The following is a 144,179-nucleotide window of genomic DNA, read 5'->3' as shown; positions in this document are numbered from 1 at the left end:
GGTGGTGTTGTCAATTTTCTGACTCTTTCCATGGTGACATTGCTCTATTCACAGCACACCTATCCTGAAAGCAACACCATCCCACATATCATCTAGTATCTCCCAACCTCCTTAGATGTCCTTGATCCAACTGGAAGTAACCACAAAGCTGCCCACCTCATCATATCCTACACACTACCCTGCCCCCTGTGGCCCATCACAATCTCCATCCAAAAGCTGTCCACAGATACACTCACATGTCACTTGTGACTACAGCAACACATCAGCAATTTTCTCACTGCCAAAATGCAATGGGACTGGTGCCAGACATACAGCAGACTCGACAATACATTCCCAGTTAACTCAGTCAAGTACTGGAAAACATTCCAACCACTTACTGGTGCCCACCTGCTCTCTCACTGCTCCATCCTTCACAACAACTTTCCCTTACCTGATGACTTGTGAAGTGCCTTTTATTTTGCATCCTGTCTCTCTGACATCTCCATGCCTGACTACTTCCAGTTTCCTACTGTCTATGAATGCACAAATATCATAGTCCTATCCCTGGCCCCCAACTTCCGGTACTTGAACAACAAACCAGAAACAGAATAAACACCCAAATCACAGCACAGGACAGAAAACAAGTACTTAACAGAAAACACAACACATCTCCTGGGCACAACCATATTACCTATCACCAACTCAAAGAATGCCCTATTTCCTTTCTCATCACCCTTGCAACCCTGTACAACACTACCCTCTTCACATGTTACCATCTTACCTTTTCTCAAACCAAACAAACCCCACAGTGATACCTCCCTGTACTGCCTCATCTTCCTCACCTCATTGTTTACCAAGGACTTTGAATCAGTTCTTTCACATTGCGTCCACCACCATCTGCACCAATATCATCTGCTTCCCATTACCCGGTGTGGCTCCTGTCCCCCCTTCTTTGCTGATGATAAACTCCTGAAGCTCACCCACCTCCTATCCCAACAACTACAAATCCACCATCTGTCTCCCCCTTGACCTAGGGAAAGCATACAACTGTGTAAGGCATTTCAGTCTCCTTTTTGAAACTCCAGACTTATGCACTTCCCACCAACTTTGTCCACTTTATTGCATCCTTCCTCTCCCATCACCCATCCTATATCATTGTTAACAACACCAATTCCTGTATCTTCTGCTACACTGCAGGAGTGCCCCAAGGTTCCATTCTCTCTCCCCTTCTCTATCTCTTATACATTGCTGATACACTCAGTCCAAATACACCTCAGTCAGTTTACCTCCTCATGTAACCAATGGCTCCTTAAGATTAGCTCTTCCAAAACCCAGCCAATAATTACAGGACACACCACCCACACCTTCTGTCTCCATGACTTCTACCTCACCATTACGACTATCCATCCAACTAACTAATACACTAAAATACCTTGGACTAACGTTTGACTGGCAACTAATGTGAAAACCTCACCTACAAGCTGTCCAACAGGATGCCCATAAAAGACTAAAAGCACTAAGTGGCTGCACATGGGACTACATCCCTCCTCTGTCCTTCACATGTACAAATCCCTGGTCCACCTCCGTTCTTTGCTACACCAATGTCGCATGGATATCTGCCCCTCCCATGTTCTGTAAGTCCCCCAGACCCTCTAACATCATGCTCTCTGCCTTGCTTTCCATGTCTGCTTACATTCCCCCACAATAAATCTTTACCAACTCATTAACTTCTCACCTCTCCATAAACTTGACTCCAACAAACCTATTGTGTGTATTCTCCTTTCTGATCTTAGTATGCTGTTGCATCTCTGCCTCCACATCCCATCCACCAAGCACCTCCATTCCTTCCACAGCTTCTCCCAGGAAATTTCAATAGTCTCCCTCTCCCAAGCTCTGCGCCAGTATAAACTCATCTTACCAACTCTGAATCCATTCTACTCTTTCTGCCCCCCCCCCCCCCCCCCAAGGACACTCTCCTCCTCCTCTCCTCAAATCACACCTCCTCTTTTCTTATTCCCTGTCATCCTCCAACCCCATTTTCCTCTCCAATCTATAGATCCCAATACCAACTATCCCTCTATCTCCATCACCCCACAGCCACCCTCATCTCATCACCACCCGTTACCATTCGTCATTCCTCGTCACCACTACTCTCTATTCTCTCTATGTACCCACCCTTCCTTTCCCCTATAGCCTACCATCTCAGAGCATCCCAGAGCAGGTCCTTTTCTAGTTTTAGTGAAAGTGTACACTGCTCAGTTTTTAACGGTCAGTGTTTCTCCTGTCACATCCAGGATTTATTTTTCAAGTTTTTAGTGTTATTCAAGTGCTTCTCAAGTGCTTTTAACTATGCTGTCTGTCCACATTTTTATCACTGTTTTAAACAATTCATCAAGACAGCATTATTACTTATACTTTTCCAGCAACTCATCTTTTAAAATAATTTTAATTCATAGTACATATACACTCCTGGAAATGGAAAAAAGAACACATTGACACCGGTGTGTCAGACCCACCATACTTGCTCCGGACACTGCGAGAGGGCTGTACAAGCAATGATCACACGCACGGCACAGCGGACACACCAGGAACCGCGGTGTTGGCCGTCGAATGGCGCTAGCTGCGCAGCATTTGTGCACCGCCGCCCTCAGTGTCAGCCAGTTTGCCGTGGCATACGGAGCTCCATCGCAGTCTTTAACACTGGTAGCATGCCGCGACAGCGTGGACGTGAACCGTATGTGCAGTTAACGGACTTTGAGCGAGGGCGTATAGTGGGCATGCGGGAGGCCGGGTGGACGTACCGCCGAATTGCTCAACACGTGGGGCGTGAGGTCTCCACAGTACATCGATGTTGTTGCCAGTGGTCGGCGGAAGGGGCACATGCCCGTCGACCTGGGACCGGACCGCAGCGACGCACGGATGCACGCCAAGACCGTAGGATCCTACGCAGTGCTGTAGGGGACCGCACCGCCACTTCCCAGCAAATTAGGGACACTGTTGCTCCTGGGGTATCGGCGAGGACCATTCGCAACCGTCTCCATGGAGCTGGGCTACGGTCCCGCACACCGTTAGGCCGTCTTCCACTCACGCCCCATTATCATGCAGCCCGCCTCCAGTGGTGTCGCGACATGCGTGAATGGAGGGATGAATGGAGACGTGTCGTCTTCAGCGATGAGAGTCGCTTCTGCCTTGGTGCCAATGATGGTCGTATGCATGTTTGGAGCCGTGCAGGTGAGCGCCACAATCAGGACTGCATACGACCGAGGCACACAGGGCCAACACCCGGCATCATGGTGTGGGGAGCGATCTCCTACACTGGCCGTACACCACTGGTGATCGTCGAGGGGACACTGAATAGTGCACGGTACATCCAAACCGTCATCGAACCCATCGTTCTACCATTCCTAGACCGGCAAGGGAACTTGCTGTTCCAACAGGACAATGCACGTCCACATGTATCCCGTGCCACCCAACGTGCTCTAGAAGGTGTAAGTCAACTACCCTGGCCAGCAAGATCTCCGGATCTGTCCCCCATTGAGCATGTTTGGGACTGGATGAAGCGTCGTCTCACGCGGTCTGCACGTCCGGCACGAACGCTGGTCCAACTGAGGCGCCAGGTGGAAATGGCATGGCAAGCCATTGCACAGGACTACATCTAGCATCTCTACGATCGTCTCCATGGGAGAATAGCAGCCTGCATTGCTGCGAAAGGTGGATATACACTGTACTAGTGCCGACATTGTGCATGCTCTGTTGCCTGTGTCTATGTGCCTGTGGTTCTGTCAGTGTGATCATGTGATGTATCTGACCCCAGGAATGTGTCAATAAAGTTTCCCCTTCCTGGGACAATGAATTCACGGTGTTCTTATTTCAATTTCGAGGAGTGTATTTCTTTGTTTTGTTTTTGTTTTGCCATCTATGCAAGAGACATGTTCAAATGGGTGAAGAGCAGGTTGTGTGTACCACTGCCAGCCCACCACCCCATCCCCATGGAGTGAGGGGGGGTGGGGTGAAATAACAACAAAGAAAACAATTCTGATGTGACTTGTAAGTTAGTCCTTAAATGAATTATTCTTGTGACATCTCTAGGTCATAGCTTCTCTACTGCATTGCAAGCAATGGGCTGCCAAATGGGGGCATTGGGGACAGGAGAAGGGGGGGGGGGGGGGGGGGACCTTGACAGGGCAATCATGCGACAATGTCAGAATCCCAGAATGGCCTTTCAGATAAGGAAGTGATGATGGTGATATCAGAAAAATGTGACATGCTTAATTGCATCAGCATGGACAAGTCCCAGAATGGCCTTGAACATAAGGAAGTGCTGGTGCCAATGTCCAGATTCCCAGAATGGCCTTGAGTGTAGTTGAAAGTTCTGCTGTAATTACAATGACCAAAACTCCTGTATTTCCAGAGATCTCCCATATTATGGCATTTTTTTACCACCCAGCTCCCTTACTGACCTCATGTTTCCCCCATATTGTCACTGATAACTGTTATAAATATTAATCTTGTGGGGGACCATCAGCAGTCTAAACTCCCTGACAGACACATCTTGAAAAGTTCTTGTATAATAATCAGTAACATACTGTTGGTGATGTATAGTTTCCTTTCTGTTCGTGCTCCTATGGGAAGAAGGTGGTTTGGCTCAAGGCAATGCAAGGAGCAGAAAAAGAAAAAATAGCCTACATGTCTAGAGGGGTCATGAGAAAGGGGGAATATTTCCTTGTCTCTCAGTCAATACAAGCCACTAACAGATACATTTGATTTGTGCCAGTCAGCAGCTGTGGCATAAATTACAGATGGAAGTAATAATGACTCACAAAGTCAGATTATAGAGATGTTCATGTTCAAACCCACTCATTACATGATTTATTTCTAGACTGACTAACACAGCATAACATTTTGCAGTGCTTCCAAAGAGCCAGAACTGACAGATCACTTAAATTGGCAGCAATCAAAAACAGTGGACAGTCACTACAAAATGTTTCAAAATGTGTGGTCTTCTTTCCATAATGATGCCTACTGTATTGTTCAGTGCCTACATGTCTTCACTTTCAGCTAAAGTGAATTAATTTTCATGATATGGTCTCGCAATGAAAATGAAGTTACTCTAAAATATGGCACCGTATCACAATATAGAGTAAAAGTAAAGAGAGTATGCCAGTTTTCTTATGCATATCTCCATTGGCACCCATTCAATGAAAATATGATGTAATTATGCAGCTGAAATTCTTAAATCTCTTAAAATCCCAGTCAGATATTAGTCACTTCACTTAAAACATGATCCAATGTTGGTTGCCATAGCTACAATATGACACGAAAGGTCATCTGAAGGTTGGCTCATTCCCTTCCTGACCCACTATTAAGTGCTACAACTTCATGCAGCTAATAATGCAAAGATCACAGTGCATGGATCTACCACACACACCTAATAACTGTTACCTCTTCATCATCTCATGTGGACCTTTTTACGTCATGTGTGTCACAGAACAGGTAGTGGAAATCAACTCCCTACATCACTTCCATTTCTCCCAGGACAGGAAACATTCTTCACTGCTGCATCATGATATGGGCCACCACATTCTAGAGCTATTTGCTCCAATGACCCCACTCCTACACGACACAACACACTGCCCATCCAGGCAGCAGGACAATGATTTTGCATACATTAACATATCAACATTACAATGAATGTTACTCAGTTTCTGACACACTACATGCCTAGAACACGACTCTCATGCAACACATGGAGGACACATTCACAGCACTTACACTAGCACACTAGTATACAAGCATCTCAAATCATCTCATGCATCCACCACACCAATGAACATGGGGAAACTAGGGTGGTCTTGCTCTTGCTGACTGACCGGGCCCCCCTGCACACTCTGCCTCAATGCACGACACCTCGTACATAGGCCTTACTGCCCTCTTTACTCTCATTCACACAAAGGTGAAAGCTTGTGTCATCAGTAATGGCAGAATGTATGTATACTAATGACTACCAGGGGTCTGTTCATCACAAGGCATGCTAGCTGATCCCAGCTAACTTACACACTGCTAACTCAGTGATCAATGAACGGTTACATGCAGGTGTAGTTCAGCCATCAAACTAGCACTGAATAAAGAAGAAACTTTAAAACCCTGTGGTGACTACAGACATTTCAACACTCCTACAGTGTCTGACTGCTACCCATACCCAACATATGAGAGAGACCATGCACTTGCTGTCAGGTGCAACTGTATTCAGTGTGATTGACTGTGAAAAAACTAACATACAGATCCCCAGGCACACAGACAATATTTGCAAAAACCACGATTATCACACCATCTGGTCTCTTTCCATATCTTTTCACGCCATATGTGTTGGAGAATGCAGCTCAGGCATGGCAGCACTGCACTGATGAGATACTTCTGTGGTTCGATTTCTGCTATGCCTCCTTTGATGACATTCTAATTATTTTGTCTAAGACTGAAGGCCACAACCAACACCTCAAACAAGTTCTCATTGGCCTAAATGATAGGACATGGTGATCAACAAGAACAAGTCTCAGTTACAGAAGACAGAAGGTACCTTCCGCAGGTCTGTTGTAAGTGTTCCAGGGATCAGACTAACCTCAGGCTGAGCCAACACTATAAGGCAGAATTACCATTAGTCCATTGACTCTTAGGAATTCTGAACTTTTATTGGTGTCACTTGTGGCAAGCAGAGACTTTATGAGCCCCCCTCACCAACTCACTGGTAGGATCTAACAAGCAAGGGAGAAGCAAGATGGAGTGAACCGTGAAGATGGCACATTTGAACTCACTAAGGGAATTAGATTAGGAAATGAGACACTTAAAGTAGTAAAGGAGTTTTGCTACTTGCGGAGCAAAATAACTGATGATGGTCGAAGTAGAGAGGATATAAAATGTAGACTGGCAATGGCAAGGAAAGTGTTTCTGAAGAAGAGAAATTTGTTAACATTGAGTATAGATTTAAGTGGTAGAAAGTCATTTCTGAAAGTATTTGTATGCAGTGTAGCCATGTATGGAAGTGAAACATGGACGATAAATAGTTTGGACAAGAAGAGAATAGAAGCTTTCGAAATGTGGTGCTACAGAAGAATGCTTAAGATTAGATGGGTAGATCACATAACTAATGAGGAGGTATTGAATAGAACTGGGGAGAAGAGGAGTTTGTGCCACTACTTGAGAAGTAGAGGGGACCGGTTGGTAGGACATGTTCTGAGGCATCAGGGGATCACAAATTTAGCATTGGAGGGCAGCATGGAGGGGAAAAATCGTAGAAGGAGACCAAGAGATGAATACACTAAACAGATTCAGAAGGATGTAGGTTGCAGTAAGTACTGGGAGATGAAGAAGCTTGCACAGGATAGAGTAGCATGGAGAGCTGCATCAAACCAGTCTCAGAACTGAAGTCCACCACACACACACACACACACACCCAAGGATTGCCTTGCACATTCAAACAATGGCCAGTCCCATTCCATACATACAGCTCACAGTCACCACTGACACCATGATTGGTGCTGTATTACAGCAGCTACTGGCCAGGTAGGCAAAGTTCCTTCAATTTTTCTCACAGGAACTCCCATCTCTCAATCAAAATGGTCAGTCTTTTGACTGAGAAATTATCACCATATACAAGGTGCTGAGATACTCTCATGAAGTTATTAAAGGGCAGCCAGTTGTGGTGTTCACAGACTATGAACCACTTATCGATGCCACATGGCATCCATCGAAGGACATCAGCTCTGATGCTACCAACACCTGGACCTTATATCTAGTAAACAATAGATATCCACCAGCTACACGTGGCTGACACTGTCATTTTTTTCCCCCTCTGTGTTGACATACTGCATTGCTATAAACAGGTGCACATTTGCGTTTCACAGTTGTTTACTTTCACTGTTCAAAACTAACCATATACACATTTAATATGGCCATTGCACTATTGTTAAACTTTCGATAAGCCTCATTAATAGTTTGCAAGCAAACATCTCATAACATTACAATAATTAGCACTAAATTTGACTATAGTATGAAAGGTGAGGAGCAGAAAAAATTTTGAATCAAGTGCACATTACACTACAAAACATTACTCTAACAAGGGGAGGCTGCCAGTTGTGAAATTCAGATTCGATTCATACTGCGCATAATAAAAGCTCATGGCCAGAGGTGTAATGTGGCAAAGCACCAAGATGCACTTCTCAGCCGTTGTCGAGAAAATCGACAGTTAAAAGAAACCGTTGTGGTGAAATACTCTCTACCTTTAAGAATTTTCCACAGCATCGTGGCGCAGCGGTAAGCGCTCGGGTTCGTAATCCGAAGGTCGCCGGATCGAATCTCGCACCATGCAACCCCTTTTTATTTTAGTATTGGTTTTTTATAATTTATATATATATATATATATATATATATATATATATATATATATATATATATATATATATATATATATATATATATATATAGACACACACCCACATCCTTTCGCCTTTCCCTCTCATTTGGTAAGTCACATCATCTTTGTTTTATATATATATATATATAAATTAATTCCCGGCAATCAGTTGCAACAATTATGCATATAATTTGTTGAAAGTCGTTTGTCGTGGAAAAACTGGCGACTTCGAACATCATTATGTTTTCCGCAAACAAAGTTGTATTTTTGTATTTCACAAATGTTATTAATTGTCTTCATAATGTTAACCACGTATAGTTAACGGAAGACGTAGAAACGATATTCCGAAATGAATACGTATAGCGTAAGTCAAACGTTCGAATAGAGACCCCAAGAACACAAATTTGCTATGGCACGTATGAAATATAAACTCCGTTACTCGCTCGTTACACTTGATGGACAGATGAATGGGCTGAAATGAGCCGCCGCGTAACAGCGTAGTTGCCTGCTAACTTCGAAAGAAGGTAGATGCGGTCTCTAGCGCAACTTACAACATCGTCAAATATCAGTGCGGACGGGAGAGCTTTGGTACACCCTGTTAAAAAAACGGAAAAATGGAGGCGGTACAATTGGAGAGCGATCCGCCTTCACCAACATGCATAAGCAATTCATTAATATATATATTTGAATTACAAAAATCTAATAATTAAAAAAAATCGCATGGCGCGAGTTTCGATCCAGCGACCTTCGGATTTCGAACCCGAGCGCTTACCGCTGCGCCACGACGCAGTAGTTATCTATAAATCGTAGAGAGTATTTCACCGTAACGGTTTCTTTTAACTGTCGATTTTCTCGACAACGGCTGAGAAGTGCATCTTTGTGTTTTGTCACATTACACCTCTGGCCATGAGCTTTTATTATGCGCAGTATGAATCGAATCTGAATTTCACAATTGGCGGCCTCCCCTTGTAAGTCATAAATGTGTGAAACTGGTTAAACTTGAAAGACTTTTGTTTCTTCCCCATTTTCAAAATAGCAAAAACTCAAAACATGCAGTAGCATGGCATCATTAGGTTATGAAAAGAGAACAGAGTCACCATCACTTAATTTAATTACTATTCAACTCAAAATTAAGGGGACAGAAATTGTACTAAATCATTTCTCTGCTTCTCTATCAACTCTGAGCACTACTCTCATTCAACCAGAAAATTAAATTCTCCCAAAATCACAACATGTTACCAATTAGTTGACATGCCAGAATATTCACATCAGTTTAGCGCCACAGTTGCCAGTTAATCAGCAAAATTACTTTCCTCCATTCCAGCGTTACCACTTTAAGCTCGCAATTCCTCAGAACACAAATAGAAGTTTTCGGATAATGTATGGATCAAATGATGCAGCATTATATTACTAGTACCTCACTAAAATAATGCTCTTTCTGTTAAGCTCTTATTCCCAGCTACAAGGTCATGAATGGCACAATATACACAGTACCCAATGTTGCCAAGTTCACAATTAGATAATCAATACAGTTACACCGCATTTGTTTGTATGCAGTTACCCTTTTCATTACTCAAGCATGTCTGTTAGCTCCATTACTTTACTTACCTTTCTCACTTAGTTAACTTGTAGAGTGCATTCTCAAATAGTATCCCTCCTGTAGAGACAGCCTACCTAACCATTAAGACCCTAACATTATTCATTGTTTTATTACTTACTTATTGTTTCATTATCTAATAAATAAACACCTGCTCTGCTTATCTAATGCAAAATTGATTCTACTGAAAAACACTCCACAGTAACAGATCCTTATGCTAAGGCAAATTTAAATCTCATTACTGTTCAGACACAATTATCACTTAGAAAAACTATTATTTCACTGTATTCCATCAAATTGCTTAAGATTCTAGCCTGATAGATGATATACATATATGGGTTTAGTGTTGTAAGATTGCCAAATCCAATGATGCACACTATGCCACATGTAATAAGCACTATTTTATTACTCGGAAGCACACATATACAGTTATATACATTCTTGATTCTCTGTGCACATGTGTATTCTTTCACCCACGGCCACAGACTGCCGCAAAGAGCTTGCCAAAACAGAGATATTACATGCAACTGGGTTGATTGTCACCACATTAGCCCCCCCCCCCCCCCCCCACTAGAGTCTGGAGCACAAAACATAATTATTGGGGCATACATGTAAAGGAAACACCCAGGGGGGAGGGAGAGGGTGTTTAAACCGAAACCATACCTTACATTACATTAGTAACAGAAGTCTTCGAGCCAGGGCGGATGGTCTTGCCTAACAGGGTGAATCCTCATACAGCAGTCGAGGGATCCAGAGAGGGGATGGTGGTTTGTGAGGAGCCGGGGTAGTGGACCAGAATGCCTGTTGCAGTATGTGAGTATGGAGGTCTGAGTGCTGGTCAGACGGTGTCATCGCGCACCACAATGTGAGTGCACAACGCCAAGTCCTTAGGCAGAAATACAGGAGGGAGTGAGTGCGGTCAAGGAGGAGGCATGCGAATGTTAGCGATTAGCTCCTTGATATGCTTGACAAATGTCAAGTCCCAGATTTGATCTGGAGGGAGTGAAGACTTGACTAGCTCTGCTGGGAGTGTGAGGGGTTCTCCATACAGTACTTCTGCCAGGGATGCACCAAGGCCCGAGTGCTTAACATTACCCATGTCGGCCCACTCACCTCCATGGCATATCAGGGAAGCTTTAAGTGATTGGTGCCAGTGTTCGACAAGCCCATTGCTCTGGGTATGGTATGCTGTAATCCTATATCATTTCACCCCACACAGTTCACAAAGCTGTCGAAAGAGGGTGGACACAAACTGGTGGCCCTGGTCAGTGGTGATAGAAACTGGGCAGCCGAAGCATGAGATCCACATTAATAAAAGGGCTCAGGCCACTGTGTTGGCTGTGATAATAGTGAGAGGAATTACTTCCACCCAACGGGTAAACCTGTCAATGGAAGACAGTATGTAAAGGAAGGGGCCCGAGGGGGCTAAGGGCCCGACGATATCGATGTGTATGTGCTGGAATCTTCTTTTTGAAACATCGAACGTACCCATGGAGGGGGGGGATGGGGGGGGGCTGTGCATGACATCCTACTTTTGCGCGCTGACAAGCCACATACGCTCGCTCCCAACTTCGACATTGTTTTATCACTTTGGCCAAGTGAAACGTTCAGATACCAGAAATGTGGTGGCACGAATGCTAGGGTGTGCCAAGTCATGAATACTATTAATAAAAATGTCCCAGTGGAGAGGTGCAGGAATCACCGGATGTATGTGTCCTGTTGAAATGTCGCACCAAATGGTTGATGAAAACCCAGGAAGTGTCCATAACTCTAGTTTGAGTCCTGTTTTAACATTGGAGTGCAATGCAGTGAGTTTAGTATCCCCTGTCTGCAATTTAGTTCACTGAGGTCCAGTTGTGAAGATAAAACTGACACATGAGATAGAAAATTGGCGACGACATTGTCTGCACCTCTGACATCATGAATGTCATTCATAAACTGATATATGAGGTCCATATGCCGAAAACATCTCAGGATGAGTCCTTGCCTGGGTTACAGAAAGCATATGCCAATGGCTCGTGGTTGGTAAATACCACGAGATGGTGACATTCGATACCGTCTTGGAAGTATTTGATAGTGGCATAAATAGCAAACAGTTCTCAGTTGAAGGTTGACCATTTACATTGGGAAGCAGACAGTTTGTGTGAGAAAAATCTGAGCGGCTGGCCAACAGAACCCATGGACTGCTGAAGTACCACCCCCACTGCTTATCACTCACATCTGTAGTAAGCAAGATGGGAGCATCAGGAATGGGGTGAGCAAGCATAACGGCCGTCTGTAAGGCTGAGTTTAGGTTATCAAATGTGCAACACATATCTGGAGTCAATGTGACCACCCACCACAGTGAAGTGTTTTTTCCTGGGAGTGCATCCATCAGTGGGGCTTGTATGTTGGCGGCATGGGGGATGTGTTTACAGCAGTAATTTTCTATTCCAAGGAAGCAGCGGAGTCCCTCAAAATCTTTGGGCAAAGGCATTGTACTAATGGCCTTGACCCGTTCGGGTAGGGGGCAGATGCCAATGGCAGAAACCCCGTGGCCCAGAAAAGTGACACTAGTGCAGCAGAGTTGTGACTTAGCATTGTTCACTGTGGCACCATTTGCTTTTAATAGTTGGAACATTGTATTTATATAGAGTTCATGTTCCTCAATGGAGGAAGAAAAATTTAACAAGTCATCCAGGTAGGCATATGCAAAGTCCAGTTTTCCAACCAACGAGTCGATGAACCACTGCCATGTCTGTGCAGCATTTTTAAGGCTGAACAGCATAAACAAATACGCAAACAACCCAAATGGGACGATGATAGCGGTTTTTTCAACATTCTACAGTGCCATTGGCAGTTGGTGGTACGCGTTGTGACAGTCGATTACACTGAAAATTTGTGACCCGTGCAGTTGGAAAGCAAAGTCTTGAATATTTGGGATGGGAAAATTATCTAGAATTGTTCTGGTGTTAAGCATCCGATAGTCATCACAGACGCGGAAAGTGTCATCTTTCTTGGGGACCAAATGAATGGGTGACGACCAACAACTAGAAGATGGGCAAATAGTCTTACTACCTAAAAGTTCCTGAATAATAGCTTTTGCATGTTTAAGTTTTTCTGGATTTAAACACCTAGCCTTTGCTCATACCGGTGGGCCGTCTGTGGTATTTATTCTGTGGACAGTACCGTTGTTGATCGCGAACACCAATGAGGATGATGTACCCGCACCAAATGCACTATGACTAACCTGTAATGCACACACTTGTGTGTCCCAGGCTGGCAGGTCAGCAGCAATGTTGGTGATCCACTGGTAGTCCTTGTCGTAGAGCATGTTGGGGTACTTGGTAGTGTCACAGGCGCAGCTTCTGTCCAGCAGTAGAAACGTCACGTGGCATCGGCGGCAGGTGCGAGGAAGCAGTGTGGGGGTTGCGGGCATGGCCATGCATGACAGCTGGGTGACCTGCTTGTGAGCATCTGTGAGCCTGGCTTGCATGGCGGCGATGCGTAAGTGGAGGGCTTCATTGCTGGCACTCTCAGATGAGAGGGAAGAGATACCTGAACCAGTGGTATGGTCTATCGAGTTAAAGGTTAGTGTACCTCATTGTAGCTTCGGTGATAGTGTGTGGGTTAAGAGAAAATCTACCCCGAGCACGGGTTCATCCACCTCTGTGATAATGAAAGTCCACTGTAAGGGGGTATTAATACCCTGCAGTTTAAGGCTTAAATTAATTATTCCATGAGATTGGATCAGGGACTTATTGGCAGCTCAAAGCAGGGGGCATGGCTGATGCTCAAATTTAATACCTGCAGACAAAGATATCACACTAACCTTGGCCCCCATGTCGACTAGAAATGAAAGGCAAGACACTGCATCATTCACGTACAAGAATCCTGGTGCGTGAGGTGAAGAAATATTAAGTGATGGGCATCTGTGCGGTGCAACGCTGCCCGTAGCACCTGAATTTGGTTGTGTTACTAGTTTGGGAATGAGCATGGAGAACAACATTTCTTAGCCATGTCGCCAAAGTGGGAATGGAAATAACACCAACTGGGATGGCGCGTGGCATCGTCTGTCGTGCTGGTTGAGGTCAAAGTGGCAGTGGAGAGGGTCTTGTTTGTAGGTTCCTCGAATGTCGGCATTGCAGCAGTGCTGGTAGGAGAGGAGTTATGGCAGTGCTGCCAGGCAGTGTTGGGTCCATGCAAATGCGCGGAGTGAGTCATGTGCGCTCTGTACCACACAATGGAGGCTGCCACGCAAGTGTGCCAACCTCTGAGGCCTGAGGGCCGCCTGGGGTGGTATACGGGGCAGACAGAATGTTGCAAACCTGGTCTGCGATCTTCAGTTTAGCATCTAGTGGGGCTGAAGTCACATGGAGAAGTTGAATTTGAACTTCTGGAGGAAGTTTGAGCAACCAGATGGACTAAAGTGTAACGTCTGGCATGTGATGTGTGTCTATCATGGCACAGAGATGATGCCAGAGCTGTGACGTGAATCTGGAACCCAGAGACTCATGACTGATGAGGCAGATAGCTTCAATATCACATATCAGGTCCAGTTTATCATGGAGGTGACATAGTAAGCACAGGAACTTCGAATTGTTATTGGCAATGCCGTGTAGCTTCAGGACATGGTCATCCAAGGCAAACCGCGTGCATGGGTGGTCCCTGCGAAGGGCTGGTAGCTTCGGCCAGTGGATGGGGAGGTCTTGACATAACTGTTCATCAGGAACTGTCACTCCCTGTCCATAGTTCTGCAGCATAATTGGCTCTGTTGCAGTAGCGGTGCACCAGCTTCCGACACTGTCAGTGGCACACAGCACGGTAGGCGGGGCTGGCTCGGTCTTGGTCAAGAACTCAATGAATCGGGCATTCGACAGAGTAACGCCAACAGGTGTAGAATGGACCAGCATGGTAGAGTTGATCGTAGTCGACTGATGTGCGCAGAATGACAGAGTACAGATTCTGGGCCCCTCCCATACAAGTTCATTAAAATTGTTAAAATCACCTAATGTTTCTGGAACACACATGGTAGAAATGGCAGAAATGGCATGTGCTGTTGGAAACACTCATAAAGCGGACACTGGTAGTGTAGGTGGTGGGGGGTGGGGTGGGGGGTTGGCGGTCTCGAATAGACATGAAATTTCCTGTCTTGAGCATCCGGCTCGATTTGTGTTGCCACTGATTCAGGTGGAAAGATCACCCTGGCACTTGGGAATCCCGTAAACATAGTCACTGGGGTTTGAGGACATTGTGTCAGCCGTTGTTGAGCACTTGGAACGTGTGGAAAGGCCACATTTGATGTAAAATGTTTAACTTCAAAGTTTTGTGCACAAAAAACGTTCTGTGGTATGGAATACTGCCACATGACTGCTGACTCATGTACAGTAATGGAAAATTATTGTTCGTACCTGATGCCAGCACACGTGGCTGTGGGAATGTAGAAGCACTGTCCTGTTGAGTACAGCTAGTTGGTGTGTTTAGGAACTGCATCGAACTATTGCCAACACAACGTGGATAATTGGAAAACAATGCCGAAGCGTCCATTGGAAAACTTTGTTGGCACGTGTGTGGTGTAGCGGGTGGCAAGCGATCCATTGTGTACCCTTGATGGTATGAGAGTTCGTTGTATTACTCACGCCAAAATTTGGGGTCGCCAGTTTGTGTTTAGTGTTGTAGAATTGCCAAATCCAATGTAATAAGCACTATTTCATTACTCACAAGCACACATATACAGTTATATACATTCTTGATTCTCTGTGCATGTTTGTACTCTTTCACGCGCAGTTACAGACTGCTGCAAAGAGCTTGCCAAAAAAAAAGATACTACACGTAACTTGGTCGCTAGTTGCCACACATAAAAACTTTGCTTATTCTTTCCGCTTACATTACTCCAGGCAACTTTGCTTAAATTGTAATTCCTTACTGTTAAACAAGGCTGTACCATTACACTTCTATGGGTAGATAGTTATCTCATAATACTGACTGCACTGAACCCAAACACTTCTATTATCCTACAATTAATAATAAGATCTAGTACTCAAGATGCTTTATACTACATATTGTCTCTGATACTGTATGAAATTCTTCTAATTTCCCACATGAGCTGATTACTTCAGATGTTAATTATTGTTTTCAGATAATCTGCACCTTGTCCTTCACATTTGCTGACACCTCTCTTCCTATACTAAAGTATACAACTGTACACAATCATGTGACAGTCAAAGAAAGAATGCTTGTGATTCACTTATAAACTACAGATAGGATAGGAGAAGAGTTTGACTGCCTCGGGAAACATGAAATATTGATACAGACAGATGGGGTAAGCATTATTGCCACATAAATTAATACAACACAGAATGTTGTTCCCCTACTTGCTTGTAGGTCTTACTTCTGGTTCATTGCACATTATAGTATGTTCCTCCTCTCTTTTTACGTTTCTACATGTGCCATCATTCAACATCTCACTAGAATTAGAGATAACACTCATCTTACCACTATCATTTACATTACTCATACTTGTTATTACAGCACATTTATATACATGTGGCTCTTCATCACAACCTACTCTAGTGTGAGCCAAAACTGGAGCATTATCTACTTTAAATGGTTTGACCCAGAACTAAAATCATCTCCTCCATTTCTTTTACTTGAATTTCTCCTGCCATTTCTGTGCCCATTCTGGCTATCCTCCACCCAACCATTCCTTGAATTTCTACTATAACTATTCCTGTTCATCCTATTTACCTGAAATTCTCTCCCTGATTGATTATTGTCATCAAACGTCCTCCTACAATCTTCCACTGAGGGCTTTACCCTCTCCACTTTATCAACATAATTCAAGAAATCACTAATGTTACCCCCAGGGGCAGGTACAAGCAATTGGCTAACCTTCTGAGGCAACTTAGTTTCTAAACCCATAATTATTGATTCAATACCTAGCTCTTTGTCCAAATATATCAGTTTGTTTATCAAAAGCTGACAGAAACCTTAAACAGTACTCTTCATAGAGTCAAATCTCTCTCCTCCCCAAAATTCACTCAAAATTCTCTGCTGCTTCTCTTTGGACCAATATTCATCTAACAATGCTTTCTCAAAGTTTTACCATGAGGTACAGCAATCAGCTACCTGAGCTACCCATCCATAAGCATCACTGTTCAAAAAACCTCTCACAAGTGACATTTTCTCTTTGTCATTCCATGTTTCAGGCAAATCATTAAATTCTCTAATGAAATCCAGTGGATGCACTTCCCCATTTCTTTCTTTCTTTTTTTCTTTGGGCTTTTGTTGCACATAAAAGCGGGGTTGGCTGTGTTACTATTGATTTGGCAGTGTTAGTGGCAGAGGGTGGCCAGATGCCCTTTCTGCCACCACCCCGAATCCCTCCAGGACAGAATGAGTGTACCCCAGCTGTCTGCACCTAGTGTAAGCCATGGAAGAGTGCAAACATTTTCAAAGGTCTGCGAGTCATGTAACTGAGGCCGAATGTGGGGAGCAGCCCAGTATTCACCTAGTGGGATATGAAAAACTGCCTAAAAACCACATCCAGTCTGGCCGGCGAACTGGCCCTTGTCATTAATCTGCAGGGTGGATTCTATCTAGGACCGGCGCACCTACCCAACGTCCAGGAAGTTTAACACTATTTTCAGCACAAAAATCCTGGCTGTTTTGACTTCATCTTTACACATTTTTTCAGATGCCTCCAACTTTCTACTATAGTCATCACAAAGCGTCTTTCTCTCTTCTACACATTTACTACTCATCAATGTTAATTTTTTTCATCACTATCTTTGGCTATCACTCCAACCTTCTTATTTAATTCTAAGAGATTAGAACTGACTACTTTAATCTCCTTTTTAATTTATTTCTTCAGTTCATCCTTTAAATTAACCAAGTCTTTTTTAATGCTATTAGTTTTCTTTTCCACCCTATTAATGTGTTTTTTCATACTACTAATGTCTTCTTTCATACTACTAATGTCTTCTTTCATATGTATATTACTTAAACTATTCATAATTGGCATTAATATCACTTCCACTTTTCTGTCTGCCATAAACTTTTGCCCTTGCTGATTTTCGCTACTAAGTTCCTCCTCCTTAACCTTAATGACCTCATGCACTTCAGTACTGTTTTTGTCCGTTTTGCTCACCTCACCATACACTGTAGATGATGCTTTTATCATTTCATCTATAGTAGGACTTTTGTCCCCATCAGGTCTGATTTATAAGCACTATCGTCTGCTGAACCAGGCCCGTGTTGTACCTTGTCTCCGATCACAATGTCTTGTTCATTAAGTCCACTCATTATGTATCACTTAATATGAAGTGGCTTTAGTTATGAAATTACCTTGTTTTTTTACAACTCATCTGCTGATTGCTGCTGCTGCAGTTGTGGTTGTCATCTTGTTCTGACCAGCTGCGGCAAGTTGCAATTCTCTTGGCAAGGCAAGGCCTCTTGTTTGTCTCCAGTCAGCTGTGTCCACCTGCGTGCTGATTGGCTGCTCCTGTACTCAGTGGCTGCTTCCATAGAACCCACTAGCTCATTGGTTGCTGTTATACTGTGGTCATGAAACCCATGCACTGTAATCTGCTGTTGATTTCACTGTTCAAAGTTTGCGAGTCCCATTTTATTGTGGCTACATACAATATTCCTCACCTGGGTCACCAAATCTAATGGTTCGCCTTCTTTTTCTTTTTTGTTTGTTGTCCTCAGTATCGACATACTGTGTTGCTATACTTGCTGAAAAATGGGAGGTGGAAGTTAAAAATGGACTACTTTAAATGATATAGCTGACAGGTGCACATTTGCATTTCACAACCCCCCATATACACATTTCATGTGGCCAGTGTACTATTGTTTAACTTTCAATAAGCTTCATTAATAGTTTCCAGGTGAACATCCACATACTGCTACAATAGATTACTATTAAACATCTACGAGGAGTAAAAAACATAACCATGTAGTCCTTGAAGAATAACAAGGTATTTAAGGAACAGGCACTGTCATTGTTTTAACACATGGCCTAATTGTGTTACACTTATTTCACAGTTAATTTGATGCATTGTTGTTGATCTAACCAATACACGTTACTCGTCTGAAACTTGTCTGTGAACTGACTGTCTCAGGACCAAACATCGGACCCTTTTATGTCCTCACAATAACAGGTGCTGAAACTACACTAATTAACCGAAATTACAATTAAAACTTAACTCATTAAATTAAATGAATGCATTGAAAACTTCTGTCTTTTTAACAGTTTCTCCTACTACAAGGGTTAAGCCAAATTATTTGTTTAACTGATGAAATTAATGTATGTAGTTACACAAAGAATACTTTTGATAAAACTGTTACTTACTTTGGGATTAGTTAAGGGCTGGCTTTGCTAACATGTTCAAGTAGAGCCAAATAGATCTTTTAAGAATACTATTAGTTGTTCTTTCAAATGTTTATAATTGGTACAGAATTTATATTTGTTTATGTGTCAACAATAGAATTTAAGTTACGAAACAATTACTGATTTTACCCTATAACAAAAGATACTAACTAGGAATAGATGAAGTAAATTAGAAAATCAATTACATACATAAAACTAAGCACAAAATTACAGCTGGTGTTATATTCTTTAAAACTGATGGCCAACCTTTCTTTTTAATGAAAATGCAGATTACACTCGTGTACATTAATGGTAATTAGTCAAAAGTGAAAAATGAATTTTAAGGAGGCAGATGGGGAGGGGGAGTAAAAAATATCCCCGCTTGCTTCATCACAATGTGAACATAGTGGAACTGGTGTACAATGATGCTACTGGCTTATGAATCGAACAACACCCTATTCCTTGGACTGAAACACTGATCCTCTGTGATGTCTCTCTTAACAGAGTACAGCCATTTGTGACACAAACAATGTGTCACACTATTTATGACAACTCCAGAGCTTGTTCCACCCAGGTGTCAGACCTACAGTCTGCCTCATTACAGAATGCTTTGTGTGGCTCACCATCAAGTGGAACTGCCACACCTGGACTCAAGCATGTGTACCTTGCCAGTGCAGTACAGTTGAGAGACAAGCACACCCACAATTAGGTCGTTTTAAATTTTGGAAGCTTGCTTCTTTCATGTAAACATCTGTCGCATTGGCTCTCTCCTAGAGTCAGAGGGATCTGAGTATCTACTGTCAATAGTAGACAAAGTGTCCCGGTGGCTGGAAGCAGCTCCCTCAAGGACATTACAGCAGAGTACACCACCTCCACCTTTGTAGAAATGTGGATAGCATGTTTCAGCACATCAGACACAATAACTACAGACCAAGTCTTCCAGATCAAGTTGGTAATTGTGGTATACAGCACTACTAAAGCTCTGCATGGAGCAGTGGTGTACTCCATCACGCGCAGCCATGAAATACATCATTGGCCACACTTTTCCTAGCACAGAACACTGCTATTATTGCAGACCACTTTCATGTATATGCACTTCCAACCACAGCTATTGGCCACCCATAACACTCGGCAATTGGCTGCCCAGAGTATACACTGACTCCAGCCACTGGCTTCATTAACTATGGAGTCTTATTTAACGCCACTACTGATGCCTACAAGCCAGTTCTCAATGTGCTATGTTCTACTCCACAACTGGGGAGTACTATACTGTGGTGGATCTGCTGTATGATGTCAATTTGGCTGTGCTCTGGACTTAGAATCAGAACGGTATGCGGGAACTGAGACTTCAACATTCACTAGGCTCAGTGTGTCAATGGACTTGTGATTCCACCAGAATTCTGCATTTCACTTGCACTTCCTGGACATTAGTATAATCACCATCAGTTTATATAATTTTTCATAAAGTGCTCATCTTGGTGCTTGGTAACAGAATTATTTGTATCAGTGTTGTCTCAATAAACAGTTTTATGTGGTGGCAAAGAACGTGCAAAGCTCCCCTTATGTGCCACAGCGAGTTGTGGACTGAAGCATCACCATGGGTACTACTCAGTAACTGAACTGCCTTCAGGGAGGTCCTGCAAGCATCCCTCAGCGAGATACTACCTGGCAAATCACTGGTGCCTCCCACTGATTTCATTCTACCCACATAAGACTCTAAGGAAATGTACCTATCTGCACTGGTTCAGTGGATAAAGGATCACATATATATCCACATGCCACTTCCTGTTCCACAGTTGATGCCACTTGTCTTCACACACAAAGTGCTCTCACACTTTAAACAGTCTGGCCAGTGCTGCACCCCCAAACACAGGACATTTCAAGTTCCTTAAGAGAGGCACATGTGTGTTTGACATTCTGATTAATGACAAATCAACAAGTATTTTGATTAATTGCTTGAAACCAGTGTGGGTTATCTGTGAGAACATCATCCTGAACACCATGAATGATGACAGGGATGATCAACCACTACCCAATGTGTGAGTAGCCAAACCCAATGCAGCACACCTTGTCATCATTAGGCTCAACTTCAGATGCCACGCTGCCCTCAGTGACAAACCTCTGATATGGGACATTGGTCACATCTGATGCACACTATTCAACAACACAGACAAAACATCCATATCACTTCACCTTTCAACAGATGGCACCCTACACCATCAGCTGCCCACAGGTACCACCATGATCACTGCCTACAACCCTGCCACAGGCTGGGGCAGATCCTGTTGCAGAGGCAGCCCCACCACCAATGCTCCCTTTCATCTCCAGCCACACATCAGAATCCTGGTACGGCTGCACAAGGCCCTTCCAAGCCACTTGCCACCCTACCAGGTGTACAGCACCAGCGCCACATGTGACACAACTACATGAAATGGTCCACTTGTTTCCTGTGTTGCAACCAATCATGACTCAGCTGGTCACACACACTTGTGCATGCCATTCCAGCCAAACAATGATGCCATTTGCATCTCTCCTCCAGTGCTCTGCACTATGAGGGGGGACTCTGTGGGGATATCAGTAGTGACACACTGTTGGGTAGACATCCAGAATAGAATAGAATAGAATCTTTATTTGCCTTTCAGTATGTTTTCCTTACAATTGGCATCGTCAGTGTGTTCAATACATTTTTTTAAAAATTACAGTAATTATTATTGTACATAATTGTGCCTGTGCAGGGCAAGCAGATATGCATGCTAAAGTAATATTGATAATACAACAATTATTCATTCACAATAATAATAATAATAATAATAAATCATAACAGTTAAATATACAATAGTATCAAAATATATTTATGGTACATCTTACGTATCCATGTAAAAAGTCTTTGTTGGTACATTACTGTCACAAACATATCAGTATAATTCATGTGGCAGTTTTTTGTTTCATGTAGCATATATCTTTTGTGTCACTGTTTAGAAACTCATCAAGTGAGTAATATGGTGTATATTTGAGCCACACTTCTATTGTTTGCTTAAAGTTATTCAACGGTAGTTCGCTCACAGCCTTTGGGAGTATGTTATAAAATTTCAAGCTAAGGTGTTTATGGCTCTTTTGTGTTAATGTCAGCCTTGTGTATGGTAGGTCTATGTTACTATTATTTCGAGTATTATGAACATGCACTTCAGATCTTAAATTAATGTTCTTTACATTCTCGTTAGCATATATTAAACAATTATAAATGTATATACTAGGTAGTGTCATTATCTTTAGTTCTTTAAAATGATTTTTGCAACTTTGTCTTGGTGCTAGTCCTAAAATGCACCTGACTGCTTTCTTCTGCCACTTGAAGATGCTACTTGAACCCACTGAGTTACCCCAAAGAAGTACCCTGTATTGCAGTTGTGAATGGAAAAAAGCAAAGTATGTGGAGATTAGCAGATTTTTACTGATAACATGTCTCAGCTTGTATAATAGAAAGAGAGTTCAAGAAAATTTGCCACATAGATAATTTGTGTGTCTGTCCCATGTAACTTTTTGATATATATATGTAAACCTACTAACTTGACAGTTTTTGTGTTCTGTTCAATTGGTATCAGGGTGAAGTAAATTTCTTCAGTTTTCAATTTGTTTATTGATAAAAGGTTGGCTCTGCACCAGTCACGGCTCATTTCAGTTACTACTTTGTTGTATTCTATGACATCTTGCATATTTTCTCCATCTGTTATTAGTGTCATATCATCAGCATACAGTACATTGTTGCATGGCATATAATTTGAGAAGTCACTGATGTAAACAATGAACAGGAAAGGACCAAGCACTGAGCCTTGTGGAATTCCTCTCTTTACTTTCATGGGTGTTGACTTTTGATAGTTTGTTTTTGCTAATTGTACCCTATTGCTTAAGTATGATTGAGAAAATTGTAATGGTTTACCTACAATACCATAATGTTCTAGTTTTTTTTATCATTATTTCATGTGTGACTGAGTTGAAGGCCTTCATTAAATCTAACAGTGTAGCACAAATGAGTTTCTTGTTTTCATATCCTTCATATATATTACTAAGGAGGCATTCAACTGCTTTGGTTGTCGATAGTTCAGATCGAAAGCCAAACTGGTTCTTACTCAATAATTTATTACTTTCAAAATAATTGTAAATTTGGATATGTATGCAGTTTTCTATTACTTTTGATGTAATGGGAACTATTGATATAGGCCTATAATTGTTTGGCATTTTTCTGTCACCTTTCTTATAGATTGGGAGTGTAACTGTCGTTTTCAGACATTCAGGGAATATTCCTTCTTCAAGTATGCGATTCGTCAGATATGTTAGTGGCATTAAGACTGCAATGGCTATGTGTTTAACAATACTGTTACTAAGCCCATGATAGTCCTCTGTTTTTGAGTTTTTAAGTGTCTTTATAGATTTGATAATGTGGCTGGAGGTGATTTTTGACCAAGAGAATTTCTTGGTTGCTGGTGCTTGTTGTTTAAGAAGGGTTACAGCAGCTGAAATATTATCAGAATTATTTTTACCAAAAGAAGAAGAAGAAGAAGAATGAGAGCTGGCACAATTTATAAAATATTCGTTAAGGATGTTTGTAACGGAACATATTAAAGGCTTTACTTTCCCGAAGTATGCGATACCCTCCAAATTCAACCAGTTTAATGAGTATTTATGATTATAGAAAAGTTATTGTGTATGTTAACAATGATTGCACAACATGTCTCCATAAACAGTCAACCCATTAAATTATACTGAATAACTGACCCACACAAAAGTTTATATCACTTGATCACTGATACAGGAAATGTCATCATGAAAAACACTAAGTTTATCTTAAATAATTAATATGCAGTACGAAAAATAGTGGCCAACTTAAGTATTTTGGATCTCCTTAAATAAAAATCACCCAGTGAAACCTATTTGTTCACTAGGAGCGTTTTCACTCAGTATTCACGTAATCAATCCTATTTTAGACGAAAACCAAAGTAATTCTTAATAATTCATGTTACTTACTTATTTATGCAAATTAGAGAAGTCAGTTGACAAACTTCTAAAAAACGGCCTTTTTGTAACAAAGAATTATTCTGTCAAGTCAACAAATCTGTCTGTCATTTTAATAACATGTTAAATTATGTCACTCGATGCAAATTAATAACTTTTCTGCACAAATTATGATAACAGATGTACATGTGACTTATAAACTGTATCTCTTTTTAGTAGTTCTTTGACAATGTTATAAATACAAGCAGCGAGAAGGGTCGAAAGGGCAGTCGGAGGCAGTCAGGGCAGTCGGAATGTCACTTTGGTGAAGTGTGTTTCTGTGTTATTGTTTGGCAAAACAAGGCAAAGAACATGTAAAGGAAGTACTACTTTGTGTTGTGTTATGGTCTTTGGTGGACAGTGGAATTAATATGGCCACTAAAGTAATAAATATTTGATGTTTACATACGTGTTGGTTTCGCTCGTTCTTTATCATCAAAAGCACATGAAAAACACGGGACCTCATGTTTTTTTAACCCTAGACAACCAGATTTAGAGCCAGCATCAGCATCGAGACACAGCTGCGATCCAGCAAGCAGCAGCGATTACTACAATACAATACATTGTAATGGCGCCAACCTAACATCAAGTGCTAGCAAGCTCCGTAAATTGGAGTGAAATAGTGCGTTTACAGCAATTAGCGATATCAACGACGACCAGGTGGACCATTACAAAAGTGGGGGCTCGTCCGGGATCTTTAAGTGCATCGATGATAATAGTGCAGCGATAAATTTCGTAAGTGCTTAGCATTCCAAAAAATTTTTTATTTGTGCATTGTGGCAACAGTGAAAATATGTCAAAAATAAATAAATAAAGTGTGTTTGTGCGACTACGAAAAAGTATCATCACACCGCTCGGAAGATTAACGCCTGGATTATGTCAATGGATTTCATCAATCAAGACTTCAGCTTCAATAAAACCAAATATAAGTGAAGAAAGCCAACAAGAACACCGACCACGACATCATAGCATAGACATAAAGCAAGGTATTTTGTTGTTGTTGTCATTTAAAATAATTAATTGTTAACATGTCTCTACCTGAGAGGGGTGAGATCGTAGGAAATGTAAAAATTGAACCAGGGGGTGGTGAACAATTAAACTTAACAGAGTGGCTAGCAGAGTTTGCAACTCAAATAAGCTCGCAACTTAAACAATCGAGTGAACAAGTAAGTTTGAAACTTAAGGAAAACACAGATAGACTGGATAAGTTAAGTTTGAATTTTGATCTATTAAATACTCATCTCAATGAGAAGTGTGAGGAAATTAAAACTACCCTCAGTAAGGACACTAGAGAACAGTTGATACACTTCAGAAAAGAATTTCAAGTTAAAGTTGAAAGTTTAAATGAAAACATACAAACTAACACAGACAGCATTGCTGTCATCTACAACAGAGTAGATGCTGAAGCTAAAAGATTAGATCAAAGAATAGACAAAACATCAGAAGACCTTAAACAAGAATACAACCTGTACACCACTAATGTAGATACAAAAGTAGAAAATATGCACACTAAATATTCACAATTGGAGGACGCATTGATGTCCAAACAAACGATTTACAATCAAAATACAATGAATGGGCACATCCAAGTGAAATGCTTTCCTGGTGAAAATCTGCACCCTATTGACTTTATTCACCAATGTAAGGATATGTTTGTTGTAGGAATGTCTGATAACATAAAAATTAAGTTAGTAAAACGGTTTCTAGAAGGGGAGGCCCTATCCTGGGCAAATGAGAATAATGATTCTTGGAATACGTTTGAAGAGTTTGAAGCTAAATTTATTTGTAAATTTTGGTCACAGTCCATACAAGCCAGATTAAAGTCACAATTTCTAAATGGACCAGTGTATAGAGGGAAAGTAGGGGGAATGCAAAAATTTTGCAGAGATCAACTGAAAAAACTTGCTCATTTAAATAAATCTTTTGATATTATGACACAAATTGATGTTTTAAAAAGAAGATTACCAGAGAGACTGCAGTGGGAATTGGTCCATGGACCAGACGATTCAATGGAAGAGTTCCTGAAATTTGTAGATAGATTAGATAGGGCCTTGGAAAGAGAAAGTAATCAAAGTTTTGGCTCTGGCAACAACCAGTATGGGGGGTGGAACAGGAATGTAAATAGAGATTATTATTGGAGGAGAGACTTTGAAAATTCTGGAAATAATGCTCCAAATAGGGGAGATAGGAGATATGAAAATGATTTCAGAAACAATACGCAGGAGGGAGGATGGAGGAGAGATAACAGGAATGATAGAAATAGGTATTGGGGAAGAGAACAAGATAGAAGGGGGTTTGTTGAAACTAATGAACAAAACGACAGCTACAAACGGACAGACCGAGGAAACCAGCCGGGAAACGGTGGACAGCCCCACTAGATGTCCGTAGTTTTGGGGCTAGACAATATTATGACAGGACAACACATAACCGAAACTGGAAAAGGAGAGGATACAATGTAAAGAGTAAATACCATGAAAATACTGAAGTTGTTAGAATGAATAAATTAGAATTTAATAAAAGGTTTTGGGATACTATGAGTAAAAGTGATACAGTTAATAAAAACTGTGTTCAAGCACAGGTAGTTAGTGAAAGTGCAGAAGTTGAAGGTATTGCAGAGTTCCATAGTTGGGCTGAAAAGGATACTGGTGTGAATAACAAGTCAGACACACCACAAGTAGAATCTATTTTGGGGGGTTTATTTGATAAGAAGGGGGATGACGATGTGTTTAATGGAGCCAAAGACTCAATTGCTGAGATTCAGATACATAGGGGGGAAACTGAAGATGGGGTTGTTGTTGAGGAGGAGGAAGAAGTAATAGAGGGACATTTAAATAATGATCCTAAATCAAGTGATGTTATTGATGAGAGTGTGAAGGAAGAAATAAAAGTATTTGCAGAATTGAAAAGTGATTATGTGGTAAAGGTAAGTGATGTGACAAACATGGGTAATAATGAGGTTAATTTAAGTGAAATGCAGACTAGGGAATGTGTATCTGAGGACAAGCTATTGCCTATTGGGAACTATGAAACGCTAATCTATGAGAATGGTAATAATAATAATATTAAAGAAAATATAAACGGATGGAATGGAAATGTGTGTTTTCAAGAAAAAGGGGAAAAGTTTTTAGAAGTTTTGTGGAACAACTATGGGAACTGTATAAAGAAAGATGCCTTTTGGAAAGAATTAGCAAAGGTAAGTGCAACCTTGTATCCTATATGGTGGATAAGAATCCGTAGTGGACTTTATAAAAAATGGGGTGAAAACAATAATTTGTTGAGTGGCAACACAGTGTTAAGAGGAACAAATAAAAACAAAGGTTTATATTTAAATGTCAATGCTTTGCAAACAGAGAGGGATGTGGCTAAATGTAGGAGAGAGACATTAGACTTAGGAACTAAAGAAATTGAAAATGATCTATTGTTTGAAAATACTAAAATAGACAAAGATCTTGAGCTAGGTTGTCCATATGTTAAAGTAAACAATGACATTGGTCCATTTGAAATAAAAGAAAGCCCACATCCTAATGCGTATAGACTTATCTTTCCCAGATCAAGAAGGTTATTTGGATTAAGAAACATCACTGAATTGAAACCATATAAACATGATTAAGCACATTTCCCTGTTTGAATACAGTTACTTACCCATTTTCCGTAAAGTGTTTTACCAGCAAAGATTTTTGCTGGGTGTGTCAAATAGCAACTACCACTACAGACCCTGGAGAAGTTCCAGATATCTGAGACAATGTTTTTATATTTTCATTGTCACTATTGAATATTAAATATTGTGATATCTTCTTTACTTGCAATGGGCAAGAAGGTGACAAACATTTATTACTTTCTTTTTGTATTGTTGAATATGGGACATACTTGCACCAAATACAAAAGACAATGAAAAAATTGTTGTGCAAGACCCATCATTTTGTTACTATTCTTTTTGAGGCATAAGATTTGTGTACAATTTTCTACAGCTAATCAGATGTTCACCAAGTTTGATGTTTGTGTTATGTTGTGACCAAATTAAGTGTGCAATTTTGGTATTAATATGTTCTTGTACTATCTTGACTATGTGTCTCAATGGGAGACAAGTTTTTTAAATATTTTCTTTTTTTTATGCATATTATATTCATACATGTGACTTCTCTAGTGTTTGTGTTTATATATCATGTCCATACTTATAATTATGTTCGTTTTCATTTCCTTTATGTGGCTCAAAATGAGCAGACCATTGCAAAATTTTCCTATGGACATCTGACCTGTCCATCTATGTAATATATTTATGTTCCTTCTATTATCTTGATTAATCTGTGACTCAATGAGAACTGTCTTTGAAATAATTTACATATATTTTTTATATATCTTAAAATCGCATGTGATATATTTGTTTCTGTTTTTGATCATTTTCCATGTGGCTCACTGGGAGCAAAGATTAACATTTTTTTTTACTTTCATATATTACTAAATATTTTTATGATGCTGTCATACTGAGAGCCATAACACAAAGTGCATTTGAAACAACACAACTAAAATATTTGCAGGAAAAAGTCATTTTTGAAACGGTGTAACGGTTGTTGTATACATACACATTATGCATAGAAATTGACACATTTGTCCTAGTCGGCTAATATCATTAACATTCTGTAAATGATATTACCCGAGGGGGGTATTGTAACGGAACATATTAAAGGCTTTACTTTCCCGAAGTATGCGATACCCTCCAAATTCAACCAGTTTAATGAGTATTTATGATTATAGAAAAGTTATTGTGTATGTTAACAATGATTGCACAACATGTCTCCATAAACAGTCAACCCATTAAATTATACTGAATAACTGACCCACACAAAAGTTTATATCACTTGATCACTGATACAGCAAATGTCATCATGAAAAACACTAAGTTTATCTTAAATAATTAATATGAAGTACGAAAAATAGTGGCCAACTTAAGTATTTTGGATCTCCTTAAATAAAAATCACCCAGTGAAACCTATTTGTTCACTAGGAGCGTTTTCACTCAGTATTCACGTAATCAATCCTATTTTAGACGAAAACCAATGTAATTCTTAATCATTCATGTTACTTACTTATTTATGCAAATTAGAGAAGTCAGTTGACAAACTTCTAAAAAACGGCCTTTTTGTAACAAAGAATTATTCTGTCAAGTCAACAAATCTGTCTGTCATTTTAATAACATGTTAAATTATGTCACTCGATGCAAATTAATAACTTTTCTGCACAAATTATGATAACAGATGTACATGTGACTTATAAACTATATCTCTTTTTAGTAGTTCTTTGACAATGTTATAAATACAAGCAGCGAGAAGGGTCGAAAGGGCAGTCGGAGGCAGTCAGGGCAGTCGGAATGTCACTTTGGTGAAGTGTGTTTCTGTGTTATTGTCTGGCAAATCAAGGCAAAGAACATGTAAAGGAAGTACTACTTTGTGTTGTGTTATGGTCTTTGGTGGACAGTGGAATTAATATGGCCACTAAAGTAATAAATATTTGATGTTTACATACGTGTTGGTTTCGCTCGTTCTTTATCATCAAAAGCACATGAAAAACACGGGACCTCATGTTTTTTTAACCCTAGACAACCAGATTTAGAGCCAGCATCAGCATCGAGACACAGCAGCGATCCAGCAAGCAGCAGCGATTACTACAATACAATACATTGTAATGGCGCCAACCTAACATCAAGTGCTAGCAAGCTCCGTAAATTGGAGTGAAATAGTGCGTTTACAGCAATTAGCGATATCAACGACGACCAGGTGGACCATTACATGTTGCAATCTACAGGCACTGTGGCTTCCTGTTTGCTCATATTGATTTCACTTTTTATTATATTCCAAGCTGCTTGACAGGCATTTTTTGAGCCTGCAATATATTCATCATTTACTTTACATTTAGCTGATTTTATTTCGTATTTGTACAACTTCTTAAGGGTCACATAGTGTTTCCTGGCTTCCTCATTTTTATCACTATTATTTTTTTAGTGTAAGTAGCAGTGTCCTCATTTGCTTGAGCTCTGGAGTGTATCACTTGTTAGAGTGCTGAGGTTTTTTTCTGTTGTTAGGGGTGCATCTTTTTGTGATAAGTGGACAGTGACTATCTACTGCATTTTTAATGATATATAAAAACATAGAGAAACATTCATCAAGATTTTTTATATTGTGTATTGTATTTGGGCAATCTACCACCTTCAGTTCATATTGATGTCCATGCTTTGTGAATAAAGTATTGTTGCTGTTGTGGTCTTCAGTCAAAAGACTGGTTTGCTGCAGCTCTCCATGCCATTTTATCCTGTGCAAGCCTCTTCATCTCCAAGTAGCTGCAGCAACTTGCATCCTTCTGCATCTGCTTGGTCTCTCTCTATGATTTTTACTCCCAACATTTCCCTTTAATATTAAACTAGTGATCCCTTGATATCTCAGAATTTGTCCTGACAACCAATCCCTTCTTCTAGTCAGGTTGTGCCACAAATATCTTTTTTCTCCAATTCTAAGGGCACCTCTTCATGAGTTATATCATTTACCCATCTAATCTTCAGCATTCTTCTGTAGCACCACATTTCAAAAGCTTCTGTTCTCTTCTTATTTAAACTGTTTACCATCCATGTATCACTCTCATATATGCCTACACCCCATACAAATACTTTTAGAAAGATTTCCTAATACTTAAATCTATATTCAGTGTTAACCAATTTCTCTTCCTGAAAAACACTTCTCTTGTCATTGTCAGTCTACATTTTATATCCTCCCTACTTCAGCCATCATCAGTTATTTTGCTGTGCAAATAGCAAAACTCAACTATTAGTTTATGTTTCTTGTTTCCTAATCTAGTTCCCTCAGCATAACTTGACTTAATTTGACTACACTCCATTACCCTTGTTTGGCTATTAATGGTGTTCATCTTATATCTTCTTTCAACACATTGTCCATTCTGTTCAACTGGTCTTCCAAGTTCTTTGTTGTCTCTGAGAGAATTACAATGTCATCAGCAAACCTTGATATTTTTGTTTCTTCTCCTTTGACTTCAATGCATAGGCCTACTCCATTTTTTTTCCTTTACTGCTTGCTCAAAGTGCATATTGAATAATATCAGGGATAGGCTGCAACCCTGTCTCACTCCCTTCTCAACTGCTGCTTCCCTTGCGTGCCCCTTGACTTTTATAAATGAAGTCTGATTACTGTAAAAGTTGTAAATAGCGTTTTGCTCCTGGTATTTTACTCCTATTACCTTCAGAATGTCAGAAAGAGTATTCCAATCAACATTGTCACAAGTTTTCTCTATGTTTACAAATGCTATAAACATAGATTTGTCATCTAATATCAGTTTTGCCTCATGTGTCCTTAACATTTCCTCATAATCCAAACTGCTCTTCCCTGAAATTGACTGCTACCAGTATTTCCACTCTTCTGTAAAGAATTTGTGTTAGTATTTTGCAACCATGACTTACTATTTACACCTTTCAATACCTGATTTTTTTAAAAATTCAAATTACTACATTCTTCTTGAAGTCTGAGGGTATTTTGCCTGTCACATACATCTAGCACACCATATGAAAGAACTCTGTCATGGCTGGCCCTCCTAAGACCATGAGTAGTTCTGATGGAATGTTGTCTACTCCTGGGGCCTTGTTTTGACTTTGGTCTTTCAGTGCTCTGTCAAATTCTTCTCACAATATCATATCTCCCATCTCATCTTTGTCTACATCCTCTTACATTTCTGTAACCCTAAAGTACATCTCCTTGTGTGGAGCCTCTATCTATGCCTTCCACTTTTCAGCTTTCCCTTCTTTGCTTAGGACTGGTTTTCCATCTGAGCTCTTGATATTTACACAGCTGATTCTCTTTTCCCAAAGGCCTCTTTAATTTTCCTGTAGGTGGTATCTAACTTTCCCCTCGTGATATGTGCTTCTAAGTCCTTACATTTGTCATCTAGCTATTCTTACTTGGCCATTTCACATTTCCTGGCAGTCTCATTTTATAGATGTTGTATTCCCTTTTATTGCATTTTTATATTTCTCCTTTCATAAATTAAGTTCAATACCTCCTATGTTATCCAAGAGTTTATACTAGGCCTTGTGTTTTTACCTATTTGATCATATGCTGCCTTTACTGTTTCATTTCTCAGAGCTATCTCCTGTATTCCTTTCCTATGTTCTTGTCAATCATTGCCTAATACTCCCTCAGAAACTCTCAGCAACTGGTTCTTTCAGCTCTTCCACATCCCATCTCCTTAATTTCCCACCTTTTTGCAAATTTCTTCAGTTTTAATCTTCCGTTCATACCCAATACATTACAGTCAGAGTCCACGTCTGTCACTAGAAATGTCTTACAATTTAAAATCTATTTCCAAAATCTCCATTTTGTCATTACATAACCAATCTGAAATCTTCCAGTGCCTCCATGTATACAATCTTCTTCCATGATTCTTAAACTAAGTGTTGGTGATGATTAAATTACGTTCTGTACAAAATTCCACCAGGCAGCTTCCTCTTTTATTCCTTTCCCCCAGTCCATATTCAACTACTGTTTTTCCTGCCTTTCCTTTTCCTTCTATCAAATTCCAGTCCCCCATCCCATAATCCCCTAACAGGTGGCTTTCTCTTTCATTCCTTTCTCCCAGTCCATGACCACTTACTATTTTTCCTTCTCTTCCTTTTCCTAGTATCGAATTCCTGTCCCCCATCATTACAACATTTTCATCTCCCTTAACTATTTGAATAATTTCTTTTATCTCATCATCATTTTTTTCAATCTCTTCATGATCTGTTTAGCTAGTTGGCAAATGCCAGGTGTAGAAGTATGAAACCGGAATTTCCTTATAGATGATGCTAGCCGTCAGTGTAGGACCCATGAGACCATGTCTGCTGTGCCACTTGCTTCCTGTAACAGCTGACGATGAATGTCAACACACAGTAACCCAAGTACCATACATCAGTATCTGTTTCAAACCCATAAACATGTCAAGTTTTGTACCTACAAATTATTATTTGAGGACAGTATGGGTTTTATGTTATTATTTGAAGAAAACTGCTGCAGAATTGCATCAAATGCTTGTCAAAGCTTTTGCCAAACATGCTCTTGAGAAAACACAGTGTTTTGAGTGGTTGAAACAATTCAAAAGTGGTGATTGTGATGTGAGAAACAACAAGCATGGGAAACCACCAAAACAGTTTGAAGACCATGAGTTGCAGGTCTTATTGGATGAAGATGATACTCAAACTCAACGGGAACTTGTGGAACAATTGAATGTGACACAGAAAGCCATTTCTCTTTGGTTGAAAGCTATGTGAAAAGTGCAGAAAGTAGGAAAACGGGTTCTGCATGAACTGAATGAAAGACAGCAAGCAAATTGAAAGATCACTTATGAAATGCTGTTTGCCATATTTTCTCCATTGAATAGTGACAGGTGATGAAAACTGTATATATTTTTAGAATCCTAAGCAGCATAAATCATGGGTGAATCCAGACAAAACATTGACATCCACTACAAGACCAAATCGCTTTGGAAAGAAGACAATGGTCTGTGTTTGGTGTGATCACAAGGGGGTCATCTACACTCCTGGAAATGGAAAAAAGAACACATTGACACCGGTGTGTCAGACCCACCATACTTGCTCCGGACACTGCGAGAGGGCTGTACAAGCAATGATCACACGCACGGCACAGCGGACACACCAGGAACCGCGGTGTTGGCCGTCGAATGACGCTAGCTGCGCAGCATTTGTGCACCGCCGCCGTCAGTGTCAGCCAGTTTGCCGTGGCATACGGAGCTCCATCGCAGTCTTTAACACTGGTAGCATGCCGCGACAGCGTGGACGTGAACCGTATGTGCAGTTACGGACTTTGAGCGAGGGCGTATAGTGGGCATGTGGGAGGCCGGGTGGATGTACCGCCGAATTGCTCAACACGTGGGGCGTGAGGTCTCCACAGTACATCGATGTTGTCGCCAGTGGTCGGCGGAAGGTGCACGTGCCCGTCGACCTGGGACCGGATCGCAGCGACGCACGGATGCACGCCAAGACCGTAGGATCCTACGCAGTGCCGTAGGGGACCGCACCGCCACTTCCCAGCAAATTAGGGACACTGTTGCTCCTGGGGTATCGGCGAGGACCATTCGCAACCGTCTCCATGAAGCTGGGCTACGGTCCCGCACACCGTTAGGCCGTCTTCCACTCACGCCCCAACATCATGCAGCCCACCTCCAGTGGTGTCGCGACAGGCGTGAATGGAAGGACGAATGGAGACGTGTCGTCTTCAGCGATGAGAGTCGCTTCTGCCTTGGTGCCAATGATGGTCGTATGCGTGTTTGGCGCCAAGCAGGTGAGTGCCACAATCAGGACTGCATACGACCGAGGCACACAGGGCCAACACCCGGCATCATGGTGTGGGGAGCGATCTCCTACACTGGCCGTACACCACTGGTGATCGTCGAGGGGACACTGAATAGTGCATGGTACATCCAAACCGTCATCGAACCCATCGTTCTACCATTCCTAGACCGGAAAGGGAACTTGCTGTTCCAACAGGACAATGCACGTCCGCATGTATCCCGTGCCACCCAACGTGCTCTAGAAGGTGTAAGTCAACTACCCTGGCCAGCAAGATCTCCGGATCTGTCCCCCAATGAGCATGTTTGGGACTGGATGGAGCGTCGTCTCACGCGGTCTGCACGTCCAGCACGAACGCTGGTTCAACTGAGGCGCCAGGTGGAAATGGCATGGCAAGCCGTTCCACAGGACTACATCCAGCATCTCTACGATCGTCTCCATGGGAGAATAGCAGCCTGCATTGCTGCGAAAGGTGGATATACACTGTACTAGTGCCGACATTGTGCATGCTCTGTGGCCTGTGTCTATGTGCCTGTGGTTCTGTCAGTGTGATCATGTGATGTATCTGACCCCAGGAATGTGTCAATAAAGTTTCCCCTTCCTGGGACAATGAATTCACGGTGTTCTTATTTCAATTTCCAGGAGTGTATTATGAGCTGCTAAAACCTGGTGAAACCATTAACACTGATCACTACCAACAGTAAATGATCAATTCAAATTGAGCATTATGTGAAAAAAACCAGAATATGGAAAAAGGCAACATGATGTCATATCGCTCCATGATAACTCCCCATCACATACAGCAAAATGGGTCAGGGAAACAATTGAGGCATTCAGTTGGGATATACTGGGGCATGCAGCTTATTTTCCAGACTCAGCTCCATTTTATTATCATCTGTTTGCATCACTGTGACATGCTCTTGCTGAACAACTCTTTAATTCATATGAAAATGTACGAAAATGGCTCGCTGACTGGTTCGCTTTAAAAGAAGAACTATTGTTTTTGGCATGGCATTCATATCCTGCCAGAGAGTTGGGAGAAATGTATAAATAGCAATGGAGATTATTTTGAATAAAATATTGTTTATCAGTTTCAAACAACAGATGTGTAATTATTGCAACCAAATTCTGGTTTCATACTTCTGCACCTGATAAACTTGTAGTACTGTGGTGGTTGTGGGTTTCATGTCTATCTTGGCTACAACAATGCATTCATTATTCTGTTCATAGTAGCTTTCCCACGTTCCTATTTTCTTATTCATTATTAAACCAATTCCTGCATTACCTCTATTTGATTTCGTATTTGTAACCCTGTATTCACCTGACCATGTTCCTCCTGCCACTGAACGTCACTAATTCTCACTATATCTAACTTCAACCTATCCATTTCCCTTTTTAAATTTTTCAACCTACCTTTCTGATTAAGGGATCAAGCATTATATGCTTCAGCCTGTAGAATGCCAATTTTATTTCTCTTGATGACAACATCCTCCAGAGTAGTTACCACTCAAGATCCAAACGGGGTACTATTTTACCTCTGGAATGTTTCACGCAAGATGGTGCTATCATCATTTAAACATAAAGTAAAGCTACATGCCCTCAGGAAAAATTAAGGCAGTTGTTTCCCCTTGCTTTCTGCCGTTCACCAAGGCTGTTTTGGTTGAACTTACAAGGTCAGATCAGTCAGTTATCCAGACTGTTGTCCCTACAACTACTGAAAAGTCTGCCGACCCTCTTCAGGAACCATACATTTGTCTGGTGCCTCAACAGGTTCCTCTCTGCTGTGGTTGCACATGTAGGTATGGCTATTGCTATCATTGAGGAATGCAAGCCATCCCATCAAAGGAATGTCCATGGTTCATGTGGCAGGTGTATTCGCTATCAACTCTCTTGACCTCATTGTTGGGTTGTTCCTTGTCACCCAGCATGGAAATACCTCATAACTCAAATTGACTGGAGTAGAGAAAATGTTCAGAGAGGAAATTACCATTGTAGAGCCTAATATATGTAAGAATTAAACTGAAACTACTAATAAGCACACTCAGTGATAGAACTGAAGAGCTAAAGAAAGATGTAAGTTGTAGCTGTAAAATATGAATGTTGTAAGACGAATTTATCAACTTTACATGAGAATATTGTTAATGTTCAAAATGAGTACAGTTGTTAAATGAAGGGGCTTGTTCAAAAACATTCTTTTATCATTGGTCTGATAACTGTTCAAATATCCCCATGAAAAGTTTGCCCCAGGAGAGACATTCCCACCTTGTGGCTTTCATGCAACACTGCAAAGATAATATAATTTTAGGATTGAGTAATGACTTAAAAATTAAATTTGTAAAAATTGAGGGAGAAATATTACATTTGGCCAACCAGCTCAACTGTCAAACTCTGATATTTGATGACTTTGAGAAAAAGTTCTTGACCAATTGATACTGGGAGTCATGCCTCTCACCTTAGAAATTTTTGAGGCAAAAGACACTTGCAGGTTGGATGCTTTAATGTACAGATACAATTGTTCAAATGGTTCAAATGGCTCTGAGCACTATGGGACTTAACATCTGTGGTCATCAGTCCCCTAGAACTTAGAACTACTTAAACCTAACTAACCTAAGGACATCACACACATCCATGCCCGAGGCAGGATTCGAACCTGAGATCGTAGCGGTCGCGCGGTTCCAGACTGTAGCGCCTAGAACCGCTCAGCCACTCTGGCCGGCGATGCAGTTGTCATGTGTTCTGTATGCACAAGTATTGTGCAACACTGCTGGAGATTGTGCAGTGTATTACAATGAGTAGGGATTAGTCTACTAATGTATAACTGCAGATATACAACAAATTTTATGATCAGTGTTTTATATAAGGGACAACTGAGGATATTAAACCCACTCTGCATGATATTTCAGAGGAGCTTGGGAAATGCATAGTGCATTTTCAATTTATAGGAAACCAACAAAACAAAAGCTAAGTACCATACTTCATGTCTGAACCATTTGTCAATCTAGGTGCTATGGAGTTTGGTGTAAAAATCCCACAACCTGTGTGTACATTCACAAATTCTAAACAAGAAAATTGAATGATGTTTCACACTGGTGGACCCAATATAAATTTTAAGTCAAAATTACTTATCATAATGTACAGTTTAAAACATTATAGCACATTCATTGTAACTTTCCATTTTCATGGGGCAAACATGTGCCTGGTGGATGGTATTTATGTGAATGTGACAGTGAAATTTAGTGTAGGTGGTATGGTACTCTGTGACTGTTTCTCTTACTTTGGAGTAAAATCTTTAGCTGTAGTCCCATTAAAATGAAGGCAGTGGTAATACCTTAAATTACTACATCCAACCATGTGATATTATCCTTCTTATTCAACTACACATTTTTAAAGAACAAGCTCCCACCTCCAGATTCAGTGAAATGAAACTACATTATCCCCTCACGAAAATACATCCAAAATCATGTGTTGGCCAACTGTAGACTAAACGAAGTTCTACTGGCAACATTTTAAGCCATCAGTCATCAAACTTGTTTGCCCAAAAGCTTACATTGTCTCTGTAAATTTGTTACTTATCAGCAAAGCTCCTAACATTAGTTGATGTGAAACTTCCTGGAAGATTAAAACTGTGTGCCAGATCGAGACTTGAACTTGGGACTTTTACCTTTCATGGGCAAGTGCTCTACCAACTGAGTTACCCAAGCATGACTCATGACCCATCCTCACAACTTTAGTGGGGGATTAGTTGATATGTTTGGATTTGGCTGTTAGCTGCATATTATTATAATATATGGCTGAGAACTGGGGGCCACATGAGTAATTGATTTGGGCTGCTTGCACGGTTTGACAACCACTGTTTTAAAGAATAGCACACTGCAAAAAAACTAAATTAACAATCTTTTCCACTAAAACATATCCATCATCATGTCTTTGCTGGCTGTATTTTAGTCAGAGGGAAGTTGTTAATGTGCCTCAAAATGGGAGATTGTTCTCTTGATGAGCATTGCCCAACCAGAAGAGCTAGGTTGCATGGTTGAATGCAGTAAGTCAGCCACTATTTCATGGCTGAAAATAGACAATATTAATGCAGTGGTTTATGAAAATATTTTGGAACATAATGTGCTTCAGATGCAACAGTGCAGTGCAATAACTTTTCGGGAGTGTACCTTTTTTATCAGTAACTGTAATGTGGTCTATCCAATAAATCAAAGATAGTTCATCATCATTCAAAGAAAATTACAGTATACTCCCAATAATCAGGACTATACTATAGTTGAATTTTCTGGAGAGGTCTGCTGAAAGCTTTGACCTGAACCGTTACTCAAACTCTTAAAGATGTTTTAGAGTTTTAGTTGCATGTAAGCTTAATTCTGCCATACATCCAGCATTAATATTTCCCAATCTACAAGTAAGAGGGTAACCAAGTCCACTTTTAGCATGTCCACGTAGTGAAATGCCTTCTAAAAAGATTATGAACACTGTAATAATAACACGTTCCCATCATGCAAGCATTATCATAGCACATTTGGTTTTTGTACAACAGACAGCAATGGAGATTTAAGACTTCCAGCATCATGCTCCTATTACATATCTGCAGATACCTCTGTGATTGTTAGTTAATGTCTTTCCAATACATATATTCCGTTTTCTCTGTCAACAAATCTATAATTTCAAAAATAAGTCTCGTTCTGCAGCAGTGTGCAAGCTATTTGAAACTTCCCCACAGGTTAACACTATGTGCCGTACCAGGACTGAGACCTGGAGCCTTGTCTTTCATGGGCAATGCTACCAATTGAGCTATCAGCTGTGACTTACTCCTCACCTTTGCAGTTTAAAATCTGGCAGGAGGTTTAATATCTGTAATTTCTTTGCAAACCATCAGATGTAAATTACCTTCTTATTTGATGTAATCACTGCATGAAAACTGTCAATATTTGGAAAGTGAATAAATTTATTATTACTTGTGTAGTGTCTGTGAGGGAAATTAGTTTTATTTTTGCACTATATTGTTTTGCAATCCAGGCTGGTTTTGATGGGGAAGGTCATTTGGGTCAAAACAAGTAACATATTCTAACTAAAAATATATTCTAAGAGGCCACAGAAAGTCTTTCATTTATTCGCTGAGTAACAATCATAATATTTTTTAGTTCTCTAAGTAATAACTTTAAATGTCAAATACTTTATCAGTTTTATTTCTGGACTTCATTGTCACAGTGGGAATACATAAATATAAGCACAAGTTATGTAAATACATCACACATCAAATTCTCTTCTAGTACACTTCTAATATAGTTGAACACCACTGCGGTGCTTGGAAAATGCTTTCTTAGTTGAGAGAGTAATGCCAGTCTTGTTCTCTGCTCATTTAGCCTGTCTTCTTCCTGGAGCTTCTTGAAACATTAGGCAGAGGGGAGAGCCTTTCCCATAGCCGTATGCGGTCCTCATAGAACAATCCTTGCTTCATAGTCAGTTGGGAGCCTATCTGTAAGTGGCGTGGTGTTGAAGGTGTCAGGGTCTCCCAGTTGACATTGACCAGATCTGTCTTCTCTGATGTAGGATTGCTGCAACATATCAAATTTTCCTTGTGTTGTGGTTTTTGTGCTGTGTTCTCTTACTGCATTTTCAGGAAATAGAAGAGAAAACATTTACCGGTAACAAGTTTCTGTGTCATGTCTGTTTAGAGTTCACAGGACATCTAACATTTAAAACATAGACACCAATTATTGCTGTTAGATTAGACCTGTTTACAAAACTGAATTTGGAGAATTATTATTTCTTTGTTGATTCAGACTGTTATGGTAAGGTTAATTTGTATGATGTATGAAATATTTAACTAGCCAACTTTGTCCATTAGTGTAATTTTTACTGTGTAGACAGTCTGCCACAGGTAAGGTATTATTTGATTTTTATTACAAACTTCAGTCTAACAATGTCAAACTATTCAGATCTATGGGTGGAAATTGTGGTATGTAACTACATCAGCTAAAGCAAATCACAAAAACTGGACTTACAAAATGACAACTACCATTCATCACCTGATGACAACACATCAAGAGTCATACATTAAGTGGTTTAAGTTGCAAGCTCATTGCCTGGGAGCATGAATCAAAGCACAACTGGGAAAAGGTACCATATCTTTGTGGGAAAGCAAGAGGCATATTAATATGTGCAAAGGTGGTAACTGTTGACACTACATGAGCCATGTCCACAATGGACTAAGAAATATAAATATACATGCTAGCTGCAATTAGCAAGGCTTGTTATGATCTCCTATTATCCCACTTACACCTTTAGTGAGCATGCTTGAGTAGTTAATTTCGCTCTACTTGTGCATTTATTTACATGAGAAAGTAACTCTGTGCCAAGACCCCACCTTTATAACAAAAAAGTCTTCTGCAGAATACTGAACTTAAATTGAGCTTCATTGTATAGAGGAAGGTGGCACAGAGTTCAAAGTGCTGGACACACTTTCAAGAGAAGTGGGGACTGAATCAGAAACTGGCCATCCCAATATAGGTTTTTTGTTTTCTTCTTTAATCTCTTAACTTCAGTACTGGACTCCTTCTTTGAAAATGCTATTGTTAATTATTTCCGTATCCCTGTCAAATTCAACTTTGTGAACTACGTCTACTGTTCTAATCATGGCAGGACATTAAATCACAATCTATCTTTTCTCCTTGAATGGCCAAATTGCCCCCCCCCCCCCCCCACACACACACACATACTCACACACCAGGGCATTGGAAAGCAAGGCGTGGTAGAAATAGCAACTTGTGTCTTACAATATCTTAAAGAGTTATCAAAGAACCTTCTTGGGACGGATGTCGTATTTTACTCCAACAATTGTGGAGGGCAACAGAAGGACAAGTAAGTACAATAAACCCAGACTGCGATTTGCAGAAATCATGTAACAAAATGTTTCTATTGTAAAAATCAAATTGATTAAAATGTTCATTCTCTTATATGAGGAAACTCTTCAGTTTGGACTTAAAAGTGTTTGGGCTACTGCTAAGATTCTTGAGTTCTTGTGGTAGCTTATTGAAAATGGATGCAGCAGAATACTGCACTCCTTTCTGCACAAGAGTCAAGGAAGTGCATTCCACATGCAGATTTGATTTCTGCCTAGTATTAACTGAGTGAAAGCTGCTAACTCTTGGGAATAAGCTAATATTGCTAACAACAAACGACATTAAAGAAAATACATACTGTGAGGGCAATGTCAAAATTTCCAGACTATTGAATAGGGGTCGACAAGATGTAGTATCACTGTTCACGTTTACGTCGCACTTCACTTAGCGTAGACCGGGACTGTGTCCTAGGCATGCCCAATGTTGACTGAATGGGCACGGCCCGTGCTGCTGGAGTTGTTGTTGTTCTTGTTCTTGTTGTTACACCGGCAGAGGTCGCGTCCAAATTCTCGCGTGCCCTCTGGTGGACGGGACTCTACTTGCGGCAACTACCGCCCGTGATGCGCCGTGCCAATGTGCGCCTCCCGCGATCTTTCTGGTGGCTACTACACTCCTCCTCCTTCAGGGGGTGAAGCCACTGTGATCCACTGCGTCGGAAGGTGGAGCGTCGGGCAGGAGCGATGACCTCCACATCCATTGGATGGCCGGAGTCGAGGGGATCTGCCAACCCTCGAGCTGGAACCTCCGAATACGGCTGGAAGTGACCCACACGAAGAGGCCCCCGTCGTCCCACAACTGGAGCTCGGGACAGAACGGGGGACAAGCTGTCGAACTCCGGATCCAGTTCCACCTCAGGAGGGGCAAGACCCAGTGGCGGGGACGAAGGGGAAGGGACGACCACAGGTGAACTAGCCCCCTGAGAAACCGAGCCTGCTAGGGGGGCCAGCTCTCGCTGGGGCATCTCGAATGATGGCGATGCCGGTGCTGGAGCTACTGGAGGCTGCCAAGGCTGAGAACCATCGCAGTGCGGCAGAGTCACAGCGGGGAGAGGAGGTAACGTCCCCTGTGAAACCAAGACAGGTGCCAGCAATGGGGAAGCCGGTGTCCGAGAGGTCGGAGGGTGGGTGCCCGAACGTGGACGTAGCTGATTTTGGTGACGACGTACCACCCGATCCCCCGCCTGCAAGGTATAGAGCCGGCGGCCATTTCGGCGCAGGACCACCGCCGGTATCCAACGTGGATTGCGACCAAACCCACGGGACCAGACTGACATACCCAGTGGAAAACCAGGTACTCCGTTTTGTGAAGACTGGCAAGGACCCGGCCGGAGGAGGTGCAGCAGAGTCCGAGGTTGACGCCCATGGAGGAGCTCTGCGGGGCTGCGGTCGCCCATTGGTGTGGTCCGGTATGCCGTCAAGAAAAACGTCAAGGCTTCCTCTGCAGGAAATTCGTGCACATACTTTTTCATCTGCGTCTTAAATGTGCGCACCATGCGCTCGGCTTCCCCATTTGATTGTGGATGGAAGGGGGGAGAGCAAACGTGCCGAATACCGAAGCGCCTACAAAAATCCTGGAAGGTCTGCGAAATAAACTGCGGTCCATTGTCTGAGACCAGGGTGATTGGCAGACCTTCCACATAAAAGATTTTTGCTAGTGCCTGGATTGCAACTTCTGAAGTGGTTGAGGAGCAGCGAACCACATATGGGAATCGGGAATAAGCATCAATGACAATGAGCCAAAAGCCATTGAGAAACGGGCCCGCAAAATCGATGTGAACACGTTCCCATGCTTGGGTTGCCGGCGGCCATGAAGAGAACGCTGCCCTGGGAGATGCTTGTTGGCTCGCACACTGGGAACAGGCGGCCACCAAGTGCTCAATTTCTCTGTCAATACCGGGCCAGTACACATGTCTGCGAGCCAAGGTTTTAGTACGAGAAACACCCCAGTGCCCCGCATGTAATAACTTGAGGACCTCCCTTCGTAAACCTGCAGGAACAACCACTCGAGGAGCTGTATCATTGGTAGCCAGAAGGAGAACTCCTTCCAAGACCGAGAGGCGGTCTCGTAGAAGAAAATAATTACGAAGAGGGTCCGAGGCCCGGCCCGGAGGGCGGGAGGACCAACCCTGCTGAACGAGGCGAACTACTTGCCGGAGAACTGGGTCAGCCGCTGTTTCTCTGGCGACTCTAGAACTAGTGATCAGAAAGCCATCAACTGCTTGGCGGGATGCCACATCCAAATGAAAACACATAATCTCCTCTTGGTCGAACGTAGGATCCGGGCCCACCGGAAGATGGGAAAGAGCGTCGGCGTTGGCATGCTGTCCTGTAGGGCGAAAATGAATGTCATAATGGTACTTAGAGAGGAACAAGGCCCAGCGCTGTAGTCTGTGGGCCGCCCTATCCGGAATCTGAGAGGCGGGGCCAAATAACGATATTAACGGCTTATGGTCAGTGATTAACTGAAACTTCGTGCCGTACAAGAAAGGGTGAAACTTGGTAACAGCGTAGACAATGGCCAAAGCCTCTTTTTCCACCTGGGAGTAATGGGCCTGCGCGGGACTAAGCGTTTTAGATGCAAACGCCAGTGGTTGCTCGGAACCGTCGGCGTTGCGATGGGCCAGGACCGCCCCCACCCCATACTGCGAAGCATCTGTAGCCAGGACCAATGGCTTACGGGGATCAAAAGTAGCCAAACAAGGGGCTGAAGTGAGGAGGCCCTTCAACGCGGTGAACGCTCGCTCGCATGCAGGCGACCAATCAAAAGGAACACCCTTGTGCAGAAGGCAGTACAGGGGGTGGGCTATAGTGGAAGCCCTGGGAATGAACCGGTGGTAATAGGCTATCTTGCCTAAAAAAGCTTGTAACTCTTTCAGCGAAGTGGGCTGAGGAAGGTTGACGAAACCTTGGACCAAACTTCCTAGTGGCTGGATGCCATGCCGAGATATGGTGTAGCCCACATACTCAATGGACGGTTGGAAGAAGGTTGACTTATGCAGGTTGCAACGCAAGCCCACAGACCTGAATTTGAGAAAGAGGGTGCGAAGGTTTTGCAAGTGTTCCTTCGTGCTGCGGCCTGTGACAATTATGTCATCCAGGTAATTAATACAATGAGGGATTGTCGACGTGACATGCTCAAGATAACGCTGGAATATCGCCGGGGCACTGGATATTCCAAAAGCCAACCGCTGGTATTGGTAAAGGCCAAACGGGGTGTTGATGACCGCCAGCCGTTTGGAGTCCTCATCAAGTGGTATCTGATGATAAGCCTCCGACAGATCGATTTTCGAAAAATATTGGCCTCCCGCCACGGCGGAGAACAATTCATCAGCACGAGGCAAAGGATAGGTGTCCACCACCAATTGGGAATTAATGGTGGCCTTGAAATCGCCACAAAGGCGTAAGTTTCCCGAGGGCTTCTTGACAATAACGAGGGGCGAAGCCCACTCACTGGAAGAAACGGGAAGAACGACCCCTAGGGCTGTCAGCCGGTCGAGCTCTTCCTTTACCGGAGGGCGGAGAGCCAAGGGGATCTGTCTCGCGCGTAGAAAACGCGGCCGAGCCGACGCCTTCAACGTTAAGTGAGCTTCAAAATCGGAAACACGCCCCAGGCCCTCCTCAAAAATATCTGGAAAGTCTGAGATCAAAGATTCCAGTGAGTGATATGGAACGTCGTCGGAGACCTACTGTATGGTGTCAGCAATAGAAAAACCGAAAGCTTGAAAGGCATCCAGGCCAAAAAGGTTAGCGGAGCTCGCATCACTGACAACAATAAAAGTAATAGGCCGAGTGACTGATTTGTAAGTCACGTCGGTAGTGAATTGACCCAGTAGGGGAATGAACTGTTTACCATAACCGCGTAGACGCCGGTAAACTGGCGCCAACGGGGGTGATCCAAGGTCAGAATAAGTTTGTGCATTCAACAATGAAACTGCCGCGCCCGTATCTACTTGCAGTTGTAACCGGCGCGACCGAACCGACACCTCGATAAAAAGTTTGTGGGCCGATGCGGCGGCAGCCTGGCCCGATGAAACTTCCTGAATGTCAACGTCCATGTCCGCTGTACTTGCTTCCTTCGATGCTTTGGAGGCTGAGCGGCAAACTTTAGCAATTTGACCTTTTTTATTACATTTGCGACAAACGGCCCAACGCTGGGGGCACTCTGACCGATCGTGATGTATATAGCACGACGCACAGGACGGCAACAGGGGCCGGCGGCCAGAATTCTGTTTACGCGCCGTGCGGGAGCGGCCGTAACGGCCGGATTGTACCGCTCGCACATCGTCCATCCCGGACACAGTGGACGCGGCCGCGCCACCCTGAACCTCCGTGACGTCACACCACGCTTCCAGATGTTGACCTGCCGCGTGAGAGACTTCATACGATTGAGCGATGGACAGAACTTCCTCGAGGGAAGGGTCTTCTAACTGCAGGGCCCGTTGCCGGACCTCCCTATCAGGGGCCGAACGAACAATGACGTCGCGTACCATAACGTGGGCATACGACTCTCGCGACTGCTCCGTGACAAAATGACACTTGCGACTAAGACCGTGCAGGTTTGCGGCCCACGCCCGGTAAGACTGATGGGGCTGTTTCTCGCATTGATAGAACTCGACCCTAGCCGCCACAACATGCGTGCGGCGGCGATAATATGAAGACAGCAACGAACACAATGCGTCAAAAGACAAGGCCGAGGGTTCCTGCAACGGCGCTAGCTGCCGCAAAACTTGATACAGCGAGGGAGAAATCCAAGACAAGAAGAGAGCACGACATACCTCCGCATCGGCAACATGAAACGCCTGGAAATGCTGCCGAAGGCGATGTTCATATGCGTCCCAATCCTCCGCCGTCTCGTCATACGGGGGAAAGGGAGGAGGGAACTGCGCCAGAGCAGACGGCGTGGAGAGCAACGCCGGAAGCACTTGTTTCATGGTGGCCATGAGTTCCGTCTGCTGCGCAACCAAAACTCGCACCAAATCCTCCATGCCGTGGAGAAACTGCGAAACCGGAACAACGACGCAACACGCGAAAGAATGACCCTACTCGTCGCCAATTGTGTAGTAACACTGTTCACGTTTACGTCGCACTTCACTTAGCGTAGACCGGGACTGTGTCCTAGGCATGCCCGATGTTGACTGAATGGGCACGGCCCGTGCTGCTGGAGTTGTTGTTGTTCTTGTTCTTGTTGTTACGCCGGCAGAGGTCGCGTCCAAATTCTCGTGTGCCCTCTGGTGGACGGGACTCTACTTGCGGCAACTACCGCCCGTGACGCGCCGTGCCAATGTGCGCCTCCCGCGATCTTTCTGGTGGCTACTACACAAGAGGTTTTCGAACTTACACCATACATAGCTCGAACAGCCCGTTTTTGAGCCAAAAATACCCTTTTTGAATCAGAAGAATTACCCAAAAAAATAATACCATATGACATAAGCGTATGAAAATATGCGAAGTATACTACTTTTCGTGTTGAAATGTCACTTATTTCAGATACTGTTATAATGGTAAATAAAGCGGCATTTAGTTTCTGAACAAGATCCTGAACATGGGCTTTCCACAACAGCTTACCATCTATCCATACGCCTAGGAACTTGAACTGTTCCGTCTCGCTTATAACATGCCCATTCTGTCTGATTAAAATGTCAGTTCTTGTTGAATTGTGAGTTAGAAACTGTAAAAACTGAGTCTTACTGTGATTTAACATCAAATTATTTTCCACAAGCCACGAACTTATATCATGAACTACATTATTTGATAATGTTTCAATATTACACACAAGATCCTTCACTACCAAGGTGGTGTCATCAGCAAACAGAAATATTTTTGAATCACCTGTAATACTAGAAGGCATAGCATTTATATAAATAAGAAACAGCAGTGGCCCCAGCACCGACCCTTGGGGAATGCCCCATTTAACAGTGCCCCATTGGGACTGAACATCATTACCACTCTCAATATTGCGGAGGATTACCTTCTGCTTTCTGTTCTTAAAGTAGGAGGCGAACCAATTGTAAGCTACTCCCCTTACTCCATAATGTTCCAACTTCTGCAGTAATATTTTGTGGTCAACACAGTCAAAAGCCTTCGTTAAATCAAAGAAAACACCTAACGTTCGCAACCTTTTATTTAATCCGTCCAAAACCTCACAGAGAAAAGAGACTATAGCATTTTCAGTTGTTAAGCCATTTCTAAAACCAAACTGTACATTTGACAGCAAATTATGTGAATTTAAATGCTGCAGTAACCTTGTATATACAACCCTCTCGGTAACTTTAGCATACACCGATGGCATAGAAATAGGTCTATAATTGTCAACATTATCCCTGTCTCCCTTTTTATAAAGTGGCTTCACTACCGAGTACTTTAATCGGTCAGGAAACCGACCACTCCTAAAGGAAAAGTTACAGATATGGCTAAGTACTGAGCTAACATACGTGGAACAATACTTCAGTATTCTGCTAGATACCCCGTCATATCCATGAGAGTTCTTGGTCTTTAGTGATTTAATTATTAACTCAATCTCCCTCTTGTCAGTATCATGGAGGAGCATTTCAGGTAACAGTCTCGGAACACTTTTTTCTAAGAGCGCTATATGATTCCCTGTTGGGACTAGGTTTCTATTTAGTTCACCTGCTATATTCAGAAAGTGATTATTAAGTACTGTACATATATGCGACTTATCAGTAACACGGACATCCCCACTACGCACTGATTCTATATTCTCGACCTGTCTCTGCAGACCAGCCACTTCCTTTACGAGTGACCATATGGTTTTAATTTTATCCTGAGACTTAGCTATTCTATCTGCATACCACATACTTTTTGCCTTCCCAATAACTTTTTTAAGCACCTTACAATACTGTTTGTAATGGGCTGCTGCATTTAGATTGTGACTGTTTCTAACGTTTTGATATAATTGCCACTTTGTTCTACAAGATATTCTTATCCCTTTAGTCAGCCACCCAGGCTGCCTGTTTGTGCTAGTACCCTGTTTTGAACGTTCTAACGGAAAGCAACTTTCAAAGAGCACGAGAAAAGTCTTGAGGAAAGCATTATATTTATCGTCTACTGTATCAGCACTATAAACATCTTGCCACTCTTGTTCCTTGATAAGGTTTACAAAAGTCTGTACAGCAACTGGATCAGCTTTCCTAAAAAGTTGGTAACTATATTTAACATGTGTTGCAGCACAAAAATCTTTTAGGCTTAAAATTTGTGCATCATGATCTGAAAGGCCATTCACCTTTTTGCTAACAGAATGCCCTTCTAATAATGACGAATGAACAAAAATATTGTCTATGGTTGTTCTACTGTTCCCTTGCACTCTCGTTGGAAAGAATACAGTTTGCATAAGATTATATGAATTAAGGAGGTCTACCAGCATCCTTTTCCTTGCACAATCACTTATACAATTAATATTGAAATCACCACATATAACTAACTTTTTGTATTTCCTATAAAGTGAACCAAGAACCTCCTCTAGCTTTAGCAAAAATGTTGTGAAATCGGAGTCTGGGGATCTATAAATAACAACAGTAAGAAGTTTAGCTCCACTAAATTTAACCACACCTGCACAACATTCAAACACCTTTTCAGTGCAGTACTTTGAAACATCAATTGACTCAAATGGGATACCGTTTTTCACATACATGGCTACTCCCCCACGCCGCAAAGAGCTCCTAGAAAAGCTGCCAGCCAACCTGTATCCTGGTAAAGGAAGCCTCTGAATTATCTCCTTATTTAAGAAGTGTTCAGATATACCAATAATTTCAGAGTCAACATCTATAAGCAGTTCACTAACTTTATCTCTAATACCTTGTATATTTTGATGAAATATACTAATTCCCTCATTAATCGGATACCCAAGATTTGTAGAAAGTGGTTTCTTTGTTAGAGAGACTTCCCTTAAGCAGGAATACCTATCAGCTGACTTCAATCTAAAAAAGGTACAGCTCTAACACCCACAACTACCGGAATTTTCCCATGAGTGATCCCACCACCCCCACCTATGCTGTCACCTATAAGTTTTTCCAACCTCCCCTTCCCATACCTGTTGAGGTGCAGGCCATGTCTAGTGAAACCCGTCCTGCTGATAGACTCCACTGACACCACTGAAATGTGACTCATGCCTTCTGTCATCAGCGCACCCCCAAGTCTCATGTTATTACGCCTGACGGCTGTATTAAGATGAGGCCGATCCTGACGCTGAAACAGTTCCACGAAATGCACATTCGTGTTGCCAGTCTGAGTGGCTATCTTTTCCAGGTCACCATCTATGTCATACTCCCCATCCCTATCAATACTATTACCAGCCCCACCCACCATCACTACCTGATCCTCTTTAGTAAAATCCCTACATAACCCCCCTATGTTAAAAGTCACCTGAGCCAATCCTGCATTAGGCTTCACAATGCTGGTGACCTGGTACTCACTCCCCAAAACTTCCTGCAACTGCTGGCCTACACCTCTACCATGAGAACTACCTAACAGCAGAACCTTCTTCTTTCTCTTAGACTTTGCAACTGTTGGGTTGGTTGGGTTGTTTGGGGCAAGAGACCAAACAGCGAGGTCATCGGTCTCACCGGATTAGGGAAGGATGGGTAAGGAAGTCGGCCGTGCCCTTTCAAAGGAACCATCCCGGCATTTTCCTGGGGCGATTTAGGGAAATCACGGAAAACCTAAATCAGGATGGCCGGACGCGGGATTGAACCGTCGTCCTCCCGAATGCGAGTCCAGTGTGCTAACCACTGCGCCACCTCGCTCGGTTTTGCAACTGTCCTAGCCACCGTAACTGCTGAGGTCTGCTGCATACTTCCTACATCTACAGCTACTAGAGATTCCTCTCCACTAGACTCTGACAGTTGGTCATATCTGTTACAAACACCAATAGTAAAACTATCTGAAAATCTCCTTCTCCTAGCAGATCTCTTGCCAACAGCCAGCTATGGTTGTTCTACTGTTCACTTGCACTCTCGTTGGAAAGAATATGGTTTGCATAAGATTATATGAATTAAGGAGGTCTACCAGCACAATCACTTATACAATTAATATTGAAATCACCACATATAACTAACTTTTTGTATTTCCTATAAAGTGAACCAAGAACCTCCTCGAGAGCTTTAGCAAAAATTTTGTGAAATCGGAGTCTGGGGATCTATAAATAACAACAGCAAGAAGTTTAGCTCCTGGAAGAGCTAAAAAATTAAGCAAATTCCAGTGTTACATTCTTGATTTTTAAACTAACGACTTGTTGCCTGAATGTGTTTCTTATATTTCATTTTATCTGTTTCTACAATCGTGTAATAATTTCATGTATTGACTCATTCCATGACCATGGAGACTTCTCCTAAATGTGGTCCCACGGAACAATAAATAAATAAATAAATAAAAAATAAATATTTCAGATACATGATTACAATGTATTTGTATGCATTACAAAAGCTGGATATTCAGCCCATTATGCTCAAGTATTTGACTTGTGGTAACACCCAGAATGAGGGAGACATAGTTTATAGCATCATTGAGAGAGCAGTTAAGAGTGCTAAGAAGTCAGGGCCAATTTATGTTCCCAATCAATACATATCAGTCATCTGAAATGCAAAAAAGAAGGGAAATCTGCTACATCTTAGAAAAATGGGTTTTTCAGATTTCAATGACATTAAAGCTTTGTATGAGGAGATGGCTCATTACATGGCCAAGGAAGTTGACGAAAGTAGTTTCAAATTGTCAGAAATTAAACCATTTCCATGTGAAAAGGGAAGTGATGTGTTTCAGTATAAGAAAAGCTACAAACAGTCCGAGTGGGGACAAGTTCAGTTCAAAGGGAGAAAGAGGAATTTTACAGGGAATGTAGATGGGAGTAATTTGGATCTGAAACCTGCTTATACTATAAAAATGACCCTCTCAGGAAATAAAATTCAAGATTTAAACAATTTAGTTAACAGCAACATCATTCCTAAATATTACGAGCCCTTCTATGATTCTCTTTCCACATAAATGTAATTTGTTGCTTTTACGTCATTTGGAAATTCTTAATTTCGCTAAGTACACTACTGGCCATTAAAATTGCTACACCAAGAAGAAATGCAGATGATAAACGGGTATTCATTGGACAAATATATTATACTAGAACTGACATGTGATTACATTTTCACGCAATTTGGGTGCATAGATCCTGAGAAATCAGTAGCCAGAACAACCACCTCTGGCCATAATAACAGCCTTGATATGCCTGGGCATTGAGTCAAACCGAGCTTGGATGGCGTGTACGGGTACAGCTGCTCATACAGCTTCAACACGATACCACAGTTCATCAAGAGTAGTGACTGGCACTTTGTGACGAGCCAGTTGCTCGGCCACCATTGATCAGACGTTTTCATTTGGTGAGAGATCTGGAGAATGTCCTGGCCAGGGCAGCAGTTGAACATTTACTGTGTCCAGAAAGGCCCGTACAGGACCTGCAACATGCGGTCATACATTATCCTGCTGAAATGTAGGGTTTCGCAAGGATCGAATGAAGGGTAGAGCCACGGGTCGTAACACATCTGAAATGTAACGTCCACTGTTCAAAGTGCCGTCAATGCGAACAAGAGGTGACCGAAACATGTAACCAATGGCACCCCATACCATCACGCCGGGTGATACGCCAGTATGGCGATAACGAATACACGCTTCCAAAGTGCGTTCACAGCGATGTCGCCAAACACGGATGCGACCATCATCATGCTGTAAACAGAACCTGGATTCATCCGAAAAAATGACATTCTGCCATTCGTGCTCCCAGCTTCGCCGTTGAGTACACCATCGCAGGCGCTCCTGTCTGTGATGCAGAGTCAAGGGTAACCACAGCCATGGTCTCCGAGCTGATAGTCCATGCTGCTGCAAACGTCGTCGAACTGTTCGTGCAGATGGTTATAGTCATACAAAGGTTCCGATCTATTGACTCATGGATCGAGACGTGGCTGCACGATCCGTTACAGCCATGCGCATAAGATGCCTGTCATCTCGACTGCTAGTGATACGAGGCCGTTGGTATACAGCACGTCGTTCCGTATTACCCTCCTGAACCCACCGATTCCATATTGTGCTAACAGTCATTGGATCTCGACCAACGCGAGCAGCAATGTCGCGATATGGTAAACCACAATCGCGATAAGCTACAATCCGACCTTTATGAAAATCGGAAACGTGATGGTACGCATTTCTCCTCCTTACACGAGGCATCACAACAACGTTTCACCAGGCAACGCCGGTCAACTGCTGTTTGTGTATGAGAAATCGGTTAGAAACTTTCCTTATGTCAGCACGTTGTAGGTGTTGCCACCGGCGCCAGCCTTGTGTGAATGCTCTGAAAAGCTAATCATTTGCATAGCACAGCATCTTCTTCCTGTCGATTAAATTTCACGTCGGTAGCGCGTCATCTTCGTGGTGTAGCAATTTTAATGGCCAGTAGTGTATATTATTTTATGTCAGTTATAAGATGCAAATAATAAAAATGATAATAAAACAATAAAACTGTAAGAGTGAAAAAAAATATGGTTTAGAGATATATTTCTTTTTTCCCACACACCTTCTTTAGTTGTATTTGTTAATTTCACTAACAATGTCAGAAGAACAATGACACATTTACTTAAAGGGTTGCAAGAGGGTGAATGGGATGCTGTTCGAAGGAAATAATTTTTGTATTTTGTAGAGAACCGTTAGTGTCACAATTAGGCCAACTTTCAGTTCCATAGATAATTTTACTGTTTTTTATGAAGCTTTTAAAAAATGTTGTTTGGTTTTCTGCCTCTCCTGTAAACCAGTCATATTGACAGTTATGTCATTGTGCTTCTGGAATGGCGATATATAGTACAGCTATGGATTCTGATCAGTGAGTTCACGACTAACAAAATGTGTGATGTATCTGGCTGTATCTTTTGATTGCATTGACTTAGAAGCTTAAATTTCTTACACCACCAAGAGTCTATAGACCTTAGTACTTGATATAAGTTTCAACTTGATACCTCTACCCGTTCCTAAGAAAAAGGGGTCTTAACATAGACAGACAGACAAAAAACAAAGTGAGCCTATAAAGGTTCCATTTTTACTGACGGAGATAAGAATCCTTAAAGTGATGAGAACATGTGTAGAAGCTACTCTTTATAAATAGTTTATTTACTGTCTGCTCACATTTGCAGAGAAGAAGCTTACTCATATGTTAGATAACATTATTTGGAAGCTGCAGTCTGTCAGTTAAGTAAAATTAATAAAAAACAGTCTCAACAAATATACTTCTTAATAAACTTAAACATATCAATGACAACATTAACAAATGTTACCGTGGTTCAGGAGTGTATATAAACTAATGTGGAAAGACTGTGAAAAAATAAACATTGGTCAAACTGTTTGTAATTTTAAAACATGCTTCAAGGAACATGGTGCAGGTGTGTCACACAATAAATCAGTTTCCGGACAACAACTTACTAATACCAAACTTCCAGAAAACGATGTCATGAACAATCTCAGGGTTATACACACCACTTCTAAAGGTTTGCTTCTGAATAGTTTAGAAGAATTGGAAATTTTTGCCCACTACAAGAATAATCTGTCAACTCTTTTGAGTGAACTGCCAGATTTCCACGATAAAGCATTTTTTGACTTATTTGAAGATATTAGTTAAACAAGAAGTTAGCTGACTATCTAGTTATACTTCTTCTTATGATTTTGTTTTGTCTTTTACAGAATTTTCATATTGCAGCCAGTTTTCATCTTTTAAGGGTAGAATGGCAATGAATCTTACAAAAATACCTGGTTATTTTAGAGTTAATTATCACATCTATGTAAAAGATGCTGATTTTGTAAAATTTAGCACAATTTCAATGATTTTAGCTTTTTATTTCATTTTTGTAACTGATATTTATACATTTTTAATGCAATCTTATTGTCGACTTTACTTCTTGAGAAAAAACTTTTTTCTGACTTCCAATTTTGGTTTCAACCTAGTTTTAATCAATTGGCCGTTTTTTTTGCAAACATCAAATAATGTTTTGCTGTTGACAAAAAAATTTCAGCACAATGGTGCCACTTCTGCTAGTAAAGTCATTCTCTTTCATCTTTGATGGTGTGTATTGACCACTGTGATCAAGGCAACAAACAGTGTCCATTGAATACATCTTTGGGAACTGACAGCCAGTCCAACCATGATGTCTCCATGGAAACAGTGTGTTTAGGCATAACTATTCCCACGACATAGCATTCATATACCCTGAAGTTTCTAATTTTCTGTTATTACTTTGACGTATTTTTAACAAAACAATTATAATACGGTGGATACTGGTGTATTTAATTGTTTTATATCTTACTCTGTTATGAATATGCAATATAACTGATGACTTACTAGCAGTTCCTATGGAAACAGCATCTTCATAATGCTAGCTATTGTGTCAAGATGGCATTCTTGGTTACAGTTTAACCTATCATATTGGTTTATTATTTAATTTTTATAAACCTGGCTTTAATGTTTATGATATCCATAAGGTATTGAAAATCCTATTTTTTTAGCCATTTACACTTAAATTTATGTACATTTTAAAAAATGGAATTTCAAATCTTAACAAACGACATGTAAATTGCTTCCTATTTGCTGACAATGACTTCATGCACACCCCATTTTACTCTATTTAACCTGTGGCTGCTCAGCCATCAGCAGCAGTTTTGCAACTGGCGTCAGCACTGCTGTTCCGAGCATCATTATTGTCAGCTGGATGGGTGATGATGCATCATCTTAACATATTTTCTTTTTAATGTTTTCTAACTTCCAATGTAAATCAGCACTTTGAATTGTCATCTTTACAGTGCATTATCTGAAGATGTCCTACTACTAGAGTCTGAAACTAGTCATATTCTTGATGAATGACTGTGTGATCAAGACTATTTTTTTGTGGTTATACTCACACATGATACTTGCCAAATGAACTGTGACTCTTATTTGTTGATGGTAGCTATAGTGTAAATAATCAGATTCATTGGTGGGAACCAGGAAGGCATTAATGGAACATATTTAGGCACTTGTACTGTCTTCCAAACTTCACTTACTCAATATGAAAAATCCTTCACTTTTGTTACAAATAACAAGCTTGGCAAATTTGTTCGTGTTATTAGCTAGATAAAATAGATTGATACCACTATAGCTAACATTTTGTTTTGAGAGAAACAACAACTATATTGACATTTAAAATAATTTTCTCTTATCGTTCAGTTACAGTTGCACATTTTTCTATTTATTTTTTGAACTGTGCAACTGAAACTGAACAATAAGTGACAATTATTTTACATAGATTGATACATTTTCAAAATACCATAAGACATGTTATAAGTTTGTATTTCACAATTAAAAGAAGGTCATTGTTGAGATTTTTCTACTTATTATTTGTTGGCAAGTATAAGTACTTACGAAAATTTAAAAACTATACAGAATGAACATTAATAAAACCAACAAACCACAGGGGTGGACTTCTAATGTAAATGGAGGAAAAAAGGTCCTGTGAATATATGTCCTGAAATGCACTGTTGCCACAGATGATGGTGCTGAGGAATGACAGTTCCTCTCACCATGTGCTGTGTTTTCATTGTATGTAGCAGGCTATGTGACTGATGGAGCATACTATAAGGCCATGTCCTATGTAAGCAACATAAGTGACCGACAGCGTGTGACAGCTTCAAACGACAAAACACAACCGCAGGTATAGTTACGGAAGTGTCCTACATGAGCGACATCTGTGTCATTGCCTGTCTTCTGCTGCAACTGGTGAGGTTTGAATTCAAATGTGTTTGAAACTTGTCGCTGCAGCATGAGCGTCAGAGAGCGACAGCCACCTGTCTTCTCGGCAAAGCAGTGGAGCAGATGCGACGGCAGCTATGAAATACTTATCACCTGATTTTAAGAAAACTATTTGGTGAAAAAATTTGATTCTTCCGCATCTTATAGCTTGATATCTTTGCTCAATAAGGTCTGAATTTATTTTTGTTTTTTCATCACAGTTTCTGTGCTGCATGAAATTGAGTACATGGCTGCACGAAATTTTTAAGAATTTGCGGAAGTAAAATCACATTGCGTAGACTTTCTGTATAGTTCATTTAAGGCCATACATTATTGCATATGAAATGTAATATTTAAATTGTATCTAATGTTGAGACTGGAATAATATCTCTTTTCATTCTTGAGATATTGGTTGTTATATGTGTGGACGGGTCGCTCACGGCGTGTCCAAACCTTCCCTGCACTTTGGGAATCAAGTGGTGGTAAAAGTCGTTGTATCTCACAAGCAGTTCAAGATATCAAAACGACGATTTTTGGAAATGACAGCATACAGAAAGGACTATTTTATCTTGTGATTAACACTTGATAAGTTTTTGTAAATGTGTGGGCAGAGCAAAAACAAGACTGCCTTCTAATTACAGCTTGAGGTTTTGTCCAAATTTTCATAGCCAAAGAAGGAGAGAGAAACAGGTAAACCAGGTATCAAAAGGACCAGCGTGAAGTCTAGTAAAAATATTTAACTGCTTGAAAGTAATCAGGGCAATTGATGAAAACTTAATTAATAAGCTGAGGAAAAATTGAAATAATTCACAAAAAGCTGCTGCCAAGCTATGTAAATTAAGTGTCAAAAATTTCATCTGTTCAAGGCATAACTATTTTGCACATAAAAAGATACACTGGTTTGGTATTTAAATGTCAAAAAGGTTTCCTTCAAATCAGGTACCAAAGTTAGGATTTTCGAGAACAGAAGACATTAGGAAGGCAAACAAGGAGTCAGTAAGATCATGCTTTCTGAATAAAACTTGTTGATAAAATATGAAAGAAACCAGTCAAATATTTTATGAAATGATTTGTGTAAAAGAGATAAGTTCTCCATGCCTTTGAATGATGCTCAAAATCATGAACAGAAAACAAGGTGCACCAAACGTTTCCCTAACATTTTTTATTTCATACTTTCAGACAAATCATTTCACAAAATGTTTGACTTTCTTTTCAAAAGATTTTGTATGCTTTACTTTTACATACTATTTAGATTAATTGAAATTCTTGGCCTTAACACTGACTGCTGATGAATTACATTCGCAACATCAAATATCTGTAAAATTTATTAGGAATTTAATGTGTGTGATATACTGGGATAGGCGTGCATGCACTTAAAGATCAAGTACTTTGACAATACCTTAAAAATATACTCAGCGTGGTGGTGTAAACAGTACATATAAAACTTAGCATGCAGAATTGTAACTGAGTAAGTTAAAACACAATATGTGCCTGGCATTGATCCCATGACCTGAACAAAACTGATATCGTATTCTGCTATGCCACCACTACACCACAGCTGGCTGCAGTAACATGTTCTTAATATATTTATTTACTGTGATTAATCATTCTTCCGCATTTATAGGCTGTTAAAAGTTCTTGATCTTGTAAAATACATTTGTCTTTAATTTATTGATGAGATAATCGAATGCTCCTCTGATCATTCACCTGTATTCGAAGAATTTGTTTGGTGATCTTCATAGCTGATGATATGAATTATGAAATTCTCCATGGAGATTCCTCCCTTTGTAAATTTCATGCACAAAATTCCTTTTCACTTTATTTTCTTAAGTAAACCTAGTTTTGTAGCCTTACTCTTCAGCTACAGTATTCTACAGTTCAGGGGCACATTTTACAGAAACAGCTTTTTGGCTCTTAGCAGCCATCTTGTAATGCGACATTGTCGCTCGCATACAGGTCACTTGAGAATGTCACCTGATGCTGCAACTTGTCACTGAAATGTCACTTATCCAGAAGTCGCTTGCTGTCGGTCACTTCTGTCACTCACATAGGACACGGCCTAAGCAGCAGACTGGTCCTGTATTCTTATCGAGAACATGCCAAGATGGTGTTTGTCTATGGCGAAGCAGATGGAAATGGTCAAAAGGCAGCAAGGCTATACCAAAATGGCCAAACAGATGGAAATGGCTGAGAGGCAGCACAGATATTCCAAAATGAATACTCTCACAGACACAATCATGTCCACAACATTTCAAGGCTGTTTTGGGTGTTTGTGTGATGAGAGGTCCTTTCAGAAAGACAAACACGTGGGGAGGCAGGGGATGTGTATACACCACATTTGAAGGACCAGGTTCTACAAGATATTGAGGCAAACCCTAGTACAAGCTTCAGGCAAGTGGCCTGCCAAACAGTGTAAGCCAATGCACAATTATGTGCATCCTACATGACAACCACTACTATCACTATGACAACCACTACTATCCCTATCACTTGCAACCCCATAGAGGCCACTTTCAACATTTGTTGTGATGTGGATGTGACGCAGCTCTGTACTGTGTTCCAGGATGATTTATTGTCATTGAACACACACTGTCCATTTCCAGACACATGTTCATAGTACCTTTTTTCCTCCATTTCCATTCATGAGTCCAGCCATGCAGTTGTTGATTTTATTAACGATCATCCTGTATAGTAATGACTTTTTAAAAACTTTTATCTAATTTCATTGCCATTTTTAAAAGAAAAAATTTGGCAATTACCCGTAAATTGTTCTAAATAATTTTTGTCTGACTGTGTTCAAGAGAAATATATTCATGAAGCACAAATTACAGAAAAAGTTTATTTATTGTAATTACGCATTCTCTCCAGTGATTGCTCACCTATCTTTACAATAAGAAAATAGTAAAATAAAATCACCAACAAGAAGTACTTACCCAGTTTTGACAAAATTTGCCCATATTTTTGTCATTCTTTTTACTGTTGTATATTCAGGGTCTGTGTTAACAAATTCGGGGACCAATGCTGAGATGTAGAATAAGTAGATGAGGTCATCCTGATGGGAAACACCTTTCAAAAAAAGGAAAGAAGACATAAATAATAGGGAAAACAGAAAAATTCTGTTAGCATATATGATTTCCTTAACTAAAAAGACATTTTTTTTCATCCAGATTAGACAGAAATGATCATTAGTACAGGTATTTCAGTCACAAAGCCTGAGTATAGTAATCAAACTATTGGAACAGAATCTTATAAAAAATTAAATTATTGAGAAAAAATTATGCACTTGCCAGAAAATAGTACAATGTACGAAAAACTTTTCCTAAACAGATGCACATTAAGGTATGCAAGTTACAAAGTTGAAGGGCTCATCATTGTGTTCTCATATAAGATAAATCTAAAGCTGCAGGCCAAAACATTTCTTACCTCTTTGGCAAAAGCTGCTGACAGATTTTTAAGGTGGATGTCTTATTCATTGTAGATCACTCAAAAGATCAGCTAATCTTAAATGACATGGAGCTACTACTGAATAAGTTGACAAAGTGTCAGTGGAATTGACTTTGTCACACTGAACTCTTGATTTGATTTTGGAGATTTGGGCTTTTGTTAGCATTTTGATAACTTACATTCATAAGGTGAACCTTTTTTGTCCAATAACAACATAAGAATAAGAATTAAAAACTTCCTGGCAGATTAAAACTGTATGCCAGACCAAAACTCAAACTCGAGACATCTGCCTTTTGTGGGAAAGTGTTCTACAAGCATGAGTGAGTTGTGCCTGGCTAGTTCTGTTGGTAGAGCACTTGGCCGTGAAAGGCAAAGGTCCTGAATCCATGTCTTGGCTGGCACACATTTTTAATCTGCCAGTGCACAATCTGCTGCAGAGTGAAAATTTTATGCTGGAAACATCCCTTACACTGTGCCCAAGCCTTGTCTCCACAGTATCCTTTCTTCCAGAATGCTTATTTTTCAAAGTTCTCAGGAGAGCTTCTGTGAAGATTGGAAGCATAGGATGTGAGATACTGGCAGGAGTAAAGTTGTGAGGATGAGTCATGGGTAGCTCAGTCAGTAGAGCACTTGTCCACAAAAGGCAAAGTCCGGCACACAGTTTTAATCTACCACAAAGTTTCATACCACCAGACACTCTGTTGCAGGGTGAAAGTTTCATTTAAGAGTGAAAACATTAACTTAAATGAGGAATATCTATAAAACCTATTCAAATACTTCAAGTGCTCTGCTGTGAAAACAATCTATTTGTAAGACATGGCCACAGCAGTATTTGAACTGCCAATACAGTACCTAGGTGCTGAATCACACTACCATTCTGCAGAGAAAAACTGAATTTTGTGGTGTTCACAGGATTAGCAATGAAGGAAGAATCCCCACTATTTTAACAAAATATCTCAGGGTATTCTTGAAGCAGAGTGGTTGTGATTAAAGGCAGGTTACAGTGCCTATAAGAAAAAATAAACAACAGGTATCAACCTTAATGGCAGACTGAAACTATATGATGGACTATGATATGAACCCAAATCCAGTTCTGGGTTTGAGTCCCACAAGGTTTAAATCCCTGAGGAAGTTTCAAAACAACACACACTCCAATGCAGAGTGAATAATACATTCTTGTAGATATTAAGGCAATGGATCATTGTTATAATGGTACAGCAACTCTGGCCATCAAACATTAATAGTCATACTACATTGGCTTCTATGATAAAGACTACTGAACTATTACTGAATGGAAGAGAGAAAGAGGGAGAGAGGGGAGCGTTACAATGATGCATTGAGTAGGCCACTTCTCTGCCATACACCATCAGGTGATTAAGGAATGATACATGTATGGTGGCCATGAGTGAGGAACACAAAAATAATGCTTTACAATTCTCTTATGAATATGAAATGTTGGTATAGTAATGCAATTTAGCTGCTGAATAGATAAAAAAAATCTACTCATGAAGTGACAACTGGAGAAAATACATATAAAGATTTGAAATTTGCAAGATTTCAAGGCCAGTGGCTCTTTCTTCTGGCAGAAGGGCTGAAGGGAAAGGAAGAGGGATGAAGGAAATGAACTGGTGGTGTGTGATAAATGGTGAGAGTTCAGAAAATTCATCCAAAATCCTGGGTCAGGGGTTTCTCTGCTGGCTTTAAATTTCTTTTTAAATTAGTGTCTGCTAATGGAGGAATGTCTTACCATACGGAGTTTGTGTTCCCGGTAAGTATGCCCAGCTGTACCTGCCCTGGTAAACAAAATGGTAATAATATACAGGTGCTGTGTTCCGCCGAGACACTAGCTTGGTTGCACGATCCACTGGGAATATCACAATGATGTCAGAATATAACTGCAAAAAAGAATATAAAAATAAGTTAATGCAGAAACAATCAAAGAATAGTCTTAAAAGACAGAATACAAGTAAGTGAATCAGATAATATAAGAGTAAAGAAGACCACTCACCGAACAGCAAAAGCATGAGTCATCAACAGGCACACACAAAAGAGAAAGAAAATTTCCTAGCTTTTGGAATAAATACAGTGTTGAATAAGAGTACACTCACACACTTGCATTTTGGCTGGTGGAGTAGGGTGCCATGGAGGTTGTGCTGGGTTGACCCTAGTGAAGGGCTCAGTGAAACCCTTGGCACAAACTAAAATTACCTAAGCACCTTGTCCAAAAAGAGATATCCCATGCCTTGTCTCTCCAACCACCTACCATCTCTTGTATACCCCCTGTCCTGCCACAAAAGAGCACTCCTCTCATGACATAGTACCACCCAGGAGTGTAGCAACTGAAACATACTCTCTGCTGGGGTTTCACCTACCTCTAATTATCCCCACTGTCCTCTCCACTATCCTCCCCACCCCTTCAACAGTGGTATTCCACCATCCACCAAACCTATGCAGTTTCCTTGTCCATCTCTAGTCCACCCCTGTTCCCAGTCCCTTGCCTCATAGCTCTTATCCCTGCAATAGACCTAGATGTTAGACCTGTCCCATACATCCTCCCACTACCACCTTCTCCAGCCCTGTCACTGGCCTCTCCTACCCCATCAAAGGTAAGGCTACATGTCAAAGCAGCCATCCTGAGCTACAAACTTAGCTGCAAATTCTGTGGCATTTTCTACGTGGGCATCACAACTGACAAGCTCTCTGTCCACATGACTGGTTACAGCCAAACTGTGGCAAAGAGAAAGCTGAACCACCCAGCTGTTGACCATGCTGCCCAGCATAATGTACTTTAATTCAGTGACTGCTTCGCAGCCTGTGCCATTTGGATTCTTCCTACCAACACCAGATTTTCTGAATTTTGCAGGTGGGAACCCTCCCTACAACATATCCTTCATTACTGCAGCCCTCCTAGCCCCAACCTTAGCTAGTCTGTATCCTCCCCCCTACCTACCCCATTCTGTGTTTCCACTCCAGCACTATACACACCTTCTATCCCACCTGGCAGTGTTTTTCCCTTCTCTGCTTCTCTCTTCTCCCCTATCCATTTGCTCTTCCTTGTCCCCCAGCACAGCCTCTTGACTCTGCACTTAGAAACCATGTCCTGCCCCACCATTGAAGTACATGCTCCCAAAGATAGCACGGCATCATCCCCTCATCGCTACCATGTTGTCCCAGCAAATTGCTGCTCACATCAGATGCATTCTCAGACTACAGTTGGGCCCCGGCATCCAGAGAAAGTAGTCATGCATTTGTGAGTTGTGTTTGTGTGAATGTGTGTGTGTGTTTTCCATTTTGAAAGAATGACACTTTTGTTTGAAAATGTAAAAGTTTAGCAGTCTTTTTTTATTGTGCCTGTCTGTGACTCAGTCTCTCCTCTGTGTGATGAGTAGCAATACATTATTTTCATATATTGTTGTTTTTCCATCGTAGGCTTTCCATTGTTTGAATGGAAGACAATACATAGATTTGCAGCAGTAGGCCACGGAGTGGTGACCCCAATAATGTCCAACCTTCATATTCTTACAGAAACATGGCTAAGAGACACAGATGGTGTGCAGCTGCTTTTCAGGGAGTAGCTTTCATTCAGAATATATGGCACCAGACAAACTGTCCAGACCAGCAGCATCATTTATTGAGTTGTTTGATATTCTAAGGAAAATGTTGGCAAAGATAAGGCCATTATGCTTGAACCTCCCCACACAGCCAAATACCAGAGATATAATAGGTTTTCGCAAATATACCTGCCAATTGCCATCCATATATTCTCAATTTGTAATACTTAAAACTCTTTTGATTTTTCAGTGCCTTCCACAGTACCTCGTCTTTCCTTCCCTTTCCACCCTGTTGTGTTCTCAGTTTTTCTGTCTGTCATAATTTGTTTTCGTAACTAAAAAATTTTCTTTATTTTTCTTAATTGTCTCTCCTCCCCTCCTCTTCTGCACTTTTTGTTTAAAATATTCTGTTAATTTTTTGCCCCAATCTTTCCTTCTACTCTGTGATTTCCTTTGAAGCTCAGCTATCATCTTACATTACATGCAGCCCATTATAAGTATTTTGGAATATAAATCTAAATTTGTAGTTTAGTAGAAGACATATTTAAGGGTGTCCATTAATTCTGCACAATTTATTTGATGATTGCCTTTGTATGCTTCATAAAGGTGCAAACGCACTTCATGATATCTTATAACATCTGAATCTATCTGTCCTAATATAGACTCAATCACCAAACTTGTAAATGAGAGTTAGGCATTTTTCCTTAATATATGAGTTAGTAAAAAGAACAGATGACCCACTGGGAAATGAAGCATAATATATACACATGTCCAGTTTTTATGTTCCTGAAGAAACGTGGCACATACATCTCTCCATGGGATAGGAATTCTGTTGTGGTCACTTTAAAGGAATTTTCCATTTTTCCGTATAAGTCAGTAAATGAAACTATGGAAGAATTAAATCAGAGGAGACAGATGGGGTCCGAAGTGCATTTTTACAAGTACTTAGTTCAAGTCCAATATAAAACCTTCTGCACCACCTCACATGGTAGAATCTTAAAAACACATTATAGTCTACTGTTACTTCTGGTTTGTTCACTGTGTACTATACCTTTCTTGTTAATTGGTTGCAACAGTTTTATTCTTGTACATCTATTTCACAACTTTATTTCCCTATGATGAAGGAACCCTAAAAAATAGACATTCTATTATTTTTGCTATTTTATGTATCTGTCTCACAGCACCAGCAGATGTCCTTCTGTCTCTCAGATTCTGTTGTTAATATTCAATTTTATTTTCATTTTGATTTCTTTAAACATAGTACCAACTTGACCTCTGCCACTTCTCATAATTAAATTTGCTGCGTTACTTACTTGTCCAAGAGCAACTCCAGTCTCATTAGCTGTTTGTCTATCATTAAAGTAAAATTCCTTTACTTGCTGAATCAATTCTGCTAGCTCTGTAGCATTTCTGTCTTGGAACAGACCAGTTAAAAGTGCTGTCACATAACTATCTACTGCGGACTGTGAAAAATTGCCTTCGAGAGTTTCTGAAATATTAAGAAGTACCATTACAATGACATAGTTGTTGCAATATCTATAGATGAACAAGAAAATCATTTTCAACTACCATTCTTTGTTTCTTTTTCTCTTTCTGGTTTTTTTCTCTCTTTTAAACACATCTGCTCATCCACACACACACACACACACACACACACACACACACACACACACACACACACACACACACATTGATATTTTCATAGTGGTGGACAGACTTAGAACTTACAAACAATATTGCTGCCTCATTTAATGTACATGCACTAACATCACACAAAAAGCTTTTAGAAAATGTTACATATTCCTGAATTTTTGCAAAGCATGTACCTTCATATACTTTGAAGCATCTGGCTCCTAGTTGTATGCTGTATTTCATCTCCTCAGAATACTTATTGAAGGAGCTATATTAAGGCTGTGGGAGAAAATGCTTCTCTATTCAGACAAACTTTTTCTCTTTGCAGAATTTAGAATAACACATTTGATTGTTTGTTATGATTTTGTCAAGAAATGTAATCACATAGGTCAGATAAGATCTGGAAGGTAGATTCAAATTTAAGGCCCAGGAAGTAATTGGGTTTTGTAAAACCTGTAAGCAAGTGAGTTAACATGGTGGTGCAAGAAGTTCTTTCCCGCTAGCTTCCATTGTGTGACACACACAATGGTCAACTTTGACAGATTTCATTGGAATCATTCTCAAAAGCTTAATTAGGCATAATCCATCATACCAAATTCCAGTTACTGCCCTCTTGTCTATAAGTATGGCTTTTCTGGTAAAGAAAGTGTTGTCCATACTCCCTGCCTCCTTCACCTTTGAGTATAGTGGTGGAATCTCCGACTCCTACTTTATCTTCGTGATGGATTGATACATCCATCTTTCATTAACAGATATATTGTTGAATACTGACTCTTACTTAAGCCAATCCATCTTTCATTAACAGATATATTGTTGAATACTGACTCTTACTTAAGCCAACCAAACAGAAATCAAAATAAGAGCATTCTGTTGCTTGCTTTGGTCTTTTCTATCCACTGACAGATATTTCAGATGGCTAATTGTTCAAACCCAAGATTAAATACCTGTGGTGGTTAAGGCATCAACCACCCTCTCCTCAGTCTCTACCCATAAAACTAGTATTTTGGATGTAGCCATTTCCATGTGCATGGACTTAACATCTCTTCCACTTATTATTATACTTATGTGTAAGTGAACCATGATACAGATTACTAACGTATTGGCAGCCAGGTGAGTTCATCTTTGGTTGATCCACTTATCAAAGGAATTTGAGCAAAATTCCCTTTAAGGAGCTGTTCTGTGACATCAGCTGTTACAAATCTTTCAGCTCCATCTCCAAGATCTTGCTCAACGACGTAACCAAATGCACTTGGGGTACTGCTGTTCCATTGCTAGAAATACAAAACGGAATGCTATAATTAATAGCTAATAATTTCAGTTGTTTAGCTATTACTAAACAGTGCACTTGCAATGAGGGCTCAAATTTATGACTCAGTTTCCAAGTGAGTAAGGGAGGCACTCCAAAATAAATGCACACCACTTTTTTTCAAAAATTTCAGCTTTTTGTTCTATGTTCTTGCTAATTACAGAGGTCATAGAAATATTTCTCGTGCTTGTATGCAAATTTATATCAACTCATTTCTGCATACCACACAGCTGTAGATGACTGCTTCATTTGATGTTTGTTTGAAGCAACATTCTGTTAGGGAGTTCCTGTGTTATGAGAATGAGACAGTGACAAATATTCACAAGACACTGAAGAAGATGTATGGGGATGTCACTGTTGATCACACTACAGTTACGGTAGCTGTTGGGCAAGCAGATTTTCTGTTGAAAGCAGACACTCCAATACTTGAGACCTCCCACATGGCACCAGACTGAGCAATGCACAGACTCCTGACAGTGTACAGCTTATTCATAATGTGATTTTGGCTGACAAATGTGTAACAGTGAGTGAACTGTCAATCCAAGTGGGAATAGGAGAAGCAATTGTGTGTCAAATATTGTGACACTTGAAGCTGAAAAAAGTTGGTGCCAGGTGGGTCCCGAGGATGTTCATAGATGTCCACATAGAAACACAGAGGACAATATGCAGCAAATGCTTGGAACAGTGCAAGAATTCTTGAGATGACTTCCTTGTAAGAATTGTGATGGGATATGAAATGTGGTTGCATCACTGTGAACTGGTAACAAAATGGCAATCAATGGAATAGCATCATACAAACACACTGAAGAAGAAGAAATTCCAAACTGCACCATCAGCAGAAAAAGTAATGGCTACTGTGTTTGTTGATTCAGAATAAATGTTGCTTGAGGACTCTTGCTACAGAGAACTGCTATCAGTTCTGGCACATATGTGGCAACCCTTGAAAAACTATAAGTTCAAATATGATGTGTTTGACAATGTCAGAAGAAACACAATGTTTTCTGTTGCATAATAGTGTCTGGTCAAACATCAGGGAGCAAACCACAGCTCAGATCACAAAGCTTGAGTGGGTGACATTGGAACAACCATTCCACAGCCCTGATCTGGTACCATGTGATTGCTACCTCTTTGTTAAATGGAAGGAGTCCTTTACAGAATGAGATTTGAAGATGATGATGCCCTCATGAAGGCCGATAAACAGTGGCTCAGAAGTGTTGGTCCTGAGTTCTGCTGTGCAGGTGTACAAACCTTAGTTCCATGATGGCATAAGAAGTTGACAGGGATGGAGATTATGTGAAAAAATGACACTTTGTCTCTGAATTGTATATCAACATACTGTAAAAATATCAAAGGCATGGAATATAAATTGGATGTTTAAAAAACACTGCATCTCTTTTGAAGCGGCCCTCATATGCAGGACAGGGTATATACTGAGTACAGAAAAAGTAAAGTCTGTGTCCTGCGCCCATGACAAGGCTATGGGCCAAACTGTAGGTAGAGTAAAGACTTTTGCCTCATCGACAGAAGGATAAATGGACCTGGAGCCATGAGGAGTGAGGAAAATGCCCCACTGCTATTGGTTTAGCATATGTCACTATCTTCTTCACAGAAGCATAATGACATGACATGTCCAAAAATGTACATATTGGATGTGATTATTATTAGCACTGGACCAATTGATAATTTACACTAAATGAATCACACTTATCTCCACAGACACATTGTTGTGCTAGCAGTAATGAACATACAAAAAATACTAACTATAGTTTGTAAAGAAGTTACATATAGTACATTAGACATCAGTCAAGCGAAATACTAAGTAAGTTTTGATAATACATTTCTTATACTTTACATAAATGTATGGCCAAGTCCTAATGATTTATAATATCCATAATTTTGTAAGCTTCTGAAGGTGACATATTAAACTGTTGAAAGTGGTAAAGCAAAATAAAAATATCTCTGCAACTGATGACTGAATTTTATTCTGATAAATATACTACAGTTGCTGAGGAAATAAGAGCTACGAATAAAATTGTACTACATATATTATATGAAAAGCAGGTGGCATAATCCTCTGCAATCTGGAGTACTTTAACTGTTAATTGATATTAACAAATAACTGCCACCAACTTTTTCTTATGCATTTTTATCGAAACAACAAGTAATAAAGTGCTCACGTATAAAATTGCTGCTGATTCTGCAATTTCAAAAGCATCCTTTCCTTTCAGGCAGTTAATAATCTCTTCTGAAGTTGTATCAGTGCAGTTCACCAACCTTGCTTGCAGTCTGGCTTGCCCCAGTGGGTCAGTAATGCCTTTTGTCAAATCAGCACCACTCATTGCCATACCTCGGTGGAAAAGGCCTGGGGGAAAAACAAGAAGTATGTAGATAGTTGCTACCTGCAGCCAATGGTTTTCATTTTAGAAACCACAATTTTACATTTCTCACACAGTGAACTGCAAGCCTGTATAATCAAGGACAGTCAATAAGGATTCATATTCAGAGTAGATTAAAATACAGGTTCTCCAATTGCTCTGGTAACATCCCTATATTTTCTGCTTGATGAAATTTGTTTTTGGACAACAATCATCTATTAAATTACAAATTTATTTCAAAAGGAATGTTTTCCAGTTTGTTATTATTCAGATAGCAATTCATCTTTAACTGATTCCTATGGTGCAGTTGGCTTTATAAAGGAAAATTTTGACTTCACTTGCTGAAACATTGACCTATATTGGGTTAAAGTAATATCTATCCTAATTACAGAAATGTGTTTGATTCCATCTACTATGTAAAAATTTGGAAAATAATTTAATTCAAAGAGAATACCATATACATCAAAGTATAACTATTACTAATGCTCATATTGCTTTCTAAAAAGTAAGACCTGATAATAAATATTTAAAAATGTACTTGAATTACTGAGTAATACAATGCAATGTGGGTTAATTATATCATGTTATTAACTGAAAATACATTCACATAAACTATATGAAATATGTCCATTTATATAACTTTGAAGTATTGGTGTAAATAAACTCCATCTTAGACCATATATAGAACTACGAAACAAAGTAGAGTGGAAACTGTATGGTGTTCATAGAAGCAACAAGTAATGCTCTATACATAATTGGGGCATAATAGCATTTTTGACTAGGAATTTTGAATTCTATTCAGCAAACTGTCATTTGTTAAGGATTATTAAAATTATTTACAATGTTTGTGGTTAAAATACTGCATAAGAATAGCATGACAGTAAATATTTTTGTTTGACCTGCAGTGGTTTCAGTGTATTAGGTTTTGGACAATCATCACTGATCCACTCATTAGTGAATAAATGCTAGTAAAAGGAAAAGGTTACCTAATGTGTGCTTTTACATTTATGAAAAGCTTTATTGTGAAATGTGACATATACTTAATTGTCAAAATTCTAGCACTAATCAAATAATGAAGTTTAGAACATGATTAGGTCAGAATATTAAAATGTCATTTATGTATGCTAACCCAGAGTGAGCAGAATATTTTAGTCAAACTGATTAGCACAACTATGTATGACATAACAACTAAAATGATCTGTAGCAAAGGAAAATGTCATATGACATCAAGTATACCAAATTTTTTTTCCATAAAATTTCAAGCAGCAAGTTACTGACATCTGGCAGTTAACCCGAAATTTTATGGGACAATTCATATAACATTTTTAAATGTCACCTTTAAAATCTTTGCATTCTAATAATTTACTAACATACAAAAATTGTGCTAGACTTTTCCTTTCAGAGTTCTACATTACCACATTAGCAAGGAATCTTCTGCTTGCATTTAGCCCCAGAGATAGCCGAGTTTGCCACTTGGCATCTTGCACCATATACAGTGGTATAGGTTACGTGTCTCTCAGGCAGTCATGTGTCTGGTTTCTAATTAATTCATCTGATTTTTAGTAGAAGGGAATTGATGGATATCATAGATATAACTTTAAAAACATCCTTTTATGTCCATTACTTTTTATCCTATCATATTTGTTGAAGTGCAGGATTAAAATATTTTAAACAATTCAGGAAGTATTTCTGTAACATCACCCTTTTTAGTGATCTACATTATAACTTTTGCTTTTATGAAAATATTCATTGGTTAACTGCATAAGATTTCCAGCTTATTATTATAATCATATATTTCTATTTAAAATGTTCCAAGGTACTTTCTCCTTCAGAAATCATTTTACAGTGTCAATGGGGAAATAATACAGCCAACCAGCTGCAAATAATTTTTAATACATAGACCTAGGTTTTGACGCCTCTAAGTATGTCTTCATCCGAATGGAATTTTAACACACATAAAGTTACATTGTGAGCAGGCAATAGTCAAAATTATAAGCAGACATGCTCAAATCAAAAATGAAAACTGTTCCAGCATTTGGTACGTATACCCTGTAATGAAGAACATCAAAGTCTGATGTTGTTCATTACAAGTTAAATGTACCAAATGCTTGTAATGTTGACTATTGCATTTGTAACTTAACAGTTGTTCAAATTTCATTCTGACAAAGACATCCTTACAGGTGTCAAAACCTAGGTCAATGAATTAAAAATTTGTTGAAACCAGTTGGCTGTTTTATTTCTCCATTGGAACTTGTATACAGTTGCTGAGAGATAGCCATGTTCAAAACTGTAATTTTACAGTGTGTTTATCTGTCTTAACAGTGATGACTAAACTCCAACTTGCCACTGGCTCTCCTCCATTCTTTCAAATTATACAGCTTTGTGTTGTTCTGTGAGGCATTATCCAGGTTTCAGTCTAGAACATAATTTTAGCTTCTCAGATACAATGAACACAGTGTATGTTCGTCACAGAAAAATAATTAATTAATTTGAAGAGTAAAGATAACAACTCACTGAATAGTATTATTCAGTAAGTTGATACTTTCACTTCTTAAATCATTTACATTATTTCACAACTCTCCAATACCACGGTAAATGACTGGGATATATTAATTGTCTATTGGAATATTTTCATATCCTTGAAAAAGAGAACCAGTACTAATAAAAATATTCCATATTATTGCTTACATACTCAAATAACACATAGACCCAAATCAGGTACCTATCTCTCTCAGTTGAAGTACAATGCAGTGATAGTATATGGTACAAATAAAAACCAAAAATGACTATAATTTCATGTGATATATTGAGAATGTAATCATTATACAATTCCTCAAGTAGTTGTAATGCTGAAGATGAATATTTCTTGCAGACTCCAAAACTAATCAAAATGGAAAGTTCTGGTATAATGTAAATACTTAAGGAGTAAAGGAGACCACTAACTGAAAAGTAGGATCATAAAATCATCAACAGGCACACTCAAAAAAGAAAAAAAAACTTGAAGGCTTTTGGAATTAATCCATTCTTGTGCTAGAGTACAAATACCCACACAAAACACACATACACACACACACACAGAGATATGCCAGTGTTGTTGATCACAAACCTGCATAAAACACACTATGTGTATGTATGTGTTATGTATTTGTACTCTAGCTCGAGAAAAGATTCATTCCAAAAGCTGGCAAGTCTTCTTTCTTTTTTGTGTATGCCTGTCAATGACAACACTTCTGCTTTTAACGTCTAAAGATTCCAAATCTAGTTTAGGAAACCCCAGAAAAGAAGCAGCCTCCTTCTGCTGCAGATAGTCTGCTGTGTGTGTGTGTGTGTGTGTGTGTGTGTGTGTGTGTGTGTGTGTGCGCCTGCATGCATGTGCGTCTGCATGCGTGCGTGCGTGCAGGCACATGACTGTTTGTGTCAGTATGCAACTATCTTAAACAAGCATCTGCCATTTGATGTCGGAAAATCTGACATAATTTACAAACAGGAGCTTAACATGTTATGACTTTTCAATAAAAGAAGATTAGGATTTACTGCTCCACTGATGGCGAATTCATTAGAGATCAGTCACATGTTCATAATAGGGAATTGCGGGGGAGGAAACTGTCTATGTCCTTTTTCAAGGAACCAATCTGGAATTTAGGGAAAATCTAGATTTGCATAGCTGGACAGGCAATTGAACCACCAACCTTCTAAATATTAGTCCAGTTTCTTATCACTGTCACCTTGTTCAGTATAATTTTACAATGTTCTTGAATATAAATAACATTTCAGTTCCAACTTAAATCTGCTAGCACATTATTATAATTTTTCACATGCATAAACCAAACAATTGTAAACCATGTAAAAATAAGATCTCTCTTTAAAAAAGTTCATCTTGTATAGCAGTCTCTTGCCTACCAGTTCTTGTCAATTTGAGTGTTATTTTTCATTGTATATATAAAAAAAGTTATGTTAACAGTGAAGTACAATGAAAAATATAGATTACTGCTCACCGTAAAGATGAAATGTTCAGTTCCAGACAGCCACAATGAAAAACTGTTACACATTTAGCTTTTGGTGTGACAAAAAGCTAAATGTGAACAAAAGCTAAATGTGCAACAGTTTTCTTATGATGTCTGTCTGCAATTCAATGTATAATCGTTACGGTGAGTAGCAACCTAACCTTTTCATAATACTGTTTATATTACCTGCACAATTTCCAGTCACACTGTACTTTAGGTGGATATTAGTGTGGAACTTTGACATACCTCTGGACATTGGAGACAGCATATGCAAATACACACTGATGGACCCAGCACTATAGCCAGCAATAGTTACACTGCCTGGGTCACCTCCAAATAAAGCAATGTTTTGCTGCACCCATCGAAAAGCCATCACTTGATCCTTGAATCCATTATTTCCAGGAAGAACTGAATCTCCGGTGCTCAGGAATCCTGTGACATAACCAAATATACAGGTTTACATTTTATAACTGAAGCTGCATAGCATAAATAAAAATATGGTTTATTGTCTGACAATGATAGGTTATGTTGTATGTTTTAGTGTAACAAATTTCACAGTATTTAAATTAATATTTTTATCTTCTGGATCATCAGATTGGAGGCAATAATAGCAGCAGGGTGCATATCCAGAACTGAAAGATGATTGGTTATCTTGTCACTTTCTCCTAGATTTACATCTACAGCTACTTATTTACCTACACATGTGCTCTGCACACCCCTGTAAAGTGCAGGGCAGAGGCATTTAGCATGATATCACATGTTAGGTTTTCTTCCTGTTCCAATAGCTTATGGAGCACAGCTAAAAGGACTACTGAAATGCCTTTGTGACTAATTTTGTCTTTACTGTTTCTATTTTTTACAGTGTTATAATGGTTTTGTGTTACCATATTTATAAAAGTTATACTTACAATGCCCTAATATCTGTATATGACTACACACTAATCATTCACAGTTTTAACAAATAGAGAGATAAGAAGGTAAAATATCTACAGCTACTAAAGGGACTCCTAAGATCACAAAAATATTTCATGATTTATCATAAAAATAATTATAATTCTCCTCTCTGCATAAAATTTAAAAAAATGAATTGATCCTCTAATTTCTGTTCTCATTTTTCTGTTTAGTTTTATTCCTCAGGTAAGAGCTTGACAGATGAGAAATTATTCTGGAATATGTGGTTGCTTTGTATTGTTCACAGACCTCTCCTGTGCCATTCTCTTAATTTCAGAGTATCACTTACACTCAGTGGTATAAATAATTTCTGTGATATATTCCAACCTTTCTCTTCTCTTACATCCCTGATGTCTTAACACATGTCCTAGCATATTGTCCCATCTACTATTCAGTGTTTTCCACATGTTCTGTTCACCACCAATTTTGCAGAGGACCTCCCTAATTATTATCTTATCAGTCCACTGAATTAACAGAATTCTTTCCTTAATTCTCAAATTAAGGCCTATGTTTCATACTATTAGACTTATTTTAGTAAGAAATGCACTCGTTGCCTATTTTACTTTGCTCTAATACCCTTCTTGCTGAATCTGTAAAGCCTTATTTTGCTTCTAAGGTAGCAGTACTCCACGTCATTTACTATGTGATCCCTAAGTCTGATGTTAAATTCATCACTAATCCTACTTCTGCTAATTTTCAATCCTTTCAGTTTCCTTTCGTTTATTCTCCATCCATATTTTGTGCATTCTAGATTGTTCATACCATTCAGCAAGTCCTGTAATTCTTCCTCACTTTCATCAGTGAATCTTACCATTGATACCCTTTCACCTGAATCAGTCATTCCTTCTCATCCTGTCTGGTAAGTCTCCACTGACCTGGTGTTTGGGTGACTTCTGAACTTACCCCTTTCCCTGAACCCCTCCAGTCCTTTTCCTTCACCCATTTTCCTTCCCCTTTGGCTCCTCTGCCAGACAGTGGAGCCACTGGCTCCGAAAGCTTGCAAAAATTTAAATCATTTTGTGTTTGTGTTCCCCTGCCATTGCTTGGTGAGTAGATTTTTGTCTATCTGTTTATATTATATTACCAATAATTGATTATTGTTGTTATGTTCATTGTCATCAGTTCTTTATGTATTTAAAAACTCTTTTGGCTGGATAGTTGTTTCATAAGCTGTCAGCCCACCATTTCTCAGGAATTGAAATAACAGTGAAAAAAGTTTGTTCTGTAGAGCAAAATTCATAACTATAAACAAAATATTACTTAGTGGCTTATGATACATCATATAATCATCACAAATTATGTTAATATACAAAAAAACAATTAAAATGCACCAAAATCAGATTTCCATCTCATGTTCAATGAGTTTCTTTCAACGAGATGTGTTGGTGTGTGAAATAAAGGAAGACTTTGCACATATGTATGTATGTACATATGTTTGTATGTGTGTTTGTATGTATGCACACTTGCACTTACATGTGAGGAATCATTTGTGTACATTTGTGTATAAGTGTATTCATTTGCTGTTTTGGGCCAACATACCTAAAGCTCCAAGCCTGTAGTTGAGAGTCACCAGAACTATGTCCTCATCCATCAAATACTGGGGACCAAACAAGTCACTAGATCCTCTAAAAAGGTAAAGAGCACCAGGATGAAGGAAGATCATCACTGGCCTCCTTGGGTTTCCTCTTCTGTCTGGCAACTGTCATCAGAAAACAAATGTCAAACTGTATGATTCTCTAAGTATACACTTTAGATCAATAATAATTCTAAGTGTGAGCAAAGATTGGGAAGTAATGTACAATATTTTTATTACCAAAAAGTTTAATGGGTAACAAAACAAAAGAAATCATAAACAAACTTACATCTTTTACCTACTTTTCTACAAAGTCACCAATGTTCTCAACACATTTCTCCCACTGTGGTACCAGTTTCAATATGCTCGTTTGTAGAAGTCTGGTTGGAGCATAGCCATCTGTGGGCTGCTGATTTCACTTACACATGTGTCACAAAGCATTGGGACCAAACAAACGAAAGTCCAACAGTGCAAGGTCCAGATTGCATGGTGGATGCTGGAGCACTTCTCACCAAAATCGGGCAACTTTCTCACAAACAGGAGCATAAACATGGGGGCAAGCATTGTTATGAAGAAGTATGACACCATCAGTATTAATGTTGTGACATTTGTCACGAAGGACACAACGCAACTTAACCAAAGTTTTAATGCAGGTTGCAGTATTCACAGTGGTCCTGTGTTCAGCAAAGTCCACCAGTAATACAATGTGCATATCCCAGAACTCTGTCACAAGCGCTTTCCTAGCAGACTAAGTCACTCTGAATTTTGTGTATACTAGGGAACCAGCAAGTTTTCACTCCATAGAAGCCTCTTTGGCTTTGGGCATGGTAGTGATATGCCCACGAGTCAACACCAGTGACGATTCCTTTCAGAAAGTCATGCCATTCTAGGGTGTAACACTTTAAGTGTTCCAAGCTTGTCATCATTTGCTGTCCCTTGTGGTTGTCTTTCAGATTCTTAGGCCCAGTAAGCACAAACGTTACAAAATTTCAGTGTGTCATGAACAATATCATATACCACACCATAGAAAATGTTGAACTGCTGTGATAATGTTTTGATTTGTACACAGCATTCATTCAAAATTACTGCCTCAATGGCTCCAACATTCTCTCGGGTAGCAGCTGTTACTGACCACTCGAAGTGTGACAAATCACTAAAGTTCACATGCCCTTCTTGGAAGAATGCACATCACCTGGAGACATTGCTATGGTTCATCCAGTTGCCCCTATACATTCCACACATGTCCTTATGAATTTCACTTGGTTTATTCCCTTTGGCCCACAAATATCTAATTACACTTTGCTGCTCTTCACAAGTTGATGACAGCAACATGCATTCTTGTTTATTTTGTAGTTCATGCTTCTCTTGCTAGTGCTCCACATGAAAACAAAATACCCTTTGTAGCACAAACTTCAAACTATATCATCATGAAATTTCAACATTCCATTTGCAGTACCAGGGGAGAAAAAATTTATTGTGCTCTACTTTCTGATCCTCGTGCATGTGTAGCATGAGAAGGTCTTCAGCAGTAACGTCCATGATTGGTGTGGTTGAAGCTGTTCTCTACTTGCTCTCTCTCAGTACATTTAGTATATTTACTACTAAAGACAGTTATTTACATAAGCACAGTTTTCTTCATGTATGATTAGTTCTATGTTTTCCTATCTTGTGTGATAATACTAATGACACTAATATTTCATAGATTAAAATGACTTCATAACTGAAGTAATAGCTTTCATAAATATGAATCATACATGTACTATTAAATTGCATTGGACAAAAACTGATTATAGTAAGAGATTGTAATTACAGTTTCTTAATTTTAAAAAAAATTGCAATAAAAGACTGAAACATCACAAACCAGGTTATCAGGTCTGCCATAAAGGCTGTTGATCTCTTTCAATTTTTGTAACTAAATGCATTCTGTTAACATTTAATTTCTTTATGTTTTAGAAAAATAAAATGACTTTTACAAGAAATTTGTCTGGTGTAAAAACAAGCTCCCTATATCTGTTTAGTGTGTCCTCTGGAAACATAGTATTTCTACCTTTTAACTTCTGCAAAGCAGATTGTAAAAATAATTATTAAAGTTGAATAAAAAAGGTCAAAACAGCACTGATGTTAGTCCCACTCATGTGTTTTTACCACAAATAGTGTAGACTGTTTCTCATGGAATGCTGCAGCATAGCCTTCAGTGTTATCAATAGTGGTAGTGCAGAATATGTGTGGAAGTTTTTCTGCTATAAAATCTACAACAAATGTCTGCTAGCGATTAAGTATCAGTCTGGAGATGTAATGATATTTTGCCAGATGTTCATCAAACTTGATCTGAACGATCAAGTTGTCTCAGACTATTGTCATCCTAGAAGTTAATACCTTTGCTAATTACATCTGTACCAAAGGATTTACTTGCAGAAAAAGGAAAGAATGGGTAGTGCTTAACACCTCAACATTCAGTGATGGGGTAGTGGGAGACAGGCAGTTCCATACACAAGTTGAGATGATTCATGCTATTGACTCACTGTTAGAAACAAGACAATGAATGAGTCACTGAAGAACATTACACCGTTACAGTCCTAACTGGCCTATATACGTATTCACAGCAGCATTTGTGTCATGCTAAGACATTATTGGCTGTGATATTAATAGATTGTCATTTGGTAGCAAATGATAAGTTTATCCAGTTCACTAGGACTGTGATGAAAAACATATTTTTTCCCAATAAGTTTATTAATCACTTAGACTGCAATATCTTATATCATTAGGTGGTTACCTAGGTCTAGCCATCTTCAGCTCTGTAATTTTATAAGTTATTAGGTTGGCGTATAAGTTTGTAGCATTTTTGTTTTGGGTGTTGGTATTTTGTTTGCTATGGGTTTATTAACTGATTGTCTAATTTATAATTCACTATAGCAGTTTTAGTTCACATATTGTTATTTTGCCATTTCAGCATAGTGAGTGGAGCCGTGAATGCTAGGAAATGGTATGCCAAGAAGAGAAATCAGAATATTTTTGACATATTCTTCTGTTTGAGTCCAGTAGAGGGGTAACAACAGCAGAGGACGCAGCCAGAAACATTTGTGCCTTGCATGGGGATAATGCCATTTGACAGAGCATAGTGAGAAAATGATTCAATTTTAAGGAACAGCATTTTGACATTAGTGACTCTTCAAGTTCAGGAAGGCTTCTGGGGTTTGACAACAATCATTTAAGCATATTAATCCACAATGATCCATGTCAGTGTACTCAAGAACTGGCAGATGGAATGAACTGTAATCATTTTAACATCATGTGACATTTTCATACACTGGGGAAGGTTCAAACTTTGGGTGTATGTCTCCTGCAGGCTCTAAGCCAATATCACACAAATCAGTGGATTGCCATATGAGCATCTCTGCTTGCTCATCATCAATTGGCTCATGTACAACACTGGCAATTCCTACTCTGTATCATTACTGGTGAGAAGAAACGGTGTCTTTATGCTAAGATAGGGTAACAAAAGGAATGGTTGAGCCAAAATAATGCAGAAACTGCCCATACAAAGACCTGCATGCATCCACAAGAGATAAGGTCATGCACCTCATGGAACAGTGATGGTGTGGTGTACTACGAATTGCTTCCCCAAGGTATAAAAGATTTATTGTCAACAAGTGAGATGTCTTGCAGATGCAATCCAACAACAGTGACCAGGAAGACTATGTGAAGTGATGCTATTCCAAAATAAAGACTGCCCGCATTATGCTTGACTGACAAAAAACACTATGCAGGAGTGGGGTGGCGAAGTCATTCCACATCCACCTTATTCCCCTGATTTTGTGCCCTCAAATTTTCATCATTTCCACTCTCTATTGAACAACTGTCAAGGAAATTCCTTTCCAGATGAAAATGCACTCTGAACAAGGCTTGACGAGTTCTTCGGCTCAAAATGACATGATTTCTGCAGTCACAGAATTGAAAAGTTTTCCCTGCATTGGAAGACTGTTGTAAATAGTGAAGGAGAATATATTACTCATGACTAAAGTCTCTGTTATGTGTATCTGTTGTGTTTATTAAACTTAGAGAAAAATACTACGAATTTATGCACCAACCGAAAACAAGTGCAATGCATCACTGAAGCATTATTACACATGCTTCATCAATTTCATAACAAGTATTGTGATGTTACAATGTAGATGGCTGATAAAGTTGTTAAAAACACTTAAAAAGCCATTAACTTCCACCCTTTGAAAGTCAGAAGGGTGTCTCATTCTGATTCATTTCTGAATTATCAGTTACTTGAATGAAGAAATAACAATGCACCTAATATATTGCAGAATTACTTACTGCATAAAATAACAAATTACTGTGTCAGTGAATAAAATATTTGTATTACCTACAATGAAGATGCCTATCACTAGGAAGAAAGAGTTACATTTATATTGGCAGCCATTTGTATGTCTTCAGTACGACTTAAACTATTTGCCCCAGTATCTAGGTAGTGATGTCTATATGCATGCTCCACTCTAAATTAGGACACATCATTTGACAATATGTATCTGAATAAACAAAACAATAAAGATGTATCAACAAGCAAATTTTTAACTAATGATTCAGATTCAAATACTTAGATACAGAGGTCACTTCTTAAAAGGCACTATTTTACTTACTTTTGTTGTGTACACATTGAGAAACAAACAGTCTTCAGAAGTTGCGTTAGTATTTAGTTCTCGTATTGAAGGACAAAATGCTCCATCCTTTGTAGCATCCACAATACTACGTGAAGAGGTGGCAGAGGTTGATACTGGCACTGGCGGCTGAAAAATTGACTTTTTCTTAAGGAACTGCATTTTTGCTTACTTATTTAAAATGTATCTTAGTGTTAAGACAACCATTGCTCAAGATTAATTATCCAAGTTTGTGACTATAAATTTAAATTTCCTGGATAACCATTTCTTTTCTGACAACATTGGGAAGGTTTGGAAGATGTCTGGTTCTGTTTTATGATTAAGCTTACCACATATACCAGTAAACAATCATGAATGTCTGTGGGGGTTAATTATCAGTTCAGAATGGTTAAAGTAGCTGAACTGCTATTTATTTCTACATGATGATTCAAATTGTCTTCTCCTCCCAAATCCACAAAGACTACCCAGGGAAAGGTAGAAACCATTCTAGCTCTGTCTATGTATTACAAAAAACTCAAAAAGGAAATACGAACCTGTCTCATGTAAAATATACTCTCACAGCTGAGTACATTACTGGTAGTACGTACCAACTATAAAGTGGTAAAATTAGTATGTTAGATGATTAATAAACACATCTTTTCAATGGTTTAGTTTTATTGTGTAAGAAATTTTCATTCCCTCCACCAATTCTCTTTCTGTGAACCTATTAAGATGAGGTCCCTCTCTGGGTACACTCTTGTTCACTGTAATGGAGAAGAGGGGGAAGGCATAGCACATGTGATAGGAAAACTATTCAAAGTTGTACTGTGAGCAATGGAGAGATAATGGAGCAGGGAACAAACTGGAGAGGAAGATTTAATCATTATCATAATCAGCATTACAATCACCATGTATATACACTAGGCAGCCACCTTTGGTGCTGCGATTTTGAGGAGGAGAGGGGGCATAACTCTAGAAAATTTCCACGAACTCAATTTATCAGTGTATGATGTTAGCAGTTTAGGTTTGGTCAGTATGATGCAAGTGTATTTCCTCTTGTGGCCATGCATGCATCAGTCAAGTGCAGCCATTCTTGCTGGCCTAGGAAAATGTTTCAAACACAACATCAAAAAATATTGTGTGCATCTTAAATGTTTTGAGTAAAGCCACCCTCAACCTGAAGGTTGGTTTGAACACTGTATCTCTACAGGAGGCAGTATGCCCTCACCTTTCTCCAAACCTTGAACCAGTTCATCCAGCCAGTTACCTATGCCTACATCTATACTCTGCAAATCACCTTGAGGTGCACGGCAGAGGATACATCCCATTTTACCAGTTATTAGGGATTCTTCCCGTTCCATTCACATATGGACTGTGGGAAGAATGATTGTCTGAATGCCTCTGTGCGTGCAGTTATTATTCTGATCTTGTTCTCATGATCCCTATGTGGGCGACACATAGCGGATTGTAGTATATTCATAGAGTTTTCATTTAAAGCTGGTTTTTGAAATTTGTCAGTAGACTTTTTTTGGATGGTTTAAATCTGTCCTCTAATAGACTTTCTCAGAATAGTTTACATCTGTCTTCATGAGTCTTCAAGTTCATTATCAGTATCTCTGTGATACTCTCCCATGGATTAAACAAACCTGTGACCATTTGCACTGCTCTTCACTGCATATGTTCAATACCCCCTGTTAGTCCTATCTGTTTCAGGCCCCACATACTTGAGCAGTAGTCTAGGTTGGGTTGCACGAGTGATTTGTAAGCTGTCTCCTTTGTAGACTGATTGCACTTCGCCAGTATTTTGCCGATAAACCAAAGTCTACTACCTAGTTTACCCATGACTGAGCCTATGTGATCATTCCATTTTATATCCCTACAAAGTGTTACAACCAGGTATTTGTAGAAGTTGGCCAATTCCAACAGTGACTCATTGATATTATAGTCAGAGGACACTACATTTTTTTTGCTTTGTTTTGTGTTGTGAAGTGCACAATTTTACATTTCTGAAGATTTAAAGCTAGTTGCCAATCTTTACAGCACTTTGTAAAATTATCAAGATATGATTGAACATTTATGTAGCTTCTTCCAGATAGTACTTAATTGTAGAGAACTGACCTGCAAAAAGCCTGATGGTACTGTTAACATTGTCTGCAAGATCATTAATATACAACATGAACAGCAAGGGCCCAGCACACTTCCCTGGGGCACCTGAAGTTACTTACACGCTATGTCCTTCCTACCAAAAAGTCCTCGATCCGGTCACAAATTTCATTTAATACCCCATATGATCATACTTTTTACAATAAACATAGGTGTGGTACTGAGTCAAATGCTTCTTGGAAATCAAGAAATTGTGAATCTCGTGCAAGAAAAGTGCTACTGGATTTCACATGATCAATGGTTTTTGAATCCATGCTGGATGGCATTGAGGTCATTCTGTTCAAGATACTTCATTATGTTTAAGCTCAGATTGTGTTCTAAGATTCTACAACAGATTGATGTCAAGGACATTGGATGGTAGTTTTGTGGATCACTTCCACTACCCTTCTCGTAGACAGGTGTGTTCTGTGCTTTTCTCCAAGAACTGGGAATGGCTTTTTGTTTGAGGGATCTACGATATATTATAGTGAGAAGGGGGGCTAACTCAGCCAAAACTTCACTATACAATCTGACAGGGATTCCGTCACGCCCTGTGGTTTGTTCAGTTTTAATGATTTCATCTGTTTCTCAACACTACTGACATTAATACTTACTTCATTCATGTTTTCAGTGGTATAAGGATTGAATTGGGACATTCTCCTTGGTTTTCCTTTGTAAAGGAACATTTGAAAATGGAGTTAAGCATTTCAGCTTTTGCTTTGCTACCATAAATTTCAGTTCCTGACTCATTCACTAAGGACCGGACACAAACAGCCTTTACATACGACCAGAGTTTCTTTGGGTTCTATGAAAGATCAGTTGACAATGTTTTGCTGCAGTAGTCATTGAAGGCATCACACATTGCTCTTTTGACAGCCAAATGTGTTTCATTCAGCATCTGGCTATCTGTAGCCCTACATGTTGTTTTATACCTATTATGCAGTAATCTCTGTTTCTTTAGAAGTTCGTTTACAGTGGCTGTTTACCATGGAGGTTCCCTCCCATTATGGACTGTTTCACTGGGTACATACCTATCCTGTGTGGAGTCAACTATTCTTTTAAGCTTGAACCATATTTCCTCTACTTTCCTGGCCTGTGCTGAAAGTTTCAATTTCCTCACTGAGATATGACACCTCTAATTTTTTATCTAGTTTACTGAACATATATTCTTTCAGCTTGTTTTAGTTGTCCTATGTCACCACAACTGTATCATGGTCACTGATACCAATTTTGTAGGGTACATTCTCAAAGAGGTCAGGTCTAGTTTGTTGGCCATTAGATCGAATATATTTCCATTAGTGGGGTTATAAGGGGGCCTACAGGTTAATTTGGAATCCAGAGCATCTTGGCATTTTACACATAGGCAGATGATTGGCATAGATGAAAGAAGTGATAAATAACACAATAACCACAAACTGAACCCAAGACCTTTGGATCTGTATTCTGGCACTTATCAAGTTAGCCATAGATTGTAGTGGCTGTTATATTGTTCAGTCCAAGGACTGCTTTGATGCAGCTTTTCATACTAGTCTACTCTGTGCAAGCCTCTTCATCTCTGTGTAAGTTCTGCAACCTATATCCTTCTGAGTCTACTTACTGTATTCATGATGTGTCTCCCTCTAATTATCCCGTAGAGTTTGCTCCAGTATCAAATTGACAATTCATTAGTGATTCAGAATGTCCTACCAACTCATCCCTCCTTTTAGTGATTTTGTACCATACGTTTTTTTCTCCCCTGTTCAGATTGCTACCTCCTCATTAGACACGTGATCTATCCATTTAACTATCAGCATGCTTCTATTCTCTTCTTCTGTGAACCTCACATTGTCCACATTTCACTTCCATATGAGTCTACAATTCAAATAAAAAGTAGTTTTTGTATTGTTTCCACTCCTAAGCATTTAATCTAATTTATGTCTCAATGCATTTAAGTTTAAATAACTGGTCCTAATTTCCTGAAATCTTAATTACTAGTGAAATTATTGTTATTATTATTATTATTATTATTATTGTTACTGCTAGTGTCTATGGCTGAGAGCTTACTGTGTTGGCCTTTCATACCACATTGCAGGCTCAACCCACCTGAGATTGCTGGCTCCCTTTTTTTTCACGTGCTATGTCATACAAAAATAATGCCTCTAAATGATAGTTCGAGCATATTTGCTAAACTCTCACTATAAATCTGAACTTCAGATTCTGTAGCCAGTTTGTCACTAGAGGCATCGACGTGGAAATAAAATTGGCAAAAAGTGGTCAGTGTTAAATATTTGTAATACTGTTTCCTTACTTCTCATATTTAATTTAATGTGTTGTAGCTATGTTGTTCCCTTATTTTTCAAACTAAATACAACATATTACAGGTAAACAAATTTAAGATGTATTACAACCGTTTTATTGTTTTACAACAATGATTATATATAATCTTTTGTTAGGATGTGAAAACTCTTAGAGCCAGCATTGAGAGTAATGAGAATGAAATCGAAGTGGGCAGGACATGTAGCCAGATGTGGGGATTGTTGCTGGATCCAGCTGGAAGTCCAGGCTTCAGTTCTGGAGGTCACAGTTTCTCACTGTCCCTCCCCCACAAAATATAATTTGCTATCACCCGTAAATTTAATTTTGGAACTGCCAAGGTGTGTTTTTAACAGATGGAGCGAACCATCAGAGGGGTATATTATTAACGTAGTGGAAGGTTGTAAAGACTAAGAAAGCGTCCTAGGAAGCTGTCCAAGGTGGTGTTCTTGTGCTTTTGCCCCATAACAATGCCCCAACTCATGCTGGACAGGACACAGTCATACAAACTCCTTTTTGAGCTGTCAGAGTTTGCCTCTGCCTCTGTATTCTCCTGACATGACACCAAGTGACTTCTCTCTTTTTCCTCACCTTTTCCGAGTTGTTTAATATTGAAGTTAGCCAATCAGGTCGTTGCATGCTCATACTGAAGCAGCTGCACGTGTTGAAGAGCGATGATGCACAGACATCTGTAGGTCTGTAGTTACTTCTTGTCCAAAATGCTCATCACCAGTTACAATGAGCCTTTTTCGGTAATTTAAGCTAGGTGAGCAAAAGCTATGTTTCTATGATTTGAGAAAACCAAACGAAGAATAAATTTGGTGACACCGTCTCTGGGAGGCTACTTGAATTTTCGCATGTGACAATCTGATTGGTCAACTTCAATGCTAAGTAACTCGGAAACGGCACAACGTATCGAATTTTTTTTTTAACAATTATTTCTCAGCACCCCCTCCCTTGCAACACCCTTACAAGCTTTTCAGTCTCTTTCTGACCACTCTGTGTAACCAAGGTCTTTGCCAGCCACCACCATCGGAGAAAACGTGCCGCATTGAAGGATGAATGTGTTGAGAAGAACTAACACCAACTGCATAGCCACAGCTTCATTTTTTCGATTTGATAATTTAAATTTTAGGTCTAAGTGTCATATTACTATACTGTGTTATCCCCTTATCATTTTTTATGTACATTGGCACAGCGAGGTACAGAACACTTGAAGTTTTATCCCCTTTTCATTTTTTATGTACATTGGTACAGCGAGTTACAGAACACTTGAAGTTGAGTGATATGATGGGTACGAGGTTCTTGAAGACTTTATGAATACATTTCTACAGAAAATTTGAAGCAAGCTGGAGTTATTTGTACAGATGAAGATTTTAACGTATGGAGAATTCTGGAGGAGACATTTACTGAGTCAAACGGCTGATGAAGACTAGAACGTTCCACATGATGACCACATAGGTAAAATTTAAGAAATCCGATCGTGCACAGGGACGGGGGGGGGGGGGGGGGGCACCGAGAATCTTTACTGACGCAATAGGAGAAAGGTGGAAGGGGAGAAGCGTTGGGGATTCTTGTACACGCTGGGAAACTTCCGACGTACAACGCACCGTACGGTGACGTAAGGAATGAGGATGTGGATGTAGGCTTTCAAGATTTTGCAGCGCCTAAGAGAGTTTCTAATTCATGGACAAACAATTAGACAAAAACCGACAGTCAGCCTTTTGCCACTGAAACCGAGAATCCACTGGTGTTTGCCGCTGCAAGAGAATATGCGAAGCGGTTGGAGAAGGCGGTTTTCACCTTCGCGTGTGTCAAGAATTTATTTTCGGCGCGGGAAGCAACAGCATGCTATCTTGTTGTCGCAGCGGTTATCGCCGTCAACAGGAAGGTGACAGAATCTGACAGTTTCTCAGGTTTTAGCCGCACTAGGCGGTAGTGATTTGACCGCATAACTTCCGACGCCGGAAACTCACCGATGCAGCGTAATAATGTCCCAACACTGCAATCTCCGTCGGAAACCAACGAGTACGGGTGTCACTGAAGTTGAAACGCTCATCATCCGGAAATTATTTATGAGAACACAGCGCTTTATAAGATACTGTCCGTGGCATAATCTTCCTGTCGTCACTTTACTCTGCTTGATACCATCTATGTTTTATTGCAGACGATTTCTGTAGCACGCCTGGGGTTGAACAAAAAACTGCGAGTCACAGTTAATTCAATTACCATTCCAAATATGACTCTTTGTCATTTGTTACCTGCAATGGAAAACACCCGCCAACTGCAGCAGCTATAAGTTTTGGGAAAGCAGATTTGAACAATGAAAGAGGAAGCAGGCCGAGAAAAAACTTTACGATCATGGAAATAAAAAAGCACTGTCTGATTACGTGATTTAAGAACGAATTGGGGGGTCGATATGGAAAACCTCGAGAATCCGTTATTAGAGTTAGTATTCGAAGGAGCTTTTGAAGACTTGCGATGAGATAATGTGGAAGGCATAGATAACATTCCTTCAGAATTTCTAAAGTAAAATCACGGAATGACAACCAAACGACTATTCAAGATGGTTCATAGAATCAAAAGTCTGGAGATATACCGTCCGAAAATTTCACACACACAAGCCTGAAGATAGCAAGACCAGATAAGTGCGAGAACTATCGAACAATCAGATTAACAGGCATTTGAAACAGAAGTACATAAAATGTATCCGCAGTTGCGAATATGGACTACCATCAGCTGTATAATGGAATGGTGACAGCGAAAATTTGTGAGGGATTCGAACCCAGATTTCCCACTTATCGCGAGCGGCCACCTTACCATTTGGCTATCCAGGCACGCACGACTCACGGCGACCTTCCAACTTCCATATGTCGTCAATCATATGTCTACAACCTGAACTTGTACATCGATTATGTATATTCCCGTACAAGTGAGAACCCTGCATCGGCGGATAAACGCAATACTGCAGTGCCTATGTTATTCCAAATTACGATGTAATGCTCCTTCGAATACGCATGCATATATATGGTAGTCCATATTCGTAACTGCGAATAAATTTCATGACGGCTGTAGTCGCTACATTGTCTGTTTCTTCGGACATACATGCACGTCCGAAGAAACATTACGTCGTCATTTTGAACAACATACGTACTGCAGTATCGTACGGAAACAAGTTGTTGACAATAAAAACATCCCATCCCAGAGTGAAATTTTCACTCTGCAGCTGAGTGTGCGCTGATAGGAAACTTCCTGGCAGATTAAAACTGTGTACCGCACCGAGACTCGAACTCGGGACCTTTGCCTTTCGCGGGCAAGTGCTCTACCATCTGAGCTACCGAAGCACGACTCACGACCCGTCCTCACATCTTTAATTCCGCCAGTACCTCGTCTCCTACCTTTCAAACTTCACAGAGGCTCTCCTGCGAACCTTGCAGAACTAGCACTTCTGGAAGAAGGCATGGCTTTGCCACAGCCTGAGAGATGTTTCCAGAATGAAATTTTCACCCTGCAGCGGAGTGTGCGCAGATATGAAACTTCCTGGCAGATTAAAACTGTGTGCCGGACCGAGACTCGAAATCGGGACCTTTGCCTTTCGCGGGCAAGTGCTCTACCATCTGAGCTACCGAAGCACGACTCACGACCCGTCCTCGCATCTTTAATTCCACCAGTACCTCGTCTCCTACCTTTCAAACTTCACAGAGGCTCTCCTGCGAACCTTGCAGAACTAGCACTTCTGGAAGAAGGCATGGCTTTGCCACAGCCTGAGAGATGTTTCCAGAATGAAATTTTCACCCTGCAGCTGAGTGTGCGCAGATATGAAACTTCCTGGCAGATTAAAACTGTGTGCTGGACCGAGACTCGAACTCGGGACCTTTGCCTTTCGCGGGCAAGTGCTCTACCATCTGAGCTACCCTAGCACGACTCACGACCCGTCCTCGCATCTTTAATTCCACCAGTACCTCGTCTCCTACCTTTCAAACTTCACAGAGGCTCTCCTGCGAAACTTGCAGAACTAGCACTTCTGGAAGAAGGCATGGCTTTGCCACAGCCTGAGAGATGTTTCCAGAATGAAATTTTCACCCTGCAGCGGAGTGTGCACAGATATGAAACTTCCTGGCAAATTAAAACTGTGTGCCGGACCGAGACTCGAACTCGGGACCTTTGCCTTTCGCGTGCAAGTGCTCTACCATCTGAGCTACCCAAGCACGACTCACGACCCGTCCTCGCATCTTTAATTCCACCAGTACCTCGTCTCCTACCTTTCAAACTTCACAGAGGCTCTCCTGCGAACCTTGCAGAACTAGCACTTCTGGAAGAAGGCATGGCTTTGCCACAGCCTGGGAGATGTTTCCAGAATGAAATTTTCACCCTGCAGCGGAGTGTGCACAGATATGAAACTTCTTGGCAGATTAAAACTGTGTGCCGGACCGAGACTCGAAATCGGGACCTTTGCCTTTCGCGGGCAAGTGCTCTACCATCTGAGCTACCCAAGCACGACTCACGACCCGTCCTCGCATCTTTAATTCCGCCAGTACCTCGTCTCCTACCTTTCAAACTTCACAGAGGCTCTCCTGCGAACCTTGCAGAACTAGCACTTCTGGAAGAAGGCATGGCTTTGCCACAGCCTGAGAGATGTTTCCAGAATGAAATTTTCACCCTGCAGCGGAGTGTGCGCAGATATGAAACTTCCTGGCAGATTAAAACTGTGTGCCGGACCGAGACTCGAACTCGGGAGCTTTGCCTTTCGCGGGCAAGTGCTCTACCATCTGAGCTACCCAAGCAAGACTCACGACCCGTCCTCGCATCTTTAATTCCGCCAGTACCTCGTCTCCTAACTTTCAAACTTCACAGAGGCTCTCCTGCGAACCTTGCAGAACTAGCACTTCTGGAAGAAGGCATGGCTTTGCCACAGCCTGGGAGATGTTTCCAGAATGAAATTTTCACCCTGCAGCGGAGTGTGCGCAGATATGAAACTTCCTGGCAGATTAAAACTGTGTGCCGGACCGAGACTCGAACTCGGGAGCTTTGCCTTTCGCGGGCAAGTGCTCTACCATCTGAGCTACCCAAGCAAGACTCACGACCCGTCCTCGCATCTTTAATTCCGCCAGTACCTCGTCTCCTAACTTTCAAACTTCACAGAGGCTCTCCTGCGAACCTTGCAGAACTAGCACTTCTGGAAGAAGGCATGGCTTTGCCACAGCCTGGGAGATGTTTCCAGAATGAAATTTTCACCCTGCAGCGGATTGTGCGCAGATATGAAACTTCCTGGCAGATTAAAACTGTGTGCCGAACCGAGACTCGACCTCGGGACCTTTGCCTTTCGCGGGCAGGTGCTCTACCATCTGAGGTACCATCTGAGCTAGAAGAGCACTTGCCCGCGAGAGGCAAAGGTCCCGAGTTCGAGTCTCGGTCCGGCACACAGTTTTAATCTGTCAGGAAGTTTCAATAATAATATTCACAAGAATGGAAAAGATAGTTGAGGATGTATTGGATGACGACCAGTTTGGCTTTAGGAAAGGTAAAGGCGCCAGAAAGACGGTTCTTCCGTCGCACTTGATAATGGTAGCAAGACCTGAGAAAAATCAAGACACGTCCAGAGGATTTGTCGACCCAGAAAAAGTTTTCGATGATGCAAAACGATACAACATATACTAAATTCTCTGGAAAATAGATGTAAGCCATAGACAAAGACGGATTATATAGTCCACAATATGTACAAGAACCAAGAGGGGGGAAAAAGAACCAAGACGGGGGGGGGGGGGATATGGGAGACCAAGAACGACGCGTTCGGATTACAAAGGAGTTAAGACAGGGTTGTGGTCGTTCGCTCCTTCTATACAATCTATACATCAAAGAAGCAGTGATGGAAAGAAAAGAAGGCACTGGGACTAAAATGCAGGGTAAAAACTTATCAGTGATAAGATACACTGATGACATTGCCAATCTTAGTGAAAGTGAAGAAGAATTACAGGATCTGTTGAGTAGAATGAATAGTATAATGAGTTCATGATATGGATTGAGAGTAAACTGGACAAAAACAGAAGTAATGAGAACTAGCAGAAATGAATAGCGAAAAAGTTAAGATCAAAATTAATGGTCATGAAGTAAAGGAATTTAAGGAATCCTGCTACTTTGGAAGCAAAATAACCCATGCCGGACGAAGCAGGTATTACATAAAAAGCAGACTAGTACAGGCAAAGATGGCATTCCTGGCTAAGAGAAGTGCAGTGGTATCAAACACAGGCCTTAATTTGACTAAGAAATTTCTGAGAATGTACGTTTGGAGCACAGTTTTGTATGGTAGTGTATCGTGGGCAGTGGGAAAACTGGAACAGAACAGAATCGAAGCGTTTGAGTTGTTATCCTACAAAAGAATGTTGAAAATTAGGTGGACTGATAAGGTAAGTAATGAAGGCAGGGAGAGGAAGATGTGGAAAACACTTTTACGAGAAGAAGGGACAGAGCCTAGAGGAAGTATATTAAGGCATTAAGAGATAACTTCCGTAGAACTTGAAGGAGCTATAGAGAGGCCAGTTGGAGTGGCCGAGAGTTCAAAGCACTTTAGTCTGGAACCGCACGACCACTACGGTCGCAGGTTCGAATCCTGCCTCAGACATGGATGTGTGTGATGTCCTTAGGTTAGTTAGGTTTAAGTAGTTCTAAGTCTAGGGGACTGATGACCTCAGGTGTTAAAGTCCCGTAATGCTTAGAGCCATTTGAACCATTTGAAGATGGAGAAAAAAGAGTTTCGTGCTGTTATTGAACATTTGCATGTGATGCGTTGGACTGTCGCACAAATCAAAACAAAGCTGGATGAAGTTCACGTGGACTCTGCACCAACACTGAAGACCATTTACTTTTGAATTAATGAATTTAAACGTGGTCGGTCAAGCACTGAAGACAAAGCATGCTCCGGCCATCCAACTGAGGTCACCACGGAGAAAACCATTGACAAATTCCATGATATGGTAATGCAAGACCGTCGAATCCAAATTCATGAGATTACTGAGACTTGAAGCATTTCAACTGAGCGGATGCTCCTACATGGAGAATTGGCTATGAAGAAACTGTGTGTGAGGAGCGTGCCACGATTGCTCATAGTCGACCAAAAGTGCATCCGGCCAACATTTCTGGCGATGTTAAATCGCAACCCACAAGATTATTTGTGCCATTTTATGATTGTTGATGAAACCTGGATCCATCATTATTATGCGTACACTATATCATTGCAGTCGGCCGCGACCGTAAACAAAAGAGGGGAGAGTAGTGGTGAGGGGAAATAAGACCCACCTCGTTCTGGAAGGGTTGCCATCCTACGTCGCGTTCTGTACTTCCACGAAAACAGAACTGACATAACGGTCGTCAGGGTCGCTAATTCCTTTTGATGTGCCGAGAGTAGCATTCGAATCTCTTTAAGCACCAGGATTATGCTCTTCATTCATTTCGAAATAAGAAAAAAAAGTCAAGTGATCCACAACACAATGAAAATTGGAGTACACAAAGCATTTGGTAGTGGCTACAGCGCAATTGTTTGCTGTGGTTGGTAGTGGCACTTCAGACCCGACCTCTACCGGTATCTTCCCCAACAATGGTTCGAAACACTCCCCACCTAGAACTGCCATGATACAGTGTCAGCATAATACACACCAGAGTCAAAGCGGCGGTCAAAACGTTGGGCAAAGGCTGCTAAAAGTGCACCATAAAAGGCAAAGACCGTTTTGTCTGTTGGTAACGCGATAGCCAATGTTTTTTTTGGGATTCCCAAGAAATAATCCTCATAGACCACGTGGAAAAGGTCAGAACCATAATTGCACCCTACTACGCTTTCTTGTTGGATGGTTTGAAACTTGCATTGACTGAAAAAAAGACCAAGGCTGGCATGTAAAAAAGTGCTCTTCATCAGGATAACGCACCATCCCACACATCAGCAATAACAATGGCGAAAGTGCAATAACTGAACTTTGATTGGATCCTCAGTCACCCTGTTCACCAGACTTAGTCCTAAGTTACTTCTTCCTGTTCCCTAAATTGAAACGTTGGCTTTCTGGGAAGAAATTTTCATCAAAAAAGGAAGTGATAGTTGCAGTCAATGAGTATCTCGTGGAGTTTGACAGAACCTATTTTTCCGGTGAGATGAAAAAGCTAGACCAACTGTATATCCCTCAAAGGAGATTGTCAAAGCATCCTCGTTTATTCAACAAATAATTGAAGCGTTGGCTGCAAGCGCTACTCTGAGATGAAGAGGTTGGCAAAGGAAAAGAACTGTTGACGGCCAGCATAAAATCTGTCAGCAGACTGAGGAAAAAAAGCATCTTGAGTACCTCAAAAGGAAGCTGAAAAGGCTTTCATATTTTTGACTCGAATTTTTACAGTTTTTGTGGATTTTCACAGTGCTTAGTTCTGAAATGAATATCTTGTCGTTAATAAGTGGGTCTTGGGGACTCCAATCGCTGTACTCAACAGGACTTTCCTATGAACGTCTATACAGCTGTTTGCCCCTGGTAAATTTGAATGTATCTTTTTTTTTTTACATGTACGGTGGCTAAATGCTATCAGAATCAATGTTGAACTTCGTAACAATGTTGAATAAAGCCCCGAAAGGGATAAGGGCAACGTAACATACCGCAACAGAACAATACGAGGTGCATTCAAGTTCTAAGGCCTCCGATTTTTTTTCTCCGGACTGGAAAGAGATAGAAACATGCGCATTGTTTTAAAATGAGGCCGCGTCCATTGTCAATACAGTTTAATGAAGGCAGAACATCGTGTGACAACAAACCGAAACAACCTCGGGCTCGCACAAGCCGGTCTGGCGATATGATCGAGAAAGTGGAGAGAATTGTTTTGGGGGATCGCCGAATGACTGTTGAACAGATCGCCTCCAGAGTTGGCATTTCTGTGGGTTCTGTGCACACAATCCTGCATGACGACCTGAAAATGCGAAAAGTGTCATCCAGGTGGGTGCCACGAATGCTGACGGACGACCACATGGCTGCCCGTGTGGCATGTTGCCAAGCAATGTTGACGCGCAACGACAGCATGAATGGGACTTTCTTTTCGTCGGTTGTGACAATGGATGAGACGTGGATGCCATTTTTCAATCCAGAAACAAAGCGCCAGTCAGCTCAATGGAAGCACACAGATTCACCACCACCAAAAAAATTTCGGGTAACCGCCAGTGCTGAAAAAATGATGGTGTCCATGTTCTGGGACAGCGAGGGCGTAATCCTTACCCATTGCGTTCCAAAGGGCACTACGGTAACAGGTGCATCCTACGAAAATGTTTTGAAGAACAAATTTCTTCCTGCACTGCAACAAAAACGTCCGGGAAGGGCTGCGCGTGTGCTGTTTCACCAAGATAACGCACTCGCACATCGAGCTAACGTTACGCAACAGTTTCTTCGCGATAACAAATTTGAAGTGATTCCTCATGCTCCCTACTCACCTGACCCGGCTCATAGTGACTTTTGGCTTTTTCCAACAATGAAAGACACTCTCCGTGGCCGCACATTCACCAGCCGTGCTGCTATTGCCTCAGCGATTTTCCAGTGGTCAAAACAGACTCCTAAAGAAGCCTTCGCCGCTGCCATGGAATCATGGCGTCAGCGTTGTGAAAAATGTGTACGTTTGCAGGGCGATTACGTCGAGAAGTAACGCCAGTTTCATCGATTTCGGGGGAGTAGTTAATTAGAAAAAAAATCGGAGGCCTTAGAACTTGAATGCACCTCGTATTTCGATGCATTGGTAGGACACTGGGAGAATGCAGTCTGCTACAGTTTTCAAATGAGACTACTCACAAAACACTCCAGTGTGTGGGATCCACAACAAACAAAACTAACAGGGGATGTCGAAACGCATAGATAAGACGGCAACACAAATGGTCAAAGGCGTATTTGACCCAAAGGAGACTGTCAGGGAAATGCTAAAAAATTGGAACTGGCAGAGGCTGAAGATAAATGTTAACTGTCCCACGAACAATGAAGAAAAGACATTTTTAGATGTTTAACACCAAGCAGCTATTTATTTACTGGCTGATTAGTTTTCGCGGGTCACATATTTTGTATTAGGATATCTTACATGTGAACAGTTCTGTTTATGTTTTCTCACTTAAATGTATCTCAGATCTTCATTATCCAGCATGATGTGACCCATGTGCCAACGATATTTTATATACAATGGAAAATTTGTTCTCAGTAGATTACACTGTGTGCCACGGTGGATTATTTATCGTAGGTTTTTATCGTAATTTTGTAAGTTTGTAATAAAACTATGATAAGTAGGCCAGCGTGACACATGGTGTAATCCAGTGAGAACAAATTCTCCACCGTACATAAAGTATCGTTGTCATGTGAATTCAGTCGCGCTGGATAAAGAAGATGTGAGCAACATTGAAGTCTGATGACGTAAACAGAACTGCCCACACCAAACATCCTAAATACACAGTACTAGTCAACCAGTAAATAAATAGCGGTGTTAAACATTTAAAAATGTCTTTTCTTCAATATTAGAAAGCTGCAGTACACGAGGTACTCAAACGTTTTATCCCAGGAAAGCCTACTTACCAAGTTTCTGGAATCATTATCAAGTAAAAAATATTAAGAATGTCCTATGCTCCCTACACATCGGCTGCGACGACAGGATAAGGCTAACAACAGTGGACACCGAGGGTTTTACACAGTCATTCTTCCCTAGGTCCGTGCGCGAATAGAATGGGAAGAAACTCTTAACTCGTGGTACAGTGGTAAGCACCCTTTCCCGTGCACATCACGCTGATTTGCAGAGCACTTACGTAGATGTAGATGTGCCGCGCGCTCATTGATTCCATCCCATTCTGGTTCTTCCAGTCTTGCTGGATGTGTGGTTCAAATGGCTCTAAGCACTAAGGGACTTAACATCTGAGGTCATCAGTCCCCTTGACTTAGAACTACTTAGACCTAACTAACCTAAGGACATCACACACATCCATGCCTGAGGCAGGATTCGAACCTGAGACCGTAGCAGCAGCGCGGTTCCGGACTGAAGTGCCTAAAACCGCACGGTCACAGAGGCCGGCTGCGGGGTGCGTACCTAAGCAATCCAGTCGAGACGAAAATGTGCCTCTGCTGTCGATCTTAGAGCAATAGCTGCGGTAGCGGCAAGTATCGTTGACAATGAGTGTTAAATTCTTTACTATAGATAAGTGGTCACCTGGTGTTTTTCCTTTTTTTCTTTCTTTTTTTTCCCTATCGACTAAATAACGCGCATAGTGGACACGGGATGGCAACTGTTTGGCTCAACCCCCACCCCTTGAGATAAAAATCTCCCCGAACACAACTCGCATCGCCGGCCGATGTGGCCAAGCAGTTCTGGCGCTTCAGTCTGGAACCGCGTGACCACTACGGTCGCAGGTTCGAATCCTGCCTCGGGCATGGATGTGTGTGATGTCCTTAGGTTAGTTAGGTTTAAGTAGTTCTAAGTTCTAGGGGACTGATGACCTCAGATGTTAAGTCCCATAGCGCTCAGAGCCATTTGAACCATTTGATCAACTCGCATCCTTCTCCGAGATACAGACACATCACTGCAGTAACAGCTTGAAGAAAGCCATAATGTGAAATGAATATTGACTTGTACCTAAGAGTCATTTGTCATTAAGTAAAATGTCCCTCCAGCTCAGATCTTGGTTATGCTCTAGATTGTTACTCAGTCCCAATTACGTCTCCTTTCACTACCATCTAAGACGTGGCATTCTTTTGGGGGTGATTCTTCTGAGGCCAGAAACCATTTTATCTGGAAGAAGAAGGCCACCAGGCAACGTCTGGAATCTTGTAGGTCTTATTGTAACCAGCTAAATACACTAACGGTCCCATTTCTCTCTATACAAATTATACTTAGTTTTTCTGAAAATTAAAAATTATAACAAGTACAGTCTATGGTACTCTGCGCAGCAGCACAATTCTCGTGAGGCACTGGAGATAGGTATACTTTCCACTAAACTTAAAAAAAAAGATAAATAAAAAAAAAACAGAATGCTTACAAATACCGGTGTATTGTAATAAAGCTATTAGTACATCACCTTTAAAGCCACATCACACATACTTTAACCACTAGCAGTGCCCCTATGCTTATGCGTCAGGTATTTGACTGTGTAAATTTTAGTAAATAACAGGTAACACTATACAAATGGTAACCATGTTTTTCTGACGTGTCAATCTCCTCTTTAAAAGTAGTTTTGAAAATATACACGAAGACATCAACAGCAAGTACATGCTTCAAGATTGATGAATAAATAAACAAATATTAACGAAGATGAGCGCAGTCGGAAGTGAAAGAATACATAAAGCATTTTATTTCGCAATAATTACGATTCTAAATCAGATTTCTACAGATGAAACAATACGTTTGGTAACACTATATACATATTGTAATGTCGGGCCAAAACAGTCAATACCATCTCCGAATGTCGCAACGACTGGAATCTCCAAGTATGGCAACAATTGGAGTCTTCGGATCTGCCAACAAGAGGAAATAAGACTACGATGACTCTCCAGCATTTGACAATGCTTATGTTGGTAGCAAAGACTGTTTAAAGGGTTATCTTGAGACTAAAATTGAAATATTTTTCATAATATTTTCTGCTAGTTAAATATCGGTGCAATGACTAATAAAGAACATACTATGTCAGACGCGGTATTTCAACGTCATAAGGGTATTTTAATTGCAATTCGAGTCCAACGAAAAATGCACTTCCTACCTGACGACGTTTTAAAGAGCTACCAAAATCGCCCAGTTGTTTTGTTAGATTTCGTAAACTAAAATGGCAGTAAATGATATGCTGTAGGTATGCAACGGAAACAGGTATATTCTATATGTCTAGCAAGTCATCGACTTTACTCAGTATTCACATGTCCGCCTGCTTAGCTGGGTGGTAACATGCTTGCCTCCCATGCACTGGGCCCGGGTTCGATTCCCGGCCGGGTCAGAGATTCTCTCCGCTCGTGGACTGAGTGTTGCTTTGTCCTCACCATCAATCCATCCTCATCACCCGCCGTAAGTCGCCCAATGTGGCGCTGAATGAAATAAGACTTGCACTTAGCGGCCGAACCCGAATGGGACATAACGGCCAAAAATGTCATACGATCATTTCATTTCATTTCAGTATACAGATGAACAGTATACATTCACATACAATAGGCTTCATGTATTTTGTCTGGGACATATCGTGGCAGAGTTCCCGCCCCTGTTTCTGACCAAGATTTTCGGGAAGTTTTCCTTGGCTGTAAGGTTAATTGTTGTTGATGTTGTGGTCTTCAGTCCTGAGACTGAGGCTACTCAATCCTGTGGAAGCTTCTTCATCTCCCAGTACCTACTGCAGCCTACATCCTTCTGAATCTGCTTAGTGTGTTCATTTCTTGGTCTCCCTCTACGATTTTTACCCTCCACGCTGCCCTCCAGTACTAAATTGGTGATTCCTTGATGCCCCAGAACGTGTCCTACCAACCGATCCCTTCTTCTAGTCAAGTTGTGCCACAGACTCCTCTTCTCCCCAATTCTATTCAATACCTCCTCATTAGTTATGTGATCTACCCATCTAATCTTCAGCATTCTTCTGTAGCACCACGTTTCAAAAGCTTCTATTCTGTTCTTGTCTAAACTATTTATCGTCCATGTTTCACTTCCATACATGGCTACACCCCATTCAAATACTTTCAGAAACGACTTCCTGACAAATCAATACTCGATGTTAAAAAATTTTTCTTCTTCAGAAACGCTTTCCATGCCATTGCCAGTCTACATTTTACATCGTCTCTACTTCGACCATCATCAGTTATTTTGCTCTCAAAATAGCAAAACTCCTTTACTACTTTAAGTGTCTCATTTCCTAATCTAATTCCCTCAGCATCACCCGACTTAATTCGACTACATTCCATTATCCTCGTTTTGCTTCTGTTTATGTTCATCTTATACCCTCCTTTCAAGACACTATCCATTCCGTTGAACTGCTGTTCCAAGTCCTTTGCTGTCTCTGACAGAATTACAATGTCATCGGCGAACCTCAAAGTTTTTATTTCTTCTCCATGGATTTTAATACCTACTCCAAACTTTTCTTTAGTTTCCTTTACTGCTTGCTCAATATACAGATTGAATAGCATCGGGGATAGGCTACAAACCTGTCTCACTCCCTTCCCAACCACTGCTTCCCTTTCATGCCCCTCGACTCTTATAACTGCCATCTGGTTTCTGTACAAATTGTAAATAGCCTTTCGCTCCCTGTATTTTACTCCTGCCACCTTCAGAATTTGAAAGAGAGTATTACAGTCAACACTGTCAAAAGCTTTCTCTAAGTCTACAAATGCTAGAAACGTAGGTTTGTCTTTCCTTAATCTTTCTTCTAAGATAACTCGTAGGGTCAGTATTGCCTCACGTGTTCCAACATTTCTACGGAATCCAAACTGATCTTCCACGAGGTCGGCTTCTACTAGTTTTTCCATTCGTCTGTAAAGAATTCGCGTTAGTATTTTGCAGCTGTGGCTTATTAAACTGATAGTTCGGTAATTTTCACATCTGTCAACACCTGCTTTCTTTGGGATTGGAATTATTATATTCTTCTTGAAGTCTGAGGGTATTTCGCCTGTCTCATACATCTTGCTCAACAGATGGTAGAGATTTGTGAGGACTGGCTCTCCTAAGGCCGTCAGTAGTTCTATTGGAATGTTGTCTACTCCCGGGGCCTTGTTTCGACTTAAGTCTTTCAGTGCTCTGTCAAACTATTCACGCAGTATCATATCTTCCATTTCATCTTCATCTACATCCTCTTCCATTTCCATAATATTGTCCTCAAGAACATCGCCCCTGTATAGACCCTCCATATACTCCTTCCACCTTTCTGCTTTCCCTTCTTTGCTTAGAACTGGGTTTCCATCAGAGCTCTTGACATTCATGCAAGTGGTTCTCTTTTCTCCAAAGGTCTCTTTAATTTTCCTATAGGCAGTATATATTTTACCCCTCGTGAGATAAGCCTCTACATCCTTACATTTATCCTCTAGGCATCCCTGCTTAGCCATTTTGCACTTCCTGTCGATCTCATTTTTGAGACGTTTGTATTCCTTTTTGCCTGCTTCACTTACTTCATTTTTGTATTTTCTCCTTTCATCAATTAAATTCAGTATCTCTTCTGTTACCCAAGGATTTCTACTAGCCCTCGCCTTTTTACCTACTTGATCCTCTGCTGCCTTCACTATTTCATTCCTTAAAGCTACCCATTCTTCTTCTACTGTATTTCTTTCCCCCATTCCTGTCAATTGTTCTCTTATGCTCTCCCTGAAACTCTGTACAACCTATGGTTCTTTCAGTTTATCCAGGTCCCATCTCCTTAAATTCCTACCTTTTTGCAGTTTCTTCAGTTTTAATCTACAGTTCATAACCAATAGATTGTGGTCAGAGTCCACATCTGCCCCTGGAAATGTCTTACAGTTTAAAATCTGGTTCCTAAATCTCTGTCTTACCATTATATAATCTATCTGAAACCTTCTAGTATCTCCAGGGTTCTTCCATGTATACAACCTTCTTTCATGATTCTTTAACCAAGTGTTAGCTATGATTAAGTTATGCTCTGTGCAAAATTCTACCAGGTGGCTTCCTCTTTCATTTCTTAGCACCAATCCATATTCACCTACTAAGTTTCCTTCTCTTCCTTTTCCTACTGTCGAATTCCAGTCACCCATGACGATTAAATTTTCGTCTCCCTTCACTACCTGAATAATTTATTTTATTTCATCATACATTTCATCAATTTCTTCATCATCTGCAGAGCTAGTTGGCATATAAACTTGGACTACTGTAGTAGGCGTGGGCTTCGTGTCTATCTTGACCACAATAATGCGTTCACTATGCTGTTTGTAGTAGCTTACCCGCACTCCAATTTTTTTATTCATTATTAAACCTACTCCTGCATTACCCCTATTTGATTTTGTATTTATAACCCTGTATTCACCTGACCAAAAGTCTGGTTCCTCCTGCCACCGAACTTCACTCATTCCCACTATATCTAACTTTAAACTATCCATTTCCCTTTTTAAATTTTCTAACCTACCTGCCCGATTAAGGGATCTGACATTCCACGCTCCGATCCGTAGAACGCCAGTTTTCTTTCTCCTGATAACGACGTTCTCTTGAGTAGTCCCCGTCTGGAGATCCGAATGGGGGACTATTTTACCTCCGGAATATTTTACCCAAGAGGACGCCATCATCATTTAATCATACAGTAAAGCTGGATGCCCTCCGGAAAAAATTATTAATTACGAAAACGGAAATCCCCACCCAGAAGCTCGCAGTTGGGACTCCCTCTCTCCCACTACCTGCTCGCCTGCTATTTGGTTGGAAAGACCTTGACTCTATGACTGGTCATAACTCGAATTGCCCGGTCTACCTTTAGGAGCGGGGGATTTTCGTCAACTGATTTCCTAATATGGCTTCTGATCGGCCATGTAAACACCCCAATATCGATTTGGAAATGCGGTTCTAGCTACCATATTTACCTTTCCATAGTCGATTTTCACTCCCATGTAAACGGCCAACAACTTTTGAAATGTGGTTGCCTAATCAAGTTTCGTCTTGCTTTTCAAAATTGCGGCTAGTATGGTAGGAGTCACGTTTTGTGCAGCAAAAGGAAAAACAAAATATCTAATCGAGGAAGAAGTCATCCATCTCCTATTATCAACTGAAGAGAAGCAGCCATCCTGCTGACTAAACCGGAAACCGGAGCAGCTGATCACCAGAAGCCATTCGTGTTAACAAGAGACGATCGGAAAATTGGTATTTGTACAACACTTTCCAGATGGAAATACCGAACAACTGTGAGAACTCGCAAGTTGTGAAGCCAGAGAGAAGCGGCGAAAGTCGCTGTTTTGTGTTGTAGTTACAACTTTTTGGATATAAAAAACTCATTGTGCTATGTGATGGTTACGAGATTGTTATTTACGCACACAGAAATCATACTGTTTGTTACTAATCTGCGTTTTTGTGAGTTTGCCGCAAAGTAATATACGTTACGCAGTTTCATTACAGTTAGAAAGTATTGTGTACCAAAAAGTAGTGCAGACTATACAGCAGGAAGCAAGATTCATGTATTCATGTTTACTGCAGATGATATAATAAGTCAGAAATGACTCCATTCAATTCCAAGGTAGGATTTCGCGGTTACTAATTGTTCAGTTTTGTTTTGAACGTAATTTATTGTTTGCCGGAACACCTGGCTTGAATACATTACGGTTAATGTACTTCACTGCCATTTTTTCTGTTGTGTCACGTGCATCTCAAATCTAGCGATGTTATCAGGCAATTATTTGCCACAGACGAGAAAACCATAGCAGCTCCACTTTCAAAATACGACCTGATTCTAATGCTGTTCCAGGCAATTTACCGATCTGTCCATGCTACCTGTCTTCATCTGCAGGACTATCCAGGAAGAAACCAGGAGAAAAAACACATCGGAGGCAGCAGTATTGCAGAAAAACATCAAGACGAGTGTAGCCAGCCATAATGAGTATTTAAAAATAATTACATACAATAGCCTTCAAGAACTGAAAGATAAAGTTAACGTAATATCTTTACAGGAGAATTCGGGAAAATAGCGAAAGAAGAGCGTATTATTTTTATGTACATCGATATATCTGTGCAGTCCCATTACAGAGTGTACACTGTGACTGATAATCATTTGAAAGTGTACCTCTGCTCGAAAGGAGTTCCATTAAACAAAATTCTAGTCACTGAATTTGTAATGCGAATTTCTACTGGTAACAGAAAATTGTGTAAGTACAACCGACTGTGATGTGAATGTCTCCGTGTTATTGTATACAAATATTGTTTAGAAGTGTATGAATGTTTTATTAAACGACCACTATACATTTAAAAACGCCCCAGATGCTCCTAACAGTTCATACGCACGAAAGTAAAGTATTTTTTTTCAAGGACGTTAGTAGTTTTGTTTGCAAACGTGCCTGTCATGTTGTATATGCTATACACGAAATAAATCGAAGTTATGCTTTCTTAATTACTTTTGTCTCACTTCCACATAGACAATTCATATATATTTTCTCTGTTCACTAATCTCATTCAAGTATCAACTCAAAAATCGCTCATTTTAAAGAGCCACACAGTTATTTTGGTGCTGGCTGCTGTATATTACGACCGCCCTTGGCTATGACGTCACGATATGGTTGTTTGGCCTTGTCTTTTGGTGGTGTTAATTTGACTGAGTCAGCAATGTCAATTCAGGCTTTAACACGTAAAGGCGACATCTACATCTACATCTACGTGATTACTCTGCTATTCACAATAAAGTGCCTGGCAGAGGATTCAATGAAGCACCTTCATGCTGTCTCTCTACCGTTCCAATCTCGAACGGCACGCGGGAAAAACGAGCTCTTAAATTTTTCCGTGCGAGCGCTGATTTCTCTTATTTTATCGTGATGATCATTTCTCCCTATGTAGGTGGGTGCCAACACAATGTTTTCGCGATCGGAGGAGAAAACTGGTGATTGAAATTTCATGAGAAGTTCCCGTCGCAACGAAAAACGCCTTTCTTTTAATGATTGCCACTCCAATTCACGTATCATGTCTGTGACACTATCTCGCGATAATACAAAACGAGCCGCTCTTCTTTGTACTTTTTCGATGTCATCAGTCAGTCCCACCTAATGCGGATCCCACACCGCACAGCAGTACTCCAGCATAGGGCGGACAAGCGTAGTGTAAGCAGTCTCTTTGGTAGACCTGTAGCACCTCCTAAGTGTTCTGCCAGTGAATCGCAGTCTGTGATTTGCTCTACCCACAATATTATCTATGAGATCGTTCCAATTTAGGTTATTTGTAATTGTAATCCCTAAGTATTTAGCTGAATTTACAGCCCTCAGATTTGTGTGACTTATCGCGTAATCGAAATTTAGCGGATTTCTTTTAGTACTGATGTGAACAACTTCGCACTTCTCATTATTCAGGGTCAATTGCCACTTTTTGCACCATACAGATATCTTATCTAAATCATTTTGCAAGCCGTTTTGATCATCTAATGAGTTTACAAGACGGTAAATGACAGCATCATCTGCAAACAATCTAACACGGCTACTCACATTGTCTCCTATGTCGTTAATATAGATCAGGAACAATAGAGGGACTATAACACTTCCTTGGGGAACGCCGGATATTACTTCTGATTTACTCGATGGCTTTCCGTCTATTACTACGAACTGTCACCTTTCTGACAGGAAATCACGAATCCAGTCGCACAACTGAGGCGATACTCCGTAGACACGCAGTTTCATTAGAAGACGCTTGTGAGGAACGGTGTCGAAAAAAAATAAAATAAAATAAAATAAAAAATAAAAATAAAAACAGTTCCCGGAAATCGTTTTTCGTCTTCAAAAATGTTCAAACGTGTGTGAAACCTTATGGGACTTAACTGCTAAGGTCATCAGTCCCTAAGCTTACACACTACTTAACCTAAATTATCCTAAGGACAAACACACACACAAATACCCGAGGGAGGACTCGAACCTCCGCCGGGACCAGCCGCACAGTCCAAGACTGCACCGCCTGAGACCGCTCGGTTAATCCCACGCGGCTTTTCGTCTTCCGGGGGATGTGTACACGTAGCGTCAATGAGCAACATCTCAAGCTGAAAGAAGTCGCGCGCTTGTGTGTGCGTGGAAAGAGCGTACCTTGAAGCGGAGCTCCCCCACGGGAGGCTGTGCGTAACGCACTCCGCGGAAGGAGTAAATGGTTCGGCCGTCGAGCGAGCGCAGCAGGCTTCCCCGGAGCCGGCCCTGCGGCGTCTGCACCTCGGGAAACTCTGACGCCGGCGTCGACGGCGCGTGGGTGGGCCTCTTCCTGCCCCCGTAGCCGGCCACCGCCCCCGCGAGGCACAGCAAGACGGCCGCCAGCAGTTGCGCGTTCCTCCTCATGGCTGCTCAGACACTCGACTGCCCCCGCTGCCGACGCCCGCTGCTTAAGTAGCCACCGGCAGGCGCGCGCACCAGCCGCTTCCAGGAACGACGCGCCACTCTTCAGCGACGCGATACTGCACGCAATTCTGCCTGGCGATGACGATCTACAAAGGCGCAGTGTTGCTGTCACGCGGAATGGCCTCGTGAATTTCCTCAAACCGTTCAGCCAGTAGTTGGTGTTTCTCTTATCTCCGCCTTCCAAGCGAGGAACGAGAAATACGACGACTAATAAGTAACACAAGAATACAACCTGTCACAAAGGCGCAGTGTTGTTGTCACGCGGAATGGCCTCGAGAATTTCCTCAAACCGTTCAGCCAGTAATTGGTGTTTCTCTTATCTCCGCCTTCCAAGCGAGGAACGAGAAATACGACGACTAATAAGTAACACAAGAATACAACATGTCACGCTTTACAAAAAATGACAGAATTGTTCCTGTCAACTGGAATTTCACAAAGAAAGCAGATTTCACTTAAGCGAAGGTCACAAAATCTTTAGAAAATACAGAGAACAGAGCGTAAGTTACAGACATAGAACAAGAGGCACAGGAAGTTCAGTTATTATAGAATACCATCTACACTACTGGCCATTAAAACTGCTACACCACGAAGATGATGTGCTACAGGCGCGAAATTTAACCGACGGGAAGAAGATGCTGTGATATGCAAATGATTAGCTTTTTAGAGCATTCACACAAAGCTGGCGCCGGTGGCGATACCTACAACGTGCTGACATGAGGAAAGTTTCCAACCGATTTCTCATACACAAACAGCAGTTGACCGGCGTTGCCTGGTGAAACGTTGTTGTGATGCCTCGTGTAAGGAGGAGAAATGTGTACCATCACGTTTCCGACTTTGATAAAGGTCGGATTGTAGCCTATCGCGATTGCGGTTTATCGTATCGCGACATTGTTGCTCGCGTTGGTCGAGATCCAATGACTGTCAGCAGAAAACGGCCTCGTATCACTAGCAGTCGAGATGACAGGCATCTTATCCGCATGGCTGTAACGGATCGTGCAGCCGCGTCTCGATCCCTGAGCCAAGAGATTGGGGCGTTTGCAAGACAACAACCATCTGCACCAACAGTTCGACGACGTTTGCAGCAGCATGGACTATCAACTCGGAGACCGTGGCTGCGGTTACCCTCGACGCTGCATCACAGACTGGAGCGCCTGCGATGGTGTACTCGAAGACGAATCTGCGTGCACGAATGGCAAAACGACTTTTTTTCGGATGAATCCAGGTTCTGTTTACAGCATCATGATGGTCGCATCCGTGTTTGGCGACATCGCGGTGAACGCGCATTGGAAGCGTGTATTCGTCATCCCCATACTGGTGTATCACCCTGCGTGATGGTATGGGGTGTCATTGGATACACGTCTCGGTCACCTCTTGTTCGCATTGACGGCACTTTGAACAGTGGACGTTACATTTCAGATGTGTTACGACCCGTGGCTCTACCCTTCATTCAATCCCTGCGAAACCCTATATTTCAGCAGGGTAATGCACGACCGCATGTTGCAGATCCTGTATGGGCCTTTCTGGATACAGAAAATGTTCGACTGATGCCCTGGCCAGCACATTCTCCAGATCTCCCAGCAATTGAAAACGTCTGGTCAATGGTGGCCGAGCAACTGGCTCGTCACAATCCGCCAGTCACTACTCTTGATGAACTGTCGTATCGTGTTAAAGCTGCACGGACAGCTGTACCTGTACACGCCATCCAAGGTCTGCTTGACTCAATCCCCAGGCGTATCAAGGCCGTTATTACGGCCAGAGGTGGTTGATCTGAGTACTGATTTCTCAGAATCTATGCACGCAAATTGCGTGAAAATGTAATGACGCGTCACTTCTAGTACAATATATTTGTCCAATGAATACCCGCTTATCATCTGCATTTCTTCTTGGTGTAGCAATTTTAATGGCCAGTAGTGTACTTTTGTCACAGTAGAACATTATGTAGAGAATTACTAGACAATATGCCGCTTGATATTTTCTTTTTGTATGTTAGCTTATTTGCCAAAGGCTTTGCCGCAGTGGTCACACCGGTTCCTGCCAGATCACTGAAGTTAAGCGCTGTCGAGCTTAGCTAGCACTTGCATGGGTCTGCTAAGTGCTGTTGGCAAGCTGGGTGCACTCAGCCTTGTGAGGCCGATTGAAGAGCTACTTGATTGAGAAGCAGCGGCAGCGGTCACGAAAATTGACAACGGCCGGGAGGGTGGTGTGTTAACCACATTCTCCTCCGTATCCGCATCCCGTGACGGCTCAGGGCTGAGGATGACACGGCGGCCGGTCGGTACCGTTGGGCCTTCAAGGTCTGTTGGGACAGCGTTTGTTTTGTATGTAAGGTTATTTCGGGTTTATTTCCTTCACCAGTACATCTGCAAACAATCGCATTTCTTATAATATATAAAATTTATAATGGTTTTCTATATTGGATGATGTACTCAAGTCCTCACCTTGTCAACAGACATAAGTCAACTTTGAGCAAACTGTTGCTGCTGTCTATAGTTGTTAGATGTAATATTCTGCCGGCCGCGGTGGCCGAGCGGTTCTAGGCGCTTCAGTCCGGAACCGCGCGACTGCTACGGTCGCAGGTTCGAATCATGCCTCGGGCATGGATGTGTGTGATGTCCTTAGGTTAGTTAGGTTTAAGTAGTTCCAAGTTCTGGGGGACTGAAGACCTCAGATGGTAAGTCCCATAGTGCTCAGAGCCATTTTTTTTTTCTAATATTCTTTCAGTAATGTTTTACAGTTGTTCGACGGTTTGATGTTGCACGTATATTACGTTTCTTATTATTTTGACGGTCGTAGAAAGTACTTTTGTAATTAAAGGGGGACAATTATTGAACTGTATGAGATAAAATCGTCATAACTTTTGAACGGTTTACTTTAAGACGTTCAAACTGCACGGTTGGCCGCGGCGCATGGTGGAAATGAGAATGGTTTGGTTTAACGACGAAGCCCAATTTCATTTGGACGGGTTCGTCAATAAGCAAAACTGGCGCGTTCGGGGGACTGATAATCCGTATTTCGCGATCGAGAAGTCTTTTCACCCTCAACTGGTGACTGTGGTGAGCAATGTCCAGTCACTGAATAATCGGTGACTACCGAGCGGTACGTGAAGGTTTTGGAAGATTTCATCCCCATTAGCCAAAGTGACCCTGATTTCGACAACATGTGGTTCATGCAAGACGGAGCTCGACTCCATCGAAGCAGAAAAGTGTTTGTTGTCCTGAACGAGCTGTTTGGGGATCACATTCTGGCTCTGGGGTACTCAAAGGCCAGTGCCAAGGGCCTCGAGTGGCTGCCATATTCTGCCGATCTGAACACACGCGGCTCCTTTTTGTGGGGCTATCTTAAAGACAAGGTGTACAGGAATAACACCAGAACCATTGCTGAGCTGAAAACAGCCATTCAGGACGTCAATGGTAGCATCGATGTTCCAACACTTCCGCAGGTCATGCTGAATTTTGCTTTTCGTCTCCGCCACATCATCGCCAATGACGGCAAGCATATCGAACATGTCATAACCTAAATCCGAATATCTGTAGTGACGTTTACATGTTGAATAAAGTGTACGTACGCCTAGTTTGTAGGTAATTTACGTTTTTTTCATATAGTTCAATAATTGTCACCCTGTTATCTCCAAACTGAAGTCATTCTTAGCTCTCAAACATGCTTTATCAAAAACTTCAAGTATCTGGCAATAAGTATTTGCACTTCTCTTTATAACATTTAAAGAAGTAACCACACAAAAAGAAATTTTTAGAAAAAGTTACACTTGGAGACTAATGTGGAATAGTCGGGAAACATGGGATAGTGTTGTAAAAATACAGATAATGTAAATTTGAAAAAAAAAAAAAAAATTATGCGCACAAAATACAGTTCTGAACAACTGCTGTCAATTTAAACACTTGAACGTACCAGTAACAGAAACACAAATTCGATTTGATAACAAAACTGTTAAACTTATTAACTTAAAAAGTTTTGAAACAGTTATTTGTTTACATAGTAGAGGCGACAGGTTTTACATTCATGTGTTTGCGTAAGTCACAAATCTAATCTTCGTTCTCAGTACCTGCACAGTGGATTTTATGGAATACCAAGTGTTTCATATCGCGCGATATGCCATCATGGGCTTCACAACATAACAACAGGACCTACAGTTTCCATACCCAAGAGTCGCGCAACACATAACGACCTACTGCTGCTTTACTTAATAAATCGTTAGTGTACATTTTCAACAATTATTGCATATTTTCGAAAACTTTGCCCCAAAAATTTTTTCAAACCACGAACACAATGTTCCTGCGCCGTAGCTCACGTGATCACGTGATGTCTGGAGATGAAATACACTGCCTCAGAGCATCACGCAAACATTTTGAAGTAGATCATCCATCTCCAGCTTGGGAGCACCACTCGACCGATGAGAAATCTCGGATACCATGCTGCCCAGCTATTCCGTAATACTCGAGGTTCATCTACACACGTAAACTACGTTTCCCACAATTGCCGCGCGAATTAGACGGTCGGTTTCAGGCGCCTTGCCACGGTTCGGGCGGCTGGGGCACCGTCGGAGGTTCGAGTCCTCCCTCGGGCATGGGTGTGTGTGTTGTCCTGAGCGTAAGTTAGTTTAAGTTAGATTCCTGAGCAGTTTGGTCCCATGAGAACTAACCACCACCCATGACAATTACAAGTCTCCCGGTTTAAGTGTGTACATCAGTTACACAGAAAATCGAAACTTCCCCTACGCACTGCGTAACAACAGAAACAGATCTTTAGGTATTAAACGAACGTTAAAAATCTGCACTTTTCAAAAGGGTAGTTCTACACTCGTTATTTATGAACGTCCACCCCCACCCACCACCCATCCTTCCTCTCTCCCTCTGTCATACTCAACATACAAACAAACATAACTATGAATTGGTAATTTTCCTTCCATAATTTGCCGCCTTTAAAGTGGAGTGAATAAATGAAACAGCGCACACACAATCTACCACATTTATACAATGATTACGATTAAAACTGAAACACTGTAAAACATAGCAAATAATGAAACCACACTTATTTTGTGCATACAGTATAGTACGAAGACGACATGATTAAATCTCTAGGTGATTTCAACAATAACTGCAGGATTACTCTGAAATTCACAATTAAGTGCTTGGCAGAGGGTTCATTGAACCACCTTCAGACTGTTTCTCTATTGTTCGATTCTTGAACAGCGTGCGGGAAAAAGGAACACTTAATTTTTTCCGTACGAACTACGGTGTCTCTTATTTTGTTATGATGATCATTCCTTCCTATGTAGGTGGGCGCTAAACATAATATTTTCACACTCTTAGGGCAAAACTGGTCATTGAAATATGATTAGAAGACCATGCCGCAACGAAAAACGCCTTTGTTTTAATGATTGCCACGCCAATTCGAGTTATCATTTCCGTGGCACTCTATCCCCTATTTCGCGGTGATACAAAACGAGTTACGCTTCTTTGACACTCTTCGAGTACTCAGTCAATGCTATATGATGTGGACAAGCGTAGTGTAAGCATTCTCCTTAGTAGCCCTGTTGCGTTTTCTAAGTGTTCTCTCAACAAATCGCAGTCTTCGGTTTGCTTTCCCCAAAACATTATCTATGTCATCATTCCAATGTAAGTTATTCGTAACTGTAATTCCTAAGTATTTAGTTGAGTTCACAGCCTTTAGTTCGTCTGTTTTATTCTGTAACGGAAATTTAGCCTATAACACTTTCTTGGGGAACGCCGGATGTAACATTTGTTTTACGCGATGACTTTTCATCAGTTACTACGCATTGTCATCCTTCTGACAGAAAATCACGAATCCAGTCGCACAACGGAGACGATACTCCGTAGGCAAGCAGTTTGATTAGAAGTCGCTTGTGAGGAACGGCGCCAAAAGCCTTCTGGAAATCTAAGAACATGGAACCAATTTAACACCCCCTGTCGATAGCAGTAATTACTTCGTGACAATGAAGAGCTAGTTGTGTTTCACAAGAACGATATTCCCTGAATCCGTGTTGGCTGTTTTCAATGAATCGTTTTCTTCGAGGTAACTCATAATGTTCGAATACAGCATGTGTTCCATAATCCTACTGCAAATCGAATTTAGCGATATGGGTTTGTAATTCAGCGGGTTATTCCTATTCCCTTTCTTGGGTATTGGTGTGAATCGTGCAACATTCCAGTCTTTAGGTACGGATGTTTTGACGAGCGAACTGTTGTATATCATTAAGTACGGAGCTATTGTATCAGTAGGCCCTGAGAGAAACCTGACTAGTACACAATCTGGACCGGAAGTCTCGCTTCTATTAAGTGATTCAAGCAGATTCGCAATACTTGGGATGTACAGTGTATGAAATATAGTACCACAGAGCTGACAGCAATGGCCAAGCGCGGATCCAAGGTTGCAGTCATCGGGGTCATCATCCTTCACTCCTCTCCCCCCCCCCCCCCCCCCCCTTGCGCCCCCACCCAATCCCACCGCAAAAAAGCAAACCAATCATGTAAACAAAGATTAAAATTAATGTATTTTATTATTAAAGTTCTAAACATCTGCGGCAAGTTGAGTGTGGGTGTGGCGATAAGCTACATGTACATGGGCTCGTCGTCCCATGCTTCTTCAGCTCCGTGTCATAATTAATGAATCGCAGTAGATGGCCAGTTGTGGCGTGCAGGTCGCTTGACAACTGATGAGCAGATGTTTCCAGTGGTCGAGAAGTCCGACGTATGTGCTGGCCAGGGCAACAGTCGCACGACCGCGTTTGTCGAAGTAGGTCAGGACAGCACGAGCAAAAAGCGGTTTTGCGTTATCTTGCTGAAAGTAAAATCACGAACACCTAGAAGACAGGGCACACACACCGACCTTGACAGATCAGGAATGCAACACCTGCTGCCCGAGTTACCGGCCACGCGAACAACAGGTAATAATGAAACTTCCTGGCAGATTAAAACTGTGTGCCCGACCGAGACTCGAAGTCGGGACCTTTGCCTTTCGCGGGCAAGTGCTCTACCAACTGAGCTACCGAAGCACGACTCACGCCCCGTACTCACAGCTTTACTTCTGCCAGTACCTCTACTACATGCTATACGCACTTTCTCCAAAGCACCTTGATCTTCAAATATTTTTTTGTTCGCTCTATCATCAAGTGTTAGTCTTTCAACCCTTACATTAACTCTATAGACATATGTTACAATCTTATTAATAATTACTGAGTCATATTTATTAGCAAAAAATTTGAATTCATCAGTTATGTCATAGTGTTTTAGTGTGGTAAAATTATGTGCATTTTCATCGTATTTTTCCGTTGTGCCCATCTTGCCATATTCAAATCGAACTCCATCTGATTGCGTATACTCGGTACGCCACTTGCACATTCGTCCGAAATAAGGCCTCGTCAGAATGTTCCGACGGCGTATCCAACGCCTGGGGCGTGCACGGCGAAACCGGGTCATGATCTTCATCCGACGATATGCAAATAATCTCTTCCTCGGCCTCCACGTCCGACGGATCCGACGCCATTTCCTCCTTAACATTAAAGCAATGTATTATATGGCAATCGGCATGTCTCGTTATAAAGCATCGTGGACTTGTTATCTTTGTGTCTAACGATTTTAATATTGGCGATGAAGCCTTGATATCTCGCCTAACCGTTATACATGCCGATTGCCATATAATACATTGCTTGAATGTTAAGGAGGAAATGGCGTCGGATCCGTCGGACGTGGAGGCCGAGGAAGAGATTATTTGCATATCGTCGGACGAAGATGATGACCCGGTTTCGCCGTGCACGCCCCAGGCGTTGGATACGCCGTCGGAACATTCTGACGAGGCCTTATTTCGGACGAATGTGCAAGTGGCGTACCGAGTATACGCAATCAGATGGAGTTCGATTTGAATATGGCAAGATGGGCACAACGGAAAAATACGATGAAAATGCACATAATTTTACCACACTAAAACACTATGACATAACTGATGAATTCAAATTTTTTGCTAATAAATATGACTCAGTAATTATTAATAAGATTGTAACATATGTCTATAGAGTTAATGTAAGGGTTGAAAGACTAACACTCGATGATAGAGCTAACAAAAAGAAGCATTTGAACGTACATGGCAAGATTTTCTGAACAAATCGTTGACGAGACCGAGTTTGTCCTGGAAGATGATGCCGGAAGTACGCTCTTGATTCTACATCTATGAAAGTATGATGAAAAGTAATGCCTCCGAATTTCTTATTCGGTTCCCAGTATCGGTTGAGGTATTAAATGTCATACATATGAATCGTATGACATTACCGCTTCATTGACGCGAGTTGCGACCATCCGCCACTGGAGGGCTCCATATTGTAGCGCGTAACAGGCGGTGTGTAATGTAATTACGTCGGTGTACTGCGAGTGCCTCAGAAAACTGAAAGCAAGGATTCGAAGTGGGAGTCAACACAGGGGAAGTTTCATTTCAGCGCACACTCCGCTGCAGAGTGAAAATCTCATTCTGGAAACAGGTAATAATGTTGTGCACCCAATGGCAACCAAGGGCATCATAGAAAGTGCTGGACCCATACGGCAATAGGGAATGTCGTGTGGCAACATTCGTTCTCTTCGGAGCCTCCAAACACGCGTACGTTTAGCGTCATACTTAATTGTATGCTGAACCGGAACACTCCCGAAAAGGCGACGTGCTGCCATGTCTGTGTCCAGTGTAATTTTATTTTTTTTATATTTTTTTTGTTACATCAACTGATTACAAAAAAAGCGTTTTTTGTTCCAGTCTTCTGCAAAAGGTTGAGCCTTACCTGCTAGAAGGCAACGGCCTTGCCGCAGTGGATACACCGGTTCCCGTGAGATCACCGAGTTAAGCGCTGTTGGGAGTGGCCGGCACTTGGGTGGGTGATCATCCAGGCCGCCATGCGCTGTTGCCATTTTTCGGGGTGCACTCAGCCTCGTGATGCCAATCGAGGAGCTACTCGACCGGGAGAGCGGTGTGCTGACCCCACGCCCCTCCTAACCGCATCCTCCACTGAGTATGACACGGCGGTCGGATGGTCCCGGTAGGCCACTCGTGGCCTGACGACGGAGTGCTTTTACCTGCTAGAGTTACATATATTGCCTGGTATTATTATGTACACAATATTTTCTAAATTTATTCGAGAGAACGATGTTATATATAAAGACTATACATGAAAACAATTTGCTATTGCAATACACCGATTAAGAAATTTACAGTTTGTGACACAGTCTTCAGAGCTGAGATTCATATATTTATAGTTTATGACACAGTATAAGATCTGAGATTCATATATGATGGTCTTCCATCATATGGGTGTACTAAATCTAGAAACTCGTCCGTTGAATACACAGGATTGCTTAGGAGCCGTAATTTTAATTTCTTTTTTAGCTCTGTAAAGGGCAATTTGAAGATACTGTAATTGGGCGCACCACTCTACACTGAGGTAACAAAAGTCATGCGACACCTTCTAATATCGCGACGGACCTCCTTTCGCCCGGCGTAGTGTAGCAACTCGACGTGGCATGGACTCACCAAGTCATTGGAAGACGCCTGCAGAATTGCGAAAATGTTGCAGGCGCAGGATTTTCTCCACGAACTGACCTATCGATTATGTCCCATAAATGTTCAATGGGTGGCCAAACCATTCGCTCGAATTGTCCAGAATCAATCGTGAACAATTGTGCCCCAGTGACGTGTTAGGGAACTTGACGTCCATGAATGGCTGCAAATGGTCTACAGGTAGCCGAACATAACCATTTACAGCCAATAATCGGTGCAGTTGGATCAGAGGACCCAGTCCATTCCAAGTAAACACAGCCCACACCATTATGGTGCCGCCGCCAGCTTGCCCAGTGCCTTGCTGACAACTTGGATCCATGAGTTGGTGGGACCATTGCCACATTCGAACCTTACCATCAGTTCTCACCAACTGAAATTGGGACTCATCTCACCAGGCCACTGTTTTCCAGTCGTCTAGGGTCCAACCTATTTGATCTCGAGCGCAGGAGAGGTGGTGCAGGCAATGCCGTGGTGTTAGCAAAGCCACTAGCATTGGTGGTCTGCTACCGTAGCCCATTAACGCCGTATTTCGCCGCACTGTCCTAGCGAATACGCCCGTCAAACGTACCACATTGATTTCTGCAGTTATTTCGCCCAGTGTTGCTTATCTGTTAGCACTGGAAGTTCTACGCGCTGCTCTTGGTCGTTAAGTGAAGGAAGTCTGGGACTTCGGTTTCCATGGTGAGGGGTAATCTCTGAAATTTGGCATTTTCGGCACACTGACGGTGTATCTTGGAATATTGAATTCTCTAACGATTTCCGAAGTGGAATGTCCCATGTGTCTAGCCCCAACTATCTTAAACTCCTGCCATGGAGCCATAATCACGTCGGGAACCTTTTCACATGAATCACCTGAGTACAAATGACAGTTCCGTCAATGCGCTGCCCTTTAATACTTTGCGTACCCGATACTACCGCCATCTGTATACATCCGCATCGCTGTCCCATGACGTTTGTCACCTTGAGTGCATGTTTGCCTCTAGAGAGCTAGTCGCTCGAGATTGCTTAAATGCTGCATAACGTAGGACATGGCTGTACTGATCCGTAAATTCCATATTCGTATGACTGTCGTGCGATACCAACCAACGCGGATGGCACTATCGCGGAACGATAAACTGCAGGTCATCTTCGAGTGCAAGATACGGAATTCACACACGCACTGACAGTTGTTTCTCCTTCTTACATGAAACATTACACCATTTCCTCATCAACATCCGACACTTAAATGCGATTTCCGAACGATAAATCCGTCGCCCAAATATTTCCTTACATGCAGAATGTAGATTTCTTTGTACAGTTGTGCTGAAGAGCTAATTATTTGTGTATCCATGCAAATTCACGCCAATTTGATGCTTGTGTATGCCAATTTCATGGCGTTACAATTTTAGTGGGCGATAGTGTACATAAGTCAGTTGCAAACAAGGGATACTCCAGCACTGGTTGTGTAAATAATTTGAAACCTTTTTTTTTTGTTATTGCATATCAATTTGCATCAGAGAGTGATCATCTTCAGTGCGAGACTAAGTCCAGTAGACTCATATAATCATGGACAAAGTATAACTTCAAACATAGGTGTTTTATCTTGGAGAACGTGTCAACTAGCAGATATTTACCTGCTAGTTGGCATGTTCTTCACGATAAACACCTATGTTTGAAATTATTTTGTGCGTGATTACATGAGTCCACCGGATTTAGTCTTGCGCTAAAGATTATCACTTTGTGATCGAAATCGATATGCAATAATAAGAAACTGTTTCAGATTTATACAATTTCTCTTGTTTGAAATTCTTATTGTGTTGTCGAGGTGCACAAACTTCTTAATGGAATACAATCTCAGAAAATTAGTAGTAATTGTTCTTGTACTCCATAGAAGAGATAGCTGCTGAACAATGTGACAATGTAAGTTTGATTCGCTACGCACACTTATCGATTCTCCCTGTTGACTGGAATTATGGAACAGGACGGGTGAATGAATCAACCGAGACTTGAACTCGGGACCTTTGCCTTTAGCGGGTAAGTGTTGTTCCGACTAAGCTAGCCAAGCACGACTTAAGCCCCATCCTCACGATAAGTTTCTCAGGAGCGCTTCTGCGAAGTTTGGAAAGTAGGAGACGAGATATTGGCGGAATTAAAGCTGTGATGACGGGAAGTGAGTCGTGCTTGGGTATCTCAGTCAGTGGAGCACTTGCCCGCGAAAGGCAAAGGTCCTGAGTCTGAGTCTCTGCCTGGGACGCAGATTTAATCTGACGGGAAGTTTCGTATTAGCGCACACTCCACTGCAGAGTGGAAGTTCATAAGTTTCATTCTGGAAACATCCCCCAAGACGTGACTAAGCCACGTCCCTGCAATATCCTTTCTTTCAGGAGTGCTAGTCTTGCAAGTTTCGCAGGAGAGCTTGTGTAAAGTTCGGAAGGTAGAGATGAGATACTGGCGGAATTAAAGCTGTGGCGACGGGGCGCCAGTCATGCTTGGGTAGCTCAGTCAGTGGAGCACTTGCCCGCGAAAGGTCCCGAGTTCGAATTTTGTTGGGACTATTCTTCGACTGTGCTCTGAATCGGCTGAGGAGGACCTACATAAGATTGCAAAACAAAGTATTCGTGAGTGTCCTGTTTAAAATTTTTATTTTCGACCCCAGCTTCTTCTTGTAATTTTCTCTGGCAGTCAACTTCTGTTACCAATCAATAAATATTTTTTGTATGTGTGAAACGTCGAATTGTACAGTTGTTCAGGCTCTACGTCAATCCCTACAAATGGCTACGAAAGCTGGTTTTCTGGTTGGAGCTAAGTAAAAACAGCTCTTTGTAAAACTGCTGTTTAAACGGAAGTTTCAGGTTATAGTACGTTGGCAACATCCAAAATGACTGCACGTTTCTTTAGAAAACAGATTCGATTTTAGGATGAACAGAGTCCCTATCACCACCGAGCTATCCCGGTTTCGGTTTTCTGCGACTGTCGAGAATCACTTCAGTCAAATACCGAGATAGTTCTGTCGAACAGGGCTAGACAAATTTCTTTTCCAAAGTTTTTCCGACTGTGTCTCTACGATCGTGTCTGTATGGTACGTAAAAGTCATAACTCGCCCTTGACAGGAAGTATCTCAGGTTGGTTGATTTGGGGGAGAGGACCAAACAGCGAGGTCATCGGTCCCATCGGATTAGGGAAGGAAGTCGGCGGTGTCCTCTCAAAGGAACCACACCAGCATTGGCCTGAAGCGATTTAGGGAAATGACGGAAAACCTAAATCAGGCTCGCCGGACGCGGGTTTGAACTGTCGTCTTCCCGAGTGTGAGTCTGGTGTGCTAACCACTGCGCCACCACGCTCGGTAAGTAGCTAAGAAAACCCGTGATGTAAGTCATGACCCCTTTTGTTGTGGACTACAGGTACGAAAATGTTTTATAGATTTTATTATATTTGTTTCATTGCTAGGACCCAACAGTACCATCATCCCATCACGGAACATATTGCTAGCGTAAGTGAATACGAGATCTTATAATGTCTTTTAGTACGACCTACTGTCGCACTTTTCCCGCGCTGATTGTTGAGTGCTAGTGCTGAAACTGACTGTTTACTCTGTAACTGCTGTTTATCCGAAGATATTCTATAACTTGACTAAATTGGTTATTATTATCGAAAAAGTGCGACAGAAAACTGTAATGAATGACATTATAAAAATTCAACTATCGCAATTTTCTTCTCTTGACTTTACGGTTCAGAAGAGAAGGAAACGAGACTGCTCGCATTAACATGGATCTATTTGTCGTGACGCATCAGCGCACGGCTGTTTTCGAACCTTTAACTGTATCTCTAATTTCTACACCGTAGCACATTTTATCAGAACCTATCAACGCAGTGGCATGTGCACTGTGCAGTCTCCGGGAAAACTCTATATCTCTTGTTTTTTTCCCATCCTCCCCCACAAGACGTTTTCCAGAGGAGTCCTTAATTACTGCGCTAAGTTGACATTCGGCACGATAACCGATGCGAGCGACCTTTAATGGGACATGGCCTTCAGACATGGACTTGAAACACATCTAGCGGCGAGGATCGAGGAGGAGGAGGAGATTAGTGTTTAACGTCCCGTCGACAACGAGGTCATTAGAGACGGCGGCGAGGATCACCATGAAGTGTGTGTAGACGGTACTTTTTATTTTATGGATCATATCAGACTTTTTTATTTTATGGATCATATCAGACTAAATTAAGCAAAATCTTCATCGTGTTGCATAATCTAAGCTATACAGTCACACACGAACAAAGGTATTTAGGCATACAACAAAATGTATTACAGAGACGAATAAAGTAAAAGACACGAAAATCTAAAGTCGAACGAGTCATGTATTAAAGAGAAGCCTGAAGTTGCAGCAAGTAATAAGAATATGATAGAATGTGCCGAATTAAAGCCCGCATCTCGTGGTCGTGCGGTAGCGTTCTCGCTTCCCACGCCCGGGTTCCCGGATTCCATTCCCGGCGGGGTCAGGGATTTTCTCTGCCTCGTGATGGCTGGGTGTTGTGTGCTGTCCTTAGGTTAGTTAGGTTTAAGTAGTTCTAAGTTCTAGGGGACTGATGACCATAGATGTTAAGTCCCATAGTGCTCAGAGCCATTTGAACCATTTTTTTTTTTTTGCCGAATTAAACAGATCTATTGGTAAATGACACCTATGAAATGTGAGAAGATACGATAAAATATGAATAATAGAATAACTCAAAACATTAAAAGTATTACGAAGAGGAAATAGAAACTTTGGAAGGATCGAGTCCACTTTTCGTTAGCTCACTAGGCTGACATAACTAACAAATGAAAGAAAACATCTGAAGACTATTTTAAATATTTGAATAGTTCTAGATATGAATTTAAAAAACGCAGACAGTTAATAAAAATAATAATGACATTCTGGAAGTGATGCCTGATGAGATGTACGAAGGACATTCAATAATTAAAGGAACAGACTTACGTTGAAAAAAAGCTATTTATTTTTACAAAATGAATATCTCGGAATAAGAAGACATTGATTTTAGACCCACCAAAATCAGGTATAAGAATGTAGAACAAAAATGATAAATATCTACATAACTGCCAAGTACCACTTAAAATCCTGAATTACAATAGCTGATGCTCTACCCTCGAAACAAACAGCAAAAACTATCGGTATTTTGTACAGAAAAAACCTAAAGCAGCGTTGACAGTAAATTCCATGATCAGTGGCAAAATTTCACGAAATTCATGCAACCAAAGAAAGATGACATCGCATTGTGAAAAGTTTTCGACACATGAAAAGCGGACAGCTTATTTTCAATCACAGCACAATGAAGAATTGTATTCCTTATGACTGAAAGTGGCAGAATATTGCTTTGCAATTACGGGCCATATGCCAGCGTTGGTAGGGTGATCAGTTTCATAAACGCCCAATGGAGAAAGGAACGCTTTAAAATGTAAACCAAAAGAATCACGAATATGATGCTGCTATGTAATTTAAAACTGTCTTCTCAAGAGTTCCACAAAATGATTTCGCAAATAGTAACATTCCTGATGAAGTTGGTGCAAGTGAAAAATATTAATACTTCACAACAAATTATTGTTCTGTCTCTATAAGTCTAATTGAAATGACAAAAGTTACTATATGTGTTTTCCTTTTCTGTCCCAGAAAAAAGTTAATATAAACGTGACATAAAGATAATTGTTTATTTTGTTTAATGAAGAACTTTTGCTTTACTTTGGCATAAATTATGATAGGAATAAGACTTAATATTAACAAGATCTACTGATTTAATTAATAATTTTAAGAATAATAATTACGATGAAAATTGCTGGCGCCGCACGAGAGGTGCAACTATACTGACTGGTTCTGGAGCGTGTGTCTTAGTTAATTTACGCACCGCGTCGCATAATCAAGACACTCAGGCATATGATTTTTCGTACAGATGATAACTCTGTAACAAATAATATTGTATTTTTAGTTGACAGTTGCGCGAACCTTGAACTCATTCACTTCCTCTTCATCTTTGAAGACAATGTTACGGCGTCCAGGTTGCTCTGCTTACATTTCTTGTTTCTCCGAAGTGATACAGGTACCGGTGATAGATCAGGTGACTTCACACCATAAAAGTTAATATATTTCACATTATTAGTGAACTAAACAGAAATTCACGTCCTCCCTCTATCATGGACGGGAAAAGACAGACAGTACTAGATCGATGAAATATCCGATGGGGGTTTTTACAATACATAATAAAATTAATGTTCTTAATTTTTGTCTCGCTGTCTCCACAGGCTTCATCGCTGTGGGCATATCGGATTTCAATCTTTGCCGTAAATTGCTTAGGCGAATGAACATATGAAATAAAAAGAGAAAAATAAAACATATGCCCATATAGGTAAACCAGTATAAGTCCCAATACAAAGATTGAGTCTGTAGCTGCTATAATAATAGTCAAATTATAAGGCTGTTTGTTGACTGTCTTTTTATTTTAAGTACATTGAAGTTTGATCTCGCACAAAACTGACCGTAAATGATTATTAAGCCACAGCTGAAAATACGGAACTGACTACTTTTATTTAAAACAGGTAATCTGGCTTTTAGGGCAAAACGTTCGGCTAAATACAATTCGCGACATGGTGATCCTAAGACCAGCTCAACCTTCTCTTCTTTGGCACTTTGACGATGTTACGGCGTTCTCACAGTTCACGTACTTCATCACTTTCTCATATCCTCCATTCCACTTTATTTCCAGGTCCAAAATTTTTTCTTTAGAATATTAACAGTTTTTCTCATGTTTCTTTTTAAACATAATGTTTCGTACCTGTATACCGCTGTCGTTACAACAGTTGTTTGATACAAGCGAATTTTGTTATTTCTATGCCCGTTCTGTTCTTGTTCTTGTTATTAAAAAGACTCCCTAAATGCTTGTAGCGATCGGCTGTCTTGATAGTGATGAGTCCATTTACAGTGAAGGTGGATCATCTCGGATTTTCTTAGTCAAGACAAGATACTCTGTCCTCCCTTCATTCACACTTACTCCTGTTTTGTGGGCCATTGTGTAACGATTTTGCATCACTCTGTTTAGTTCTCTCTTGGAACCACTTATTAATGCTGCATTATCTGGGAAGGTAATTCTAGTAACTTTCACCGCCTGAAACTGGATCCCATGTCGATAAGTTTTAGTAAATTCTCTACCAAACTTCTCCAAGACGAAGTTAAATAAGATAGGTCAAATAGCTTGCCCTTGTCTTAGTTTAGTGCTCACAGTAAAATTTCCAATTTCTCCTAAAAGTGTCCTTCTACGACATACACTTTCGTGTACATGCATTTTAACTACTCTAATTAATTTCAAATGATGAAAACCGCATAATTTGAAGAGGGTGATACACTACTGGCCATTAAAATTGCTACACCACGATGACGTGCTACAGACGCGAAATTTAACCGACAGGAAGAAGTTGCTCTGATATGCAAATGATTAGCTTTTCAGAGCATTCACACAAGGTTGGCGCCGGTGGCGACACCTACAACGTGCTGACATGAGGAAAGTTTCCAACCGATTTCTCATACACAAACAGCAGTTACCCGGCGTTGTCTGGTGAAACGTTGTTGTGATACCTCGTGTAAGGAGGAGAAATGCGTACCATCACGTTTCCGACTTTGATAAAGGTCGGATTGTAGCCTATCGCGATTGCGGTTTATCGTATCGCGACATTGTTGCTCGCGTTGGTCGAGATCCAATGACTGTTAGCAGAATATGGAATCGGTGGGTTCAGGAGGGTAATACCGAACGCCCTGCTTGACCCCAACGGCCTCGTATCACTAGCAGTCGAGATGACAGGCATCTTATCCACATGGCTGTAACGGATCGTGCAGCCACGTCTCGATCGCTGAGCCAACAGATGGGGACGTTTGCAAGACAACAACCATCTGCACGAAGAGTTCGACGACGTTTGCAGCAGCATGGACTACCAGCTCGGAGACCATGGCTGCGGTTACCCTTCACGCTGCATCACAGACAAGAGCGCCTGCGATGGTGTACTCAATGACGAACCTGGGTGCACGAATGGCAAAACGTCTTTTTTTCAGATGAATCCAGGTTCTGTTTACAGCATCATGATGGTCGCATCCGTGTTTGGCGACATCGCGGTGAACGCACATTGGAAGCCTGTATTCGTCATTGCCATACTGGCATATCACACGGCGTGATGGTATGGGGTGCCATTGGTTACACGTCTCGGTCACCTCTTGTTCGCATTGACGGCACTTTGAACAGTGGACGTTACATTTCAGATGTTTTACGACCCGTGGCTCTACCCTTCATTCGATCCCTGCGAAACCCTACATTTCAGTAGGATAATGCACGACCGCATGTTGTAGGTCCTGTACAGGCCTTTCTGGGTACAGAAAATGTTCGACTGCTGCCCTGGCGAGCACATTCTCCAATTGAAAACGTTGGTCAATGGTGGCCTAGCAACTGGCTCCTCACAATACGCCAGTCACTACTCTTGATGAACTGTGGTATCGTGTTGAAGCTGCATGGGCAGCTGTACCTGTACGCGCCATCCAAGCTCTGTTTGACTCAATGCCCAGGCGTATCAAGGCCATTATTACAGCCAGAGGTGGTTGTTCTCAGTACTGATTTCTCAGGATCTATGCACCCAAATTGCGTGAAAATGTAATCACATGTCAGTTCTAGTATAATATATTTGTCCAATGAATACCCGTTTATCATCTTCATTTCTTCTTGATGTAGCAATTTTAATGGCCAGTAGTGTATCTCCTCATACCAGATGGTATGTTATCTAATTTTTAGGGCATTTAAAATTCTGTCATTATATTTAGGATTGTTTTCGATTTATGGATATAAAAACCAAGAGGCAATCCTAAAAAAAATCAAGATCGGATTATATTTAGGAGCGTCTGTCGGTTTATATACATGTAATCGACAGCTACTCATATGGTGTTTAAATGGGCAGAATGCAGAATCTTATCTTGGACAGGGAATCATGCACAGATAGACATAGTACCAGGTATGCCCTATGGAACTGTGACACAGCCACTACTATTTGGAACACATCTCTTGGGCTCTGCAAACCACAGTAAATGAATGACGAAGGTCTTCCATGGTGTCAGTTATCAGGTTTCTTTCCCATTCCATTAGTGCATGGAGCCCGGGAAAGGTTTGTTTAAATTAATAATTAATGTAGTCTTGTCCTCATGATCCCTACAGTAGTCATATATAGGGGTTGTAATATATTCCTAGAGTCATCATTTAAAACTTGTTCTCGAAAATCTGTAAGTAGGCTTTCACAGAACAGTTCAGGGCTATCTTCAGGAGTCTGCTAGTTCAGTTTCCTCAGCATCTGTGTGACACTTTCCAATGGACCATAAAAACCAGTGACCACTCTTGCTGCTCCTCTCTACATACGTTCAGTATCCTGTGTTAGTTCTGAGTCCTATTTCGTATGGGGTCCAGACCCTTGAGCAATATTGTAGAATGGATCACACAAGTGATTTGTAAGCAATCTCCTTTGTAGACTATATTCTGAATATTCTACCACTGTTCTGAAGTGTGTCACCTGCTTCATCTATGACTGAACCTATGTGCTCATTCCATTTCATACCCCCACGTATTATTACATGCAGGCATTTATATTGGTTGACTGGTTCCATCTCTGATTCAACTTCAGTGATTGGAAGAATTTAGTAGATGAAACTGGAAAGAACCTTGATTCTCAACTAAAGGCTCAAGAACATAGTAATTAGGTGGGTAAGTATTAGACTGCAAGTTCTGGGTATCTGTCGTAAAGGCTCAAGAACGTAATCAGTGGTTGGGTGGATAAGCATCAGACTGCAAGTTCCAGGTATCAGTCATAATGGCTCAAGAATGTAGTCAGTGGTTAGGTGGGTATATATCAGACTGCAAGTTCTAGCAAACCATGTAAAAAAATATATATGTTCTTGCAATCTCAGAGTATGGAGATGGTCGCAACTCATTGCAGGAATCATGGTAGCAAGCAGACCAGATCAGAAACAGTACCATCAGTGGATGCCTTTTTGCCGGGGGAACCAGCCCAGCCTATGTACACCAGTTTGGAGAGTGGCTGCATTCCACGGAGATCACTCTGATTGAGGAGCAGGTCAGCGTGTGCAGTAGGCAGTTGACTCCTAACCATAGGCCACGGTCACTGACTGACCAGCCTCATAGGAAATACCCAGTGCAGTAACTATATACGGTGCATGTGCTTACGTTTTATGGGATCTGTCTGTCTTCACAGTATATGTAACAGTATGTGGTGGTTGATAACTATATGCAGGATGCAAAGTGATGCTTTTGTATGGCACAGGATACAATTTGTGTTTTAATGCATCTTTATGGTATGGTAGTGCAACCGTTTGTGGTGATACAGCCTGGTTGGAGATCGCTTTCACACCAAAAACTTCAAGCTTTTCGCGACAGTTGCAGAGCAGTGTAATTCATGAAGCGTCTTTGGCGGTATTTTCCATATTTAATGATCTGTTGACTACTTCTGCACTTTAACTGTCAGCGCAATATGACTGCTGCATGTTTTTTTTCGATCTGTACAAAATATTTTTTCTAATAATTCGTCCATCAGCAGAAAGTGGCGGACAGAGCTCCCACAGCACCATCAACAGTTTGGTGGGTAAATTCAGTGAGAACCTTTAGAGCATCTCCAGACCAGCAGTTATAGGACATCGAACCATTCACCAAAAATTCCAGCCATTTTTCTCATCTATAGGTCAGTGCTTTGAATTCTGTTTGTGTTTTTTTAACGATCTGTTGTGATATTCGAAATGTGTCATGAACTTTTAGATATGTAATTGTTCAGATTTTCCCATCTATTCTTAAACAGCAGCGTGCTTTGAGAAGGAGAAAAATAAGAAGTCCATAACTCCAGCAGCAAATATAAACTAAGCTGACTCAGTGTTTCAGAAAAGTGATGAATATTGCAGCAGCTGTAGGACTCAGAAGTTTTTCTCTCTCTGGGAGTGCCATCAAATAAGAAGCTAAAACTCGAAAAGTGATGAGTGTCCTGTTTAGAATTACAGAGATATTTATTTCAACTTCCAAATATTGTCATTTTGGGGTGTAAAATCAGATACTGCAGCCAATATCGGTTTTGGGATCTATTTTCCACAAAAGCTTGTGAAGTGCCTCAGGGATGAAGACTGGGAGGTTTCACAAGTGTGTCGCAATATTTTTTTTTAGACTCCATGTTCAAGTATAGTGGCGGTATTCCTTGAAATAAAAAATGTAGTTACATTGGAAACTGTTTAAATTTTCTTCCATCATCTGCAAAACTCTCTCTCTCTCTCTCTTTCTTTTTGTGCGGTGGTAGATTTAGCTCCTGTCACATCTTCAAGATATGTATGTGACAATATTCTGCTCATTAGATTTACAGTAGATTTACTAACCCTGAAGCAGTTTGTGTTCAATGACAAAAGGGAGGGGAGAGGGAGGAGGAGGTGGAGTTAGGTTATTGGAGGTAGTCCAGTTGACCTGTTTTCCTACCAAAATTTGAACCTCCCTCTATGACGTCAGAGCGACGTTGCCACATCCATGGCCATTATCTTGGATCCGCCATCTTGAATAAATTTGGCGATAATGCAGAGTAGGGTGTTGTCCTTGTTGCCCTACTACTTGCAGTTCATATCAATACTGAATTTCTGGAGTTGTGCACTAAGAAGGGTAAATCACTTCAAAGTGAAACCAGGAATGAAGTGACAGGTGTGAATTCAGAGCATTTATTCAAGATAAGTGTACTGTATGGGAGTCCAGTGTCTAGCTTAAAAACCCAGTACGAAATACTTAATTTTTTAGATGATTTATTTGGGTTTTATGAAAATACTCAAAGGTTACTGACGATCATGTCACTGAGGTGTGCAAATTATTTATCAATGAATATTTTAATGAGGTCACAACAGATTTAGAAGATGAAATTAAATGTTTGGAAACAATTCATACTTCCACCTTCAAATACATTAGTTTGGAACCACTGTAACTCTTGAATAAGTAGTACAAGCTTAAAATTTTAAACTTGTTTCTGCAGTTTTGGGCATATTTTTCACTCTTCCAGTAACTGTAATGTTGTCTCAGATCAATTATGCATCAGCAACCTGTCACAGGTTTTGGAACCTTGGCAAATGAATATAACTTGGCAAGGCGACTAGACTCTAACGCTGTGATTCGAACCTTTCCTGAACGAAAGGCATTCAAAACGCCATTGACAGTGTTATAGTCAAGTAGGGTATAATACGCTACCCATCGCATGACTCATTGGAGTTTACATGTGAATGCGCTGATGTTTGTTTACTAAAATGTGTGGGCATGCCACGGAAGGAGTGGAGTCAGAACACTTCTATCACATTGTTGCTGGCACCAGAGATTTCGTCAATGTACTAATCAGAATAATACTTAGCCTTTTGTCTTAAAGTGGAGTGAAAGTAAAATGTTGTTGTTGTTGTGGTCTTCAGCCCTGAGACTGCTTTGATCCAGCTCTCCATGCTACTCTATCTTGTGCTAGCTTCTTTATCTCCCAGTACCTACTGCAACCTACATCCTTCTGAATCTGCTTAGTGTAATCATCTCTTGGTCTCCCTCTACAATTTATACCCTCCACGCTGCCCTCCAATACTAAATTTGTGATCCCCTGATGCCTCAGAACATGTCCTACCAACCGGTCCCTTCTTCTTGTCAAGTTGTGCCACAAACTCCTCTTCTCCCCAATTCTATTCAATACCTCTTCATTAGTTATGTGATCTACCCATCTAATCTTCAGCATTCTTCTGTAGCACCACATTTCGAAAGCTTCTATTCTCTTGAAAGTAAAATAAAGCAATTTAAAAAATTAAATGGAGCATCAATACATCTTATAATAATTCATTATAGAGTGTCATCTGAAGCTGAGCTTGTAAATTTGTCAATCGTATCAGTTTCCTCCCTTGCCTTGTACGTAATGGTTGAGTTATCTTCCAGTTCCCTACTTGTGATGGTCTTGGGTTCCTGATAACAGTCTTCGTCACTACTTTTGAAACCTATTTTTTACAATTCTTTCTGTCTCCTTCTTCATGAAAGCATCATGGCACTAGTATTTTAGTATTTTTTAAAAATATATTTGACCTTTGTACACTCAATCATGTTTCATGTGACTAGTGTGCTATTGATTGTAACAGAACATCATGCAGTAGCTATTATTACTTCTCTGAAATAACAGGGGGCATGAAATTAAACATATTTTCAATAAAGCAATACCCAGTTATGCATCGTTTTGAACTTGCACTAGGATGAAGGATGCTATATAATGTTAATACAAATGCTGGAAAGACATCAGTGCAAAGCGGGTGTCACATTTAGAGCATGATATTAGCAAGGGTAGATGATGCAGGTGTGCAACTAATTGTTTTCATTGTACTAAATTATAATTAAACACAAAGGAAATTACAAATACATTTATAAATGTTATTTAAATTTGCAGTTACGGCAATCTACTGTAATTCTGATTGAAAATATGTGTGGAAAGCAGAAGTATGAACGCAGAAAATGTGTTTGGAAAAAAATTACGTGCTGAAAACAGGAAATTCAACTTTCAGTGCCAGTCCTGTAATTAGGAAGCCAGTCTCATCGCAATTTCGTCGAAAACCAATGTGTACTGTGACTTACAACAAGAAACTAACTTGAGTAGTCCATTACCCCCATGGTAAGAATGACAACTGAAAGAAAAACATCTAAAATCTGAGTGATGAGCTCTGGCTGTTGTATAGAAGACGAAGCTTTTGCGGACACGGTATTACTGATAAGTACCGGTAATGATTACATTCTCGTCCTCTAAGACATCAGAAAATTAGGAACAGTTACTCTGATAAATCTGTATATAAACTTTCTGCTGTGCATTGGAACACTTTGTGCTGTTGTTTCGGGAAGATCCGCTTTCTAAGTACAATACAGTGACCAGTTACGGTCTGTATAACTTCCTTGAATGATCACATGTTCTCTAATAGAGGATAACACTGCATACAAAATGTAACTGAAATTAGTTACGTTAGTAGTGGATCAATGATACACGTGTGTATACTACCACACGCTCTGATTCATCGTATTGGTCCAGGAGCAACTGTTAATTCCCTCGAACTCCTCCGCAGTATCTCGTGTAACATAAATTACCATAGTATAAACCAGCGGAAAAATGCTCCTATCGGAGCACAACAAGGTGGATACGCTCCTCTTGAAAAAGCTCTGACAGAATATTGGCAAACCTGTTGCATTAATCCTTATCCAGCCCTCCTCACCAAAAATTTTGGCATGCCATCATATTTGCGCAATTTTAATACAGAACATTCTACATGCTCAGTCTCTCTTTGTACTGAAGCCTTCATACTCAGCGTCTCCGTCTTAGTACCAGTCTATGTCTCTCTCCCACTGTCTCGTTTCTCTCCCACCGATTTACATTATATCCCACTACCACTGTCCCCCCTCTCACTTCCACTGGTCTTTCTTTGCCACTGTCTCCGCCATTTCTCGGCAGTTCAGAAATGCTGGAAAGGGGGGGAGGCCAATTTAATTTTTATCCTAAACTCACATGTTTAAATTTCGGTCCAGGATGCACCCTCCTCAATACTTATGTGTTAAAGTTCGCCGATCTGGGAGGCTGCAGAACCATCCCGACCCCCCCCCCCCCCACCTACCCCAAGCCTATGAATAGTGACTAAGCATGTCTCTTTTCATTTCCGCTCTCTCCTCTTTCTCTTCCTCCCAGTACTTCTATCCGCATTCACCTGTCTCTTTCTTTCTCTCTTACTGCTATTGTCTATCACTGAACTTAATAACGTTTCCAAATTTGGACATTAAAGGCTGCGTGATTTTTGTAACTGACTACTAAAATGTTTGAAGTGTACAGTAATTATTTTTCATCAAAGACATAGTCTGAACAATATAGCTACCATCCCTGACAACTGCAATTATACATAATAATGCCTTTTCTTGTTCTATAAAGAAGCCGTCGTAATAGCCACTACGGTACTTCTTCTGTCTATCTTATTTTCGTTTCCCCTGTTCTTGGAGAAAGAGTCATTTCCGCTGAGGAGTGAAATGTTAGCCTTGTTATTATTCAAAGTAACCTTCTGATCCGTCATGTCAATATGTTGAACATTTAAACAATTTACAGCAATTTATAGCTGCTGCGCCTCCAGGAAACAGAACATCTCTGGTGTGCAACAATCAGCCGCCATTAAGTGGCAACTTCAACTGTTACAAAATATTTCATGTCGTTTTCCACTGCAGCAGCCACAAAGCAGTTTAAAGCATTTGATTTATTAACAGCTTGCATAGCAAACAGTTTATTTTATTACAATGTCAGTATTTACAATATTTTAGATCCAAGTTAGATACAGCAGCTGTGCCTTGACTAGGAACGAAAGAATATGTTTATATGTTTATTTATTAGCCGTTCAGATTGTTTACCATGCAGTTGGCTTCATCAAAATTCATTTTACATACTCCTAAAAGTATAGATGTTAGTAATTTTTACATTATGCATAGATATACTTACATTTTTTTGGCAGTTAGTAATTTTAACATTTTACACATATCATCATTTCACATATACCCATAAATACGAGGTGCGACAGTAAAGTAATGAGACTGATGTGAAAAAAAAAATGTTGCTTACCGCCTTAGTCAAGTTTAGTGTTGTATCCTTCAAAGTAGTTCCCTTCTGATTGCACACACTTTTTCCAGCGCTTCTGCCATTGATGGTAACATTTCTGGAACTCATCTTCTGTAATATCCTTCAAGACCCTCGTCACAGCTTTTTGGACATCTTGTGTTGTTTGAAAATGGTGTCCCTTGCCCGCCATTTTGACTCTTGGAAATAAAATAAATGGTGGCTGTGGTAGTACTTAAATTTGTTTTGAAGTTAAAAATTGCTGTACTGACAGAGCAGTATGGGATGCTGCATTATCGTGATGCAGAATCCAATTATCAGCAATGTTATTATTAGACGAACCGTTTCTCAATTAATGTTCAGTTCTTCTGCAATCATTTTCACGGATAATCTTTGATCAGATCATACGAGTTCATGTAACCTGGCCAAGTGGACATCCATCCTTGAGGTTGATGGTCATCCACTGTGGTCTTCATCTTCAACATTCGTTCTGCCTTCACTAAACAATTTATGCCAACGAGAAACTTGAGCACTTGACATAAACTCCTCTCCAAAAGCCTTCTGAAGCTTACCGTAAGTTGTCATCGCGTTTCCACCCAATTTAACACAAGAAGAAATGGCATACCATTGTGCAATATTATGCGGTTACGCTTTCATGACAAGAGACACAAACACGTGTTAACTTATTACAGCACAATTCACGATGGAGCAGTTGCATCAATGTGCCGCTTGGACTAAGAGCAGCTTATAGACCAAGGTCAAAGATATTGTGCCTATGCAAGCCTGCAGGGTTGCCACATCTTGCAAAAAAAATCAGTCTCATTAGTTTTGTGTCGCACCGTGTACATAAACTTCTTATTAATAAGAAGATTACAGTAATAATCATTATATAGTTCACATTCAAGAATTAATTATGCAGTTATACAGATTTAGTTAATGATAGTTAGATTATTTCATTGTTTATACATTCCTTCCAAATTACTTTCAAGATATTCTTCAATTGAGAAATATGCTTTATTTTTAAACCATGTGTCTAATACCTCCTTAAACTTAAAGAGGGTGAGTGTTTTGACTGATTGTGGCAGTTTATCATATAACTTTAGCCTTAGTTGTTTGTGACTGTTGTGTGTCAGTGACAGCCTAGAATACAGTATATCAAGCATGCAGTCGTTTCTAGTGCTGTGCAAATGTAAATTCATTATCTGTGTAAATTGCTGTATATTTTCTTTTACATATATATTATAGACTTGGGAGGGTCATTATGTTTAATAGGCTGAAGTTCTGCTTACGGGTTGCTCTTGGACCCTATCCTTGTCTACATCTAATTGCTTTTTTTGCCATTTGAATACACAGTGTGTGTCTGTTGAATTATCCTACAACAGAATCCCATATTGTAGCTGTGACTGAAAGAATGCGTAGTATCAAAGCATCAATAAACTTTTACTGACAGAATATCTTAGTTTACACAGCAGGAATATCACATGTGCAGATATCTGTCACCCCATGCGAGCCTTTGGTCTATTTTTAGTCCCAGTAGGGTGACACTGAGATTCACTTCTTTCCATACCTTCATATTAAAATAAATTTCCACCGTTTTTGTGTTGTTTGTACATAATTGGTTAGCAATACAACATACCCTACATTTTTCAAAAAGTTCATTATTTTTGTTTACCATCTCTTGCGTACTCTCACCAGTGGAGATCATGGTCATATCATCAGCATATAAGACGTTTTTGCAGGCTATATAGTTTGAGAAGTCATTAACATAGACAATAAAGAGGAGGGGTTCAAGAATGGAGCCCTGTGGAATACCTCTCTTAATTTTCATTAGTTCTGATCTTTCACTGTTCACATACACTAACTGTTGCCTGTTATTTAGGAATAATTTAATCAAATTAAGTGGTCTGTCTACAATACCATAATTTCTAATTGTTTAACAATTATATTAAAGTATATAAATTGCTTAGGCGCCTGTTTGATAAAGGTGAACCACCAACAAAATGTAAATGCAAAGCCAGTATTTTATTCTCTTTACATATTTTTATTGTATTGGTTTGCCTACGGAAGTCTGACCTCTATTATATGCAAGTTTGCGCGATTTCTAGGCAGGCTTGGTGTCGGAATATCAATTAACGGACCAGTAAGCAGGAGTAAAATGAAATACCATCAATATCTGCTTTCTCTTTGTCTCCCACTGCTATTGTCTTCAACCATCTCTCTTTCACAGACACTTTCTCTCTCCCACCATCACTGTTTCCTCTCTCTTCCACTGTCTCTGTCCTTCTGGTACTCTCTTCAAAAACAAAAAGTACGAATATGTTTCCATGCCAAAATTTTTGGTGAAAAAGACTGAATGAGGATTGGGATAGCTTGTTCCCCACTTTTCTGTTAGAATCTTTTCAAGGGGAACATATTCGCCTTTTTGTGGGCCCGCAGGAATATTTTTCGCTGTTGCCCTTCTTTTCCCTGCCAGAGCAGCGTATGCAGCTTCCACCAAACGAATCCTAAAGATTAGGAAAGTTTTCAAAATTATTTACATACTTCGACACATTTATATAAAGGGTGGGGCAAATAAAAGTGGCCCAGAGAACAGAGTTCCAGGATACAAAGAAACAGCAGAGAAAAGGAAATACAGTACTAACCTGACTATAGCAGATGTTGAAAGTGACCACCACTCATCTCTTGGTGCTTTTGGGCGCTGATTGTCAAGTTGCTGGAGGTAGATAGAAGCTGGACTGCTGGAATTGCTCCAGTCTCATCCGAAATGCAGTTCTTGCGGACTGTGAGTGTTGTTGGCGGTACACCTTAGACTTGAGGGCTCCCCACACAAAGTAACCGCACACTGACAGATCAGATGACCTGGGTGGCCAGCTAGGCAGAGATGCATGTGCAGGTCCAGGTGGAGTATTCGTCCGCATGATCGACGTGATGTGCCGGTTTCTTATTACACGTGTCGAGTTCATTTGGTAGGACTTTGAAGCATTTTCTGGTGAACTGTAGCCTCATTTTCTGGTGTGCGGGCACGTTTCGGAATGGTTTTTGACTAGTTCGAAACATATCCTGTCTGACGCCATTTTCGGCCTAAGCTTTGCAAGGAACTCTTTGCTGAGGCTTTGACACCGTTAAACTTCTCAGGAACAACTGACAAAACAGTTTCCACGATTTTCTTATCACGTAACTTTCCACATCGAACACCCTCTGCTCCACTGTGACTATGTCTTTATATGTTTATTTATTAGCCGTTCAGCATGTTTACCATGCAACTGGCTTCATCATAATGCGTTATACATATTCATAAGAGTGTAGTTGTTATCTAGTTCCAGAGATATTTGATAGATTACGAATACAATGTAAATTCGTAATGTCAAGTAAATATTTTTTATCTAATTACAGATTAACAATTATTGGATTTTTTCCCTTACTTGTACGAAACATTCCTTCTTGCCAAATTTCATGATTCTAGGAAAACCGGAAGTACCCTATGAGTTCTGCAAGAGAGTTTGCAAGTATCAAAAAATTGCCGTATCTTTTGATTGCATGAACTTTCAAGCTTATATTTTTCAGATCGCTAAGGTACCGTAGATGTTGGTTTGTGCCATCAGTTTCAACTCGGTATCTCTACCTGTTCCTGAAAGAAGGGGACGTAACAGTTCGGTGGTGGGCGGAGTACGGTATTGATATTGTGTTTGCCCAGAAATCGTGCAATTTTGGCCGAGAGCGGACCCACGTACGGAAGGAACGCGAGTCGTTTGTCTCCTTCCTCTACTTCCGGGGTTGTCGCTGCTTCTTTCTTCCTCTTTGTCATCCTGTAGATCTGCGTTTCGCTGTAGCCATTTTGGCAGAAGACCTCCCTCAGGTATTGCAGCTCGGATGGGTAGGATCTTTGTTGGAGATGTCACGCCCCCTATGTACCAGGGTGGCCAGCACTGTCTGTCTTTGTGCTGGATGGTGGCAGCTTGTTGCATGAAGATATAGGTCCGTGTGTGTCTTCTCCCTATGCACTGTATGGCCTAGTGAACCATCTGCCTTCTCGACACGCCGCCTGAGGATGGGTAGTATGACACTTCGCGAGAAAAGTCGCGATATATCAACGCTACCACGCGGCTGGAGACCCGAGAAACCTTCATCAGTAGTATACGTTCGGAAAGCCTACAGTCACATACCCGGAAAGTTATTTCAACTGTGTGAGAATGTCACTTGAACTGTGTACGCTTCTTCTTAATAGGAGTTAAGGATACGATAAGAAAGGAGGAAAGATACTATAAAGCAGTGACGTCATATAAATAAATATTCAATGAAGACTTCAGCTTACCAGAGTTGTGTAGCTTCTCCTCCTGCAAACAATCGTCGACAAAAAGGAATCCGCCAATTAGAACCAAGGGATTTTTATACTATACATGTGGCTTGTTCGACAGCCAGATATTTTTAAGTTGCTTATATTTTTCGTAATGCATTTGTGTTTGTATTCCTTATGGAACGAATTTTTTGGTCTGCGGCTCAGACGTCCTTAAACCATACATGAGCCTGCCGCTGTGGCCGAGCGGTTCTAGGCGCTTGAGCCCGGAACCGCGGTGCTGCTACGGTCGCAGGTTCGAATCCTGCCTCGGGCATGGATGTGTGTGATGTCCTTAGGTTAGTTAGGCTTAAGTAGTTCTAAGTCTATGGGACTGATGACCTCAGATGTTAAGTCCCATAGTGCTTAGAGCCATTTGAAACCATTCATGTACAGGTCGTGTAGGACGGCCTCAAGTGCTTCTCAAGTTGCCTACTTTTCTAGTCAACGTTTCCAAATCCCACAAACACTTAGACATAGCGTAGATGTCCAACAAGCGAACAATTTTCTCCATTTCCCACTTCATATTTAACTTGTTGACGTGCTACAGACTTGACATGTAACCTCAAAGCAAACGCAACTACTAGTTTCGCGTCTCCGAAGTTGGAACAAGCCGAAACTGAGTAGTTTTGACAGCGACTTGCGCAACGTTGCACCGTGAATGAGCAAAGGCAAGTAGCGCAGTTTCGAAACTTAGTTTCACCAATCTAGTGTCGGCGTGCAAGCTAGCCTTCAGAGAACCTGCATTTGCATTTCGCGTAAGGCCTAAATGAGAGAGATTAGGGATCGTTATAGAAGCATACATACAAACACTTTTGCGTCATTTTGTAAAGTAACGGAATAGGCTGACTCTTGATGGAAATAGCAATTCCCGGCCAACTGAGCCGGTAGGTACCACTTCGCAATGTACCGGGTGATCAAAAAGTCAGTATAAATTTGAAAACTTAATAAACCACGGAGTAATGTAGATAGAGATATAAAAATTGACACACATGCTTGGAATGACATGGGGTTTTATTAGAACAAAAAAAAGAAAAAACCCCATATTGCTAGACGCGTGAAAGATCTCTTGCGCGCGTCGTTTGGTGATGATCGTGTGCTCAGCCGCCAGTTTCGTCATGCTTTTCCTCCCAGGTCCCCAGACCTCAGTCCGTGCGATTATTGGCTTTGGGGTTACCCGAAGTCGCAAGTGTATCGTGATCGACCGACATCTCTAGGGATGCTGCAAGACAACATCCGACGCCAATGCCTCACCATAACTCCGGACATGCTTTACAGTGCTATTCACAACATTATTCCTCGACTACAGCTATTGTTGAGGAATGATGGTGGACATATTGAGCATTTCCTGTAAAGAACATCATCTTACTTTGTTCTGCTAATTATTGCTGCTCTGATCAGATGAAGCGCCATCTGTCGGACATTTTTTGAATGTTTGTATTTTTTTGGTTCTAATAAAACCCCATGTCATTCCAAGCGTGTGTGTCAATTTGTACCTCTCTATCTACATTATTCCGTGATTTATTCAGTTTTCAAATTTATACTGACTTTTTGATCACCCGGTATATGCGATGTAGCAAATCTTAGTGAGCACATCTTGTAATGTTGTTAGTTGGCTAGACTGATGGAATTATGGTACTCTGAGCACAGTTATTATGACTTACAATGAAATTTTTATGAAATATAGCTTTTATTCGAAGCTGTACACAATGAAAGTAAGCAAACAGCAAAACACACATTTATAAGAATTGTGAAGTAAAACCTATTTGTTATTATTGTTCAGCTCAATGAAGAGGCACAGGAAACACGTTAGTAGTAAAATCCATTCCGTAATTAAAGAGTTATTTAGTTTTATAAATTATATATTATTGTACAACTACATTTTCTGTTTTGGGAACGTTAACTATACTGTTTTACCTGCTTGTTATTATAGAGTGTTTGTAATGATTTATTAATCTAAATTTTGTAACTCATCTGCTAAAACTGTTAAACTTTTAACTGAAATCATGAAAATTAATATTTTAAACAATGCAGACCGCTGTGTTCCGATCGTTAGAATCTGCGTAAACCTCGGTGGTAGCAGCCGGAGGCATGCTGTTCTGTACCAGATTTCGAAGTGGTCAGTTGTATTACAGATTTTGTAAGGCTCAGTTATATGTGACGTTATGTTGTGGTGCAATAACGGTGTTATAAAACAAGTTTTATATGTTTCCGCTACATCATGGTTCCATTTGCGACAGGAGGGGGAATTACTAGCCGTGCACTGCATAGTCGCTTGCGGAATATGTAGGTAGATTTATGTAGAATGCAAGGCAGGAATGCAGCATGCAAGACGCTACCGGAAAGCTACTGGCTCGCGCGGCAGAATATCGCTGCTGGAAGGATGTTTTCTTGTGAAGTAGGTTTCGCCATGTGCGCGCCCACTTCCGAGGAGCGGCCACCTGGCGTAAGTGCGGCAGCCAGTGCTACATAAAAAGGCAGAGCTGCCAAGCCGGTGCGGCCAGCCGCTCCCCTGCAGACATGAAAGGAAAAGTAACGGCTCTGGTAGCAGTCGTAACGTGCGCCGTGTGGCTGGCGGCCGCCGGCGTGTGCGGGGCGCCGTCGACGTCAGCGTCAGAGGAGTTCCCGGAGGTGCAGACGCCGCTGGGGCGGCTGCGAGGCAGCGTGCTGCGCTCCCTGGACGGCCGAACTATTTACTCGTTCAGGGGAGTGCGCTACGCGCAGCCTCCAGTCGGCGCCTTGCGCTTCAAGGTACGCTGCAGTCTGTTGGTAAACTGAAGAGCGAGCCGCGCTTCAGGCAGGGGACGAGGCCTGCCGCGGAAGAGCATATATGTATATATGAGTCGCTTAGATGCAAAACTGTCCATGTCCACTTTTTAAAAAAATTGAGTTGGCAACTCTGGATTGTAGAGCATGACATTTTACACACGCTTGAAATGCTATTTATGCTCAAAGCTCTCCATGTCCTATGGAAAACAGCTCACGAAAAGTGTGGTTAGATTCAAAACTGTCCATGTCCATCAGTAAGTTGGGTGCAAAACTTGCCTTGTCCCTTTTGACAAATCGCATTGAAGGCTGGGGTCATGTGACTGTAATGCAAGATGGCTACCATAAGCATGTAAACATTGTACTTGTGTGGTCTGTTACAGCTGTTTATTCTGAAAGTTATACACATTCTCAGAATGCTATAAAAGTCCAAGGGGAGCCTAATTATAATTCTGAAATCAACCTACCAGTGTCCGTATGCAAACGTGGCAAACACTTAGGACACATAAACTCGAGCTGCATTACGAACACGGTTGTTCCTATTAATGAAAAGAAACTGGAGGATGTTTCAAAACTCCTCGAGAAACACTACGGTGAGTCCTGGAGGGAACGTGAATCCCTGTCGTGGTACATTACATTACTAGGTTCCAGCGGGTCGGGGGCATCAGTTGAATCAGAATGTCTATCAGGAGAAGATGAAGACATTGTTCCAGATATGATGTGTTAAGTGGATTGCAGTTTGTCAGTCGTCACACCATGTACCTTCAGAATATTAAAAGAAATTAAAACTGAATACACAGTTTTATGTTCACCCCATATCCTCTCCTCATGTACAACTAGTCAGGTTCAAAACTGTCCATGGCCATTTCAGTTGCATGCAAAAGTGGCCATCTGCAAAGTCAGATGCAAAACTGTCCAAGTCCATTTTTATTTTGCTTATATCTTACATGCATTGAGTTCCTGATTTTTTTTCAATAGCCCAAATGGTTTTGTACTATCCATACTTATGTATACAACATACAGTGTAGGGCAGTTTGTATTTACCCACTGAAAACAGTTTTTCCACTTTTTCACAAAACCGGTTATGGAGGACATGGACAGTTTTGCATCTAGGCAACTCATATATATATGCTTGGTCATGATGATAATGTTTGTGTTTTTGTGCGTGGTAAGGGTGTTGATATGAAATGTAAAATAGTTGGCGATATGCAAACAATGGAAAATCCAGGATGGAATGTAACAATACGAGAGAAGGAAAGTTGCTACTCATCATATAGCGGAGATGCTGAGCCGCGATAGGCACAATAAAAAATTCACACAATCATAGCTTTCGGCCATTAAGGTCTTTGTCTAGCAGTCGACGCACATATACACACCCACTCACGCAAGCGCAACTTGCACACACATCTGCAGTCTCAGATAGCTGAAACTACACTGCCGATGTGTGAATCTTTTTATTGTGCCTATCGCGGCTCAGTATCTCCACTATATGGTGAGTAGCAACTTTCCTTCTCATATATATATATCAATTCGATATCTTGGAGTAGGGACCGGAAAATGTAGCATCTATTTTTGACAAAATTCCCAACAATTTTTTGCACAATTCTCGTCTATTTTTGTCGAAATTAAACTTAAAGGGTTGTCGCTCTACATGACTGAAGACAAACAAATTATTAGTTCTTTGAGATTGACTGTTTAAAAAAAGTGCTGATTGGGAACTTCTTGACTTGTTGGCTTATCCAAAAACTTCAAACATCTCTGCCGGCCGCTGTGGCCGAGCAGTTCTAGGCGCTTGAGTCTGGAACCGCACGACTGCTACAGTCGCAGGTTCGAATCCTGCCTCGAGCATGGATGTGTGTAATGTCCTTAGGTTAGTTAGGTATAGTAGTTCTAAGTTCTAGGGGACTGATGACCTCAGATGTTAAGTCAGATAGTGCTCAGAGCCATTTGAACCATTGAACCATTTAAACATCTCTTTTTTCCGAGATGGCTGTTGTTCTGTTCGTTTGACAATATTTAAGCTTTCAAAAATGGTTGTTCTGTTGAAAAGTAGCAGCATTTTCCCGCCACTTAGGTGACTGTGTCTCCGATATAAGGTGTTTCCAGACATTATTTGTTTTTTCCCGCCCAATCTGAAAATAAAAAAATCTGCAGGTTACTAATTTCGACCTTTCGTGGCTATTCGTAGACCTACGACACATGCTTCACAACGCTACAGATAGAACTGACAAGGCCCTTAGCGTAGTAATAGAACCGGGCGTACAGCAACTTGATTTTAAAGTTAGGGGAAGAATTTCGGCGCGATCGAAAAACGTCATATATTTTGTTTTCCAATCGCTATAGCGCAGAGGACGGGCTCTGTAGGCTGTTGTCGCAGGTGGCCGCGAGCGTAAACAAACGAGAATTTTGACCGCCACAGGGGAAGGAGCGATACGGGTAAGCAAACATTTCGCTAGGCAACAGCCTACAGTAGAACTGACACATTGTTACAGGGATCACCGATCTCTTCTGGTGTCGTACGAGTCGTAATCGAAACACGTGATAGACCAGGTTAGTCTCTTATTTCAAAATAAGCAAAGAAAAAAAGCAACGCGCAACTCAAAGCATTCGGGGACGCCTACCGCACAAGTGTTTGTTGAAGTCAGCAGAGTATTCTTAACGACGTAGTTAGGCCCAACCTCTAGCGGTATTCGATGCAACTGTAGTTCAAAACATTCGCCACGTTAAAATTGTCCGCATTATACTATCTTTTGAGCTTTAGCTAACAAACAAACGTACAAGTGGTAATTAATTGAAACCCTCAGCTGCCGACAGGTGTTGCTGATATACCTCGATGGGGACAGCTGAAAATGTGTGCCCCGACCGGGACATTTTCAGCTGTCCCCATCGAGGTTTATCAGCAACACTTGTCGGCAGCTGAGGGTTTCAATTAATTATTATTATTCTAGAGAAGCTGCACGGTCAACAGTGGTATCTGTTCTTTCGAGAACCGTTACTATCTTCAAAAATACAAGTGTCTTTCTTATCAAATGCTAGGTCCCGTTGCATTATGCGACGTGTATCTTCAACAGGGAATTCAACGGTCCACAACTGGCATGGCACCCGATCATTGAGCGCATTGATACATCGTAGCCTACGTACATTTTATTTTGAAGGTAGGTTACGCGCATCATCTTTTCAAATTGGGCTTCATCAGATGATGTACAATGCCAGTTTTCGATATTGTATGCAGAAAATAAAGCTATTTGTAATTATCTCTTACAAATACAGTAGCTGATTTGGATACAATTCGCCATCAAACATCATCCATTGAGTTATTTTGTGTTTTCGCATTTTGAGACAGAATTGGCATCTATTTCACATTTATCGCAAATGAAGTTTTCTGGCCCTTGGTTATGAGATACGTTGATTATTACGACCACATGATTGTCACACGCCACAGGCCTTCGGATTTAAAATCCGGTAACTCGAGAACGAAAAAAGAAATTCTTCTGCTTTCAATTTTAAATAAAATTTAGTGATCATATCTATATTTCGCTCACTGCATTGTACGAGCTAAAATCAACCATACGCAAAATTTACGTAATGCGTTTTTACTCCTGACTTTGATGCAGCACAGTAACTATGACGAATAACGACAATAAATACATTCAATTCTTTATCGAGTAAAGATATCAGACTGTAAGATGCGTAAAAATCAAATTTTTTCACGTAATAGTTTTCGAAAAATCGGATGATAAGTCTTTCATTTAGGCCAGAACGCTGTCTCTCAGCAGAGGCACAGAGAAAGGACTGACAAACAGTTTGCCATCTAGCGGTGCGGTCCACCGAGCAATTTTGTCAGTGTGTGTTTCTTGCGTTAGTTATATTAATGACTAATTTCTGCATTCGGTTAGACCGTCAGTAACACAGCCGCTCGAGTTCCTGCTGCTAATAAGGCGAGTACACCATTCGTTTATTACATATTTATACGAGCTTCAATCAGGAGCGACTTATTTTCGGTTACCTGCGTAGTTACTAGTATATCTTTGTAATTTCTTGTGTATTTGAGTGCTTACTAGGAAGAACCTGTTATTTTAATAACAGTGTAGTGTAGAGTACCGCTGTTGCTATCGACCCTCGTATCGACTCTCGCATTGTACAGGATTTTGTTTGTTTTCCTTAGACCAGCTCAGTGTCGGTTAGATCGTCAGTGACAGAGCCGCTCAGTTCCTACTGCTAATAAGGCGAGTGCACCATTCATTTATTACATATTTTTTACGAGTTTCAAACAGGAGCGACTTCAGAAATGGATAGGCACTGTGATTGCTGTGTACAAATGCGAGCTGAGTTTGTGACCCTTCGCTCATAGCTCCAGGCAGTGTTGGCTTCCAACACACAGCCTGAGGCTGCTGCCAAGGGCACCACTGTGGGGGGTCGAACGCGAAGGACGTCGAGCATGACCCACGTGTCCCCCGATTGGTCCACTGCTGTGACCGCCCCGGGTACTGCCTGCACTGAGGTTGATCCTTCACCCGTGGTCGAGTGGGAGATCATTCCAAAGTCTGGCAGGCAGTGGGCAGGCAATGGGCCGATCGTAGGGCCTCCCCGGTTCGTTTGACGAACAGGTTTCTGGCGTTATCTGTGACTGACGAAGTCTCTGAGCCGGGTGCAGTCGTCCACGCTGTTCCAGACGAAGCTTCTCGACCCTCAAGGTCTGTGCATCCACAGAGGGTGGGTTTGCTTGTGGTTGGGAGCTCCAATGTTAGGCACATAATGGGGCCCCTTAGGAACATGGCTGCCAAGGAGGGGAAGGAATCCATTATGCACTCCATGTGTACTGGAGGGAGTCATTCCGGATGTGGAACGGGTGCTTCTGGATGCCATGAAGAGTAGAGGGTGCAGCCAGCTGCTGGTGGTGGCCCATGTGGGTACCAATGACGTGTGTCGCTTTGGATTGGAGGAGATTCTCTCTGGATGCAGAAATGGTAAAGACTGCCAGTCTTGCTTGCGAGATTAAGGCGGAGCTCAGCATCTGCAGTATCGTCTACAGAACCGACTGTGGTCTTTTGGCGCAGAGCCGAGTGGAGGTTCTGAATCAGAGACTCAGGTTGTTCTGTGACCATGTAGGCTGCAGAATACTTGACTTGCATCATCAGGTGGTGGGTTTCCGGGTTCCGCTTAATAGGTCAGGAGTCCATTACACACAGGAAGCAGGTACACAGGTAGCGGGGACTCTGTGGAAGGGACTGGGCGGTTTTTTAACTTAGAGGGTCTCAGGAAAACACAGAAAGGGCGTCCGTCCAAAATGGGCAGGTAAAACACAGTATGGTAGTTTTAGAAATGATCGGTATTGTAGTTGTAAATTGTGGCTGTGTCGGGAAAGAACCAGAGCTCCAACCCCTAATAGAAAGCACTGAAGTTCAAATAGTTATAGGCATGGAAAGCTGGATAAAGCCGGAAATAACTTCAGCCGAAGGTTTTTCAAACGACCTAACGATGTTCAGAAAGGATAGATTAAATACAGTTGGTGGAGTATTTATTGCTGTCAGAAGTAGTTTATCGTGTAGTGAAGTTGAATTAGATAGTTCCTGCGAAATAGTATGGGTAGAGGCTATACTTGACAATCGGACTAAACCATTAATTGTATCGTTTTACCGACCTCGCGACTCAGAAGATATAGTTGTTGAGCAGTTCAAAGAAAACTTTAGTCTCATTTCAAATAGGTACCCCACTCATACAATTATAGCCAGTGGCGACTTCAATCCACCCTCGATATGCTGGAAAAATTACACGTTTAAAGCCGGCGGCAGGCATAAAACGTCATCCGAATTTGTACTGAATGCTTTCTCAGAAAGCTTAAATGGTTGCGAAAGCATACTTGACATCTTAGCAGCAAATAGCCCTGGACAAATAGGGAGTATCGTGACGAATACAGGGATTCGCGACCATAAGGCAGTTGCTGCTAGGCTGAACACCGTAACACCCACAACCATTAAAAAAACGCAAAGTACGTCTATTTAAAAAAGTTGATAAAAATGCTCTTAACTCCTTTTTAAGAGACAGTCTCCACTCCTTCCGATCTGATCACGTAAGCGTAAAAAAGATGCGGAATGATTTCAAAGAGATAGTATCGAGGGCAATTGAGAGATATATGCCACATAAATTAATAATTGATGGTACTGATCCCCCATGGTACACAAAACCTGTCAGATCGCTGTTGCAGAAGCAACGGAATGAGCATGCCAAATTTAAAAGAACGCAAAATCCCCAAGATTAGCAAAGTTTTGCAGAAGTTCGAAATATAGCGCGTGCTTCAAAGCGAGATGCTTTTAATAATTTCCACAATGAAACTCTGTCTCAGAATCTGGCAGAAGACCCAAAGAGATTCTTGTCATACATAAAGCATACCAGTGGCAAGACGCAATCAATACCTTCACAGCGCGATAACAACGGTGAAGGCACTGATGACAGTGCCACTAAAGCAGAGTTATTAAACACAGTTTTCCAAAACTCCTTCACCAAAGGAGACGAAGTAAATATTCCTGAATTCCAATCAAGAACAACTGCCAAGATGAGAAACGAAGTAGATATCCTCGGTGTGGCAAAGCAGCTTAAATCACTTAATAAAGGCAAGGCCTCCGGTCCAGATTGTATACCAGTCAGGTTCCTCTCAGAGTATGGTGATACAATAGCTCCATATTTAGCAATTATACAGGGTGATTCAAAAAGAATACCACAACTTTAGGAATTTAAAACTCTGCAACGACAAAAGGCAGAGCTAAGCACTATCTGTCGGCGAATTAAGGGAGCTATAAAGTTTCATTTGTTCGCTTGAGGCGCTGTTGACTAGGCGTCAGCGTCAGTTGATGCTGAGATGGCGACCGCTCAACAGAAAGCTTTTTGTGTTATTGAGTACGGCAGAAGTGAATCGACGACAGTTGTTCAGCGTGCATTTCGAACGAAGTATGGTGTTAAACCTCCTGATAGGTGATGTATTAAACGTTGGTATAAACAGTTTACAGAGAATGGGTGTTTGTGCAAAGGGAAAAGTTCTGGACGGCCGAGAACGAGTGATGAAAATGTAGCACGCATCCAGCAAGCATTTGTTCGCAGCCCAGGAAAATCGACTCGCAGAGCTAGCAGAGAGCTGCAAATTCCACAATCAACTGTATGGAGAGTCCTACAAAAAAGGTTAGTTATGAAACCTGAACGTCAACTACCCGAGGCGATGGATCGGCCGCCAGGCAGCCCGTGACAGAGCACTTCATCACTGGCCTCCAAGAAGCCCTGATCTTACCCCCTGCGATTTTTTCTTATGGGGGTATGTTAAGGATATGGTGTTTCGGCCACCTCTCCCAGCCACCATTGATGATTTGAAACGAGAAATAACAGCAGCTATCCAAACTGTTACGCCTGATATCTACAGAGAGTGTGGAACGAGTTGGAGTATCGGGTTGATAATGCTCGTGTGTCTGGAGGGGGCCACATTGAACGTCTCTGAACTTGTTTTTGAGTGAAAAAAAAACCTTTTGA

General features: G+C 41.0%; 2 protein-coding genes across 3 annotated transcripts in view; one reads left to right on the top strand and one right to left on the bottom strand.

The window, feature by feature from the left end:
• Positions 1–39,888: 39,888 nt before the first annotated feature.
• LOC126235993 (esterase E4-like) lies at positions 39,889–104,302 on the bottom strand. Its single transcript, XM_049944989.1, has 10 exons — positions 104,032–104,302; positions 79,904–80,050; positions 75,224–75,383; positions 72,980–73,165; positions 68,532–68,716; positions 66,145–66,319; positions 64,730–64,905; positions 61,613–61,760; positions 59,355–59,487; positions 39,889–40,278 (listed from the first exon to the last, which is right to left on the bottom strand). The coding sequence occupies exons 1-10, from the start codon at positions 104,272–104,274 to the stop codon at positions 40,083–40,085; spliced, it is 1,749 nt and encodes a 582-aa protein (XP_049800946.1). The 5' UTR covers positions 104,275–104,302; the 3' UTR covers positions 39,889–40,082.
• Positions 104,303–136,406: 32,104 nt separating this feature from the next.
• LOC126235991 (esterase E4-like) overlaps positions 136,407–144,179 on the top strand; it is a 102,117-nt gene continuing 94,344 nt past the window's right edge. For both annotated transcript variants that reach the window (XM_049944986.1, XM_049944987.1), the window contains exon 1: positions 136,407–136,649. In XM_049944986.1, coding sequence (XP_049800943.1) covers positions 136,419–136,649 — 231 coding nt within the window. In that variant the 5' untranslated portion in view covers positions 136,407–136,418. The remainder of the gene's footprint in view (positions 136,650–144,179) is intronic.

This window comes from Schistocerca nitens, chromosome 2 (genome assembly GCF_023898315.1).
Source record: "Schistocerca nitens isolate TAMUIC-IGC-003100 chromosome 2, iqSchNite1.1, whole genome shotgun sequence".
Classification (NCBI taxonomy): domain Eukaryota; kingdom Metazoa; phylum Arthropoda; class Insecta; order Orthoptera; family Acrididae; genus Schistocerca; species Schistocerca nitens.
The sequence above is the reverse complement of the archived record's forward strand: the minus strand, read 5'-3'. Positions and strand labels throughout refer to the sequence as shown.

Bases quoted from the DNA above. Each gene is read 5' to 3' on its own strand.
- LOC126235993 (XM_049944989.1), bottom strand. From the start codon at position 104,274: ATGAGGAGGAACGCGCAACTGCTGGCGGCCGTCTTGCTGTGCCTCGCG. The intron at 68,717-72,979 runs GTATGTCAAAGT...TTTTTCCCCCAG, and splicing joins GCTGTCTCCAATGTCCAGAG to GCCTTTTCCACCGAGGTATG. The intron at 59,488-61,612 runs GTAAGACATTCC...TTTTTTTGAAAG, and splicing joins GGGAACACAAACTCCGTATG to GTGTTTCCCATCAGGATGAC.